Below are 144,179 nucleotides of genomic sequence, written 5' to 3' on the forward strand. Positions count from 1 at the left end.
TTGTCACGGGCTACCATCCAAAATGCCCTAGCGTGTCTCAATGCTAAAGCGTGCCAGGAGCCATGCTTGCTTACGGGACCTGAAGGGGATCCCTGACCCCACAAGGTGCCGAGTGCAAAAGCCAAGACAGTGGTGGGACTCCGTGTGCAAAAGGCCGAGCTACGGAAGAGTGGCCACCCGGCCTGCGAGCACGCAACGCCTCCGCCACGGCCGGGAAATAGAGGCGCCTCCTGGGAGAGGGAGCCTCGAGCAGGACCGCACCCTCTCCATTCCTGCATCGGAGGATAGTCAGCTCCGCTCACCCGCTCAGCTCCGTGCTACAGGCGTGCCGGGCACTGGGCAGAAGGACCGCCCTGGCTCTGACCTGGAAGGGTCGGTAACAGCATCAGGAACCCAAGTCCCCATTTGCATTAGGTTCATTCTTGATATATTCTATGGGTTTGACAGACGTGTAGTAACGTGTGCCATCATTATAGTATCATATAGAGTCGTTCCACTGCCCTAGGATTTCTCCGTGTGCTATCTATTCACCCCTCCCTCCCCCCATCTCTGGCAACCTCTAATCTTTTTACTGTCTCCATGGTTCAGCCTCTTTTTTTGTTTTGTTTTGTTTAATCTTCATCCAAGGATATTTTTTTCCATTAATTTTTAGAGAAAATGGAAAGGAAGTAGGAAGGGGAGAAGAGAGAGAGACCATGGATGTGAGAGAGACATCGATTGGTTGCCTCCTGCACAAGCCCTGAACAGCTGGGGTTTGAACCTGCAGCCCAGGTACATGCCCTTGATCGGGAATCGAACCTGTGACCCTTTGGTGTGCTGGCCGATGCTCCAACCACTGAGCACTCCGGCCAAGGCCATCGTTCAGCCTTTTCAAGAATGTCATGTAGTTGGACTCGCCCAGCATGGCCTTTCAGATGGACGCCTATCACTGAGTAAATACGCATGAAGGTCCCTCCAGCACCGGACCCTGTCCCACAGCTGGCGGTACCGTACTCCTCCAGCTGCTGGGTTGTTTCACAGGCGCGCAGCTCCCAGAAAGCGCAGCCCTGGAGGGACGAGGCCAGTTGGTTCTGGGAGCCACACACGGGAGCTGAGACGGAACTGTCCGTCTGGCGTGAGGAGCCGCGCACGGAGCTGGAGAGCGGCGCTCGCTGGGCAGTGACGGGACGGCAAGGGGGGGAGCAGTGATCTGTCTGGGGTCCCTGGGAACACTCCTCCCAAGGGAGACTGGGCTTGGGGTGATCAGAGGATAGAAAGTGTCCAGGCCAGAGACAGGTGTGAACCCGCGGCAGGTGGCCACAGAGAAACTGAGAAACGCACGGGCGCAGGGCGTGCACCAGAGCAGCTCCGAGACAGGGAGACGCAGGCGGGGCGGAGGGGAGAAGGCGCAGTGGCAGCGGCGGGGCGTGGGGGAGACACAGTGTGGCTCCCACGGGGCCTCCGGGCCAGGTGGGGCTGGGGAGGGAGGCGCTGGGCCTGAGGAGGAGGCCGCAGCGTCTGTTCCAGAATAGAAGGTGGGGTGGGACGGGAGCGGGTGGGCGTTTAGATACATGTGGTACAGACTCTGAGGCGGATTTGGTGGCGACCACCAGTCTGCAGTGTTTACAGATGTAGGGATCGGTGCTCCAGGAGGAGGGGGGAGCCCCACCCCGGAGAGACACACACGTAGGGGTAGACAGAGGGTAGTTTGCTGATTGCCAGGTAGACACACACGTGCACATACACGCCACACGCGCACACACATGCCACATGCACACATGCGCGCACGTGGGTGTTCCCATCAGGGGGACCGGCGGTGGTGCGTGCGCAGGCAGAGGGGCCACTGCGGCGCTCCTTTTAGGGGGTGCCCTGGGAGCCTGGCGAGCCGAGGCCCTGGCTCGGCTCCCTTCTGAGCTGCTCCCCAAGCTCAGAGTCTGAGGGCACGCGGACCCAGTGCGGCGGAAGGTGTTCGGTTCCTGGCTGAGCTGAGCGGCAGGTGAGAGTCTCAGCCGGCATCGAGCGCTGACGTGTGCTGGGCTCCGGGGTCTGCTCCCCATCATTCCTTTAACTCCACAGCCCCTGGGAGGCAGTGGGTTTTTATCCCGTGTCACAGAGGCAGACAACGGAGCGGAGAAGGCGGTGCCCAGATCACACCACCGGAGAGCAGAGAGCTGGACTGCTACCAAGGAACCCCCAACCCACGCCACCCCCCACCAGACGTGGGTACCTGCAGTGGGGTGCCCGGACCAGCCGGCAGGGACACCGTCTGGGAAGGTGCTAGACATGCAGGCTCTCAACTCCGCCTGCACCTGCGGCCTCCGAGATCTAACCCGGAGGGCCTGGCGCACCGTTTTCAGGAGCCCCGTGATCTCCTGGATTCAGGCTTCAGCCCGAGATCTCCCGATTCAGGCTTTAGCCTTCAGTCTCCCGGATTCATGTCTCAGTCCCCGATCTCCCAGATTCATGCTTCAGCCCGCGATCTCCCGGATTCATGCTGAAGCCTGGGAACCACTGCTCTGGGCTGAGCAGCCGCGGCTGGGATGCTGGGCACCCGGGCCCATTGCACCAGCAGTTCACCACCTGTGCTGAGTGCAGAGCACCTTGCCTTCCTGAGTTCCGGCTCTGAATCTGGACTCAGAGATCCCCCCACGTGCAGACAGAGGGGAGAGGCCCAGGTGGGGCAGGCCTGGAGGCCCTCACTTCAGGTAATTGTTCCAGCCATTAGGCATGCGTTTGTGCGTCTCTGCCTGGCCTGGGCCCGGCCTGGAGCTAGGTAGCTAAGGACCTAAAATAAAGGAACGCCACTCTCTCCAGATCAATCAGCAGTGCTGTCTGCTCTAACGCAGATCTTCTGAGCAGACGGGCAGTCACTGCCAGCTCCCAGTTCAGCCAAGGCCGTCCTGCCCGTCCTACACACCCGTTACCCACCGTCTGGGCAGGAGAGATCAGCGAGCTGGGCGTGGAGAGAGGTCGCAGTTCACTGCGGCCTAAAATAGGCGCTGGAAGATACACAACTTACTGCGGCGTTCGTCACGCCGTTGATCTGTCTACATACCTGTTGCTGAAGTAACAGTGGACACCTCTCCGTAAGGAGCGCATCCGAACACCCTCACAGCGGGAGGGAAGGGGCAGGCGCCGTCCCTGCCGCAGCACAGACCAGGCGTGCAGGCGCTCGAGGAGAGCAGCCTTGCTCCGTGCGAGGAGTCTGACAACGAACCCCACAGCAGACGAGGGCTTTCCAGTGTTTACCTCCTCACGGCCTCACCCCGGCCAGTCACACACGTCGTGGAACCCCTTCTCGGGCCACAGAGACACTGGTGTGAGGGGAGTGCTTCAGGGAGCGATGTTGGAGAAAGGTACGTCTGACTTATGTGAAGGCCCTTTTTGGGGGAGGCGGGGCAATGTGTTCTGCACGTAGTAGGTGCACAGTTAAAGAGGCGTGCTGACTGCTGCAGTGCATCCTGCCTCTTTTGATTGGCAGGGACATCAGCTTGCTACTGTTTGGATCCTTTCTATTTTATGATGACAGCCGGCCCTCCTGTATCCCTGTGCACCACGCATGTGCTAGAAAACGGACACCAAAGAGGACTGAGTCCTCCCCGCTCGCCTTCCAGGAACTGATAGCCCAGAGAGCTGGACCGTGACCCTGGCTCCACGCGCAAGGAGGGGGACCGGCGCCTGCAGACGCCTGCAGTGTCCAGGGCTCACGCAGGCCCTCTTTTGACGCTGATGATTTCTTAGGAGGGAGGCAGTCAAGACCGCGATGCTGGTTTAAAGACAAGGAAAACCGAGGCTCTCTGATTAAAGGACCATTTCTCCAGGTAAGATCTCTCCACAGCTGCACTGCTGTGACCGCGGCCTTGCTTTCGGAGCCAGTTCTCTCCCGTTCTCCGCTGCCCAACAGTCACGTCCCCGGGCCCGCGGCTGTGAGAGTGGAGGCCTGGAGGCCCTCACTTCAGGTAATTGTTCCGTCCCGGCACACTTCCTCGGACAGCGGCCTGTGGCCCAGGCCTCGCCCGCCGGCCGGGCTGGGCGGTTTGAGTGATGCCGCGCTGCAAACAGGTGACCTGGGTCCGGGCTCAGGAGGCTGGGGAGACTGCGTCCTTGGCTGCCGCCTCTTGGGAGGCCCATCAGGAGCACAATGTGGGCTTCCCTTCTGCTGAGGGGACGAGGGGACGGTGAGCCAGCAGCCTGGGGCCCGGCTGCCCCTCCTCTGGCCCCTCCCTCCCCACTTCCCGGCGAGTCCCTCAGGTGTGCGCAGCGCCAGGGCCTGGAGCAAGCGCTGCTTCACACGCTGTCCCTGTGGCGCCAGGCTGTCCCATCTGGCAGGTGGTTTGGTCCCCATTCCAGCCAGGAGGGAGCTGAGGCCCCACGTCAGAGTCAGTGGCGGGAGCGGGAGCGGGTCAGCTTTAGACGAGGGTTCATTCCCAGTGACTCCAACCTGGGAGCAGGGGGCGAGCAGGAGGCTGGGCCCAGCCCCAGAGGGTGTGTCCGAAACGGGGGAAGTGGGGGGGGGGAGGGGGGGGGAGGACACTGAGCAGAAGGAGTCTGATCACCCGGTTTGGTACTGTTTGTTTTTCTCAAAAAATGTGACTGTGCGCCTTCTCTGTTGACACTATTTTGTGTGGATTGGACATTGCCGGCGCCAGGCACTGTTCTGCACTCGGTCCTCCCGCCAGGTCTAGTGGATTTCCCCGGGCACAGCGGTCCCCCCTGCCCGCTCCCCGTCCTCCAGGCCAGGACACGGAGCTGGCAGGCCCCGGGGCAGCGGGTCTGCCTCTGGGCACGAGGGGCGCCGTGTGACAGCCAGCCCCGGGGCAGGCGCGCCTCTCCTTTGCCCGTGTTACCCCCTCCAACCCCCCCTCAGGCTCAGAACAGCTTCATTGGCGACAGAGGAACCTCACAGCAGAGCCTCCTGATCAGCAAAACTGGAAATGGCCGTGTTGTCAGGGCTGCGGCGTGTCAGCCTCCAGAGTCATTACTCTCCTGTCAGCCCAGCGAGGCGGTGCACGACGACAATGGCGCTCTCTCTCCTCCCCGCTGGAGGGGTCACGGGTGAGCCAGCGCTGTCAATGGGGAGACAGACAAACAAGGGCCTGAGACGGACAAGCCCCGCGGGAAGAAGGCGGGCATGGCAGTGGGGCCCCCGCGGCCCCCCTTCAGGGCCCTGCGAGCCCGAGTGGAGGGGGAACCAAAGGTGTTCTCAGAACTAAAAGCGCCAGCTTTCAGGAGAAGCGCGCCCTCGCCTGCACGCCTGGAGCTGCTTGTTGTTCGTTTGCCTTCTAGAGTCTCCTGCTGGCTCCCAGCTCCCTTCCAGAGGCCCGGCCCCGCCGCCCTGGTGAGTCCGGGGTCTCCATGGACCAGCCCCTGGGAAGGGGCTGATGGGAAATGCGTGGTGGGTCCGCCCACACAGCTGCCTCACTGCGAATTAACTGCTGCTCATGAGCTCGCCTCACTGCCCACCTCGGCTGTTCAGAGCGAAGAAGGTACCTGCAGAGTGGCTGGTGCGCTGCCCCCCTCCAACCTCCCCTGGACCCCCCTCCCCCACTGACTCTCCGCATCACACTCCACCTTCAAGTCCTGACTTTCCGCTCCTGCCAGCCTCTTTCCCAGAGTTCCCAGAGGCTTGGCATCCAAACCAGCTAGTTGACTCTTATAAACTGCCTTGCAGTGGGCTTATCTCCACCTGTGTGCAGTTTCTCTCCTTTCAGCCACGTATAACCACGACGCGAGGGACTGGCCTCATTTCCCGCTCACTCGCATTTATGTCTGAGCCCTCGTGCTCTGCAGAAAGCAGGGCCTTGGACGGGATTCACTGCTCTTCCCAGTCAGCCCCTCCCACACCAGCATTCCAGAGTGTCCAGTCCAGTCAGGCTGTGTGGCCAGTGTCCACGCTCCTGGACTCGCCCGTGAGTGATCGGTTATGCCTGCCCCGCCTCCCTGCTCCTATCTGTGAAGAGGAGAGTGATTCAGACGGCCTGTGAGGTCTCTGCCAACACTAAGATTCTGCCAATAAACACTTGGATTTCCTTTCTCATAAAAAAAAAAAAAAGATGCTCTTATGGAATGTAAGCACCTCAAAACTGCAGTACTGAAGGCCCACCATCCCATAGAGGGCTCGGCCCTACTCTTCACTGGAAGGCCAGAAGGCCTGGTCACTGGAACTGAAATCTTCCTCCTTTAAAATGCCATCCTTGGGCCCTAACTGGTTTGGCTCAGAGGACAGAGCGTTGGCCTGCGGACTGAAAGGTCCCAGGTTCAATTCCAGTCAAGGGCATGTACCTTGGCTGCAGGCACATCCCCAGTAGGAGGTGTGCAGGAGGCAGCTGATCAATGTTTCTCTCTCATCGATGTTTCTAACTCTCTCTCCCTCTCTCTTTCTCTCTGTAAAAAATCAATAAAATATATTTAAAAATAAAAAAAAATAAAAAATGCCATCCTTGGTTTTTAAATTCTGCCTTTTGGAGCCTCACACTCATTGGAATCTGCCTCTCACACGCCTCAGATACTTAATACAAATGCCACATGCCACCACTCCCTGCTAGCCTTCCCGGTGCTCGCATGGGCTCAGGGCTCACCACTCCCCAGGCCTCCCTGTGCCCAGTCCCACCCCTGCCTGGTCCCCACCCCTACAGGTCCCTCCCCCTGCCAGGTCCCTCCCCCTGCCAGGTCCCTCCCCCTGCCAGGTCCCTCCCCCTGCCAGGTCCCTCCCCCTGCCAGGTCCCTCCCCCTGCCAGGTCCCTCTCAGAGCCGCTCCAGGAGCCCAGATGGGCTGTGCTCCAGCAAGTGCACAGAACAAGGGGATCATTGTCACGCTTGCAAAGGACACTGTCCTCTCATTAATACGGCTTAAAATTGCAGCAGCTTTATTTGGCAGCCATGACCCATTTTTCCCAACAAGTAAACATACAGTTATCTAAAACCCTGAGCTCTCTTCAGAGAAAAAGGCCAGTTGTGTCCAACCAGTTTTCTGAACAGGCATTATTTTTTTCTCATTTAATTAAATTGACTAGCTTCTAGTGATTATTTGATTTTAAAGTGTGGTCCTTTTGTAATAGAAATTTTTGTTAAGAATCTGTTTATACCTTTGAATATTATGTTGCTTGAATAATATTTAACCTTAAAAAGAACAACTTTTTGGTTCTTCTGTTTCTGAAAACAATGTATTTTCTATGTAGAAGTGGGAGTTATGATCTTTGGAACTCTGAATTAAAGATGGGTCTAAATTCTATTTACCCATTTCTCATTCTCTACTGTGTAGATGATCCCAAATATATCTGAGTTTGGTGTTGGACAATTTGGACAAAGGGACTATGAGTAATTAAGTGAGGCTGATTGGACCGAGTGCTCAGCTGCTCTCTGAGTTGCTTAATTGGAAACAAAATTAAGTATGAGACTTACAGTTGAAGTTTTGCAGTTATTGGATTTGCAGACATTTTTAAATCCATCTGTACTCTCTGGTAAATCTCCTGTTGGGGGTTTGTTGCAATTTAAGTAGAAATAAATCACCCTAGTACAGTGAAACCTCAGTTCTGGAGCTTAATTAGTTCTGGAAGGCTGTTCTAGAAGTGATTTGTCCAAAAACCAAATCAGTTTTTCCCATTAGAAATAATGTAAATTAAATTAATCCATTTCAGGCCCCCAAAAGATCCCCTGTTTTAACCTTTCTTATATGCATACTAGAGGCCCAGTGCACAGATTCGTGCACCGGTGTGGTCCCTTGGCCTGGCCTGTGGACATTCCCTGAGGGGTCCCAGATTGTGAGAGGGCACAGGCCAGGCCAAGGGACCTCACCACTGCACAATTGGGGCTGGGGAGGGACCACAGGAGGGCTCCAGGGCGTGTCTGGCCTGTCTCACCCAGTCCCAGTCGAAGCATCTGCCCCCTGGTGGTCAGTGCATGTCATAGCAACTGGTTGAACGGTTGAACAACTGGTTGGACACTTAGCATATTAGGCTTTTATTATATAGGATATGTTTAATGTACTGTTTAATCTATAAATAAACAATTCTTTTATTACATCTATAAAATCACCCCCTACTGGCCTTAAAGGAACCACTTTTCTCACTGGTTTCCAGGGGCCTTTCAGGTCAGCATGCAGCACCTTTGCTGTCCATATCACTGCCTCAGAAACGCTGTCACTGCTCACTGCTTTTCCTTCATCCAAATCAACAACACTTTTCTGCCTCTTCAATGGCCTGTGATCATTATTTCTTTCACATCCTTAGCAACATTAGCACTCTTGATGGCCTCTTTATGTTTTAAAATTGTGGTAATCTCAGCAACAAACACATTCTTTCTTTTATGTGTTGCCTGAGAGGCCTTTTGTCATGCTAAGGTATCAGCCTGAAAGGGTTGTCAGGTTGAAAACCGAAGTTTGGTTCAATAACCGACACATTTTTCTGTGAACATCTTGGCTGATAATCCAATTGTCTAAGATGGGAGACATTTGAGAAAAGAGGTTTGTACTTTGTTATTAATCCTGGGCTGGACTGAATTTTTTTCTAATCTCACTCAAGGATATGTTTGATTTTAGAGAAAGGGGAAAGGAGAGAGAGAAAGAGAAACATCAATGTGAGAGAGAAACATGGATCGTCCATACTCACCCCAACCGGGACTCAAACCTGCAACCTTTTGGTGCATGGGACTACGTTCCAAACAACTGAGCCACTGGCAGGGCTGGGCTGAATTTTAAAAAGTTGCCCAGGCCTTCTTAACTCCAGTTTGCTAATTGACGTCATTAGGACACAGATGTGGTGGTGTCATTATCAAGGAAAAAGCCTGAGGTATGAGGAGTCTGACCAGGAGAATCTGGTGGAATTTAAGACTACGATGCCAATGAAATAGGAGGCATACATTTAAGTGTATGTATTTTTCTTTTTTTTAAAATATATTTTATTGATTTTTTACAGAGAGGAAGGGAGAGGGATAGAAAGCTAGAAACATCGATGAGAGAGAAACATCAACCAGCTGCCTCCTGCACACCCCCTACTGGGGATGTGCCCGCAACCAAGGTACATGCCCTTGACCGGAATCGAACCTGGGACTTTTCAGTCCGCAGGCCGACACTCTATCCACTGAGCCAAACTGGTTTTGGCTGTATTTTTCTTTATAGAAAGTGAAATTGATCTAGAAAAAGGCCTTTGAAAATATTTGTGAAATCATATGGTCACCCAGATTGAAGTGAACGGTGTTCTTATCAGCTCAAAAATGAGCTTTTATCTGACACCCGCCACTTGGAATGACAGGGCTGTAGTTTGGAATAGGAAACATCACTCAGCAGTTCCTAAAATGCCTGTGTGTGTGTGTGTGTGTGTGTGTGTGTGTGTGTGTGTGTGTGAAATTTGCTTAAAGAATAAAATATATTATTCTTGTAGTAGAATATGTATGTAGTCACTGCAGAAAGTTAGAAAAATAAAGAAAAATAATCTCAACATCCTAGTCAACATTCTGGTGTATTTCTTTGTGACTTAAAAAAATTCATAAGTAGGAATAGGTAGGATAATTTTTAAACAAAAACTTACATATTTTTGTATAAATAATTTTGTAAACTACTTTTTTCTCTTAAAATTATAAAGTGAGAAACTCCACATATCATTTACTGTTGTTCAAGTACCCAATCTTTAATGGCTATGTAATTTTTATAGATATATTTCTCCTAATTTGGTATATTTATGTGGCTTCAAACCTTTTGCAGTAATAATGCTGTGAGAAATGTCTTTGTGCATACATCTTTGACCATATAACTGATTATTTATTTAAAATAAATTACTAGATGTAGGATCGTTGGAAGAGATTGAACCAATTGCTTTTAAGGAAACTTTCCAACGCAGACTCTTTTCAAGAGTGAATGAGGACATACAAAAGGCCAATAGACATAAGAAAAGATGTTCAACATCACTGATCATCAGACAAATGCAAATCAAAGCCACAACAAGATATTAACTCACATGTGTCAGAATGGCTATTATCAACAAATCAACAAATAATAAGTGTTGGCAAGGATATGGAGAAAAGGGAACCCTCATGCACTGTTGGTGGGAGTGTGGATTAGTGCAGCCACTGTGGAAAACAGTATGGAGGCCCCCCCAAAATTAAAAATGGAACCGCCTTATGACCCAGAAATTCCCCTTCTGAATATATCTGAAGAAACCCACAACACTATTTAGAAAGAATATATGCACCCCTATGTTCATTGCAGCATTATTTACAATAGCTAAGATATGGAAGAACTGAAGTGTCCATCAATAGATGAGTGGATAGAAAGTGGTGGCACATATATATACAAGGGAATACTACTCAACCATTAAATATGAAATTTTACCATTTGTGACAGCATGGATGGACCTAGAGGGTACTATGCTAAGTGAAATAAGTTAGACAGAGAAAGACAAATACCATATGATTTCTTGTGGAATCTAAAGAACAAAATAAAGAAACAAAGTAGAAAGAGACTTATAGATACAGAGAACAGACTGATGGGGGACTGGGTGAAAAAGATGAAGGGATTGAGAAGTACAGCTTGGTAGTTGCAAAGCAGTCACAGGAATGTAAAGAACAGCAAAGGAAACATAGTTAATAACCCTATATAATAAGAGAGGAATATGCTAATTATCCGTTACACCATGAGGTGTAACGACCAGATCACGGATCTGCAGGAGGGTGGGGCAGGCAGCAAACTACAAGCGGGCCAGTGGAGAGCTATGGGAGGGCAGCAGCGACCTACTGGCACATGGATTTGTGCACAGGGCTACTAGTATAGCAATAACTACGTATGATACCAAGTGGATACTTGAATATTGGGGGATCACTTTGTAAAGTATATGAGTCTTGCCCGACTGGTATGGTTAGGTGGTTGAGCATCAACCTATGAACCAAGAGGGCACATGCCTGGGTTGCAGGCTCGATCCCCAGTAGGGGGTGTGCAAGAGGCAGCCAATTCATGTTTCTTTCTCATCATTGATATTTCTATATATCTTTCTCCCTCTCCCTTCCTCTCAGAAATCAATAAAAATATATATTAAAGTATATTGTTGTCTAACCACTATGCTGTACACCTGAAACTAATACAAAATAATATTAAATGCAAACCATAATTGAAAATTTAAATATAAAGTAAAACAAAAGGAAATTTACATTTGAAGAGAAAAAAAAGTGAATGAAAGTGGCCCTCGCACACCATCCTTTGTAGCACTTTGTAGTCTTATTTTATTTTCCATCTGCCAATTTTATATGGAACATATAAATTCTAGCTTTAATTTTCATATCTTTAATAACTAGTTATCATGTGTTATGTACATAGGCTTCTTTTATAAAATGACTCTTCTTGTCATTTGCATATATTATGAATTTTTTAACCTTAACAACATTTTTAAAAATCTCTTTACAGTTGACCTTTTAAAAAATGACTTGGGACTATGTCTGTTTGTAATGTACTGTAGTTGTAAATGTAAGTTAATTTTGGGTGAAGATGGGTTCAAACTAGAGACTCTTTCCAAAATATTCAACTTGCTTTTCATTCAAGCAATTATTCTCTTTCCTCTTACACTCCTATTTCATTTATTTAGATGATGTTCAAAAAATTATACAATGCTCAGAAAAAGTTTGGGAACAAACACAACTTGCTTATGGGGCACATCTGATCCATGTGACACGGCCAGACATACTTGGGTCTACTTGAAGGCCTTCCAGCCGTAGACACCACGAGCCATCAGGGTGGTGCACAGGGAATGAATGGGGCGTGGTGCGGATCCAGCCAGTCGTCTGTGAGGTGCAGATGGGCTGAGAGGGCCTCCTGTGTCTCACATGTGAGGGGGGTCTCCTGTGTTTCATGTGTGAAGAGCTATTTGACCCAGGTTTCTCTTTGTTTCTTTTTACCCTTAACCCTCTGATAGGCAGATGCTTCATTCACATTCCATTTTATTTTCCTATCAACCTTTGATGCTGTCCTCCAGCAAGCCTTCTTGCCATTTTTGACAGCCATTATTAGTAAGTTCTAATAATCACATGCAGCCAATTCATGAAGCTCTGTTGCATGAATAAGTAAGCAAATGAATAAATGGATGAGCTGCCAAAGATGATAATCATCAAGCTCACACCAATCACTACCCCAAAGACTGACGTTCAGGCTTTAACTAGGGAAAAAAAAATGGTCCTCATGGAAGATGAAGGTATATCTCAGAGGCCCCTGGGCAAGGTATGGGATGATGATGGAAGAATTTTCCCCAGGAAGGGCCCTGGACCAATAGCCCTGCCACTGTAGCAGCTGCTGGTGGAAAGGGGCACATGGTTGGTTGTCCATCTTTTGGGTTTATGGGTCCATGTACTTTTGAAATGAAGAGGACTTTGTAGGCCAGGGGTAAATTTTAAAAACAAAAGGCAAAGCAAATACTTCCCAAGCCCAACGTGTCTCCAGTTATTTCTCACACACTCCCAGCCCACTGGCAGCAGGGGGCAGGCACCTCCCAGCGTAAGTGTGGGTGCTGGGGACTCTACAGGCCCTTGGAGACATGGCACTCTACCTTCTAAAATGTTTACTCTGTGAAAAGTCAACTCTGAGCAGATATCAGGGAATGTGTCATGTAATCTGTGGCAAGTGGTTACGTCACTAAGCCCAAGTATAGAAACTCAACAGACAGTTTCCAACATGAAGTCATGGCAACAGGGGTTACTTGTCTAGCGAAGCACCTGCTGTTGGCCTCGGAAATCTTGCTTCCCCTGCACTTACCACTTCTCTCCAGGTTCCCACCAATGCCCAAAGGCCAAGCTATCTCAGTTATAAATGGAGGGAGGCATAAGACATCAGCTTCGAAAGCTCCCAGAGCTAGCCAGGCTCGTTGGCTCCCTTTAGGGTAGGAAAAGTCTGAATAATGAGGAGATGCCTCCGCTGGCAGGGAGCTGAGCCTGGTGCTCAGGCCGGCACCTTCCGGAATCGCCCAGGGCGGTGAGAGGGCCGGTGCTGACTCAGCAGTTCTGCAGTGCAGCGCTGCTCAGCTTCTGCAAGCTGCCGGGCGGCCATGCTGCCTGCCGGTTGGTGGATGGCTCTTTGAGCAGCAAGGTGGGGCTGGATCTTTACTGACCTTCATGGAGCAGTAGCGCAGGCCCTGTGGTCAGTGAATTCATGCAGGAGCCTGTCCCCTGCTGAGATGGCTAAAATATGTGTGGAGGCTAAAGTCTTCTGAGAAGGGGAATGCTCGGGGGTTAGAGTAAAACCAGCTGCTCTAACAGGCCAACCCTGAATCTCGGTAGCTTAACACAACGAAGTTTTGTTTCCTTATCGCATACAGTGCAGTCAGCAGCGTGGGAGCTCGGGGCCATGCACTCATCCAGGGATCCAGGCTGACGGAAATCCTGCCGTCTTCCGCACAGAGCTTCCAAGCAGCTCTGGGTTTCCATAGTGACAGATGAGGAGAAAGAGCCAGCAGAGACGCAGCAGGTGGCCCAGACTGACACACCTCACTTCAGCTTGTCCCATTGGCAAGAGCGAGCCCACAGCCTTCCCTAGACGTAAGCATCCTGGGCAGTGTGTCCCTGGCGGACAGTGACTTCCCAGGGCTCCTCCAGAACGGGAGGGAGGCCGGCCGTGCAGCACGCATGAGAACGCCCTTCATTTGCTGCGTCTCCCATTGCCCTGCAGGTAGTTGCTGCTTCCACCGTCTGAATAGTTCCACCTCCACCACCACTGGATCCGGGAGAAGCCGGCCATGCCAAGTAGAACCCAGTAGTCCTAACATGCCAGCAGTGAGGTGGTGGGTATTGGGTTCAGCGGATTCTAACCTAGCACGGCGGAGTGAGGTGGGAACTCACGCATGCCCTGGGACGAGTGGCTACCGTAGGCGTGCTCAGGGCACTGCTCCCTGCTCTAACCTTAGGAAGGGGGAGGAAAGGGCCAAGGGGGAGGCGCACTGTTCCCCAGGGGTCCCCAGGTCCATGGTACAGGGGGATAGTATTCTACCACCTTTTTCTCTTATTTGTTCTTTTACATTAAAAAATTCAACTTTGAGAATTTCCTGTTTACTTGAAAATTTTATGGCTGGCTGAAGTCGCTCTTCCCCGCGGGCGTGGCTTTGCCTAGGGTTAGCAGTGGGAATCCTCTGGTTTGTACCTCCCCTGAGGGGACTCACCATCCCTAGATTATCCCCACAAAGCGTAAGACCCAGAGAATTAGGTCAATTCATCTTACACACTTAGCCCTGATTTTTTAAAATCATGAATTTTATAGATTGGATGGACTATCTTGCCAAAGTGACATCAGGACACGAGCAGGAGTTGCTTTTGGGTTCCCTTTGGGGGTCCCAGGTGGCCCAGGGGATGACAGCGGGGCGCACAGAGGTGGGAGGGAAGTTGGAGCCATGCTGCTGCGCGCTCCTTTCTCTGTCTGAGAGAGGGGGGGGCTCCTTTCTCTGTCTGAGAGAGAGAGGGGGCTCCTTTCTCTGTCTGAGAGAGGGGGCTCCTTTCTCTGTCTGAGAGAGAGGGGGGCTCCTTTCTCTGTCTGAGAGAGAGGGGGCTCCTTCCTCTGTCTGAGAGAGAGGGGGGGCTCCTTTCTCTGTCTGAGAGAGAGGGGGGCTCCTTTCTCTGTCTGAGAGAGAGAGGGCTCCTTTCTCTGTCTGAGAGAGAGGGGGCTCCTTCCTCTGTCTGAGAGAGGGGGCTCCTTTCTCTGTCTGAGAGAGAGGGGGCTCCTTCCTCTGTCTGAGAGAGAGGGGGCTCCTTTCTCTGTCTGAGAGAGAGGGGGCTCCTTTCTCTGTCTGAGAGAGAGGGGGCTCCTTTCTCTGTCTGAGAGAGGGGGGGTCCTTCCTCTGTCTGAGAGAGAGGGGGCTCCTTTCTCTGTCTGAGAGAGAGGGGGCTCCTTTCTCTGTCTGAGAGAGAGGGGGCTCCTTTCTCTGTCTGAGAGAGAGGGGGCTCCTTTCTCTGTCTGAGAGAGGGGGCTCCTTTCTCTGTCTGAGAGGGGGGGCTCCTTTCTCTGTCTGAGAGAGGGGGCTCCTTTCTCTGTCTGAGAGAGGGGGCTCCTTTCTCTGTCTGAGAGAGAGGGGGGGCTCCTTTCTCTGTCTGAGAGAGGGGGGGGCTCCTTTCTCTGTCTGAGAGAGAGGGGGGGCTCCTTTCTCTGTCTGAGAGAGAGGGGGCTCCTTTCTCTGTCTGAGAGAGAGGGGGCTCCTTTCTCTGTCTGAGAGAGGGGGCTCCTTTCTCTGTCTGAGAGAGGGGGCTCCTTTCTCTGTCTGAGAGAGGGGGGTCCTTTCTCTGTCTGAGAGAGAGGGGGGGCTCCTTTCTCTGTCTGAGAGAGGGGGGGCTCCTTTCTCTGTCTGAGAGAGGGGGGGCTCCTTTCTCTGTCTGAGAGAGGGGGCTCCTTTCTCTGTCTGAGAGAGGGGGGGCTCCTTTCTCTGTCTGAGAGAGGGGGCTCCTTTCTCTGTCTGAGAGAGAGGGGGGGTTCCTTTCTCTGTCTGAGAGGGGGGGCTCCTTTCTCTGTCTGAGAGAGGGGGGGCTCCTTTCTCTGTCTGAGAGAGAGGGGGCTCCTTTCTCTGTCTGAGAGAGGGGGCTCCTTTCTCTGTCTGAGAGAGAGGGGGCTCCTTTCTCTGTCTGAGAGAGAGGGGGGGCTCCTTTCTCTGTCTGAGAGAGAGGGGGGGCTCCTTTCTCTGTCTGAGAGAGAGGGGGCTCCTTTCTCTGTCTGAGAGAGAGGGGGGCTCCTTTCTCTGTCTGAGAGAGAGGGGGCTCCTTTCTCTGTCTGAGAGAGAGGGGGCTCCTTTCTCTGTCTGAGAGAGAGGGGGGGCTCCTTTCTCTGTCTGAGAGAGGGGGGGCTCCTTTCTCTGTCTGAGAGAGGGGGGGCTCCTTTCTCTGTCTGAGAGGGGGGGCTCCTTTCTCTGTCTGAGAGAGGGGGGGCTCCTTTCTCTGTCTGAGAGAGGGGGGGCTCCTTTCTCTGTCTGAGAGAGAGGGGGCTCCTTTCTCTGTCTGAGAGAGGGGGGGCTCCTTTCTCTGTCTGAGAGAGGGGGGGCTCCTTTCTCTGTCTGAGAGAGGGGGGGCTCCTTTCTCTGTCTGAGAGAGGGGGGCTCCATTCTCTGTCTGAGAGAGGGGGGGCTCCTTTCTCTGTCTGAGAGAGAGGGGGCTCCTTTCTCTGTCTGAGAGAGGGGGGGCTCCTTTCTCTGTCAGAGAGAGGGGGGGCTCCTTTCTCTGTCAGAGAGAGGGGGGGCTCCTTTCTCTGTCTGAGAGAGAGGGGGCTCCTTTCTCTGTCTGAGAGAGAGGGGGCTCCTTTCTCTGTCTGAGAGAGAGGGGGGGCTCCTTTCTCTGTCTGAGAGAGAGGGGGCTCCTTCCTCTGTCTGAGAGAGGGGGGGCTCCTTTCTCTGTCAGAGAGAGGGGGGCTCCTTCCTCTGTCTAAGAGAGGGGGGCTCCTTTCTCTGTCTGAGAGAGAGGGGGGCTCCTTCCTCTGTCTGAGAGAGGGGGGCTCCTTTCTCTGTCTGAGAGAGAGGGGGGCTCCTTCCTCTGTCTGAGAGAGGGGGGCTCCTTTCTCTGTCTGAGAGAGGGGGGGCTCCTTCCTCTGTCTGAGAGAGGGGGGCTCCTTTCTCTGTCTGAGAGAGAGGGGGCTCCTTTCTCTGTCTGAGAGAGGGGGGGCTCCTTTCTCTGTCTGAGAGAGGGGGCTCCTTTCTCTGTCTGAGAGAGAGGGGGGCTCCTTTCTCTGTCTGAGAGAGAGGGGGGGCTCCTTCCTCTGTCTGAGAGAGGGGGCTCCTTTCTCTGTCTGAGAGAGGGGGGGCTCCTTTCTCTGTCTGAGAGAGGGGGGGCTCCTTCCTCTGTCTGAGAGAGGGGGGCTCCTTTCTCTGTCTGAGAGAGAGGGGGCTCCTTTCTCTGTCTGAGAGACGGGGGGCTCCTTCCTCTGTCTGAGAGAGAGGGGGCTCCTTCCTCTGTCTGAGAGAGGGGGCTCCTTTCTCTGTCTGAGAGACGGGGGGCTCCTTCCTCTGTCTGAGAGAGAGGGGGCTCCTTTCTCTGTCTGAGAGAGGGGGCTCCTTTCTCTGTCTGAGAGAGGGGGCTCCTTTCTCTGTCTGAGAGGGGGGGCTCCTTTCTCTGTCTGAGAGAGAGGGGGCTCCTTTCTCTGTCTGAGAGGGGGGGGGCTCCTTTCTCTGTGTGAGAGAGGGGGGGCTCCTTCCTCTGTCTGAGAGAGAGGGGGCTCCTTTCTCTGTCTGAGAGAGAGGGGGCTCCTTTCTCTGTCTGAGAGAGGGGGGGCTCCTTTCTCTGTCTGAGAGAGAGGGGGCTCCTTTCTCTGTCTGAGAGAGAGGGGGCTCCTTTCTCTGTCTGAGAGAGAGGGGGCTCCTTTCTCTGTCTGAGAGAGAGGGGGCTCCTTTCTCTGTCTGAGAGAGAGGGGGCTCCTTCCTCTGTCTGAGAGAGAGGGGGCTCCTTTCTCTGTCTGAGAGAGAGGGGGCTCCTTTCTCTGTCTGAGAGAGGGGGTTCCTTCCTCTGTCTGAGAGAGAGGGGGCTCCTTTCTCTGTCTGAGAGAGGGGGCTCCTTTCTCTGTCTGAGAGAGGGGGCTCCTTTCTCTGTCTGAGAGAGGGGGGGCTCCTTCCTCTGTCTGAGAGAGAGGGGGCTCCTTTCTCTGTCTGAGAGAGAGGGGGCTCCTTTCTCTGTCTGAGAGAGGGGGCTCCTTTCTCTGTCTGAGAGAGAGGGGGCTCCTTCCTCTGTCTGAGAGAGGGGGCTCCTTTCTCTGTCTGAGAGAGAGAGGGGGCTCCTTCCTCTGTCTGAGAGAGGGGGGGCTCCTTTCTCTGTCTGATAGAAAGGGGGGCTCCTTTCTCTGTCTGAGAGAGGGGGCTCCTTTCTCTGTCTGATAGAAAGGGGGGCTCCTTTCTCTGTCTGAGAGAGAGGGGGGGCTCCTTTCTCTGTCTGAGAGAGGGGGCTCCTTTCTCTGTCTGAGAGAGGGGGGGCTCCTTTCTCTGTCTGAGAGAGGGGGGGCTCCTTTCTCTGTCTGAGAAAGAGGGTGTTTCTCGGAGCTGAGGGTAGGAAGCAGCCGTGGCCGGAGAGCGAACTCGCTCGCTCCGCTGTCCTGGGGGCTGAGAGGCAAGTGGCCAATCGGGGGCAGACACAGCCCTGGGCCCAGAGATGAACCTCTCCTGGCAGCACATTTTGAGGGACTCCGAGGCGACAATGGTTAAAATGGCTACATGAACAATAAAGTGTCTCCTTTTCAATATCCCGTCTCATACTTGGCCACAATGCAGTTCCCATTGAAAATCGAAGCAGCATTCTCTCCCAGATTCGTGTGGTCGAGGCAATGTGCCCCCAACAGTGAACAGAAATCTGTTTCCGATGCATTTTGTGAGTTTCCTGAATCGAGGTCAGAGTACTGACAGCATTTATGAGGAGCCAACATGATCCTGAGTTTGGGCTCCTCAGAAGCAGATGCTGAGATGAGAAATCACGGGGATTTCTTAGGGAGCGTTCCCAGAAACCCCGTAGTCCAGGAGGGGGGGTGGGAGGGAGGGCCAGGCCAGGCTGCGCATCCACCAAAGACCCATGGAGAGAGCCAGGAGCCTAACTGGACACGGAGGGTCGCCCTGGTCAGAGGATGCGGGCGCCCGGAGTGTACCCCGCGCCTGCCGCGGGCACTGGGCGGCCCTCGGGGAGCTCTCCTAGCCGGGCCTATGGAGGCTGATGGGCCTGGGAGCGCCCGGGAGCCGGGCTAGGGCGTGAGGCAGGAGCATCACAGCACCTCCTAGGGAGGGACTTTAAGGTAAGGCAAAAGCCATGTCTCAGCGCCATCCTGAGGGCGGGCTTACGCTGGGGCCTCATTCCTTTACTGTCATGCATTCATGATGGCTGCGCCTTCCTCCCGCCTTCCCTAGTCCCACCACTTCTGTTCACCAGAGCCCAAGTTAGGGGATAAAAAGAAGTGAAATACCTGCCACCGTCAGCATCTCCCCTGAAGACTGTCATCTCAGACCCAGAGGCCACAGTCATTAGTTCTCTCACCCAGGCCCTCAGCAAAGGGGGGAAGCACAGGGGCAGCGGGTAGGGACCGGCAGCCAGAGGCCGCGGAGATGGCCAGCAAGCCCCAGGAGGGCAGGCGTCCCTTCCCCCTCCCCCGGGGCAGCTACCACACGCAAATCAGCCCCTCCGCCACATCATTCCCTCCCTCGGTCTCCAGGCCAGGGCTGAAGTGGGGGGTGGCTGCGAGACATGGAGGTGGGCAGTGACTGGCACCAGAACACCCAGGAGAGCTGCGGGGTCTGCTGGGCAGCAATGGCCACGCCAGCTGGCACGGCCCTCGTGCTCAGACGTCCCCAATGACCTTGCAGATGCACTTTCCCGTGAGCTGCGCTGAGCCTCCGGGCTGGAGACGCAGCCTCTGTGTTGCCTTGTTTTCACTCTGGCTTATGCTCTGTGGGTTTGATTTTTTTAAAGATTTTTAAATTGATTTTTAGAAAGAGAAGAAGGAAGAGGGAGAGAAACATCGAAGTGAGAGCAAAACATCAATCAGTTGCCTCTTTACCCACCCCGAACAGAAACTGAACCCAAGACTCGGGCATGTGACTGGGAATTGAACCAGCAACCTTTTGATGCACGGGACGATGCTCAACCAACTGAGCCACGCCATCCAGGCTCCGTGGGCAAGATTTTAAGGAGTTTGTGTTTTTAAGGAGAAAGACGAGCTGTTGGCTCATTTCGTGCCACCTTGTGCAAACTTATCAAGCCATCTCTTTTTTAAAAAAAATACATTTTTATTGATTTCAGAGAGGAAGGGAGAGGGAGAGATAGAAACATCAATGATGAGAGAGAATCATTGATCGGCTGCCTCCTGCACACTCCACTCTGGGATCAAGCCTGCAACCGGGCATGTGCCTTGACCAGGAATCGAACCCTGACCTCCTGGTTCATAGGTTGATGCACAACCACTGAGCCACACCAGCCAGGCAAGATACACCTTTTAAATTTAAAAATTTTCAAAAAATTATTCTGATGATAGAAATAGTATATACATTCAGTTTAGAAAGGCATCAACGTGAGAAGTAAATGAACATCACTCAGTCTCGATACCTGGAGGTGATGACTGAACATTATTTATAACTAGTAGCCCGTTACACGAAATTCGTGCATGGGGGAGGGTGTCCCTCAGCCTGGCCTGCACCCTCTCCAATATGGGACCCCTCGAGGGATGTCCGACTGCCCATTTAGGCCTGATCCTACTGGTAGGCTCGGGCCTAAATGGGCAGTTGGACATCCCTCTCACAATCCAGGACTGTTGGCTCCCAACTGCTCGCCTGCCTGCCTTCCTGATTGCCCCTAACCGCTTTTGCCTGATCACCCCCTAACCACTCCCCTGCCAGCCTGATTGATGCCTAACTGCTCCCCTGCCAGCGATTGGCCCTAACAGCCCTCCCCTGCAAGCCTGGTCAGCCCTAACTGCCCTCCCCTGCAGGCCTGGTCCCCCCAACTGCTCTCCCCTGCATGCCTGTTCCCCCCCAACTGCCCTTCCCTGCAGGCCCGGTCGCCCCCAACTTCCCTCCTCTGCCAGCCTGGTCACCCCTAAATGCCCTCCCCTGCAGGCTTGATCACCCCCAACTGCCCTCCCTTGCAGACCTGGTCCCTCCCAACTGCCCCCCCACCCCCGCTGGCCATCTTGTCATGGCCATCTAGTGTCCACATGGAGGCAGCCATCTTTGACCACATGGGGGGCAGCCATCTTGTCACAGCCATCTTGTGTCCACATGGGGGCAGCCATCTTGTGTGTTGGAGTGATGGTCAATTTGCATATTATTCTTTTATTAGATAGGATGTACACACACATGTAAAATTCCATTGAATGTGCCTTTGTATTTTACCTTTTTCCAGATGATATTATATTGTATCTTCTTGTACCACCACATGTTCTTTTTAAAAGTTGTGCATTATTTACACAAAGATAGGAAGAACATCAATGTAGCCACACACACCCGTGTCCCCCCTCCTAGTTCTCATTCATTTTCCCCACTATGATTTTGGTGATTACTATTCCATACATTTTTTTATACCTTTCTCTCAGTATCTAGTATATTTTTAAGTAAGATACTTTAAACTGAAATAAATGGTGTTTTATTTTTGTATTTTTTCTTCATTTTGCTGAATACCCCTTGTCTCGCCATTGTTTTCGGGAAATCACGTTTTGTTTGGGAAATTCATCCTTGTGGACGGCTGTCACTCGGGCCCTCGGCCCACTGCTGTGTGGTGCACCCTGTGGGAAGGTGCTGCGCTGTAATGAAATGCTAATGGGTGTGCTCACTGCTTCCGGTTTCTTCTGCTTTAAGCATCATTGCCATCGACACTCTTGGGCATGTCTTCTTTTCAGGGAATGTGCCTGGCATGGCATCGTTGGGCATGGGCACGGCCCACCGGCCTGAATGTTGCCAAATTGGTCTCCAAAGTGGTTACGGCAGCTTTATTCCCACACTTAGCACATGGAATCCAGGCTGCTTCGTGTCCTTATTATGCACAAGATTGCCAGACTTGCAGATTTTCCCGAGTCTGATGCAAGTAAAATGGAATATCACTGTGGTTTTAATTAACCTTGCCCACTGCTCAAAAACAGTTTTCAGTGGATGCATAGTAATATTCCACCAAAGAAAGAGATAACAACTTGTTCACTTTTTCTTATTCTTGCACCTACAGTATGTTCCCAATTTTTCATTATATAAACAATGCTTCCTTGCATATCTTTGTGCAGAAGTCTTTAGCCAAATGGCTGATGACTGTTCCTTCAGAATAAATTTATGGAGATACACATCGCTCAGAGTGCTTACAGCTGCCAAATATCCCTGCAGGAGGGCGTCCCCAACACTCACCACCTAGTGACTCCTGAGTGTGCCCGCTGCCTGCACTTCCTGTCAACACTGGTTTAATAGCCTATGTAATAGAGAGCCGAGGCAGGCGGGGCTGCGAGGGCTGAGCCCCTTGCACAAATTTCGTGCATCAGGCCTCTGCTATTTCATAAGCAGCTTTATCAGTTTAACAGGTGAACAACTGTAACTTGTTTAAATTTGCATGTTACTTCCTTATTGGTGTTTGATCTTATTTTTATATGTTTATTTCTATTTTCTATTGGAAGTTATAACACATTTTTTTAAATAAATTTTTATTGATTTCAGAGAGGAAGGGAGAGAGAGAGAGAGAAACATCAATGATGAGAGAGAATCATTGATTGGCTGCCTCCTGCACACCCCACACTGGGGATGGAGCCCACAATCAGGGCATGTGCCCTGACCAGGAATTGAACTGTGACCTCCTGGTTCATAGGTTGATGCTCAACCACTGAGCCACATCGACTGCACTATGACACATTCTTATTACGTATTTTTATATTGAGTGTCTATAGAATAAGATAACTTGAACTTTGAATATATTATAATTTAAAACAAATTTATAACAATGTAATTGCAGGAAAATTTTCCCTAAGCAAATGATCTACTTTGTATAAAGGTGTATGTTCAGACTGTAGTAGTAATAACGAAGTCATCTGATACATTAGAAGATATTTACATGGACTCAGAACTTTTGGACTTTGGGATTTTGATTTTAGTTTGAACCAAGTCATTTGATCATGTTCCTTAATAATTATAAATCTGGATTAATCTATTTAATATTGAGGGTAAATGAAATATGTAAAAAAATATTTTCTGTGAAGCCAGAGTACATATTTAGTTGAGAGAAATCTCCCTGGCAAACTTCATAATTATATGTGGTGATAGATAAGGACATAATTTAGGGCTTAGACAATTTTCAACCGGGACACAGAGCATTGAAGGACGCTCACTCAGCTAGGAGGGAAGTCATCAAACAAGCTGGCAATGAGGCCCATCCTCAAGGGACTCAGCTGTGTGAGCAGAGCTGACTGCTTCCCTCACAGGGAAAAAGGCTGTTGCCTTCAAACCTGCTAGAAGGCTCCCGGTCGCTCTCTCAGGAAGACAATGCCTGCCTCTCCAATCTTCTCTTCCCCTCTCCATTCCGGGGTGAGAAGGCTCAAGATGTTGGCATGGCACATAATTAAATGGCAATAAATCTATAAAAGTGCAAGGACTTTGAGAAAATAGTTTGAAGTGAAATGCAATAACCATAACCTGAGAGAAATGTACTGTAGAATTAAAAGTCTGAAGACCAGTCATCCAGGAATATATACAGTCTAATCTCGTTATTCCCACTAGTTATGTTCTATAAAGTCGCTGAAAACACAGATTTAGTGAATACTGAACCATTGACCCGAGGAAAAATACAGGATTAGGTTCCTGTGAGCCTCTGGCAAACCGACCAATAAAGAACCCGATTTTATGCGTGTTTCTGTTTAATACATCATTGGTTCATTGACCTTGAACTCATGGCCAATATCACTATACTTCATGCCTGAGCATAAGGCACATCACAACTTTCTTGTACTTAGAACCACTAACACTTAGTGGGGGCTATTTTTTTAAATAAATCTTTATTGTTCAGGTTATTACAATTGTTCCTCTTTTTCCCCCCATAGCTCCCCTCCACCCGGTTCCCACCCCACCCTCTGCCCTTACCCCACCCCACTGTCCTCATCCATAGGTGTACGATTTTTGTCCAGTCTCTTCCCGCACCCCCCACACCCCTTACCCCCCGAGAATTGTCAGTCCACTCCCTTTCTATGCCCCTGATTCTATTATATTCACCAGTTTATTCTGTTCATCAGATTTTTTATTCACTTGATTTTTAGATTCACTTGTTGATAGATATGTATTTATTGTTCATACTTTTTATCTTTACCTTTTTCTTCTTCTTCCTCTTCTTAAAGAATACCTTTCAGCATTTTATATAATACTGGTTTGGTGGTGATGAACTCCTTTAGCTTTTTCTTATCTGTAAAGCTCTTTATCTGGCCTTCAATTCTGAATGATAGCTTTGCTGGGTAGAGTAATCTTGGTTGTAGGTTCTTGCTATTCATCACTTTGAACATTTCTTGCCACTCCCATCTGGCCTGCATAGTTTCTGTTGAGAAATCAGCTGACAGTCGTATGGGTGCTCCCTTGTAGGTAACTAACTGTTTTTCTCTTGCTGCTTTTAATATTCTCTCTTTGTCTTTTGCTCTTGGCATTTTAATTATGATGTGTCTTGGTGTGGTCCTCTTTGGATTCCTTTTGTTTGGGATTCTCTGCACTTCCTGGACTCGTAAGTCTATTTCTTTCACCAGGTGGGGGAAGTTTTCTGTCATTATTTCTTCATATAGGTTTTCAGTATCTTGCTCTCTCTCTTCTTCTGGCACCCCCATAATTCGGATGTTGGTATGCCTGAAGTTGTCCCAGAGGCTCCTTACCCTAGCTTCATATTTTTGGATTCTTTTTTCTTTTTTCTTTTCTGGTTGGGTGTTTTTTGCTTCTTTGTATTTCAAATCTTTGACTTGATTCTTGTGATCCTCTAGTCTGCTGTTGGATCTCTGTATATTATTTTTTATTTCAGTCAGTGTATGCTTAATTTCTAGTTGGTCCTTTTTTATATCCTTGAGGGTCTCGCTAAATTTATCGGCCTTTTCTAGAAAATTCTTGAAAAACCTTATAACTGTGGTTTTGAACTCTATATCCAGTCATTTGCTTTCCTCCATTTCTTTCATCTGTGACCTGTTTCTTTGTCTCCGCATTTTGGCTGCTTCCCTGAGTTGATAGAGTGGCTTTGTGTGCTAGGTGCCCTATATGGCCCTATATGGCCCTATATGGCCCAGTGGCTCAGCCTACCCAGTTACCTGACGTGGACACTCTTGGTACACCCCTTTGAGGGCTGAGTGCACAGTCTTGTTGTAGTTAAGCTTTTATTGTTGTTGGTATCACTGGGAGGAATTTACCTCTAGGCTGTGAAAATCAGCTGTGTCTATACTGGGAGAACTTCTGTGCTGGAGACACCCTTATGAGACAAGACTTGCAAAAGCCTCTGTGCTCAGCTTGGATGGGGCGGGGTCTCAGGGCCGAACAGACAGCAATGTCTTCCTGTCAGCTCTGCCCTAAGAGGTCCCTGGGTCTCAGCGTCCCACAGTAATCGCTGCAAGCACCTCTGAGAGAAAGCCACCCTCGAGTTTTACCCGCTGCCAGACAGTCTAGTTTCTCCCCAAATGAGTCTGGGTCCCCAGAGTCTTGCCCAGAACTGGAGTTCAGAGCTGTCAGGAGCTTTTATCTCCTCCCAATTGAGAAATCCCGATTGAGAAAGCCAGCCGTGCACTCAGTTGTCAGCCCTCTTTGCGTGCGCACCTCGATACCTCTGCCTTCTGCAGCTCCTCTGAGACTCAGTGTGCTTTTCTCTTTCCTTCTAGTTGTAGAATTTCCACTCAGCCAGCCTTCCTGTTGTTCTGGATGATGTCCGTTTTGTCTTTTAGTTGTAGTTTTCAAATTGTTGTGTGAGGCAGCAGTTTAGGTGTTTACGTATGCCACCATCTTGGTTTCCCGTGGGGAGGGGACTATTTTTAAAAATATATATTTTATTGATTTTTCACAGAGAGGAAGGGAGAGGGATAGAGAGTTAGAAACATCGATGAGAGAGAAACATTGATCAGCTGCCTCCTGCACACCCCCCACTTGGGATGTGCCGGCAACCAAGGTACATGCCCTTGACTGGAATTGAACTTGGGACCCTTCAGTCCACAGGCTGATGCTCTATCCACTGAGCCAAACCAGTCAGGGATAGTGGGGGCTATTTTGAATGTGAAATCATCAACAAAAGCACACAAATTCCCACAACATAGTGGTCCTGAATAGACTGGGAAGAGGACACGTTTTGATAGCATGAGGGTGCAATAGAAGGCAGAACATCGCTTGCTCCACCTTAGCTGGGAATGCACACCTTGGGCAACTCCAAATCTTCCCTCCACACATGTCTATGAATGACCACAAAAGCCCTGAGGGTTTGGATTTGAGGACTGCAAATAAGTGAATTCACAAATACGGATTCGTGAATAATGAGCATCAACTCTAGTTCAGATGCACTGCTCTGCATTGCCTTTCTCTACACACTGGGGTGAAGCTGTGCCCCTGGGGCGGACACCTGCTGTTTCAGCCTCCATCCCTTTTTTATGTGACACTGCACACTTTTCCTTGAGAAACGTCTCCTCTCCCACACTAGCATTCTTCATGGTGTTTCTGTTCTCTTAGACCAAGGGACGGACATGCCACCCAAGCCGGACACACAGGAACCTCCTCTCTGGGGATGAGCCTTGAGCTGAGTGACAGAACAGGAACTGTTTGAGGCTGATTCATGCAGACACTGACATCTACAAGAGACGGTCCTTTGGTTCCTCCATCTGCACCCACATCTGCTCGGGGTCACGTCCTTCTGGCTTCTCTCCACATTATCAGCCACTTCCCATCCTTCCATTAGATTCCTTTCTGCTTGAGTTAGCCAGAGTGAGTTCCTATTGATTTTGACCAAAGGACCTTTATTAATACACATACTAAAAATGGGGGGGAGTGCTTATTCCTTTTTGGCTTCTTCTTCCCAACTATAGCATTTTCTATTCATGGATTGGGGTAGAAATCATTGAAAGAAGCAGGGTTCAATTATCCACACATTTTAGGGCCAGAGAATGCAGCTTCAAATGAAATTGTGGATAGTTTCCATACATTTTTCGTGCCTGTGCTCAGCATTTGAAACAATTATAATATACTCACTGATGGAAAAGGACATGTGAACATGCAAATCAGCCTGGCCATCTACAGCCTCGTTTGTTGACAGTTAAAACTCAGCAGCCTCAGAGTGCCGACCTCAGGTTTCCATCAACAGGACTGAGAGCCCTAGGCAGCAGCTGGCGAGGCGAGCAAGCTCAGGAAGGCAGGAGCCACTGTCCTCTTCTCTCCTGATGCCCCAATCCCAGAGAATAAAGCAAGACCTCTATTGCTACTTCTCACTCACCTGCGTGCGAAACTCAGCATGTCCAACGTTTCCTTAGTTAAGTAACTGGCCTTATTCTGACTGCTGTTAAAATGGAAAGTTGGGTTTATATTATAACATACAAGGGTAGTCCCAGATATTTTTATTTGAAAAGTGCTGACAAAAGTAACCCAACTACTTTAGAGGCAGCTGTCCCTAACGTCCTGAGTCCATCTGGCCTGCCGTGCCGGGACCGTCTGACAGGCACCTGCTGCACTCCAGGCAGAGCCCACCAGCAGGGCCGGCTCCGCTGGCGCTCACAGATGTGGCTGAGTGCCTCAGGAAACCCCAGCTCCTGCTCCACCCCCACCCCCCCCCCCCCCGGGCCCCCGGGGCGGGGCGGGGGGGGGGGCTCTCCTTCTGGCGGAAGAGGTTTAGATACAAACAAATGACACTAGGGTACACTCTGCTCCTGTTTATTTTGTAGATATTCAGAGCCTGGCTGGAGGAGCAGCATTGCATCACCTGAGAGCCTCCAGAAACTCAGGAAAAGGTGGAGGAGGGGGTGGTTGAAAGGTGAGGCTTGAGGGAGGAGCGTCGTGCTTGGTAAGCCAGGCCAGCACTTAGGCCTTAAGGACTGAGAGCTTTGGTTTTCAGAAAAACCTGCAGCCACACCACCATGGGCTACAGTAGGGAAGTCTAGGCTGACAGGAAGGCCACAAACTAGACAAAAGACACAAGACCAACTCCATCCATCCTCGGCTCCGGGTGCCCTCGGCACTGTAGGGATTCCTTGCTGTCAGCAGCTGTTTCTGGAACCGACTCTGCTAGCGGTGGCACCAGGCCCCCAGGGGCTTGGAGGACCGGCTCGGGGACGCCCCCTTCCCCCACCCGCAGTCAGGTGGGAAGGTCAGGACGCTGCGTGTGCTCACCACGGGGTTACAGCACAGGAGCAGGAACACTGCTGTCGGATAGAAGGCGGAGCCAGGGCGCCTTGGGGTGGGGGGGGCGGGGGCAGGGGATCCCTCTGGCTAGTGCTGTTGGGAAGAAACTTAGAGAAGGGAGGGTTGGAGGTGGGTCTCAAATGGCCGCTCCACCCCTGGCAACAAGAGGCAATTCTCAGGCTGGTTGTTAACTAGCCATTCAGGGCCAACTCAGTGCTGCGGAGCCCTCACTGGGGCACAATTATAGACGGAGGAATTCCGCACTCGGGTGAAGAAATGCCCCCGTACCCTGCGCAGGTCTCGTTTGCCTGAATGCACAGAAACATCCATTTTCATCAGCAGCAGGTCCCTCCGCAGCATTAGGACCCCTGCCCCCTGCCCAGGAACTTTGGGGAAGGTGCCCAGTTCGCCCCACATTCGCCCCGTCAGTATCTTCACTGTCTAAGCTCTGGGCTCCCTGAAGGGCGTCTGCGTTGCTTCCCTGTCAAATCTGGGATTCGGACTCTGGGATTACGTTGAGGCCCCTGGAGTTTCCTCGCACCTTGGGGCGGGGGTGGGGGTGGGGTCGGGGGGGGGGGGTGGTGGGGGGGTGGAGGGGCACCAGCATCAGCGTCCAGGCCAACAATCGCCCCGGGGAGTCCACAGGATATTCCTTCAACTTGCCTTTCAAACCAGGGTTGAGCTTTTGTGGTAAGCAGAAGGCCCCAAAGATGTCTGTGTGCTAAGCCCTGAATATATTGCTTCATGGAAAATGTGATTGAAGGTGTGAGGTAAGGGGATTATCTTGGATTGTCTGGGTGGGCCAATGTAATCTCAGAAGTACTTATACGTGAAGGCGAGGGGTAGGAGAGCCAGAGAGAATGGAAGGTGTTACACGGCTTGAGGGATGAGGGTCATGCTTGGTAAGCCAGGGGGCGGGGGATTGGGGAGGGGAGGCTGTGAGCCAAGGACAGCAGGCGGCCTCTGAAAGCTGCAAAAGCAAGTGCTTCCAGAGGAGCGTGGCTCGCTGACCCTTAGCCCATGAGACCCATTTCAGACCCCTGACCTCCAGAACTGGAGGACGATACACCTGCACTGTTTTAAGTCACTGAATTTATGTTAGTTTGTTACAGCAATGATAGCAGACTAATACGACCTCCTTGAGGAAGGGCAGAGTGCAGAAATAGGGGTCACACATACCGCTGTGCTCCTTACTGCCTTGCTAACGTTGTCATCTTGGACTTATTTTTCCACCCAACTAAACGGGCTGGCTGCCCCGGAGGGGGCCTGCTCCGGCACTGAAGGAGTTCGGAGCCAGCTGTCAGGTGGTTTGGGAGGAAGTCATGCTTTTGTATGTACAGGAGGTAGTACAAGAGGAAGAGATTAGTCTAGAATGTTCTGTTCAGTGCTTTCCATATCCCAGTTTCCATTATTTTGAATTAGAAAAGAAAGACACCTTTCTTCTTTATTGTCAAAAAAACAAATCCCCTGTCCCACACGCTGGATCTTTTTTTGGTTTTTGCATTTGGAGATGGTAATGTAAGCTACCAAGGTAGTTTATAATCCTTTATTTGAGTAACATGCAAATAGCAAAAAGGGCTTCCTTTCATCTGACACCGTGTGTTATGTGACTGGGGCTTGTTTTGCGTTTTCTGAAAAAGGGATTTTTCAGCATTCCACAGCAAGCTGACCTGCCCGCGACCTACTGAACCCTGTGAGCCCACGGGCCTCTGCTCAGCACATCCGGGCCCAGCCCGGGAGGGAGACCAGGGCAGTGTTTGGGCTCATGACTTACAGAACTCTGAGAAGAGCCGACCTCAGGTTCACTCCCGTGCCGACTGAGAAACACGCCCAGTGTGTGCTGGGCCCGGTGAGCCTCAGCTCTCACCTGCAGGCGGGAATGACCAGGCCTGGGCACAGGGCTGTGAAAAGGACTAACTGAGTGTGCAAAGCACAGTACCTGGCAGGTGCCAGGCCTCCCGCAGCGAGCTCCCCGGACCCTCTGTGGCGATATCTCAGCACCTCCGCCCTGTTCCCAGTGTGCCCACCTCTCTCCAGGCGGACCATGCTCCGCATTACGATGGTAATTCGCTCTAGCTTTCCCTCTGCTGGGAGCCTGAGCATTAGGTGGGCTGCCCAAGGAGGCGGTGCCTCACCCCAGGAGAGCAGGGGGAGGTCTGGGCGCAGAGGGTGGCGGAGAGGCCCCTGGGCTGGCCCAGGACGAGGACACACTGGGCAGCGTCTTGCTCACTCCCTTGGTGGCTCACTCACGGGCGCACAGACGGCGTGCACACCCTCAGCCTCCCATCCCTCAGGGCGTGTCCTTCAGGCACAAAGGGGCTGCACAGGGACAGGCCTGGCCCAGGCCAACACCCGCTGGGGCAGAGCGAGGACAGGCCTCCTGGGGCAGCTGAGCTAGGGAACGCGCTGCCTCCAGGGCCTCAGAAGGGACTGCCAATGCCTTGCTCTGAGCAGGGTGAGACCCACGCCAGACTTCCCACCTGCAGAACTGTTAGCAATGCATTTGCACTGCTTTAAACCACTGAGTGTGTGGCATTTGTTACAGCAGCAACAGGAAACCAATACACTCCTCCACAGTGAAGTTTATACAATCCACTCGATAAGATTTTTTTCAAATAGCTGTGGCCTCAGACAACCTCAGTTCTGAGTGGCCCAGTCTCCCCAGAGCATCGCATCTCTATTCCTCTTCACCAGCGTCCCTCTCCCCTGTCCGCAACGGGGCCCAGCCTCGGTGTGACCCTCACTGCGCATTCTCCCTCAGTGGTCACCTGACCACCGCTCTGCCGAGTCCGGGCCTCACAGCTCTGGGCCAAGACGACTCCTCTCTGTCCTGATGCCCCATCCGACAGGTCTAAGCCCAGCCTGTCCTCTCCTTGTGCCAACAGCTCCGGCTGCCTGCAGCCCGCCTCTGTCGGTAGCGCTATCCTTTTCTGAAACGGAAAGTCTAAACTGCATTTGACTCATTGCTTCTCACTTCAAGTTCTACGTCCGTTGCTTTATTGCTAATGTTTATTATTGCTCTCACGTATTAAGTGCTTGCCAGTTGAGCCAGACACTTTGTCCGTCACCTCATGCTTTCCACACGCTCTGTGAGGCAGGTGTTGTTACCTCATCGGAGAGAGGGAGAACGTGGCACTGAAAGGCGTGTTTGCATGGCTGGTAAGTAGCAGGCCTGCGTCAGCCTGCGTCTGTCTGACTTGACTTCTATGTGAAGTACGTTTTTAATTTGTTACGTTTTATGATGCTTTGGCATCTCGGGGCCTTGTGAACCTGGGAAGGGACTGCCTGCTATAGTTAGCTGTTTCCTAGAGATAGCAAACAACTGTGAACATGCCTTTGATATGCAAGCTAACAGTCCAGAGCCCGTACTCCCAATCACTTCCTTCATCTAATTCTCACACCCCACGCCAACATCCCCCTGCTTTAAAGTGCCCCAGGACCAGGCCCCAGCGAACTAGGCACCCCCTCGCCCCCCCTGCAGCCTGAACTCACTGAGATTATTCAAGCCGTTCACCCCTAAATGTGCTCAGCGTACCTCCGGTCTCAACCATTTCTTACCAGGAAAGCCACAGGGAAGGGCTTGGCCCCGTGTCCCCCAGCGTCCTCTGTCTCCAGGACCCCCACCGGCCCTGCGAGGGGGCATGCCCCGCCCTCGTGGAACTGTGAGTGACAGCTCTGCTTTCAAGGTGGCTGTGTCCGAGAGTGTCATCTTGTCATTCCCGATTAGAACAAAATCCTGGGCACGTTTTCAAAGAGCCTTCCTTGTCTCTGAACCTTGATGATCCCCCTTAATCTTCTACAAACTAGCTTCATCTCAAGGCAAGGTCAAGACCTCAATGGCGCGTTAGAATCAAGGTGAACCTTTAACAAAGCCAGGCCTTCTCGCCCCACCCACCCCAGAGATGCTGAATGAGCTGTTTTCAGGCTGAGCATCAGAATCACTAAAGGAGCTGATAAAACATAGGTTGCCTGGACCCGCCATCAGAATTCCCGATCCAGTCAGTAGTCCTGAGGTAGGCGGAGAGTTTGCATCCCAACACTCCCCGGGGAGGCTAACCTGACTCGGACATTGTAGTTCTGAAAGACCACCGGGTGATGCTGCGGGACAGTCCAGGCTGAAGCTACCGACCTGGACCAAAGTCAAACGAAGACTGTGAACTTGAATCATGAGTGAATTACTTTTGTGAAAAGGATCTATAAGTATTGATCTAACAAAGAACCATGGTCTTCCAGAAGCCAGTGGAATCCTCTGATAGATGATAAATGGTATCTTCTTGGCTTCTGCATTTTGGTTGCATGACCTTGGGCACAAATACAAGGCCTTCCCAGTACCAGGGGACTGGATGGCTCTTATGTCTGCGATGAAGGTGAGCCTCGCTGAGGCCTGTGATGATGGAGAAAGAACCATGATCGCTTAACTGAGCAGGTGCCAGGACCTCCGTGGGTGTGTCTGCAGCAACCACCTGGCACTGAGTTTGCAGGGTGAGGCCCTGGCATAGTCATGAGGAAAACATTGCCCTCTCTCAGCATCCTGCTTCATACATGCAGCCTGGGGTGTGAGCTATTCAAAGAGGAATGGCTTTCAACACATTCCTGATTCAGCCTCTGAGGAACGTGGCTCAGGCTGTCATTGGCTATTTAATCAAACTGGAGCATCTAGCAAGACAATGTGAAAATTATAGGGGTGCAATAGCTGGATGAGGAAGAGAGGAGCACAGAGCTTGGAGCTCCCTCCCTGTATCCTGACCTCCTAAAACCCTGACAATAATTCAGTAAGAGCTGCTATCCCCACCCCTAAATGTCAGTAGACATTGGCAAACACTAGCAGAGCCAACTGCTCCAGATGCATACATAAAAAATGTCCGCTGTAGAGCTAAGGCTGTGGTTTTCAGGAAAAGCCACATCTCAGTTGCCTCCAAACTATGAACAAGTAAGAGGAACAGCTTTGGCACTTCCTGAAGAAACAGAGGAAACACGGGATGTGTCCTTGCACAAACATGTCTTCTCTAGACTGAGATTTTCCTAGGCGGAGGCATGGGTCCAGGTAAGATGCTGGCCAGAACAAAGACATCTTTCCTGGAGGGGTTCCCACATCTTCAGTTCATCAGACTGTAACTGCACAAACAATGGGTCCAGGCTGCCTGTCACTACTTGAGCCAATTAAGCAGGGACAGGGTTGAATCATATGAGCGTTTATTCCAATACTGCCGGCAGCGTGGGAGAGCAGCAGGTCAGCCACAAACATCTGCTCTGCCCCCACCATAAGCCAGCTGCTTATGTTGGTAGAAGGACAAAGATTACATGGGGAAGCAGCCAAAGGGTATGCCAAATGGGCAGTGAACAGGTTAGCAGGGGGCAGAGGTCTTCAAAGGGCTTAGTGATCGGCAAAAAGGGCTGGGGATCTTCAAAGGGCTGGCGATTCTGGTTTCTGCAACAAAGGTGTTTATCTATCTTTCCATGATAACAGGCAGCTTCCTGATGAGGAGGGTGGCCCACATGTCCAGGTGAGCTCCCGGGTTCCTGGTGCAACTCCCAGCCAGGTTAGAATGTGCCTTCTTTAATCAGAACAAAACAGTCACAGTTAACAGCATGATTAATGTGTCTTACAATTCCAGCTGGTTCCCCAGCATTCTATTTCTGCCCCTGTCAAGATCACCTGATTGGAACCTGCAGAGGCATCTCGGAAACAGAAGGGCAGGGAAGAGAAAACTGTTAATAAGGTCAGGGGTGGGGCCAGGTGGAGACAGACAGTCAAAAAGTCAGAGGGGATTGGAGCACAGGACCAAGCTTGTGGCCCACGGGGAAGCGGTCACACCGGTGGAGAGGCAGTCTGGGGAGAGGCCACTGCAGTGCTGGGTGGAAGGTGGGGAAGTGGAGGTGGTTGCAGAGCGCTCTCTCCCGGCCCCAGAGCTGCAGCACGGCCCCACGGGGGGGGGGAGGGGGGGGGGGGGGGGGGTTATCACTGGGGCTTCACAGCTGGGGGACCTCTGCTGCAGTGTCCGCTGCTGCCATTCTCTCGCAGAGACCCCAGCCCTGGGAGTCTCTTCTCCCCTCTGGCCTCTAAAGTCAGTAGACTGTCTGCTGGGAGATCCTGAACACCCAGTGAAATCACAGGGTAAGTGCCCAGGGCCGGGACGAGGGGTCAGGAGCAGAGGCTCGCCGTCAGCTGAGTCTGAGTGTCTCCATCGTCAGGCGGTGCCCTGAGCCCTCCTGTCCGTAGAAGGCAATGATGCTGGGCTCACTTACCAAGCCTTGTCCCCCTTTAGAATGAGGCGATGGAGAAGCAGCACAGCATTGACCCGAGGGCTGGAACCTACACCAGGGAATGGCCCTCCCGCTCGCTGGCCTCCCTGCCTGGGAGGCAGGTGATGGCTCACGGCAGGGATCCCCCGTTTTCCCACACTCTCTGTAGGATGAAGTGCAGACCCAGGTCCCCTGATTATGTTTCATATCACCCAGGTCACCCGTTCGTAAACTGGTGCACACGGAGCCACGCATCTCCCTGTCACCACTGAAGCATCCTCTGCGAAATGTCCCTCCCTGCCCCTTCTCGCAGCGCCCCAGGCCCGGCGGCGCCCCTGAGGCCTCGCCAGGGCTCCTGCCTGACCTAGGAGTTGCTTTTCGCCTGTTTTGAGGGTGCTCACCAGTGCGAGCCCACCCAACCGGGGGCTCAAGGCTCTCCACGCCTGCCTGCGCGTGGTTTTAGGATGCGCCTCTGTTTCGTTTTAGTCCCTCCTGCCTCTGGTTTCCCAGAGGAAGCGATGAGGTGCTGCTGCAATGACAGTCCCACTGACGCCAAGCTCCGTGCCAGCGAGGGCTGACCTGACCGCTTCCGGAGCCAACACAACTACCTGAGAGCAGCTGAAACCTCCGGTCCCTTAGTCTTTGCCATGGTTGTCAAACTCGTGTCCCTGGAACCCTGGGGTCCACAGAGCTGTCTGAGGGCCTCCCCAGGAGGTAGAGAGGAGTCCAGCCATTGAGAGATCTCTGCTTTTATGTGGCCCTTTTGAGATGGTACCTGATGAAAGGGGAGTAGGGAGAAGTAAAAATGATTCTTTTGAAAGTTACCTTTCTCTACTTAAAATGCTGTTCCATTGCTATTAAACTGGAATACCTGCAGATGGTTTTTAAAAAGTGAAAGAGCAGGGGGACTTGTAATGAGAAGGAGCAAGTAGAAGTCACGATTGACAATGACTCTTTCTTTTCTTAATGTCATCCAGGGCACCCTGGAGGTGCCTCTGTGCTCAGCACTGTGTCCCTGGGCCGGGACACCCCCCGGGAGGGCGGGGCCCCGGGAGGGCAGGCCTGCAGGCTTCTCTACCAGCAGCGGCCAGCCGCAGGGTGCAAGGTCTGCATCCGGAGAGGAGGGCTCAACACCCCCTCCCACCCACCCCCGGGCACACCCCTGGAATGCTAAGAAGGCAAAATTATATCTTTCTAAAACCGCATTTACTGTGGATATTTAAGACACAAACATGGTGTAAGGAATAACAATGCCTGTCCGTGTGCTCCCGGTCAGTTTTAACAGTAAGTCTCTTCCTTCGTCTCCCTCCGGAAAACCTCCCCGACTCTCGTGTTGGCTGTGGGGCGCATCTCTGTACTTCCCTACTGCGTGTGCGCATGGAAATTATACCTTTACCCTGAGAATGGCTGGGAACGGCCAGGCTGAGGCAGGAACCTGGGTCGTTCGTGGGTGAAAGGAGGAGCAGGGAGGTGGAGTGCCGCCCAGGCCCGCCTCCCATCACCTCGCCACAACCTTCCGCTCTGTGCTGCCATCATCTGCTGCACGCTCCTTGCAGGCAAGCGCTGCCTTATTCCTTGCAGGTGCCACTCAGGCGTGTAGCAGGCACCCAAGCATGCCTGTCGGGTTAATGAATGAATGTATCAGAGAGAGCGGTGGGCTCTGCGGCCTGAAAGAGGCCTGCGTTTTGCTCACGTGCTCTGTGTCAGGGTGGTTCACAACGGCAGTGACGTGCAGCACGAACAGCAAGCACGTTAGGCCCGCCGGGAAGCTCCCCGGTTCAGGTAAAGGAGCGACATGGATCGCTAGCTTTGGGCCAGGCCCTGAGCTGGGCTCCAGAACAAGGAACAAGAGGTGGGCCCTAGTCACTAAAAGCATAGCCCAGGTGTCCTGTCCAAGTCCAAGGGCAAGGCTGTCATGGCCTGATGGGTTGACTTAGAATCTTGTGTGCTTGTTCTAAGAGGCCTTGCTCGTCAATGGGACAGCAGAGCTACTTCGGTTTATATATTTGCAAATGCCATAGAAACAGATAAGCCATGATCTGTGACATCTCAGGTCAGATCATATGATGTGAGCCTGTGGTTTCCAAGGAAGAAGCCTCCTTGCCACACTTGGACGGCCTCATCCCTGATGACAGGGGTTAGCACCTGGACGTGCTTCCAACGAGGCCGACCTCACGCCTCCGCATCTGTAAACATGCTTATCGGCTGAAGGGCCAGGGTTCCCAGTGAGCCCATCTTTTTGAAGTTGGAAGCTCAGCAATTTGGGGGAGAAGATGAGGCCAGCGGAGGAGGGTGGTAGACCCGTGTGCCTGGTGCCCACCGTGCGGGAGGTCTGAGTTCTATAAGCTCCTTCCCTGTTCTCCACAGATGCTCTACCCGGGGCCCTGGAATTAGGAGAATTTGACCAGCTTAAGAACAACTGTTTGTGCAAAGGACATTCTACATGACAAATTGTGTGGCTCCTCATTGCTTTTGAAGGTCCCCTGGATGACATTAAGAAAAGAAAGAATCATTGTCGATTGTGACTTCTACCCGCACTTCTTCAACACACAGTTGCTTACCAAACCAACCCACAGAGACGAGGCAGCGACGCATCACATTCCACACCAGGTTTAAAAGCCGCCTGTGCAGCGGGGACCCAGCTCTTGGGTTTAAAACCTGAAATCCTTGCACAGGCAACATACACTGTATTTAAATAGGCAGTTGGGCTGTTTGGGTTTCTTCTTCTCCAGGGTTTGTGGGTCACGAGGCCAAGGCAGGACCCGTGCTGTGGGGGCTCGTGGAGGCAGCAAGCCCATCCTCGCGCTGACAGGTAAGCTTAGAGCTTGGCAATTAACCATCAAAATATTGTTTTTGAACAAGTTATATGTTTATTTAAAACTCTAAATGGTGTATTCACTTTGCCCTTGATTCTCTGCACATTCTAAGAGAGTTGGTGTTACTTTATTTCTAAAACATATGCAAATTTTATGTTAAACCTGCAAGGTCCTTTATAAAAGACTGCTTTTACACTCTGTTTCAAAAATGTCACCTGGGTTAGAAATTTGGGTATGCTCTTCATTGGTGGCATTTGGAAATATTGTTAAAGCTCTAAATATTTTCAAACAACTAAGAAATATTTTAAAAACATATTAATTTGTTTTAAATCTTTGAAAACACATGGAGTTCCAAGCTCTGCCATTGTTTTCATTGTGTCACTCCCTTGCATAGGATTCCTCTGTCATTTTTTGACACATTATGTTCTCCCTTTTTCTGTGTAGCTGCCTTTGGCTCCATGACCAGATTGTCCTCCATTGTCCTGCATCCCTTCGTTGTCATCTCCACCATCACCCTTTACCTCAATTCCCATATCCCCTGTGTCTGGCCTCTTCCTGGGAGACCAGTGATGTGATAGGCGCACAGTCTGACAGTTGGTTACTGCCTGGCTGTTCTGGAGCCTGAGGGCTGCTCTCAGAGGCCCGGCTCCTGCAGGTGCACCGGGTGCTGAGTCCAAGCCGGCGTCAGGATGCCCTGCATGGTCACACCGCCCTCCTCGTTCATCTGCTCTTTCCTCCTGGTGAACAAAACCTAAACGGGGTGGAAATGGTCATTCCATAGGTTTAGCTACAGTCCTTTGTTCTAATTAACCATGAGGAAAAGGGTGTGGTCCGGAAGTTTCCAGAATCGCATCACGGAAGTTTCTTGCATCAGACATCTCAGCATACCTGAAATGCAACAGCCCGAACAGAGAGACCTTGGAGCCGCCGGCCTGTGGGCAGCTGACGGGCCTGGCCCAGTGGCAGCTGGTCACACGGAGGGAACAGAATCCTGCCGTTTCCGGATCTGGCCGAATCCAAGCCTCTCTGTCAGAAACTTGACATTGATAGGAAGCTCGAACGAAGCCATAAACAAATGAGAGAGAGGAGGATAAGCTTTCCCAGGGGCTAAGGGGTCAAGTGGTCAAACAGCATCCACTCGCATAGAGATATGGCTGCTTCCCAGGCCTCTGCTCTCCCAGACTTCCCCGTGCATGTTTCCAACATCCTCTTCCCACAGCTCTGGGGTTTCCAGTCACAGCACTTGGAGGAGCGGCGGCGTGGTGAGAGCCAGCTGAGAGGCCGCGGGGAGGGGATGGGCAGGCTGGAGGCCTGGGCGGCGGCTGACGCAGGAGCATCAGCCCTCGCTCCTGTGGCAGCCCTGGGCTGGGACATTGTGCACCAGAACAGACAGGCCGGGCGGCAGCCCCATCTCAGAGAGCTCAGGGGTGTCCTGAGGAGAGCACGGTGCTGGGTCTTATTCGTGAGAGCCAAGCGCACTGTCCCCCACAAGCCAGTCCTTCCAGGCTGCTGTCCCAGGCAGCGCTTCCTCACGCTCCACGGGCAGCTGGGCCTGCGTTTAACCCTTTGCACTCGCTTGCTTTTTTCTCGATTCCTGCTACCGATGCTAACCATGTCGAGTCACACTCGACATCCGAGTGCAAAAGGTTAAGGAAAGGCTCAGTTACCGGTTGACAGGAGGTGGAACCACTGCTGTGGGTGAGGGAGTTGTTGGGGCAGGAACCTGCTAGAAACCTTTGCAAGAATGCTACGTTCCTACGCTGGGAATATACACACGTGTTCCCAGCCTGCTGCCTAGAGAAGCCTCAGGAGGCAGGGGCTCTGGGCTGACCGTGGCAGGAAGTGCACAGCGGGGGGCGGGGGGGCAGCACCCGTGAGCTCCCAGCCTCTCTCCTCCTCCCCCACCCCCGCACGGAGTCCGTTCAGAAGGCCCAGTTGCACAGACTGGTTGATTTGATAGAAAGGAGAAAAGGAAATTCAGATCTGGAGTAATGTAGGAAGGAGGGGCCTAAAGAAGCAAAAGAAACCTTGGTTGGGGAGGAGGTGACGTCAAAGAGGCCTGCACACTCCCAAACCGCCCTCCCGCCCCCTGTGGCCTCTGCAAGCTTCAAACTGCAAAAGATCTCACCTGACACTGTCCTCAGTAAGGCAGCATGAAGTGAAGGACTCAAGGGGTTAGATAAATCTATATTATTTGTTTGTTAATTTTTAAAATATTTTTGTTGAAAGCTCAGAAATTCACAATGTATTTTCTTAAATGGAATTTATTGGGGAGACATTTATAATAATAAAAGTGTAATATGCTAATTAGAACAGATGTCCTTCCGGACAAAGCCGGGGCTGCGAGGGAAGTGTGGGTCCCGGGCGCCAGAGGGAAGCCGGTGCTGGCAGCCAGGGGAAGGAAGGCCTACTCTTGCAGGAATTTTGTGCATCGGGCCTCTAGTGGGTTAATAAAACTATATAGGTGTCAAGTGCACATTTCTGTGGTACATCATCTGTATATTGCATTGCATGCCCACCACCCAAGGTAAAGTCTTCTTCGGTCACCATATATTAATTCATGGTGTTTTCGTGTTCCCATCTCGACACTTATTCAAGAAGGATCATGTACCTGTCTCTTACCTGCCTCCAGGAGAAAGCACAGCCCCTGGAAATGGATCTGGGAGAGAGTGGATCACCTGGCCCAACCACGGTGAAGAAGCTACGTTCACAAGTAAAGGGATCTGCATGAGTCACACCACTCGGAGGGGTAATAGGCAAACTAACGGCAGTGCCGGAAACAGCAGCTAACAGTTCCAGCTGGCCATCCCAAAGAGTGTCTGTCACAAGGGCTCCTAATCGTGAAAGGCCAGAAGTGCTATAATAACAGTGACACTGAAAATCCATCCAAAACAAACAAATAAATAATGAACCAGTGTGAGGACGAAGAGCATTTTAACCTTGCTGAACCTCGAAACCACCTTCTGAGCGAAGAGGAGAAAAGTAACTGTCCTTTCAAGGCAGAAGAGCGTTTTGTTTGTTTGTCTTTGTTAGTCCTCACCCAAGGACATTTTTCCACTGATTTTTAGAATGGGAGAGGGAAAGACAGAGACAAACACTGATGTGAGAGAAACACATCTATTGGTTGCCTCCTGCACGAGCCCGGCCAGTGCCTGGGCCAGTGCCTGCAACCACGGTTCGTGCCCTTGACTGGAATTGAACCCGGGACCCTTCAGTCTGCTGGCCGACACTCTATCAACTGAGCCAAACCGGCTAGGGCATCAATGCAGGAGAGCTTTGAGTGACGTCATGGATATATGTGAAAACTATTCATCATCTAGAAAGTGTGGTGCAAGTACAGGTATTTAAAACACAGGATCGTGCTTAAACCTGAGAACCTGAAAGTTGACACTAGGAATACATGATTTGACAGTCAATTTGCAAATATTGTCAGAGAACTACATAAAATTTACAGACACAAGGATGCAGGTCCACTTCTAATATTTGCTGATCCAGGAAGGAACAAATGAAGGCTTGCCTAGCACGTGTCTAAATATTGATGTTCTAAATTGAAATCAAACGGTTAAATAGGTTCTGTCCTTCTATCCTTCTATCAACCTGGGAGACCAGTTTTGGAGGTCAGACGCTTTGATTCCTCGGTATTCACGCCAGAATGTGGTGGTGTGGGGACATCCTCCCAACCTGTCCCCTCTCTCCCTCTCCCAGCCCTGTCTCAGCAAGACCAAGCCTTGAGCTCATACGCCTGGATGCCCCCGCCTGTCTGTCCCAGCCTCGTCCCCACCGTCTGAAAGCTGTTGCTGCTCTGAACCAGGCAGAAATATCGGAACAGGGGTGCTCACGAGGCCTGGAGGCAACCAGGGATGCCAGGTGCCATCTTGGGAACATTCTACCTGTTCCAGCCTGCAAGTGCCATGGACTATGGCAGCTCAAGGTCAGCAACGCGAAAAAGGTGTCTGGAATAAATTGTTAAGGCCATTTTCAAGTACCATGAAAATACAATACAATGTTTGTTAAGAAAAAATATAGTAAAAAAATCTTGGAATATATACAAACAAAATCTCTGATCTTTATTATCCTTTTAATAAAGCTATTTCTGCTACCTATATCTCCTCAAAAATAATTAGATTTTGACTGCTACTGTAGTGTGACACTAAAATGGAGAGGGAGAAAAGAGAGAGAGAGAGAGACAGAGAGAGAGAGAGAGAGAGAGAGAGGGAGAGATGGTAGAAATTTGAATATAGCAATATACAGAGTGTCTCAAAAAATTGGCAGCTCAGTTTTGAAACTGAAATGGATTTTAATAAACACTGCCTTTATAATTATTCAAAGTGTGTGTATACATTTTTTGGAGACACCCTATATTATATTTCTCAATGATGAGAGGCACACAAATGATAGACATATCTGAGGAATGCTCTCAATAGGTGATTATTGACCTGTGGTAGGAGAAGCTGGGGATGGAGGGGCAGGTCCATAGATACCCATTCTCCATCCTGATAAGAAGAGTCTGATCAGTAATGTGAATAATGAGGCAGAGGGTGTGCCTAAGGCTGGCGGTGGGAGAACAAGATGCCAGGAAGACAGGATCCGGGTGCAGGCAGGTCGCCTGCAGACCGACAGAGGAAGAGGCTGTGTAAACAGGTTGTACAACATGAGCTGGCAGCCGTGCAGCTGCAAGTGTGTCCAGAAGACAGATAAGGGATGAGCAAACGCAGACAGTGAGGTAGCGCCAGGCTGCAGCTGCCCCAGCCCTACACGCATCTGTTGAATACCAGGGGGAGCGAAGAGGACGGAGGCCAGTAATTATGTGATGGCCTCTGCCCTCATGCCAGGGTGGTCAGGGATCTCCAGTGGCTGTGGTCTGGGACCTCATTCCTAGAGCAAGAAATAATATGGGCAGAGACCTCCAGGCGATAACCAGAATATTTACATGTTTAGGTGTGAGACTTTTCAAACCGGTATCTTAGTTGAAAGGAAAGAAAGCCAAGTCATTAATAAAAATATTTAAAATATGACAACCTAGTACAGAATATAATGTAACATCGCCATATCAGATGGGAACAGAAATGACAGATAAAATTTAGTTGCTTTGTCTTCCAAATCACTGATTTGATTTCTGCTTCATCCAACCTACTGTTGATTTCTTCTAGTGTATCCTTCATTTCAGATATTGTATTCTTCATTTCTGACTGGCTCTTTCTTATGGTTTCTATGTCTTTTCTTCATGCTATTTAAGTTCTTACTAAGTTCCTTGAGCAACCTTATAATCATTTTTTTTTTTTTTGGTGTTTTGTTTAATATCTGATAGGTTGCTTGCCTCCATTTCATTCAGCTCTTATGTAGGATATTTTTCCTGTTCTTTCATTTGGGGCATGTTTCTTTGTCTCCCATTTTGGGTGCCTCTCTGTGTATTGGGAAGATCTGCGGTGCCTCCCAGTCTTGGTGGTGTGGCCTTACGAAGTAGGTGTCCTGTGAAACGTAGTGGCGCAGTCTCCCTTATCCCCTGAGCTGGGCACTCCAGGAACGTCCCTGTGTGTGTGATGTGAGCCCTGCTGTTGTAGTTGAGTCTTGATTGCTGTTGGTCTGTGTGTGGGGGGTGGACCTCAGGCTGGCTGACTGGGAATTAACCCTGACCACAGTGCCTGAGCTGCTGTCTGGGTGCTGACCACATGAAGTGAAATTCGCATCGGCATGGTCTGCTGCCTGCCAAGACATCCTTTGGGATATGCCACTTGTGGAGCTCATTGGGTCTTGTTCTGATGTCTGAAACTTGCCACTGGGTAAGTTGGTTCTGGGCCTCTTGGTGCAGTAAATGTCAGATGCTGCCTGTGAGTGGCTCTGGGCAATCTATTTTGAGCTACAAAGCGATCCATAGTTTGTGGCTGCCTCTGGTGGGCCTGGGTACGCATGGGAAGAGCCAAGCACTAAGGTTGGCTTCCACCAGCACTGAGCCCAGGGGCAGGTCAGCAAAAGGCTCAAGACAGCCTGAGAGCTGGCTCTGCCTGCTGGCGCCTGCCGGCTTTCTGTACGGCTTAGTCACCGACAAGCTTCTGGCTGTCCTCGAGGTGCCCGAGGCAGGCTCTCAGTGAGTCACCAGGCAGGGGTGCATGCATCCACCAGATTGATACAGATTCAGACTCAGTGACAGTGCTGGGTCTGAGGCCACTCAGCAGAAGTCCCAAAGTACACCAAGCCTAGCTGCCACCACTGGGTACCCGCAGACCTTTGTGGGGGGCAGGGATCTCAGAGAGTCATCACAGAGAGGCCAGAAGAGTTCATTAAGCCCAAATAGATCAAGATTTGACCAACTTGTGAAGGGAGCGCTCTGAACATGATGAGCATGTGAGGGGGAATGGCCCTTGCCCTGTGAGCCACACAATTCAGTCTGTCCCAGATTCCGCCTTGGCAGGTGGGGATGCTTAGGGTCAGGAGGGTGGGGCTAGTGGGTCTCCCAATTGGGGAAGTGCCAGTTGGGTTCTTGGGAAGGTGGAGAGAATGGCCCGTCTCAGAGTGACACAGCTCAGTCACTGACACCCCTGAGCTGCCCGGACCTCTACAACATGGGCCCAGGCAGCTGATTTCCCACAGGTGTGAGCTCTGCAGGGCAGGGCGACAGGGACTCGGGAAGATGGGGTTATTGCATCCCCCAGGCTGATGCCATGTGGACGGGGGTGCTGAACTCAGGAAAGGTGACTCTGTGGGCAGTGTGGTCTTAGACCCTGGCAGCTGTCCCTTCAGCTCTCTCCGTGGAACCACAAAAACCAGTCTCTCCTTAAAGGACTCTAGTCTGCTCTGAGGCACCCTCCCTCTGCCAGAGCTCAGGGTGAGTGGCGGAGAATGAGATTGTGTGTGCAGACCCTTTAAGAGGGTGCTTGGACCTGTAGCATACACCATCTCTCCCTGGTAGACAGAATCGCCACTGATGATCACAGCCAAATGTTATATGGGCTCCTCTTCCCAGCGCTGATGCTCTGGTATGGGGTTCAGACCCCACTCTCCTCAGGGGGAACCTTTGCAAGTGAGATTTCGCTCCGATTCTCAATCACCACACTTGGGGTGGGGGTCAGCCCTTTTCACATCTTTGTCCTTCCTACCTGTCTCGATGTGGCTTCTTCTCTAAATCCGTGGCTACAAGACTTCTGTTCAGCTGGCCTCCAGTTGGTTATTCAGGTTGATTGTTCTATAATTTAGTTGTAATTTCAGTTTGGTCCTGGGAGGAGGTGAGTGTAACTTCCACCTACTCCACAGCCATCTTGAAATCCCCTTCATCGAATACATAATAGACTATTTATTAGAGCACTTTTAGGTTCACAACACAATTGAGTGAAAGGTACAGAGATGACCCATCCCATCTCCCCACCCCCCCCACTCGAAAAGCACTCCCATTATTAACACCCACCAGATGGGGCGTCTGTAACAACTGCTGAGTCTGCACTGACAGGTCGTCACCCAAGTTCGGTTACAGCTGGGTTGCTCTTGCTGGGGTACATTCTGTAGGGTTTGGTAAATGTGCAGTTTCATGTCCCATCATCGTAGGACATATAGAACAGCTTCACTGCCCTGGAAATCCTCTGTGCTCTGCCCGCTCTTCTCTGCCCTCCCACCCACCCAAGTCCATGGCAGCCACTGACCTATTCCCTGTCTCCCTAACTTAGCTTCCCATAATGTCACGCAGTTGGAGTCCGATGGTGCAGCCTTTCCAGGCTGGCTTCGTTACTCAGGGATGTGCATTTAAGCGTTCTCCGTGTCTCTTTGTGGCTTGATAGCTCATTTTTTTTTACTGCTACCTATTATTCCATTATCTGGATGTATCGGTTTATTTATCTATTCACATACTAAAGGACATCTAGTTGCTTCCACATTTTGACAATTATGAATAAAGCTGCTGTAGACATATGTGTGCTGAGTGCTTTTTTGGTGGACATAAGTTTACAACTCATTTGGATAAATAAGGAGTGTGATTGCTGGATATATAGTTTAATTTTTAATAACGACAGTGTTTAACTATTGTCTTGAGAAGTTCCTGGAAATTTAAGAGCTTTGGTGAGCCGGTGTGAGCCAGCTTGGAACAGCTCTGCATTATAACTGTGTCCCTCCCTTCCTCCAAGTTGTGCTTACTTAAAAAAGACAAACTTGCGCATTTGGGTGGCTCCATCTAAAGTGTGTTTGTGATACAGGGTCTTATGGTTGCTTTTGTGTGTGTGTGTATGTTCTAGTGGGTTTATTAAACAAGAAAATAGATTGGTTCCTTCTCAGCTTTCCAATAAAAGCAAATCAAGGCTAGTTCCATTCCTTTTTTCTCCCACAAAAGGCCTATGGGCAGAGTGTGGCAAACCCCTCTGACCGAGGCTTCCAAGCTGTTCACAGAAGCGCAGGCCTGTAGAAGTGCCTCAGGGACCAACTGAATTTACTCGGAGCTTCTCGAGGCCCCACGTTGGCCATTCTCCCCGCAGGTCCTACAGCCAGCGCCTCTCCACTTTCCATCGGATGTGGGAAGTGTCTGCACTAGATTTTGTTTGAAGGATTTTGTTGACTTAAAACATTTTCAAATCACTGCCTTGGTGATGCCATTGTAATAACCTGGTTATTAATTAGCAGGAAAGGAACAGGGGGAAGGCCGAATATTACGCCCTTACCTGTCAGTCACACCTGAGAACAGGCATTGGCCTGAGTAGGCGTGTGGGTGTGGCCACTGCAAACGCAGGAAGATTTAATATTTAAACTCCTACACAAAGGAGTTTGCGCTCTTGGCCTCTTGTTCTCTTGGGGCTCTTGCTGCAGGGGGTGTGCTCTCACGTGGCCCGTGAAGACTGTACGAAGTGTATGCCCTGAACGGAGAGACAGCAGATGTCATCGCACAGATGTTGATGCTCTGAATTGGAGGAACAGCTCCGTTTCAGAAGCTCTTCCAGTCCACTTGGGGACAGAGCTTACGGTTACTTGGAAACCATCAGTGATCTGAAACTCTGTTTCATTCCCAAGATGTTAATATCAAAAATTCCAGAGCTTGAAACAACTTTCCAGTGCGTCTGAGTAAGCCCTTTCATTTGTAAGTGAGAAACCTGAAACCAGAGGCCGCCAGCCTGCGGCCCCAGCTCAGAGGCAGGCAGCCAGAGGCAGCCATCTCCTGTTTCCTGGGTGTTCTTTTGAGTTTGTTTGGTTTTATCTTCCTAAAACTGTCCTGCAGGCCAAGACTTTAAATAAAAACTGGCCCCTTCAACTGGCTCAGTGGTTGAGCATCGACCTATGAACCAGGAGGTCACGACTGGATTCCCTGTCAGGGCACATGCCTACGTTGTGGGCTCGATCCCCAGTAGGGGGCATGCAGGAGGCAGCAGATCCATGATTCTCATCATTGATGTTTCTATCTCTCTCTCCCTCTTCCTTCCTCTCTGAGATCAATAAAAATATATTTAAAATATTAACATAAAAACATTCAAACCTATAAAGAATTTTTGTGAGTTTATTTGAGCCAAACTGTTGACATATGCCGGGAAGCAGAACCTCAACAAATTGAGATAATGCTTCAGAGAATGGTGGGTTACATCTGTATTTATACATTGCCATCAAAGGAAGGGACATAGGTAGGTTACATGAAATCCATTGGTGATAAACTAGAGAGGCGGGAGATAACAAAGCGGGAACCCCTGGGATTGGATAAAAAGTAAAATGATAGACACATACTTCGGTGGGTGCAGGAACAATTAACATGATAATGAAGGAATTTGTGGTATCTGTCCTGGCGCCCAGCACATTAAGTTGTGCCCCAAGGGATCCAGAAAAAGGAAAGTTACAAGTTACCCATATATTTCAAGGGTATGTTATCATAGACGCAAAAAGACAGATGGGCTCAGTTGAGGTAAAGGTTGACCTTGTCAGGGAAGATACCGGCCTAGGATGTAACTACCCACCATCACTGCTTTTAGTTAAAGTTTAATTTCAGACCATCCTTTGTGGTTACTTTAGGTCTCTGAGTTTGCAAGACCGCCATGCAGGCCTCCCCTGAGCTTGTCAGGTTAGCACATGGCCTCTTTTGTCCACAAAAACAAACAAAACAAAACAAAAAAACACACTGGATGAGTCCTGGCTGGGTGGCTCTGCTGGTTGGAGCATCGTCCTGAACACCAAAAAGTTTCAGTTTTGATTCCAGGTTAGGGCACATACCTAGATTGCAGGTTTGATCCCCGGTCAGGCACACATGGGAAGCAATCGATCAGTGTTTCTCTAGCCCAGTGATGGGCAACCTTTTGAGCTTGGTGTGTCAAACTTTGCCAAAAAACTGAGCATAACTCGGGTAGTGTGTCACTTTGAGGAAAAAACTTTATTTCGCGATATTTATAGTTTAAATAACATAAATGTATAATTGTTATATATAATTGTATTTAATAAACCAAAAACTAAATATTTAACTTACCTGCTTAGTGACTTCTTTGTTCATCCATCAGTCGGTTTCTTTTGTTGGTCTTGATATTATTTAGCTTATTTGGGGTGCCGTGAACTAAGATAAGTGAGGGGGAGGGGGAATTCTTTAACTAACCTGCCTATTAGTGACTTTTTTGTTGCTGAATTTCATTGGCTAAATCTTCAATTGAAGGTTGGTATTTTGTACACTTCAGGCCCAAGCAAGCACTACTAACTTCATCTGTCAATCTGTTTCTTTTGTTGGTTTTGATATTATTTAACACTGAGAATAAGGCCTCACAAAAGTATGTAGAGGGAAAAATTGTGAGTAAAGCCATTGCTATATTTTTCAGGGTGCTAAAAGTGTCTGGTAGTCGGTTCCAGGCACTCCAAATTTCCTGTTCGTAGTGGCACTCCTCTTGATTCTCCTAGCGGCACCTTTCCAGATTCTCAAGCTTTGACCTCAAGTCGACAAACACCTGAGCCCAGATACTGTCTTGAAATTCTGCAAGTTGCATCTCCAAATCATCAATTTGCATCCATTAGAAACCAATTAATTCCAAACTACTGTAGACTACTACATCAGGATACTTAATTATTTTCATGGTCTGTTCTAGACTTCTAAATTGACTAAATCTATCACTAAACTGGTCAAGTAATGAGTCTAAAACATGCTGGTACTTCATATGCAAGAGTTCCATTTCATTTTGTACAGCTGCACTGGCCTTCTCTAAATACTTTGTTACTCGAGGTAAATACTTATAAGTTTTAGTTTCTACATCTCGCTTGAAAATTTTAACTTTACTTTCAAAAGCTTTTATGTATCCAAACATAATGTCAATGCTTTTGCCAAAACCTTGTAACTTTAAGTTCAGTTCATTAATATGAACAGAGAGATCTATAAAAAACATCAGGGTGTTGACCCACTTATCATCATGAAGCTGAGGAAAGTTTCCCAGATCCTTATTGTCAAGAAACACCTTAATTTCTTCAAAGCACTCCACAAAGCACTCAAGAACTTTGCCTCGGCTCAGCCATCTTACATTATTGTACATCAGCAGTCCACTGTAGGTGGAATCAACCTCCAGTAAAAGTGCCGAAAATTCTCGCTTGTGAAGGGGGCGAGCAGCTATTAAATTAACTATTTTTGTAACAACTGACATTAAGTCGTTTAATTCGGTGAATCCTGCCTTGGCACATAAAGCCTCCTGATGGGTAATACAATGAAAAGGCGCACTCAGATGTCCAATAGCTTCTGTAAACAATTTGACAAATCCGACCTTTTCCCCCACCATATTTGGTGCCCCATCTGTCGTCACAGACACAACTTTAGAGATATCAATGCTTAGGTCACGAAATGTTTGTATAACAACCTTACATATTTTGCTTCCTGATTTACTTGTTGACACTGATACTAACTTTATCAACTCTTCTCTCATTGTGAGACCATCAGAATATCGACCAATAATGGCCAACTGAGCATGTGATGTGACATCAGTAGTTTCTTCAAGAGAGATCGAAAAATATTTACACTTCCTATGTCTCTCTTTAATTGATGTTGTACGTTTGTGTTCAGTCTCATTATTCGGTCTTTTATGATATTTCTACTGAGTGGGTAACTCAGATATTCTCATAATAATCGCATCTTTATTCTGCATATCGTGAAATAGAACTGGTGCACATCTTAGGAGAGTTTCTTTAATAAATTCTCCCTCACTGAGCGCTTTTCCATGCTGAGCTATAGAGTGAGCAATGCTCAAACTTGCAGATGTTAAATTTGTAGAGCCTTTCATAAATTTAAGGATGGAATTAGATTGGCTCTTATAAAGGTGTAGCTGCCTGGAAATGTATTCCTTCCTTTCATCCTCACTTTTTTCCAAGAGCTGGGAATGATTAGTTTCAAAATGTGTATTTATATTCCACGTTCTGCTTACTACCGTTTCAGTACATAGAACGCAAAATGATCTGCCATTTTTTTCTATAAAGCTATACATCTCGGTCCATGTCTCTTGAAAGGGTCGGCCACTGCTACTACCACTTCCTTTACTTAACCTTAGTTTTTTTTATTTTTTGGGTTCTCCATCAGGGGGGCAGTGACAGAAGATAGAATTATAGATAGCTTGTTAGGCCTGCAGGCAATTAGGGGTTAACTAGCCTAACTAACCACAAAATGGTGCATATAACTGTCTTTTAGGAAAGGGCAGGGTTAGTAAGCAGAAATAGGGGTTAATAAGGATGCACAACAGTAATAGTGGTGAAATGGAGTCTGCACTATGGAGCAAGATGGTGTTCCTTATGTGAATTAAAATGGCTGCCGCTATTTCTAATGGCGGGAAACGGCACCCATAGCACGCCACAAACCCTCGCCTCTCCCAGCCTCCCCCTCACTTATCTCAGTAATGATGGATTAGAAATCCATGACACCCCAGAACAGTAGATAGTGGTTGCTGTGGTTAACTGTTATTTGGTTATTGGTAATGGCAGGGCCCCCAGAGATGCGTCCCCCACTGCATTCCGCTGCTCCCTGCTCTGCCGGCGGAAGTGAGGGCAACGATCCCGGCTTAACCGGAAGTCCCAGAACTAGACGCTCTGTGCCGGACTTCTGTTGTTTTGGCCTACAGACCTCTGGCACAGAGTGTCTAATAGGGGAGGATGAAACATTTGCGACTAGATTCTAGTTGCAAATGTTTCATCCTCAGGAGCAGCAAACGTTTCATCCTCGGCATGTGGCCGCCTCAGCGGCCGCGTGTCATCAGAAATGGCTACGCGTGTCATAGGTTTGCCATCACTGCTCTAGCCCTTCTTGTCTCTCTAAAATCAATGAAAGCACATCCTCGGGTGAGGATAAAAAAAAATTGAATGAAGTTGGGGCTCTGGCTGGGAGCTGTGACTGTGAGGAGAGAGGAAGGGGCCTCTCTTGATACAGCATGACGTGTGGACAGAACAGGTGTTTTTTTCTATTTGTCTCTAAGAAAAAATTAAATCATAATGTGAAGAAATAAGTTAGGATTCTAAACTGCAAAAGGCTTACAGAGCTCTAAGCGAGCGCTGAAAGGGAGGGGCAGGGCCTTCGTGACCTCGGAATGTGCCGAGTCGCTCCGCTGGGGGAGATGGTGGAATTCTACAGGAAATGGGCCTCCGTTACCCTGAGTCAGCGAAGGGCTCCCGGCTACCCTGCCTGCTCCCCCCACGCCTGAGCTTGCACCTGAGAGGGGAGGTGATGTGCAGGGCAAAAGGTCCAGCCACAGCCACAGGGGCTTTGCAAACCCCAGCAAATAGCAAACAGCCCTTGTCTGGTTTGCTGACAGGGCCATTTCTGGGAGAGTTAAACGCAGGGCTGGCTCCAGGCAAAACTGTAAAAGTAAGGAAGTCTGCTTCGGGCACATTCTCCTCCCTCCCATCAGCAGCACGCTGCCCAGCTGTCACCGAGTCCGCACGGCCAGCTCCCGCTGCTGCCAGTCTCTCCCCGCCTCCCTCACCAGCACTTCCCCACCCCCACGCCCTCGCCAGGGCATCCTGGCCGCCCCCTTGTGCCAACGCATTGGTGACTGCTCACGATTTATTCCAGTCACCTTTTCTCAGGTAACACGCTTTCACATACTGTGTCCAGGCTGGCTGGACACCACATCGTTGGGTTAGTCAGGTGTAGAAGTTTCCACACGGGCGTGGCTGAGAGAGCAGCTGAGGAGCCTCAGGAGGGAGGGGTGGCCTGGGACCGAGTCCTGCCGTTTTATAACCAGGGTGGCACGCACTGGGAGCCGCGGGCGCCCGGGTCAGGAAGTAGACCTGCTCTAATGACAGGGTCACGCTGTTCTGAATCAGCCGCACGGTGCCACGTGAGAGGGGAGTCTGAGATGCTCGCCGCCTTTTTGAGGCTGGGAGGGTGCGGCGGGAGAGGAGGCAGCTCTTGTTTACGGTCATGTTACATTTTCAGTTTAAACCATTTTCATTATGGTTCTACTCTGTGGTTAGAGATGAGGATGACATCATGGCAACTAACTCCCTGGGCAGGGGGCGGGGTGCTGGTGTCCGTGCCGGCCGTGTCCCTGCGGTGACAGGGAGCGTCGCTGCGCAGCCCTTTGCCTCCTGCACGGCCACGGCCTGGAAGCTTCCCTCCTAGTCTTTCTCCTGTGCGCTTGCTGACTCCACGCACACGCGCCTGCCCACCCGCTCCATTGCGTTAGAGGCCGTTACCCCGAGACCCGTGTTGCCTTTGCCCACGGGCGAACTGTAGGCTGGTGCCAGGGAGACGCTGCCTAACAGGATGGGCCCATGGACTGCGGCCTCTCTGCTCCCCAGAAGGCTGGGCCTGCGGGCGTGTTGTCCCAGGACAAGGCCAGCAGCACGGGAACAGCTCTAGAGCAGGGGTTGGTGATGGAGGGGCTGAGAAGTCTCGGGGAGAGTGACCGTGAGGCGGAGAGGCGACGCCCGCACTCCAGGCTGGAATGCCACTTGCTCTCCCGAGAGGACACCCTGAAGCCTGTGCGCCAGCAGGGGTGCAAGGTGGGTGACAGTGGCTCGGAGCGCGCCGCCCGCCCGCCCCTGTCCCGCTCCCAGCAGGCAGGCACGCAGCCGCGGCAGGAGCGTTCCTGTCTGTTGGGCTCGGTAATTTTCTTTGGATGAACCGGCCTCACAAAAGCAAGATAGGCACTCTTGCGAGTCACCCACAAAACAATCACAAGGCTTTATTTTAGAAGCAGCCACAGATAGCGGGGGCTCCAGGAAGTTTCAGGAGTGTCTGTGAACGATAATTACAAGTGGGCAGCTCCCACGCCAAAGGCAGCTTCCGCTCAGTGACAACTTCAAGGGCAATGTCAGCCATGCAGTTTGACTTCTTCAACGCCGGTGAGGCCGGAGAAGTCTCAGTGCCGGCCAAGCACTTAAACACGCACTTGCATAAAAAATGCACTTGCGTAAAAGCAGTCATGTATGCCCAGCTCTCGCCATCACGGTAGCGGTTTCCAGAACCCCGGAGCAGGGAGCCTCTGGAAACGCAGACGAGGCCTCCAGGGGAGGTGATAGCTTTCGAGTACAGTCAACCCCAAATCTCTTTTCAGACTTTGTTTTGGGAGAGGGCTTGGTGTTGGGCCTCAGGCGGCCCAGTTCCCTTCCCAGCGAGAACAGGCTGTGATGCTCTCGGCACGTGGCTGCCTGGAAATGTGGCCTTGGGCCTTGGCAGGACCCGAGGCCTTTCCAGAAGGGGACCCTCTTGCCTGATCCCCTGTCTCAGGAAGTTGCCATTGACGGGGCCAAGCTTCATCTTGGCCACATGCATGCATTAGCTCGGCCCCTAAACTGAGCCTTTGCTTGGTCTCCCCCACATTCTCCCTGTTTCCCCAGTAGACCTGTCATGCCCTTCACATACTCTGCACCAATGTAAAGCCTACTCTTCAGCCAGAGCCAAGTTCAAATTCCACTTCCTTTATGAAATCTGTGCTAGCAGAGATAATCTATACATATAAAAGCCTAAGCGACTGGCCAACTGGCTGATGGCCGGTAGCTATAATGCGCACTGACCATCAGGGGGCAGATGCTCAACGCAGGAGCTGCCGAGCGACAGCAACTTTGCAGAGTGCCCTCTCGCACTCTGGGATGCCTCGGGGGATTTCAGACTACTGGTTTCGGCCTGATCCCTGCAGGCCAGGCAGAGGGACCCCACCTGCCGGAAGGACCCCGCTCACTCCACAGACACCTTTCGAGCCCCAGCACCATCCCAGGTGCTGCCAGCTGGGGAGGAACAGTGGGAGGTTGGCTCCAGGGTGTGACCAGCCCATCTCACAGAGTCCCGCCCCACCAGCCACCTTCTAATTAATTTCCTTTCAATGTGCACAAATCCATGCACCGGGCCTCTAGTAATCCTATATAATAAAAGAGTAATATGCAATTTGACCATCACTCCAACACACAAGATGGCTGCCCCCATGTGGTCAAAGAAGGCTGCCCCCATGTGGACACAAGATGGCTGCCACATGATGGTCGGCAGGGGAGAGCAGTTGTTGGCCATCAGGCCAGTAAGAGAGGGCAGTTAGGGGTGACCAGGCATGCAGGGGAGGGAAGTTAGGGGCAAACAGGCTGGCAGGTGAATGGTTAGGGGGTGATCAGTCTGGCAGGCAGAAGCAGTTAGGGGCAATCAGGAAGGCAGGCAGGTGAGCAGTTGGGAGCCAGCAGTCCTGGATTGTGAGAGGGATGTCTGACTGCCCATTTAGGCCCGATCCCATAGGGCAGTCGGACATCCTTTGAGGGGTCCCAGATTGGAGAGAGTGCAGGCTGGGCTGAGGGACACACACCCCCCCGTGCAAGAATTTCATGCACTGGGCCTCTAGTACCATAATAATGCCTTACAACCAGCCATGTTTTATGGACTCTGTACACATTGTCTCATCGAAGATCTGAGAGCTGTGGAGCTGGGGAGCCTCAGAGACCATCGCACTGCATTTTATGGATGAGGAGCGTACTGTTGTCATCAGAGCAAGAAAGAGATCTGAGGTCTCTTGACCACCGCGGCCAGCTTTCCATCCATCTCTCTATGGACGTCACATACCTGTGTGTTACACGTGAAATATCAGCTCTGTGACTCAGCCAAGATCAGTCCAACCAGGAGGGTCGTCCAGTGCTTTCAAGGAGACTGAGCTACCATCACGCACACCGGTGAGCTCTCCCTGCAGAATGGCTCTAGCAGCGGGAGGGCAGGTCTATTCCACCACTCCCATGACTCAGCCTCGCCAGCGTGTTGTTCTCATTAAAATCTTTCGGCCCCAGTAAGCCCCTAGAGAACAGGCCAGCATCGTGTGCCTCCTGGGCCCTTGCTGCCCCCCTCCCCGCCCCGGCAGGCAGGATGGGCTCTGCATGGAGGGGAGCTCGCTGTGCAATGCAGAGTGATGGTTGTTTGACTTTTGTCCTCCCGGGTTCATCACAAGGTGAGGGAGGAGAGGAAAAGGCGGGGACCAGAAAGGAGCAGAGCCAGCTCTGCCTGGGAGAGGCCGGGGCTCCGGCGCACAGGGAGGCCTGGGCGTGCTCTGAAGGTGGAGGGCAGGGCTGGCGCAGCGAGCAAAGCAGTGGAAGAGGCTGCTGTGGCCTCCTTCCAGACCAGTCCTTCACAACCGCCCCCTCAGGGAGGCGTCTGTCCTGCAATGCCAAGGCACACCAGCCGTCACTCGTCGTATCGCTCTGCCCTCTCCACACTAAGGCGGAAGCCACCACCCTGGGGGCCACCTGCTCCTGGCCTGATGCCGTCCACTCCAGGGTGAGCCAGCCTGGGCCGCTCAGACAGGAGGAGGCGACACAGCACACTCCCCAGGTCTTCCCGCCCTTCTTCTCGCAAAGGCTCCGGACAGAGCCCCTGCCAGTGACGCTGGCTTTTCTGCCTCACAACACGCGTGTCTACTGCGAAGGCCCAGCCGGAATGCCACGTGGCCCTGGTGACATCTGCAGACACCTTTGGCCTTGGCTCTCACCATTTGGTAGAATCTTATGCTGGGTCCTCACCACCGTCGTTTCCTCTTTTCTTACTGTGTTTTTCAACACCCGTGGCCTTTGCTCACGCCCTTGCTGGGCTGTGTCACCAGGAGGCGGACAGGTGACTGCCCTGCTGGGGAACTGGGCAGGTTCCCAAGTTCCGAGTGGCAGCTGGTGGCTGCCCCACAAAACCAAAACTGGGTGCCCTGGTGGCCTGCGGCGGGCCTGGCGCCTCAAGCACCTGTGGGACTCGGACATGTGTCCAGCAGCTTCTATTAAATGCACAGCACATGGGACACTTAAAGCTCATTGTGCAGTCCTGCTCCTGCTGCGTCTGAGCAGAGCCCGCTCCACAATCTTCCCCAAGAGGAACAAACAGACTTGGTGGACTTTACTGTCAGGTATTCTCACCTAAAGCACAATGAGTTGGATAATCCCTCAGATGACTTTCAATAACAAATGTGCGCTTTGGGATTTAGAGAGGCAGGTGGTGGGAGGCTCTGCCTGTTGGTGGCACCAGACAGACTTAGGACACTGTGTGCGGCCTCCAGCACCTCTGCGGAGGGGGGCCGAGGTGCCGTCAGTGAGGCCAAGGGTTTCGGGCCAGAGCTGAGCCTGAGAGCTCCTTCCGCACTCCTGGCTGGGGGAGCGGGGGGTGGGGGGGGGTGACAGACTGGACCTAGGACGACGGGCCAGTGCTGTGGGGGGCAGCCAGGCAGATGCCCAGCTCGGGGAGAAGCAGGGGGCCGGTCAGTAAGAGGTCGCCGGGCCGGTGCGTTCGCTTTGCACTGAGCACTGGCAGGCAGTGGCCTCGTCTCAGGCCGGTCAGGGAGCACAGGGTCCAGGAGTCAGGGAGCTGCGGGCCGTGCTGCTTCGCGGGGAGGGACGCGGCCCAGCCACCAGGGCCCGCTAGCTGCCGCCCCTCCTGTCTGTCGTCTCCCTTTGGGAGCACAGAGTCCGCTGCTGGGTAGACCTCCTCGCACCCCAGCACTCCCGTTGTCTGCCCTCGGACTGCCTCCGTCCATCCCTGGCCCACAGCAAGGATGAGGCCACCGGCCGTGTGGGGACACAGCCCGAGCCGTACAAATGCACCTACAGGCCTCTTCCCTTTTGTCGGAAATGTCCCCAAGGCGCCGGGTCAGCCCCTCACCGGTGGAGCAGGGCCCGCAGCAGCGCCCCGGCCGCAGGAGGGTCGGCTGGAGGCGTGTGCTGCTGCGTCTGAGCAGAGCCCGCTCCGCAGCGTGCCGGCTGATGCCGGCTGTGAGACCAGCCCCCCTCAGCTACCCACCAGGAAGGTTTCAGTCCACGTGCTGGTCCCTCGCAGGAGGTGCAGGAGGGGTCCGAGCCGCTCAGCCTGCGGCAGAAAGCGATGCCTCCAGTTCACCCGTGAAAATACCGTCTTACTTTCTGGATATTCCGGGGCTTTCAAAGGTGCGTAATTCGTTATGACTGTTTTGCTGTAAGTACACACTCAGTCTCACGTGGGGTTTTGCATTAGTAGCTTTGTATTCATTTTCTTAAAGAAGCCCTCCCCTGCCCAGTTAAGTTCCCAGCCCCATGAAAGCTAGCTCTGCCCCTGCTGTGGGACGCCAGGTGCAGGAGGTGGAGGCAGGAGTGAGGGAGGAGGGCTGGCTGGGGGGCGGGGGGGAGGGGAGAGCAGCAGGCACCAGCCTCGGAGGCCGAGCACCACACTACACAGGCTGAGGCCTCCCTGGGAAGCCAAAGGGGGTTTTAATCAGGGAAACGGCAGCCTGAGGTTTGTGTCCTGAGAGACCCTGGAGGAGGGAGGAGAATGGGCCACGGAGGGGAAGTCCGTGGTGGGAGCGAGGTCACTTAGGAGGCCCAGGCGACAGCAGAGTCCAGACAAGCAGACCCTGCCCTGGGGTGGGAGGGGTGACAAGGAGGGAGCTCCAGAGGCACTTAGAAAGTAAACCGTGCAGGGAGGCGTGTGTGGGGGGGATGCTGGGGTGGGCCTCAGTGTGTGTGGGGTGCTGGGGTGGGCCTCAGTGTGTGTGGGGTGCTGGGGTGGGCCTCAGTGTGTGGGGGGTGCTGGGGTGGGCCTCAGTGTGTGTGGGATGCTGGGGTGGGCCTCAGTGTGTGTGGGGTGCTAGGGTGGGCCTCAGTGTGTGTGGGGGGGATGCTGGGGTGGGCCTCAGTGTGTGTGGGGTGCTGGGGTGGGCCTCAGTGTGTGTGGGGTGCTGGGGTGGGCCTCAGTGTGTGTGGGGTGCTAGGGTGGGCCTCAGTGTGTGTGGGGGGGATGCTGGGGTGGGCCTCAGTGTGTGTGGGGTGGGCCTCAGTGTGGGGGGGGTGCTGGGGTGGGCCTCAGTGTGGGGGGGGGTGCTGGGGTGGGCCTCAGTGTGTGTGGGGTGCTAGGGTGGGCCTCAGTGTGTGTGGGGGGGATGCTGGGGTGGGCCTCAGTGTGTGTGGGGTGGGCCTCAGTGTGGGGGGGGGTGCTGGGGTGGGCCTCAGTGTGTGTGGGGTGCTGGGGTGGGCCTCAGTGTGTGTGGGGTGCTGGGGTGGGCCTCAGTGTGTGTGGGGTGCTGGGGTGGGCCTCAGTGTGTGTGGGGTGCTGGGGTGGGCCTCAGTGTGTGTGGGGTGCTGGGGCCAGGGGCAAAGAGTGGGAGTACAGTGAGGGGGAGACAGGCGAGAGGAAACTGGAGTGTGGCCTTAGGTGGCTGGAGCGGGGGGGGGGGAGGGGGGGGGCGGTGCCTTTCAGAGAGCGCCCAGGAGCAGCTCAAAGGTAATAAGGTAAAGACCCGGGTGGGGCGGACCCCGCCCAGTGCTGACCTGCACGCTAAAAGGTGGGGTAATCCGGGTTAATGAGGGCAATTGCTTGCGGGCAGGCAGGGGTGCAGGGAGGATTGAAGGGTGCAGACCAGCCCCTGTCTGCATTTTACTCGACTACACAATCTCTTAGTTGATGTTAAAATAGGAAATGCCTTCACATGGTTCAAAAATCAAAACTTACAAAAGGATATTTGCGAACAGAATCCTCCCGGAGGCAACCAAGAACCCGCTTCTTGCGGGTTCCGAGAGAGGGTCCGTGGAGAGGTGACGCAACATGCCCAGTCCTGCCGGCTGCCCTGCTCCGCACCTCGGAGGGAGCCACGTGCGCATCAGCAGTGAGCCCCGCAGTGGCTGCCGCCCAGCCTCCGTTCCGCAGCCCAGCCTCTCCTCGGCGAGCTCCGAGGGCCGCCCCCCCTCCCAACCCGGCTGCTTCACAGGCGCCGAGTGCCCGAGGGCAGGACCCCGAGGTGCCAGCTGAGTCAGAGGACACGAGGCCTGAGATCTCGCCGAACGTCCACAGAGCCGCTCTGAGGTGAATCGGGGTCTGTCTTTAATACGTGGGGTCTCCGGGTCCTCACGGTCCACACCGGGCCCCGTTGCCTGATGGCCGTTCCGTGCCTTGGCAGCGCCTGTGTGCCTACCGAGGCATCAGGAAAAACAAAGGGTTAAGAATGAGCGGAGGGCCTGGTTCCAGTCCCAGCCTCATTGCTTACCTGTCTTCCTCTTCAGTGAGGCGAGCGTAATTATAACCATGCCCACGTGTTTCCGAGAGAATTGAACGGTGTGTGCGTGAGCGTGCTGAGCGAAAGGCGAGGCGTGTGCGACTCTCGTGGTGGAGCACGGGTCTCTGTCCGGCCGGCGCAGGGGAGAGGACCCCCCCCCCCCAAGCACCCGCTCTGCCTCGCTCCTGCCCCATTAGCTCTCGGTGGCGAGGGAAGGAAGCACAGAATAGACCGAAAGCCTGGAGGCCAGGCCCTTCCTGTGTGCTCACGCTTGTACCCCAGCTCTTAGAACACCTAGTGTATGCTCAGTCCGTGTTTGTGGAAAGACGTGGAAGAATGGAGCTCACCCTGTCCCGTCTAAACGTTTCTAACTGCCCCCAGGGCAGGTGGGCAGCTGCAGGAGGGAGTCACCTTCTTTCCATTTCTCAGTTACTGAAGGCTCATCATACTGGGTGGAACCGTGTCTCCTCCAGCCTCCCCCCGCCCCCCCCTCCCGCCACCCCCCCAAAAAAAATCATTCATGTCTCCCAGGACCTTAGAATGTGGTCTTAGATGGAAATAGGTCTTTGTTGATGTAATTAGTTTAGTTAAGATGGCCATACTAGATTAGGGTGGCCCTAAATTCAATGACTGGTGTGCTATGAGAAGAAGGGACACTCAGAGAGAAGGCCATGGATGGAGACAGAGATTGGAGGGATGTGTCTCTACGCCAGGGATTGCTGGAAGCCACCACAAGCTTAGAAGAGACTGGAACAGATCCTACACCCAGGGCCTCCGGGCAGAGCTTGCTCCTCCCTTACAAAGGGGACAGCAATACACCCACCACACATACACACACACACACACACACACACACACACACACACACCACACACACCACACACACAACACACACAACACACACACACCACACAACACACAAACACAAACACACACACACACACCCACACACACACACCACACACAACACACAACACACACACACACACACACACACACACAACACCACACACCACACACAAACACACACAAACACACACACAACACACCCACACACACACACACACACAACACACACACAACACCACACACACACACACACACACACCACACACACACCACACACAAAACACCACACACACACACCACACACACACACACACACAGGGTTGACTGAGGGTCCATGAAGTTACATACAAAAGGTACCTGATAAAAGTTTGTTCTCAATACAAAAGCTAACATTTTTTCTTTAATTGAAAGTGAATAATAGCACCTCATCTTTTATAATATTTTACCATAAACTTTAACCTGAAGATGACCTTAATTGCTTAAACAATTCTTTGGCAAAAGAAGACCTACAGCAAAATTGCTGACAAACATGAATATTGTTGGTGTGTCAGATACCGTTATTATAAAAAGCAGGTAAATTTAATAAGGGAATAAAGTGAGAAGAGTGAAGGTACAAAGGCGTGAGTGCTTGTAGTGCTTGTGACAGCTTTCGTCCTTGCATCTTGTCGCGTCCTTATCGACATGGACGCGTCCCCGTCCTCTGTAAAGCAGCTGTCAGTATCAGCGTCATCTCACAGAGGGACAGACTGAAGCCATCATGGTTTCTGCCTTTGGAGTTTCTCTAGTTAAACAAACCAACCTACCTGAAGAGCAAACGTGAGTGTATCTATCAAAGAGCTTTCTCAGCGAAGCACCTGTGAAACCCTCAGCAATTTTGGCATCTTCTGTCTTTTTTATTTTTATTTTATTTTTAATTTCAGCGAGGAAGGGAGAGGGAGAGATAGAAACATCAATGATGAGAGAGAATCATTGATCAGCTGCCTCCTGCACGCCCCCTACTGGGGATCGAGCCCGCAACCCAGGCATATGCCCTTGGCTGGACTTCACTCCACAGGCTGACACTCTGTCCACTGAACCAAACCGGCTAGGGCTGTTCTGTGTCTTTTTGTTTGTTAATCCTCGCCTGAGGATATTTTCCCATTGGTTTCTGGGAGAGTGGAAGAGAGAGGGAAAGATAGAGAGAAACATCAGTGTGAGAGAAACACATGGATTGGCTGCCTCCTGCACTAGCCCCAACCAAGGCCCGTGCTGGGGAGGAGCCTGCAACCAAGGTACGTGCCCTTGACCGGAATCAAACCCAGAACCATTCCGTCCGCAGGCCGACGCTCTATCCACTGAGCCAGACTGGCTAGGGCTGTGCTGTGCCTTTGACTGTGCTGTATGTTACCGACACCATTGGTTGTTTCTGAGCATCTTTTCCTCGGCCCCTTCTTTCTTGCTAGTAGAGATTGCCTCTCAGGATAGAGGCTGAAAGCACAAGATCGTCACTTCCCCTGCCTCTCTTGCAGCTAGGTCATGGGCCCGAGAGCCAACCACAGCCCGTGGCCAGGAGGGTGCATCTGCTGAAGGCCTCCCTAAGCAAGCAAGGGAGCGTTCCTTCCTCTTTCTGTGGATTATGTGAAGACGGTGTCTGGCCAGTGGCTGCCACCTTGTGGCCTCAGAGCGGGAGAGCAGCAAGGACAAAACCCAATTTTATGAGGTGGCAGTGAAGGAGTCTTCAGAATTTGTATGTGAGATAATAATGAACTCTTAATTTTAATCCCCCAGAAACGGAACATCCTGTTAATGGATAAAAGCATCGAAAAGAGTAGACTTGGTATCCAAACCCATGCCATGCCTTGCACATGTGAGTTTCTATTTTACATGTTTACCCAGTATCTTCAGATGAAGCCGTCTGTGAGAGTTCATGTTATCAGCCTATAATGTTGACGTGTGTGTGGGGTGAGGGAGGAGGCTTGACCGAAACAATTAGTGACTGGAAACCACAGACGGTGGTAATATTTCCTTCCCAAACGTACCATCTCCACACTTACCTCCTGACCTGGATGTGTTAAATAACCTCAACTTTTTCTCTGAAATGAAGCACCGCACGTAGGAGTGCGTGCACCGTTCCGTTCATGAGCATATACCGAATGCCTGCAATCACTCGGCCATGTGCCAGGCCCGAGGGAAACAAAGAGGAACGAGTCAGAACCACTGTCCTCAGCGACTCATGCTGCTGGGGGAGACCAAGAGGAAACTAGATCGCGTGGCTACAGACGGGCTCACACCAGTCAGGGTCTCGGAGAAAATGGGGGCACAACCAGAAAGCCCAACTGACCAGAGTTTAATTAAACGGCGATTAGAGAGCGCGGGGTTCACGGGCCAACACGAGGCGGTGACAGTCCCTCGGCCGAGGAACGGTGGGATGGAGCCAGGTCGTGGGGCCCCGAGAAAGCCTGGGCCGGAGCAAGCACAGCTGCACCTGGGTCTGCAGCCACCACCCCACCCTTCCCCGGAACCCACGCGCCTCTCCAGAAGCCAAGGGCCAAGAAGCCGAGTGGAGCAGCCCGGACAGTCACACCCTGGGCACAAAGGGCAGGGAAGAGTGGGTCCTGGGAACAAGCAGCCATGCTAACTCGGCTGTGTCTCAGAGCTGGTGTTGCTGTCGGCATTGACTATGACAATGATCAACTTTGATGTTTCCAAAGTGCAGTTCCACCCTGCACTTCCACCCAGCACTTCCACCCTCCACTTCCACCCAGCACTTCCATCCTGCACGTCCACCCTCCACTTCCACCCTGCACTTCCACCCTGCAATTCCACCCTGCACTTCCACCCTCCACTTCCACCCTGCACTTCCACCCCGCACTTCCACCCTCCACTTCCACCCTCCACTTCCACCCTCCACTTCCACCCCACACGTCCACCCTCCACTTCCACCCCGCACGTCCATCCTCCACTTCCACCCTCCACTTCCACCCTCCACTTCCACCCCGCACGTCCATCCTCCACTTCCACCCTCCACTTCCACCCTCCACTTCCACCCTGCACTTCCACCCTGCACTTCCACCCCGCACTTCCACCCTCCACGTCCATCCTCCACTTCCACCCTCCACTTCCACCCTGCACTTCCACCCTCCACTTCCACCCTGCACTTCCACCCTCCACTTCCACCCTGCAATTCCATCCTCCACTTCCACCCTGCACTTCCACCCTCCACTTCCACCCCGCACGTCCACCCTGCACTTCCACCCTCCACTTCCACCCTGCACTTCCACCCCGCACTTCCACCCTGCACTTCCACCCTCCACTTCCACCCTGCACTTCCACCCAGCACTTCCACCCTGCACTTCCACCCTCCACTTCCACCCTGCACTTCCACCCTCCACTTCCACCCTGCACTTCCACCCCGCACTTCCAGCCTGCACTTCCACCCTGCACTTCCACCCCGCACTTCCACCCTCCACTTCCACCCTGCACTTCCACCCTGCACTTCCACCCCGCACTTCCACCCTCCACTTCCACCCCGCACTTCCACCCTCCACTTCCACCCCGCACTTCCACCCCGCACTTCCACCCTCCACTTCCACCCTGCACTTCCACCCTCCACTTCCACCCTGCACTTCCACCCTGCACTTCCACCCTCCACTTCCACCCTCCACTTCCACCCCACACTTCCACCCTCCACTTCCACCCTGCACTTCCACCCCGCACTTCCACCCGCCACTTCCACCCTGCACTTCCACCCCCCACTTCCACCCTGCACTTCCACCCCGCACGTCCACCCCGCACTTCCACCCTCCACTTCCACCCTGCACTTCCACCCCGCACTTCCACCCTGCACTTCCACCCTCCACTTCCACCCCGCACTTCCACCCCGCACTTCCATCCTGCACTTCCACCCTCCACTTCCACCCTGCACTTCCACCCTCCACTTCCACCCGGCACTTCCACCCTCCACTTCCACCCCGCACTTCCACCCTGCACTTCCACCCCGCACTTCCACCCTCCACTTCCACCCTGCACTTCCACCCTCCACTTCCACCCCGCACTTCCACCCTCCACTTCCACCCTGCACTTCCACCCTCCACTTCCACCCTGCACTTCCACCCCGCACTTCCACCCTCCACTTCCACCCCACACTTCCACCCTCCACTTCCACCCTGCACTTCCACCCCGCACTTCCACCCCACACTTCCACCCTCCACTTCCACCCCGCACTTCCACCCTCCACTTCCACCCTCCACTTCCACCCCGCACTTCCACCCTCCACTTCCACCCTGCACTTCCACCCTCCACTTCCACCCTGCACTTCCACCCCGCACTTCCACCCCGCACTTCCACCCTCCACTTCCACCCTGCACTTCCACCCTCCACTTCCACCCTGCACTTCCACCCCGCACTTCCACCCTCCACTTCCACCCTGCACTTCCACCCTCCACTTCCACCCTGCACTTCCACCATGCACTTCCACCCTCCACTTCCACCCTGCACTTCCACCCCGCACTTCCACCCTGCACTTCCACCCTCCACTTCCACCCTGCACTTCCACCCCGCACTTCCACCCTGCACTTCCACCCTCCACTTCCACCCTGCACTTCCACCCCGCACTTCCACCCTCCACTTCCACCCCGCACTTCCACCCCGCACTTCCACCCTCCACTTCCACCCCGCACTTCCACCCTGCACTTCCACCCCGCACTTCCACCCTCCACTTCCACCCTGCACTTCCACCCTCCACTTCCACCCTGCACTTCCACCCTCCACTTCCACCCTGCACTTCCACCCCGCACTTCCACCCCGCACTTCCACCCTCCACTTCCACCCCGCACTTCCACCCTCCACTTCCACCCTCCACTTCCACCCCGCACTTCCACCCTCCACTTCCACCCTGCACTTCCACCCTCCACTTCCACCCTGCACTTCCACCCCGCACTTCCACCCCGCACTTCCACCCTCCACTTCCACCCTGCACTTCCACCCTCCACTTCCACCCTGCACTTCCACCCCGCACTTCCACCCTCCACTTCCACCCTGCACTTCCACCCTCCACTTCCACCCTGCACTTCCACCATGCACTTCCACCCTCCACTTCCACCCTGCACTTCCACCCCGCACTTCCACCCCGCACTTCCACCCTGCACTTCCACCCTCCACTTCCACCCTGCACTTCCACCCCGCACTTCCACCCTGCACTTCCACCCTCCACTTCCACCCTGCACTTCCACCCCGCACTTCCACCCTCCACTTCCACCCCGCACTTCCACCCCGCACTTCCACCCTCCACTTCCACCCCGCACTTCCACCCTGCACTTCCACCCCGCACTTCCACCCTCCACTTCCACCCTGCACTTCCACCCTCCACTTCCACCCTCCACTTCCACCCTCCACTTCCACCCTCCACTTCCACCCCGCACTTCCACCCCACACTTCCACCCTCCACTTCCACCCTGCACTTCCACCCTCCACTTCCACCCTCCACTTCCACCCCACACTTCCACCCTCCACTTCCACCCCGCACTTCCACCCTCCACTTCCACCCTGCACTTCCACCCCACACTTCCACCCTGCACTTCCACCCTCCATTTCCACCCTGCACTTCCACCCCGCACTTCCACCCTGCACTTCCACCCTCCACTTCCACCCTGCACTTCCACCCCGCACTTCCACCCTGCACTTCCACCCTGCACTTCCACCCTGCACTTCCACCCTCCACTTCCACCCCGCACTTCCACCCTCCACTTCCACCCTGCACTTCCACCCCGCACTTCCACCCTCCACTTCCACCCCGCACTTCCACCCTGCACTTCCACCCCATACGTCATCTGCTTCTTTCTTGCACAGTATTTTGTTTTCCCTGGAGCTTATTGCTGTAGTGTGTGTGTGTGTGCGTGTGTGTGTGTGTGTGTATGTGTGTGTGTATGTGTGCATATGTGTGTGTATGTGTGTATATGTGTGTATGTGTGTGTGTATGTGTGTGCATGTGTGTGTGTGTGTGTGTTTATTGGTACTATACATCCTGTTTGTGTAAATCTCCTCTATTCAAACATGCGAGGACTTCTAGCAGGTCATTCCTCCTGGAGAGACGGCCCTGTCACTGCCTTTCCTTCCGTATCCCATTTCTTCCTCTTCTGTGGCCCCTCCCTCCCCCCACCCCCCGTCTTACAGACCACGTCCTGGCAGCTTCCTGAGTAATTTCTTGCTAAGGTAAATCTCTAGAAAGCTTGTGTGTCCTCACAGGTCTTTATTCTCTTCTCACATTTATCGATTTTCTGTCTGGGAACAAAACTCTAAGACAGAAATAATTTCTTCTTAGAACCTCGAACGTCTTGTTTCATTGCCTCCTCGCTCCCGGGATTGACACAGACAGCTCGGATGTCTTTCCGATTCTTTCTCTGTGACGGCCCCCTGCCTGGTGAGGTGCTGTGAGCCTCCTCTTCGTCCCCGGCATGTGGTGCGGGCCGTTCCCACGCTCTGGGCAGTGCATGGCTGCCCTTCTAATGCGGAAAGCAGCGTCCTCAGCGCCGGGACACGCTCCTGCTGTGTCTCTCAGGTGACGCCCGCCCCTGCCTCCCGGATTGGCTCCCAGGATTTGCTTGTCAGATTCCTCTGTGGGTTGGCTCTCTAATTTCCCCTCTATCCTCCTCCGCTCTCTAATTCCTTGGTCTTTTTACTCTGTTTTATGGAGATTTCTGCAGGCTTGTCTCCCAGCTTCCTGCTGGGTGTTGGATGTCCGTGGTGACATTTCTGTCTTCTCGGATTTCTTGGTGCCCTGCAGGTTCTTTCACGCCAGCCCCTCTCCTCGCTCCGGGGCAGCGCCCTGCGCTCTGTTCTGCTGAGGGGTCTCCCGCCACAAGGCGCTCTCTGCGCTCTGTCTCCGGGATGCTGGCTGGACTCCCCCGGGCGCCCGGCTGAGGCCACCAGGGGCTTCCTGTGGGGGTCAGGGTGGGCCATTGCCTCAGGAGACCCCAGGGTCAGTATCTTTGGGGCTTTCTCGTCTGGTGGTGAGGTTCCCCCAGAAAAGACACCTCCGGTCTTCTGCCTGGAGGGCAGGTGGCTGCTTGCCAGGTCCTCACCCCAAATGGGAAGGAGGTTGGAGTTTCGAACATTTACGTGTAAACTGCCTCTTGCTCTCCCTCCCCGCCCCCCATCCTTCCTTCAGCCGCACCTGGTGCTCCACATCGACAGCCTCGCGGTACGCTCCCCGCAGACACCCTGCGGCCTGCTGCCGCCCACCGCCTCCCAAGCGCACCCTCCGGCCCTCGCACCCCCTCCCGCCCCCCCCCCGCCCCCCCCCCGGCAGCAGCACGAGCTCCCACCCATTTAGGGGAGAGGGGAGTCTGTCTGGGAAAAGCACAGGGACCGCCTGTGCAGAAGGCTGTTTCTCAGCATTTGCACCGCAGCCGGGGGGGCGGGGGGGTGCTTTCTCCCGTGAGCTGGGTCAGGTGCCACTTCTCCATCTGCCTCCACCTGCCCGTCTTCCCGGTTCTCTTTGTCTTTTCTTTGTGGGTTTATGACTCTAAAGACGGTGACAGTCACTTCCGTGGGACTGCACGAGGGGTCGCTGGTGCTTGCCTGGTCCAGTGCTGAGGCTGAGGGGCATCGGAAGCTCAGCCATCAAGACAAATAATACTTAAAGCAACCTCTCCACACATGAGCATTAGCCCCCAAATCACAGTGAACGAAATGCCACAATTTCAAATAAAGACGGGGTCGGCGTGACCTTTCCCGGCATCGTGTTCGGCGCGGCCTTGCCATCCACTGCCGTTGCCCAGTCCTGGTGAGCTTTCTTCACGACACATCCGGCTGTGAAGGTCACAAGAGGCTGACAATTATATCGGCACCTGTCCCTCGTGCCAGTTCCTGGCACACCCAGAGGATAAGGGCCACCTCGTCGGCCGGAGCGCTCGTGGGCTGAATGGGCCCCACCAGCACGTGGCGGCCCTTCCCGGCGTGACGGACACCCACGTGTCCCGCGCGTGGGGTCTCTCCCACCACAGGAGCATCTCTGTGAGAGGCTCGGGGGAGTCCCAAGCCTGTGTTTGCTCATTGAGTCAAAGAAGGGAGCCCTGAAGTGGGTGTTGTTAGGGCTTCGGGGCGTCTGGAGTGTATTCGGGGGATTAGTCAAAACAGCAAGGCCGCCCACACCCGGAGGAAAGACCGCGGAAGTTCAGGGTCTCTGCCAGAATTCGTCAGGAACCTTCTACAACCTCCCCCGAGCAGTTAGTGTGGGCACGCACCCCCGGCCTCAGCATCCCCTCCCCCACCACCACCCCCCCCCATCCCCCCGCGCCGCCTGCAGGGCCCCGGGCTGAGGTGGGCGGGCGCTGTGCTCCCCGGGCAGGGCCCCGGGCTGAGGTGGGTGGGTGCTGTGCTCCCCGGGCTGAGGTGGGTGGGCGCTGTGCTCCCCGGGCAGGGCCCCGGGCTGAGGTGGGTGGGCGCTGTGCTCCCCGGGCAGGGCCCCGGGCTGAGGTGGGCGGGCGCTGTGCTCCCCGGGCAGGGCCCCGGGCTGAGGTGGGTGGGCGCTGTGCTCCCCGGGCAGGGCCCCGGGCTGAGGTGGGCGGGCGCTGTGCTGCCCCAAACCTCCGGCTCAGGGAGCTCTCGCCAGCTGACGTTTGCCCGTCACCACGTGCGTCTCTTAGGAGAATGCTCTCCTGGCAGATTGTGGTTCCCCTTCCCCGCGGCCGCGTCCCCGAGGACTCTCTGATGTCACTCCGGTTCTTTCCAAAGGCCCGGCCTCTGGCTACACGTCCCCCGAATCTCCCTGCGTCGCCTTTAAACCAGACGGGCCACGTTCCAGCGCAGGTGCCGCTCCCACGGGGCTGGGCCGGGAGCCAGGCGAGCTTCGTTCTCACCTGAAGTCCGAGAGCCGAGGGGTCAGCGTTTGTCGGAAGCACACTGTGCTCAGTGGGTGTCGTGCAAACGCAGGGGCGCGCCTGCAGGCCGCTCTGAGTTCTGCCGGAGGGGTCCCCGCTTTTGCTCGGCTTAGGAAGTGAGCGCGTGTCTGAGTGTGGGGGGATGGGTGCGTGGGCACTGCTCGCCACCAGCAGCGGGTTCTACCAGCAGTGAGGTGCCAGGTGGGAGCGAGGTGTCACCAGGAAGAGACGCGCCGCCTCCCAACCCCGAGGGGACCACTCCTGGGCGCTCGGCTCCGTCTCGGGGAGCCTCTAGGAAGGGAGGTGCCGGCTGCCGGGAGGACAGAGGACCACAGACGCAGGAATGGAAGCGGCCAGAGGCGACAGGACTCTCAGGAAGGCAACTGCCCGCACCTGTGATAGCTTCCCATTATTGACCAAGCGTCTAAGTGTGAGTCTCTGCCCTCAGAGAATCAAAGGTGAGAGAGAGGCAGCCCGGCCCTCGAGCGCATGCTCCAGCGACAGAGTGGCCAGGGCGGCGTGACGCCAACACCCGCTCCCGGCCGCTCGCCCCGCGGGGCAGGCTGCTGTTCCGCCCGGAACGGGGAAGTTCCCTGAGCTCCTGTTATGCAAGCATGGCAGCGTCACGCTGGACAGACCGACTTAAGCAAGACACCTCTGTCTTCTGCCGGCAAAGGTTTTCATTGAAAAGCCAAGCCAAGCCTGCCTACAGTGGCACGTGGTTCCAGGCACCGGACATGCTCCTGTAACGGAAACGCGAAGCAAGGCCCAGCGAGGGCGGCAAAGAGAACAGGCCCCGAGCCGGCGCCTCCCCGCGGACACCCAGGAGCCACGCGCACTCAGCCACGGAGAGATGCCCGCAATCGCAGCCAAGCGCGCCACGGGCTGCACACGCCCTCGGGAGCAGCGGCCAGGATAGCCGTGTCAGCACAACGCACTGAGCGCCGTGGCTCCAGTGTGGCCTGTGGCCGCTGGAACAAATCGCCACAGAGTTAGTGGCTTGAGACAACACAGTGCGTTCTCTTGCAGCTCGGTGGGTGAGAAGCCCAGCAGAGTCTCCTGGGCTAAGATCACGCTGTCTACAGGGCCGAGTCCGTTCGGGGGGCTCCAGGGAGAGCCAGCCCGTTGCTTGTGCAGCTTCGGGGGCCCTGGGCCCTGGGCCCTTCCTCCAGCTTCAAAGCCAGCGATGGCGGCGGGGTCCTCGCACGGCGCCGCGCGCCTGCTGCTTTGCTGCCTTTTCTACTGCTAAGGAGCCCTGTGAATTCACTGGGCCCACCCTGATACCCCAATACTCTGTTCACTGAAGGCCAGTTGATCACCAGCTTCAGTCCCCTGGTCATGTGTTATGAGTTACCTTATGTCACCCCCAAATGATGTGCTGAAGTTCGCACCCCAGCACCCCAGGACACGGCCTTGTTTGGGACAGGGTCTTTGCGGGTGTAAGTAGTTGAGAGGAGGGCGGCTCCTGGTCCAATGTGATGGGGGGGCTTTGAGGAGAGAGACAGAGGCGGGGAGGAGGCCACGTGCAGAGGCAGCAGAGATCGGATGAGGTATCTGCGAGCCAAAGAATGCCTGGGCGGACCAGGAGTTCGAGAAGGCCAGGAAGTGTCCTCCCCTGGCTTCCGAGGGAGACGGCCCTGCCCACACCTTGACTTCTGGCCTCCAGCACTCTGACACGGCATCCACCGCTGAACGATGGGGGTGTGCTCTGCGAAATGACTTGGTCGGCAATGCCATCGCTGTGCCAACATCCTAGGGTGCACCTACACAGGCCGAGGTGGTATAGCCCACTGCACACCGGGGCTGGATGGGACAGCCTATTGCTCCCAGGCCGTGAGCCTTTACAGCGTGGCGCTGTGCAAAACACCGAATGAGATGGAGCACAAGAGAGAATACGCAGCTAAGAGACACGGTCAACGCAAGCTGAATGAGGCTGCTGCTCGCAGCAAGCACTGTTTACAAGTAGGATGAGAGCACTCTAAGACGATGATTAAAAAGTGTAGTATGGTAAACACGTAAAGCAATCACCGCTCTTCGTCATCATCATCCAGGATTATGCACTGTGCACAGATGTGTGCGCTGCCGTTTCCATGACTGGCGGCACAGTGGGTCTCTTCACAGCAGTCACCACAGCATGCAAGTGACGCGCTGTGCGATGGGGTCACCATGGCCACGATGGGGTCACCGGGCGACAGGACTCTCTCGGCTCCATTGTACTCTCATCCGTGCGTGTGGCCCTCCGCTGACGGAGCATCGCTGTGTGTCGTTAGAGCGGCCCCCGCAGACGAGCACACCGTGTAAGTTAGCGTACTCACAGTCCAGGGACCAGGCCGGGAACATCTGGGGGGCACTATTCTGCCGACCACAGTGGCCGTCAAGGAATGTGGGATTTGGGGGTTCCAAGGAGAGGGATTGGTAGGAAAAGCGGAGGGTGTTTGGAGCCTGTCGCCCACGGGTCTCGAGCAGAGGTGCGCAGGGACTTGGACCAGGCTGTGTTCCTAAGAATGCGTGCATAGCAAACACTCTTGGCATATGGGGCTGGTATCACCCCTGGAACAAAGGGGGTTTTTCTCTTTTCAGTGTCAGTGTCAGAAGGCAATGTCTCCTCCAGGGCAACAGGCAAGCTTACTGCCGATTACAAAAGACTCAGGTTCCCAAAGCATGGAGCGCCGCTGCAGGTCCCCAGCCCGCCACAGGTCCGGGTCCCGCCCTTAGCATCGCCTGCGGGCTGGGCTCGCGGGGAGCTGGCATAAGTGCTGAAGCTCTGGCTGCTGCCACGGCGGAGCTGGAACCGGCCCTTTGTCTGACCCAGGATCTCCTCCTTCTGCCAGCCTCTGAGAATCGGTGGCAGGCTAACAGCTGGGTGGCTTGTCTGCAGGATGATCTCAGGCCCCCGAGTACTTGACAGAGGGGCATTCAGGTGGAAATGGGATGTGGGAGAAGGGAATTGCTGTCACGAACAAGTCGGCAGACCGATCAAACGCCCACGCCCTTTAGCTCACCTGCGGTGGTCGCCACTTGCTTGCCCCAGCGGTTCTCCCAGCCAGGTGCCTGGGCTGCAGCATCAGCACCACGGAAACCTATGGGCAATGGAGCTTCAGGGGCCACATCCCAGACTCAGTTTCTCGGGAACTCTGGGCGGGGCCTGCCACCTGCGCTTTACCGCCTTCCGGGTGGCGTGATGCTCGCAGTTTGGGGACCACGGGCCTGACCTGCGGTGAGCGCTCCAGCTGCAGGCCCCGTGTGTGCTCATGCCGTTTTCATAGGAGACACTGAAGCCCAGGATGAGAGTGAGGCCAAAGGACACGCATCACCTTTCCACTCTTTGTGGCTTCCCTGGATCATGGTGGTCGTTTCTGCGTTTTCCATAACGTTAGCTCCCTCCACCCTCACCCCAGAAGAGACCAGGCCTTTTACTAGAGGAACACCTGAAATCAGACTATGAAACTTCGTCCACACCAGCAACCATTCTCACTGAGGCAAACTGGACCCCCTTGGCCATCCCCAAGGGACGGGAGGCTCAGAAAAAGGAGGGAGGATGGCTGAAGAAGAAGGATTTGGGGCAGGCTTTGCCCCAAACCAAAAAGCAATCTGAAGGGGGAGCACCGCAGACGGCCGGGCGCGGTCCTCGCTCCAAGAGCGGCCTGTGTGGGCTGCCAGGGAGACGTTGTTCTTCCCGGCGGAGCCAGCAAGCCTGCGTGAGGAGAGGAGGCAGTGCGCACACCCTTACGAGGAGAGGGAGCCATTCTCTGTGCCTGTGACTGACCACTTACAGGGCCGAGCAGGAACAGAGGCTGCAAGAATCACTGCAAGGCTCTGCGAGGACCAGGAGGAACAAAACGGAATCAGCAGTGCACGGGGATGAGCCCTGAGTCTCCAAGTGACCGGCACCATATTTCCCTTTTCTCAGGTAAAAATGGCCTCAGAAAGCCTCCTTATCTGCAGCTCAAGAACAGAGTGCAGCCCCTGGTGCCTGGTGCCTGGTGCCTGGTGCAGCCATCTGCCCGGTGCAGCCCCTGCCTGGTGCCTGGTGCCTGGTGCAGCCATCTGCCCGGTGCAGCCCCTGCCTGGTGCCTGGTGCCTGGTGCCTGGTGCCTGGTGCAGCCTCTGCCCGGTGCAGCCGTCTGGCTGGTACAGCCCCTGGGTCACTGGAGAGCCGGCTCGCCTCAGCAGAGAACCAGTCCGATAACCAGCACGCACCCCGGCGTTTCTGGAGGCCCCTTCTCTCCCGTGCACGCCTCTGTCTGCTCACCCTGCAGAAGTCTTCTCCCTTAGGAAGGTGCGTTCTCCACGGGCTTTGCAGGAGGAAAGGCCTGCTCAGTGCGTGCCTCGAGGTCCCCAGGCATGGAAGCTGCTGTGTTTGAAAGGCTGGACCCAGGGTGCTTGAGGCGAGAGAGCAGTGACCTCCAAAGGGGGTGCCCGGCGAGTGGTCCCCCCACACACCACCTGCTTCATGAGGAAATGTACTGCTTAGGAGAGACCCCTCTGCCAAGAAGGCCCTCCTCTGAGGACGAAGGGCGCTGCTTTGGGGTTGGGGTTGGGGAGCAGGAGAATTTAACCTCATTCAAAATCACCACTGTGCTCATCCAATCCCAAACATCCAGATGAGTTACAGACTCCAACTCTAATCATCCTTCGCTATATTCTACAGTGTTTTAACCCCTTTTCAAAAGTTCAACTCGTCACATAAAAACCATTTTGTAAAGTAAATAAACAGACAAATAATTATTTCACCTTTCCACCATGGAATTGCAGTAAGTTAAAACAAATATGCCAAGACACAAAGAAGCTGAGGTTCTATTTGAGTTGCTACTCTGCCTATTTCTCTAAAAAGTACGGGATAATAATACCTACATTTGCTCCTGGTGGTGAGAGAGCCCTGCGACGGGGCGTCTTCCCGCGCTCACCAGGAGAGGGCGCGCGCGCTCCGCTCGGGACTCGGTCCCCGGAGAAGGCTGCCAGCAGAGAGAAAAGTAACCACGTATTTCACGGGATGGGAGGGTTTTAGGACAGCAGCCTCATGATCCCCTCCACTTTTAATTACCTATTATTATTATTATTATTATTATTATTATTATTATCATTATTATTATTTTGGGAGACTGCAAGAATAACAAGAGATGTCAACTAGGAAGCGGCAGGAAGGTAATGCAAGGAAATGTCATTATGTTGCGTGCAGGCTCCACACAGATTGTCCGCAGCCACGACCAGCCGGCGGGGAGGGGGCAGCGAGGTCCTGCGACCCGCGGGCGGTGGCCGAGCGGCCGGTGGCTAAGGAGCCATCAGGAGCCGCCCGGAGACAAGCGCACTCCTTCGGGACAGGACCCAGGCTGTGCCGGTGCTCGGGCCGCAGTGATGGGAACTGAAAAGGGGCGACGGGGGTGGCAGCAGTCTGGTTCCTAGTGGCCTTTCACATCAGACCTATTAGAACGAAACACCCGGCACCGCAGGGGACTGCGCTCTGGGCAGTGAAGACGGGCGGGGCGGGTGGGGGGGAGTGCTGTGGCCCGAAGAAACACGGTCGGGAAGCCGACACCTCCACGCCCCACACGCACTCGCGGCGTTTTGCTGATGAAGCAGAAGCGGCGACGACCCACCAGCTCTTCCATGCGAGGAGCCTGTGGCCCGGCCTCCGCTGCCCCGAGGGGCCTCCGCCCAGTTCGCTGTGTGTCTTGCGTCACCAGGGCTTTTGAATCCGAGGGGAGGTATATTTTGCTACTGGTCAGTTGTACCCTGATCTACCGCTATTGTTAGAAGTTGCAACCAACAGCAAGGGAAAAAGCAGTTCCCGAGGCTCCACGGCGCCGCCCGTGCTGGGCACTCTGGTGGCCTCCCCAGGACCCCTCCACGCTGGGGGGAGAGGGAGCAGAGGCCTGGCCCCGGGTCGGGTCCGCTGCAGGCTTCCCAGCCCTGGACAGCTGCTCCAGCGCAGGAGCCTCCTCTCGCTGTCCCCTGGCTGTCACCTGTCTGTGGGTGTGATGACCAAAGGAGCCGAGAATCCACGGGCAGATCTGTAGCCTGTGCCGGTTGGTTGTGTGGTAACCCGGAAGCCAGCCCTTCCATTACAAACACAGTTCTCCTTCCGGTGCATTTACGGCAGGTGGTAACACTGTCCTTGTTCCCCACGTGCTTTCAGAGCTCCTGGCCGGGCCTCACCGACACCCCTGCAGCAGGAATGGCATCCCCCGGTTCAAAGTCATGGGAACTGTCGCAGGGCCAGTGCTCGCCCCGGACCCAGGCCCCGTCTCCGTCCGGTGCCCTGGCTCTCTCCTCTAGCTGTCACCGGATGGAGGCCCCTTTGGGGAAATGTGTGTAAAATAAGGCCCTGGGTGAGAGGTGAGAGGCGGCGCACGGAGGAAGGAGAGACGGAACCGTTGTGTGTGTTGTGCTCAGCGAGCATCTGTGGTGGAAACACACCGGCCTGGAGGGTTGGCTGATGCTTCCAAGTGGCAGTGAGGTCACAATCACCATGGATTAGGCGGAAGTTGGGGAGGGGAGCAGAGTGAGGACAAGGTATTGTTTCCTCGGTTTCCCCACTAAGTCATCGCAGGCTCCTCGAGACAAGGTCACTGCTCCCCTCAAACCAACGCTCCTCTCCTCTCTCTTCCAGATTCAGGCAGCCACTCCCTCCCTCACCCCCAGGCCTGGGGCTGTGCTACAGACGGAATGTTTGTGTCCCCCAAATCCATATGTTGAAACCTCATATCAATGTGATGTGCTTAGAGGTGGGGCATTTGGGAGGTGACGAGGCCCTGAAGGTGAAGCCCTCAAGACTGGGATTGTTAGTGCTCTTATAAAAAGACCCGAGACGGGCGAGGCCACGCACCCCTGGGTCTGGGTGTAGCTGGATCCCAGGTCCGGGTGAGGCCGTGCGCCCCTGGATCCGGGTGAGGCTGGGTCCCGGGTCCGGGTGAGGCCGCACGCCCCTGGGTCTGGGTGAAGCTGGATCCCGGGTCCTGGTGAGGCCATGCGCCCCTGAGTCCGGGTGAAGCCGTGCCCCTGGGTCCAGCTGAGACCAAACCAGAGGGAGTCGGACCTGCGTTACCACCATTTGTCCACCATCCAGAGCTGAAAAGTCAGTGCCGACATGTGCACATAAGGAACTGGTGGACATTGAAATTGGGTCTCAAAGGAACTGTTGGTCCAGAAAGAAACTCACTACAGACTGATTCATTTGCCTGTCAGCATAACTATTATTGCTCGTCGCACATTCGGTTCTTATAAGTATATTTCTAGTAACACAGGATCTCACTCATTTAGGGGAAATGATGAACAACATAGACTGATGAACAAGAACAGACCCAGAAACAAGGAGGCATCGATCGGACTGTTGGGACTCAGAGGGAGGGTAGGGGAGGGTGGGGGTAGGGGGGAGAGATCAACCAAAGGACTGTGTGCATGCATATGAGCCTAACCAATGGTTAAGGACAACAGGGGGGTGGGGGCATCCGTGGGGAGGGGTGTGGGATGGGAATGGGGGGATGAGGACAAATATGTGACACCTTAATCAATAAAGAAATTTAAAAAATAAAAATAAAAAAAGACCCGAGAGCTTGCTCCCCCTTCTGCCGTGTGAGGGTCCAGCAAAAAGACAGCTGTCTGTGGACCAGAGAGGGCTTTCCCCAGGCGCCAATTCTGCCCGCACCTTGAACTTGAATTTCCCAGCCTCCGGAGAGAGCTGGGAGAAGTCAGAGTATGCTGTTTATAAGCCACCCAGGCGATATTCCTTTATAGCCGCCCAGAGAGGCCGGGACGGGCGGTAACTGGCGGCCGCCATGCCCGGGGCACTACAGTGTCCTGTGCGCTTCCCCTGCACGCAGGTCGCTGTAAGTAATGCTGCCTCCCTTGCGACACCGGGGTCCTGTTTGGAACCCTGCCCATTCACTTGGATATTCAGCTACGCCATTCCCAACAAGGAGAGCTGAGTCAGTCAGATTCCAAATTGGGCTCTGCCCTTACTCAACTGTGTTTGGCCAAGTCCTCTAGGTTCCACTGGCCTCAGCTTTCTCATTAAATGAGGGGATGGTTCTTATTCTTTTAAAAAAACTTTTTAAATTTTATTGTCTTTATTGTTGAGAGTATTACAGATGCCCCCCATTGACCCCTCCACCCAGCTCCCACCCCTCCCCGGGCCTTCACCACATTATAGTCTGTGCCCATGGGCTATGCATATTTGCATACAAGGTCTTTGGTTAATCTCTCCTTGCCCCCCTTCCCTCTGAGATTCGTCAGTCTGTTCCATGCTTCCATGACTCTGGGTCTATTTTGTTCATTAGATTGCACGTATGAGTGAGATCATGTGATCATTGCCAGAATGGGACTTGGGCATTTGTGAAAACTCCCCAGTTTTCTAGTAATGTTCAACCAAGGTGAGAAAATCTGGTGGCTACCATTTTTGCCAACATCTTTCGGTCCTTATATCCACTCAGTGTTCATAATTGAGCACAATGTGTCAGGCACTGCGCTAGGCATTGCCTCTGCTCAGGATGGGGTGGGAGAGGGGAGAGGTGAAGGGGCTCAGCACAGGCCCCCCGCGATGGGCCGCTTCAGCATGTGAATCACTTTGAGCTGAAGGCAATGGCGACCCTGTGGGTTCATGAGAAACTGTTTTTTCTCTTAGAGAATTTAAATCGGACCTTGCCCATAATAAGCGTTATCACTAGAAATACTGTGGAACTTTGGTTCTCGAACTTAATTCATTATGGAAGGCTGTTCGTGAAGTGGTTTGTCCAAATCCAAATCATTTCTCCCATTAGAAATATTGTAAATTGAATTAATCCATTCCAGACCCTCAAATGATTCCTTGTTTTAACCTTTCTTATATGTAGTATATGTCTAACGTACTGTTTAATCTATAAACAGACACTTCTTTTCTTAAACTTATTAAACCACCCCTACCAGCCTTAAGCCAGTCTCTGTCAGCACTGTTCCAGGGTGTAGCATCTTCGCCTTTTCACACAGCACCGCCTCCGAAATGCTGCCACCAGCTAACTGCTTTTCCTATAGCCAAAGTAACAATCGTTCTCCCACCTCTTCAACTGCCTGTGATCATTGCTTTGTGAGCACTTCCACAGCCTTAGCAACATCAGCACACCTGATGGCCTCTTTATGTTTTAAAATTGAGCTAATCGTCCATTTCACCAGCAACAAAAGCAAAAAAAACACACCAAAAACATGAAAATATTTACAGCACAATATCCTGAGATGTTAAAAACACAAAGTTTAGCAGTAAACTGACTCAAATTATCTTCTTTATGTGACCTGAGAAAGAGTTGTCAGGTGGAGACCTGAAGTTTTGTTTGAAAACTGAGACATTTTTTATAGGAACAACTTGATCGAGAACAGAATTGGTTGAGATGGGAGCCATTCGAGGACCGAGGTTTGACTGTAACGTTTTCTGACCGTCTGCAGGGCCGGGCAAACGTCCGGTTACTGAACATCTGCTCTCACCTCCTGTGAATGACCTTCCGCCCTCTGAGCCCCAGGTGCCTCGCGCATCCCTAGCTCAGAATGGCATGCCTGCCTCATCTTCCCTTCCCGTCTCTGAACCTCTCCTGCATGTGGCTCTCTGACTCTGCCAGGAATGTGGGGTTCCATACATACATATGTAATTAAATTTGGTCATTTCTCTTGTTATTCCGACTCATGTCTATTTGATCATTAGACCAGCTGAGAGAATCTAGAAGAGGAACGTTTCTCTCTTCCCCTGGAAGGCATATAAATAAGTTGTCATATGGCACTGGCACTGGGACAGAGGCTGGTAGGAAGGACTTAACACGGGCACACCACAGAGGGATGCTTCAGAAGGGAGGTCATACACGAGCTAAGCGTCAGGGAAATCGCGGAAGGATGGGGAAGGAGGCGTGGACAGAACAGACTAGCCGGGACGTTAGTAGAAGAGAGGATTGCTACTGGGCGGGCAGCCGGGGCTGCTGGAGGGCGGGCTGCGTTGGCGAGGCTGGCGGGGCCTCAGGCACCGCGGACTTGGAGCAGGGCGGTGAAATGATCGGGGTGGAGCGTTCACGAATAGCTTGGGGTGCGGGGTGCAGTGTGCAGGGGCCAGAGGGAGGAGCAGCGTTACTCAGGGCCACTGCCAACGTCCACGAGGGAGACCGAGCTGGAGGAGGGGAACAACGAGAGCACGGACCAGCGACACTTTGGTGCTAGGACAGGAGTGGTGTTGGTGGCATTGCTGGTGAAGGAGAGAAAGGCTGTTTCCAGCCCACACAGTGTGGATGCTGCGGTGGTAGGTCAGCAGACACAGCCTGAGGGAACCCCCACGTTCACGAACACTGGGTCATGTGTAGCTCTTCCTCCTAAATAGTTCACAGACAGCCCAAACTCGTACAAACATCTGGTTCTTGTCAGATTCCCTATCGATGACTTTTATTTCCAAAAGGATCCTTTTTACCTGTTTTCTCCAACATGGCGTGCAGGCTCCTGTCTGGACCCCGGCCCAGGCTGGCCTCCAAGTGCGATGAGGAGGAGTTTGCCAGTGGCCCGCACTCCCTGACAGATGTCTTCCCGGACCCCGAAGGCAGAGGCGCAGCTGCCAGGGACGGCACTACCACAGCCCTGGTGCTACGACGCTCCCGGCAAAGGCGCCGGCCACCTGCTCTGCGGGCTCTTCCTACTCCCAACCTGGGCTTCCCGGGTGTGAACTAAGAAATGACCGCCCCACGGCAGTTCTCCCCACACGATGAGACGCGTCCTTGGAGGCGGAGCCAGGACAATCGCCGGGACCCCTCCCTGCTGGCCAGCTGAGGCGCAGCCAACTTCAAAGATGGCTCCTCTGCTCTTTTCCAGGTGATGTCAGGGCCCTGACATCTGGGGTGGTTTAATGAGCCACTTATTCATTCATTCACTGTCAAACATTACTGAGCCACCCGGGCAAAGGCAAGGCGATGTTATAAAAACTAGACTTAATCATCGCATGAAAGTGAGCTTCAATTGCAAACACCTAACGTGGAAACGAGAAGTCTAAGATCTGTGTTGCTCTGTCAGTCTACATAATTGAGCATTATTATGCTGGAAGGCACAGCATTCAAAGACTACTGATCCTGGGGGAGAGGGTAATCTGATGAGGGCCCTGACCTGGTCCTTGCATCTCTAAGCCACGCCCTGCTCTGGCTCGTTCCCTATGAAGCTCATTTCCTATGAGGACACTGTTGTTACTGTCATTGTTTAATCAGAATATATATGGCCAGGAGTATAAAATACCCAAAGAGATAAATCAAATGACCTAGGGCAGTGATGGCGAACCTATGACACGCGTGTCAGCACTGACACGCGTAGCCATTTCTGATGACACGCAGCCGCATGCCGAGGATGAAACATTTCCTGCTCCTGAGGATGAAACATTTGCGAAATAATGTTTTTTCCTCAAAGTGACACACTACCCAAGTTATGCTCAGTTTTTTGGCGAAGTTTGACACACCAAGCTCAAAAGGTTGCCCATCACTGATCTAGGGTAATATTTCCCTTAATCATCTGGACATTTTATGAAATAGAGGCCTTGTTTGAGCGGAAACATCATTAGAAAATTAACTGAGTTCTTCCCTTCAGGTGTGCACGGTGCTTAGACTCTGCACAGACTCCTCCCTGACAGGAGATAGCGGTGCGGGGGTCCCAGAGATGACGACGCGGAGAGACACTGAGAAAGCAGGAGCGAGTGTGCGGGCTCGGCCCGGTCAGGACCTGCACTGTGGTCTCTTCTCTCCCGCTGGATGGCCACCACTCCCCCACCGTCACCCACAGCCCCGCAGCTGGAGCTGCCGCTGAGCGGCGTGTGTGACACTGCCAAGAGCTCACCCTGAGAGGCTCTCCGTGGTGAGGGGGCTCTAGCCTGCCCCTCATCCCTCCTACAGCCTCCCTGGGAGCACCGGACGGCGGCAGGGCAGGGGCGCTGGCACCCCGGCTCCTGCCCGGCAGGTGGGTGTGCGCCTGGACGTGGCCTTGGTTCTGCTGCCTGTCGAGCAGTCCTCCCGCAGCAGCAGTTGCCTGAGCTGCTGAGCTCAAAGCGCCCGGCGACGTGGCGTGTCCGTCTCAAGGTCGGGACGTCCACGCTCCCTTCCGTTCAGAGGTTTTCTAAGGGACGTTAAGTGGGGAGGGAGTGGGAGGAGTGTATCTTATTTTTTTACTTTTTTACATAATTTTTAATTAAAATATTTTTTATTGTTTTACATTTTTTCTTGGAATTTTTATGTGTTGAGATGAAACCTAAGACTTTCCATACATGAATACATGTGTGTATGTATTTGCTTATTTATTATTTTCAGTTCAGTTCATCATATTATGGATCTCCACACAGCATGGCCACGGATTACAATCCTGCCAGGAAGACGGGTGGTCACGGTGCCGGCAGCGGGCGCCAGCGCTGTGTGTGCTGCGGTTTCGGTGGGAACCACCCACCTTTTCCGTGTGGCCCGGGAGCCGCCAGGCGATCTGCGAAGGGAGGACGTGGCCGTGGTCCAATAAAGCTTTAGTCACCAACTCCAGTTGAACTTCAGAGAATGTCCAGGTCCCACAGAGTGTCCGTACTTTGATTTTCCCCAACTCTTTAAACATGTAAAAATCATTCTTGCAATTTTGGTTAAATTTGGCTTTTCTAGTTTCCAAGAACTAGAGGGTTCTCGTAGGTGAGTTATCTGTGAAAACTGCCGGAAGTGGAAATTTTCCAAAATTTGCATTTTAGATGACTATTTCCAAAGTTATATCGAAAGAAGCATCTAGTCCTTCTTTTAAAACATACTTAAGATGTTTTATTTAAAATAAGTAGCATTTTTTTTTTTTACAAGAAAAGTGAAGGCTTCGTTGAATCTGAAGAATACTGTTTACTTGTGAGTTGGTTCTATTACTTACTGCTACGGTAAATGGTGTTATTTATCATGCACCCGAGGTCCTCTGTGAGGGTGAAGGTCATTAGGTCAACAAGACGCCAGAACAGCAGGCGCGGCCAGGCTTCCCCTGGGAAACAAGGAGGCCGCCCTCCCTCAGCCACCAGTTCCAGGAGTTTCAGCCAAACTTCACTCAAAGAAACGAAAACTCTGAATGCAGTCGCTTTAAGATCTCTCCTAGCCGTGGGTCAATTGTTGTGACAATTACTAAGGAGAAAAGAACTACTGCTTTCTCTTCTTTGTATGGAATATGTGCTTGTTTAGAAAAATCATTCTGCATTGTCATTTGAACGTTTTGTACATTGATAAAATAGACAAACTTAAAGAAACTTTAAAAGATTTTGAATGAGATTCAGTTGTTGGCTAGATGAATGACGAGCCAACAAATGTTTGTCTCATAGAATTAGGTAAATGTACACGTAAGCACTGCAAAGACCCCTGAGCTGAATATTTACCGGAAAGTGAACTCTCAGTGCTCGATTATTTCCTTGATTCCAACCCTCGCAATTTGCAAATGTGTCCCTGACGGACAGTGGGCTGCAGACGAGAGCAGAGCGGCCACGAGGGGGCTTCGGGGAGGGGGGCGCGCTCAGGGCAGGGCCGAGTCTCCCCAGGGCCAGCTCCTCTCTGGTTGGAGGCAGCGAGCTAAGTCAGGCTCATGCGGACGTGCTGAGTCTCCAAAGAGCCACGCCCCGGGTTTCCTGCTGGAGGAATTCTTTTAGTAACTTTCTCATCGACAGCTTTTAAAACCTGTGACAAGCCTACGTTACCTGGAAACCCCACGCAGCTGGAGTGTGGCCATGTCACACACCCCTCGTCAGTGAGGAGTAGCAGGATTGGGTGTTATTTTTCATGGGAAGAATAAAAGAGTTGCAATGACTTGTTTTATTACAGCAGAGGGCACACGTGATTTTCCTCTGGCTTTTTAAAAACAGACTTTCCAAAACAACAGCCTGCCCGCTTTAGGCACAGACCGTTCGGAGCTGGCCACGTGAGGGAGATATAACTTGGGTGACACCTTTCATGTAGGACGGAACACGCTGAAATTACTCTACCCCAAACCTTTTCCTCAAGAAGTGCAGATGCAGGCTCCACAGGCTGTGACTGGGCTAGTTCATACCTACTTTGTCAAAGGAATAAGTGTGTTTAAATGACACGTGTAGTTACTTTCAAATTGGCATGCTTTCACATGTGGTTTAAAATGTTTTATATACAATTATACAATACTAGGAGCCCAGCGCACGATTCAATATCGCATGGTACTGTCCAGCCCTGCCTCCCTCTCCGGCCCTTGAAACAGCCCCAGCCGCTGCTGATCAGGCCCTCCCCCAGCGCAGGCACGCGGAGGCCCCTGCCACCCGCCCCCGATGCTGCGTTCGCAACCTCCTTCTGTCTGGCCAACCCATTAGTGTCCCGGTTAATTAGCATATTTCTTTATTATATATATATATATATATATATATATATATATATATATATACACACACACACACACACACACACACACACACACACACACACACACACTAGAGGCCCAGTGCACGAAATTCATGCACTGGGGGGGGGGGTGCCCCTCAGCCCAATCTGCACCCTCTTCAATCTGGGACCCCTCAGGGGATGTCCAACTTCCAGCAGTCGGACATCCCTCTCACAATCCGGAACCACTGGCTTCTAACCACTCACCTGCCTGCCTGCCTGATTGTCCCTAACCCCACTGCCTGCCTGCCTGCTCGCCCCTACCTTGATCTCCTGCCAGCCTGATTGCCCCTACCTTGCCCTCCCCTATCAGCCTGATCACCCCAAACTGCCTGTGCCTTGGCCCCCAGTCTGGCCTCCCTCTGGAGGCACCACCCCCATAACCCCAATGCTGCTGCCACTGCAGCTGGTTATGGCTGCCTGAGCCTTGGCCTTTGTAGCCACTGCGGCTTTGTCTGGAAAGATGTCTGGAAGACAACCACTCTAATTAGCATATTACCCTTTTATTAGTATAGATTTGGGGACCATTACAACCACGCAGAACTTGAAGAAAACACATGGCCCTGGTCAGTTTGGCTTAATGGAGAGAGCATCGGCCTGTGGACTGAAGAGTCCAGGTTTGATTCTGATCAGGGGCACACATGCCTGGGTTTCGGGCTCAATCCCCAGTAGGGGGCCTGTGGGCGGCAGCTGATCAGTGATTCTTTTATTTTTTTAATATATTTTATTGATTTTTCACAGAGAGGAAGGGAGAGGGATAGAGAGCTAGAAACATCGATGAGAGAGAAACATCGACCAGCTGCTTCCTGCACACCCCCCACCAGGGTATGTGCCTGCAACCAATGTACATGCCCTTAACCGGAATCGAACCTGGGACCTTCCAGTCCGCAGACCGACGCTCTATCCACTGAGCCAAACCGGTTTCGGCTGATCAGTGATTCTTATCATTGATGTTTCTATCTCTCTCTCCCTCTCCCTTTCTGAAATTTTAAAAATATATATATTTTAAAGAAAACACATGATCTTCACTTTGGGCTTTGTCATCTTACAATATCCTTTGTGCAGTGTTTTAACTTCCCTCAACTTTCCTTTACCCACCTTTAAAGTGCAATCTATTTTGGGAAAGATGATCAGGAAAGTGATTCCAGTGGGTAGAAGTTTTTTTTGGAGGGGATGGGTCATGAAGATATTTAAAAATTGAGCATGGTGATGGTTGTACCACTCTGAATTTACTTTAAAAAACCAGTTCATTGTACACTTTAGGTGACATGTACAGTATATGGGTTATATCTCAACAAAGCTGTTCTTTTATTTCTTTTTAAATAAAGACCAGTCTTATAATCAATTGCAGATGTTTTCAGAGGCCCCTCAAGATTTGCTCACCATGTCCCAAATCAAGGCTGTGATTCCCAGTTGCCTCCAGTCCTGGTGGATCTGGATGGTGTGGTTTGCAAAGGAGAAGGTGGCAAGAGGCTTATGGAATTTCGGCAACCCCATTCCCCCGGGCTCCTCATAGGGCACCAGGGCCATTCCCACTGTGCCAGCTCTGCTCCCTTTAACCTGCTGGGCAAAAGAATCCTGCATGCTCTGGCCAGAAAGTGCATTCTTTCTTAGGTGGCCCGAATGCTTTTTTTAAGGTCGTTTTATGGATTCCAAAGAATAAACAGAGATGTGGAAAGCTTTTGTCAAAATCCTTTTACATGGTTCTTCCAGTCTCGTGGGAAATGAGATGTGGCTCTGAATTCATCCCAAAGTGTGTCTTTGGGCAAACGCACCCAGAACGGCACAACTCCTGCAGAATGCCCCACACACTTTGCTGTCAGGACTCAGGGGGGCTTGAGGGTGAGCGAGGCGGCGGTGCCAGCACAGGACCTGGGAGAAGGTAGCGCTTTCTACACTGCCCAGGCCACGTGGACTACAGCAGTACCCGCCCAGGTGGGCAGGGTGTTTCTGCTGTTTTGTTTTGGTCTGGCCTCCACCCCGTCAGCCACGGACCTGTGCCTGCACTGAGACTGAATGGTTTGATGGCCCTACTTTTTGGTGGACAGTGGATGCACTCCCAGAGACTGACAGTTAGACTCTGGCGGCTTCTGAGTCCCTTGCGGGGAGAGCCCGGCCCTTGGTCAAGAACAGACTCAGGCATCCTCAGCCAGGAGGCCTCCTTGGGCTAGGGGCCACCACAGTTTGAAGGCTGGCCATGACCTCAATCCTGGCAGGGGTCTCCTCTGGGGTGCTGGCAGGCCTGGGCTAGGGCTGCGGGCGGTTTGGAGGCCGGTCACGCCCCCGATCCTGGTGGGGATCTCCTCTGGGGCGCTGGCAGGCCTGGGTTAGGGTCACTGGCGGTTTGGAGGCCGGTCATGCCCCCGATCCTGGTGGGGGTCTCCTCTGGGGTGCTGGCAGGCCTGGGCTAATGGCCGCCCTGGTTTAGAGACTGGTCAAGCCCCCGATCCTGGCAGGGGTCTCCTCTGGGGCGCTGGCAGGCCTGGGCTCTGGCGCCGCAAAGGGAGAGGTTCCTGAACCTGCTTCCCACACACCTAGGCTAGGATACATCTTGTAGGAGGCGGCTTCAATGCCGGGGGTCGGTGACCAGGTCCTCCGGAGCCTCGCTTTCTGGGCTGCAGTCCCACGTCTCCCAGTGCCCCAGGCTTGGATGTGCCCACGCAGTTGCCCCCACCACCAGCCACCTCAGCGCAGGCCACAGCAGCTGAAGCTAGCCTCTTGGAAGCCAGGCCACCACACCCACCACCTCTAGTAGCTCTCTGCTGCTCGCTCTCTGTGCCCTGTCCACTGGGGTGGGGGAGTGCTCCCAGCCCAGAGGCCCTCCCTCCCTCCGCAGCCTGGCTTGGGAAGCTGGCCTCGTGCTGGGGCTACGATGCCAGCGTCCCCACTCGGCCACTATGGGTGCGACACGGGCCCCACGGAGGCCAACCTGGAGAACTCGGACCCGAGCTCTGCATCCGGCTGCTGCAGATGCCCTTGGTGGTCAACTACCACCCGCTCCTTCCGCTGGCCCCATTGATCCCTCTCAGCACCAGCCATTTAGGCCAGGGTGGCGATCGCCCGGGGACCCCCACCAAGGGAGCAGCTGGCTGGGCCCGGCCACGCCCCTCCAGGGTGGCGATTGGCCCCGGGGACCCCCGGGGAGCGCCCGGCTCGGCCTTGCCACGCCCCCCTGGGTGGCGATCGGCCCCGGGGACCCCCGGAACTAAGAGGATTCTGCGCCGCCATCTTGCTCTTCTCAACGGCCGGATAGGCCACCTGGAGTCCCGCCCCCAGCCTCTCGCAGGCCCAATCATGGGCATAGCGGAGGTGTGGTCAATTTGCATGTTTCTCTATTATAAGGTAGGATATATATACACACACATACATACTGGCCTATCATTCCTCTTTTATAGAACCTCAGCTAGACAGGTCCCCAAATGCATACGCGTCTTACCAATTACAAGGAACTGATTTATACTCTTATGCCTTCTTTTGTGTGTTATTTATTTTATGTTCATTTTATTTTTTCCTATTAAACTTGAGAGCAAAGACTAAAATACTAAGAGAGAAATTCCTTTTTAACTACTAGTATAATAAACCTCCCATACTCCTGCTATAATAAAATAGACCTTCTCTCTAGTTCTAGCAATAATAACTATGCAGCAGACACATGCAGATGTCCATGCAGGTTATAGTACTACCATACGTTTTTCAAAATTTAGCCCTAAATTCCAAAAGTGTAATTATAACCAAGCGTTGGGACGGTGAGATTTCTTCGTTCACATGCTATGTTGTCATCTTTCCTGCTGTGGACTCGTCTCAGCGCAACTCTCATGTGTGAACTCTTTGGAGCTTAGACATCGACTCCACCGTCTGATGTCCCTCGTGCTGGGCTGTGCCCCGGCGGAGTACCCAGCAGCACTGGCCGTGAATGAACGCGTGGGGGAGAGAGAAGAGGGGCTGCAGTTTGGTGCAGCGTAGATTCCCGAGACCCTGCACTTCATCCCACGTATCACAGTTTCGTTCTTATTGATGTCACGGCCCAGGTGAGACTGTGGACGCCCTGAGCCCTGCCGGGCACAGGACCAGAACTCACCAAGTGCGAATGGCCTCGTCCCCTCTGCGGTCTGTGACAGAGCCCTTGAGAACACTGGAGGGGAGAGGACACGAAACAGTCGTCTCCAAGTCACTGAAAACAGTTGAAAATCTGGTTTCACCAAATTGCAATTAATTTGGTTAAACAAGCCCTTGCTAATGTTTCCCAAGCAAGCTCTTTACTGTCAACGAAGAAATGGGTTTTTATTTCAAGACAAATTAAAGTTTAGCGATGCCATATGGTTTGAATTCCAATAAGTAATGTTGTGTGACTTAGCATTCTAATATTTTTCTGTGATTTTTTAAACTACTTCATTCTTTGCGTTTGATTAATTTTGAACAGCCACTTGGGGCAAAACAATTTTTTATAGACATGGAAGAAAGACAATCAAAAGTCCATAATGCAAAAGGCTACACCGGGCTCCTTTTCATTCTGTTTTCACATACTAATGTAACATCCACTGAGAGGGCAGTATGAATAGCAGCCAGACTTCATCAGCTCTCACTGTGGGCCCAGCGTGACTCTCAGCACTCTGCCTGGATTAACTCATTTAATTTTTAAAAGCCTCTGAGCGAAATGCTGCTCTGAGCCCCGCTGCGCAGAGCAGGGCCCGGGGACGTGGGTGCAGGGGACCCTGTCCAGCTGCTCGGCGCGCACACGCCGCCTGGTCCTTATAAACCACGGCGCTACAGCCCCGCCCCCAGCAGGGAGGGAACACTGCTCTGTGTGGGGCGTGGGGCGCAGCGCCCCAGAGGGATTCACTTCCGGGGCGTCGCGGGAGGAGGCGGGCTGGGGAGGCACAGCAGCAAAGGAGCTGCCTGCCCATGGCCAGCGGGCGGCACCTGCAGGGAGGAGAGGGCTGCGGGCTGCGCTCAGGCCCGGGGTTCCTCCTGCAGAGCGAGGGAGCAGAGTTTGGTGCCTCGCGGGGATATTAATTATCTTACGCTGGTTGTTTTTAAGAAATGAAAGACGAAGAAAAAACGTTGACTCTCCCCCTAACTGCCTAAAAGCATGCACGGCCCCGCGGGAGATGTCACACAGGTCACGTGTTTAATGGGACCCACCCGGGCAGCCAGCGAGGCCCGTTTGCTCAGAGTCGCCCGTGTGTGCCCTGGCTACGGACGCCCAGCGGCCGTGTGCTGACCACACGCGTGCTTCCATCTCCATGGGACGTGCCTTCGCCCCTCGAAGCCCACACGCAGCCGCGCTTCTCCTCAGCTCAGAAGCCTGTGGCCCCAGGCCCCTCTGTCCCAGGGCCCATGTTCTTACGGAACTCCCATATGTCCACGTGTCATACAATCTCTTCATCTCCCCGGTCATCTGCCTCATGTGGTTTGATTATTAAGGCCAGCCAGAGGAATTTTAAAAGGCAGGAAGGGAAGTTATTTCCCTGCCCTCGAAGAGCAAATGGTTTGTTCCCAGCAGGGAAGTGACTGGGGAGCGGGCCACGCTCACGGTGCGAGAGGCCTGTGGGGCCTCCCAGAGGCGAAGAGGGCGCTGTGCGTGTCATCTGCCCCTTGGCGGCGGCCTCTCTGAGCTTGACTCCCTCAGGTGTGACCTGGGGTGCCCTGACCGACTCCTCAGGTTGAGAACCGCTAGCAGCGTCACCTAAGACCATCGGAAAACACAGATATTTACATTACGATTCATTAACAGTAGCAAAATTACAGTTATGAAGTAGCAACGAAAATAATTTTATGGTTGGGGGTCACCACAACATGAGGAACTGTATTAAAGGGTCGTAGCATTAGAAAGGTTGAGAACCACTGGTAGAGAGAGGGCTTTCCTGAAGATGCAGCCAGGTGGGGCCCTATCCCGGCCTCCCGCCGGCCCCTCAGCACCTGTGACAATTACTGTCACCGTCACCCAGGAGGACTCCAGCCGGGGGCCGCCCCCACACCAGCTCCCACGGTCCCGCAGAGGGCCAGGGCTGCGCGGCTCATTCCAGCGTCACCCCGGCCCTCTACACACGCATGTGGTGCTTCCCAACAGCCCCTGACAAAGAGGTTCCACATCCCTTCCCCTGCCTGCGTGGGGCCGGCGCTGCCACCCGTGCGGGGCACGCTGAGGTGGCGGCCAGCAGCAAGTCCCTGGGACAGTCCCGGCTCGAGTGGCATTCCACGGAGGGTGCGGGCGTGGAGAGGCCGCATGCCAGAAGCCCCGCTGCCGCCGCCCGCTGCGGCCCAGGCCCGCGGCCCGCTCAGTCCTCGGCCAGCCACGTCTGCGAGCGCCGCCCGTCGGTGGTGGAGACCAGGGAGCCGGCCTGCGCCACCAAAGGAGCCCCGGCTGCTCGGAGAGGAACCAGGTCTCAGGCCCTGAAACAAGAGTTCGCTCTTGAAACTGCCCGGCCACGTTCCTGTCTAGAAAGCAGAATAGCAACGCCAGGGGCTGCTCGGCCGGATGCTGGAAGGCAGGCGTGCGGGGGCTTTGCAGGAAGGCTGGGTGCGCTGCCCGGCTCGTCCCACCTGAACGTGCCCCCCATTCCCGCCCCCCAGGGCCTGTGTGCTTCTAGTTCCTCTGACACATCAGTCCAGGCCGTGGTGTCGAGGCACGAATGTCGCTTACTAAATCCCTCTGCCACCATCCAGGCTGTCCTTTCTCTCACCAAGTGTGAGAGGTGGTCGCCCTGAGTGCCTTAAGCTGAGAAGGGTCAGCGGGGTCGGGGGGACCCTGATGTGGGAACTAGTGGGCTGGCACGGTCCTCCCAGGAGCAGCACACTGCCGGCCCAGCGTGCTGACCCGCAGCCCGGTGCTGGGCAGAGGGCCGCTGGCCTCCCGCCTCCAGAGCTGCTCTCTGCCCCTCCCAGCCTGGCCCGCTTCCATTTCTCCCAGACTGGCTGCTGGCTACACGCCGACCCTCCCACCCAGGAGATCTGGTTCCCATTCTCTTTCCAGCCCCGTCTGCTCCTGCCAGAGAGCGCGCACCGGGGACACGAGCAGGAGCCTCTTCAGGCGGGAAAACGATTTCTAAATGTGTATGTTTGTGTGTGCGCACAGCCACGTGCACGTGTGGGCGAGGGCGAGGGCGAGGGCGCGCTTATTTAATATGCAAAAAGACTCGTCACAAATGACCCCAAACTCGGTGGCCGCCACAGCAAGCATTCATTCCTCACCTCCGGCCCAAGGGCCAGCTGGGGCTCTGCCGGACTGAGCTGCGCCTGGCTCCAGCTGTGGGCTACATTCAGTGTGCTCCCCACATCTCTGGATTTGGGGACCAGCAGTTACTCGGGAAGAGATGACATGATGGGTGGGAACGCACAAGAGGGTGGGCAGAAACCCACAGCGCCTCTTCAGACCTCGGCCCAGCACCAGCACGTCCTTCTGTCCCCGTTCCCTTGGCCAGAGCAAGCCATATGTCCCCCATCCGTAGGCAGGGACCTGCTTCACCCCGGGACCGTGCGAGGGAGGCGAGGAAAGGACTGTGATGGATCTGCAACGGCCATGAGCAACGCATGTTGCAGCAGGGGTTCGAGGAGCGTGGCCGGTGCTCAGAGGTGGGTCTGGGGCAGGGCCCGGGAGGAGACGGCAGGGGCAGGGTTGGAGGGAGAGGCTGGCGCAGTCAGCAGGGAGCGTGGCGCCCCAGTTAAGGAGAAGGCCTGAATCCGGCCGGCCGTGCAGCACCTTCAGGGCTATGGGCTCGCCTAGCTGTCGCTCCCTCCTCCCAGCGGCTGCTCCTGCCCCAGAGCACGGAGCACGGAGCACGGAGCACGCAGGAGCATGTGGGGCTGGATGGAAACTGCCAGCTGCTGCCAGGGACAGACCCAGGCGGATTGCCAGTGTCGCCCGTGTGTCAACACGTACACTTAACTCGGAGTGCCCAGGCTTGCCAAGTGCAAGTGAGTCCTCTGGAAGCATTTGACGACTAAAGGGCAAGAGCCTTGGCACACAAGACTCAGGGTATAAAAATAAATGGCTAATTAGGAAGGAACTGAGGGGAAAACCTGAAATACTGAGGTTCAAACACAGTGCCACTAATCCCTGGTTTATTGCTAAACTCAGGGCTCCGCTCCCATTTCTGTAAATGCTGCCGTTCATGCCCACTCTGCACAGCGTGGGAGACTGGAGTGAAGTGATGCATGCAAACCTGTACATCGTCACACAAGCGGTGTCCCCAAGGCGCTGGAGCACAGGCAGGGCTCGTGCCCCCTGGATGTGCGGGTGGGCTGGCTGGCAGGGGTGGTGGGCCGACGGGAGCATGCCCTCCTGGATGCCCCTCCTGGATGCCTGGGGAGATCGGAGCGGCAGGCAGTGCCAGTCCTCTGAGCACACAGAGCAGATGGCACTCAGAGGCACTGTAGACGGACCTGGCGCCACAAATGGTGTGGCGTTGAACCGCACGGGCGATGCAGCCTCCACTCCGGCTGGCCCCTCACAGCAGAAGGCCCTGCCACTGCCCCCAGGCCTCCTGGAATTGGGGGTCGGTGGGGGGGGGGGCGAGTCTCAGTGCTCCTCTCCACGCCCTGGAGAAACAGAGCGGGGAAGACCCCCCAGGGCCGGGCAGCGAATCCAGAAAAGGGACGTGAGGGGCAGAAGGAGTGACAGGAATGGCCTCATACCTTAGAAATGTGAAAAGCTGGGGGCGGTGCTGCTTCCCACTAAAAACAATCGCTGGAAATAGGACTCCTGCCTGGAGGCGGCTGGTCTGCTTCGGGAGCAAGCACCTGGCGGCAGCTGGGAGAGGAGCTGCCCGGCACCTAACAGCGAGGGGCAGGCCACGCTTCCTTCTGAGGGCAGACACAGGCCAGGGCCGGCTCTACAGGAGACCAGGGGCCGGCTCTACAGGAGACCAGCAAGCCAGCTGGCTTTGCGGCCAGGCTTTGTGCCTGTTCCTGAGCTCTGCCCGACCCACGGGCGGCAGGAGCTCAGGGCTGCCTCGCAGAGCCTGCCTTTGGGAGAATAAGCCATCATCTCGAGGAAGCCAGCCTCGAAGTTCAAAGGTGCTCTTGGCCAGTTAACTATAAAATACGTGTTGCTGGGGTTACTGAACAAAAGTGAGAGCAGGGATTCCCAGCGTTTGTATTTTGATGGCTTAATGGGACTCATTAAGGGAGCAAATACACCTTAAAAAAACAATGACCAAATTTACCTTACATCATCAGCAAAGTGGGAAGTATGCAAAGCACTAAAGGACTTTATATTTAGGCCAGTCTGGTTTGTGCAAAATCACCATGGTAGATGGACTTGCTTTTTGTAAGGCCCAAAGGAATCTATCTTTATCTTTAATTGATTTCCATAAAGACTACTTGGCATAAAAGTTAACTTACATGTTCACGTTTGAATGAGACGTGTGAAAAGCAATGAAATGGGAAAAGTGGCAAAGGTTTGCATTTAGTTTCTGCACAGTCTCCACAGATTCACATCTCCTTGTGTTTAGATCAAATTCTGCAAGTCACCCTCGTAGGGGGCAAACAGCAAGACAGCGATTCAGCTGCTGGGAGGGTGACTGCGTCCGACCCGCCCCGCGGGGCAGCCTGCTTTCTGGGGATTGTTCACTTTCTGGTCATCATCCTTTCAGTGGTTCTTCATGGTCTTTGCTGTCCTTTGTTTTCACATTTATCTCTGCGGAGGTCTCTCTACTCTGTTCCAGTAGATGGCGCTGAACCGCAAGCTTTTTACCCCTGTGGCGGCCGCAGAGCTCTGGGATGTACTTTCTTTGAAAGCCCACCGCCAGGCCCAGCCCGGGGAGCCGCTCACTCAGCGACTCAGACCCTATTGGTAGCGTGCCCACAGTTCAGACACTGCACCTCCTCACTGCTTGCAGGCATGACCACGCAGCTCACACAGGCAGTGTCCTCTCTTGCTGCTGGCAGCTCACTGCTCGCCACTCGCAGATTGCCCTGCTGGGCTGCACCCCGCAGCTCTGTGTTCCTCCCGACCCAAGTACAAGTAAGTGGCTGCTCCTGCTGCTGGCTTTCCGGCTGGGCTGAGTTCCCAGCTCCTGCAGACACACTGTGCTGTGGGGATGCTGTGTCTGAGCCTGGCCATGTCTGCACCTCCCTCCCTTCTCCTCTCCTCACTCATTCCAGGAAGGCCACCTTAGTGTGCGGATCTCTCAGGTGTGCATCTGGGTTGAGCTGGGACTTCTTGTTGAAGCATAGGTGGTTAACTTGTTTAAACGTCAGAGGGAAAGGAAAAGACGCGCTCTTAAGTCGCCATCCCTCGGACGTCACCTCAATAATTCTCTTACTAAAATGTAAGAGCTGAGCGAAAAAATGGCGACGGAATAGAGTCGGGTTTGGAGTCTGGTCCTGGGGCGGAGAGTAGGAGAAGCAGAGGCTCGCAGAGGGAGTGTATGTGGGCAAGCCAAGGGACAGCTAAACTCCAGGAGAAGGCGGGGGAGTGCTGGGCAGTGTTCCACTGACCGGGCAGCACCCACAGGGGCTGGGTCCCCTCCTGGAGCTGCGGGCTCACCGGGCGCCTCGCCATCTTGCAAGGAAAGGAAGATTTTATTGGAAACCTGACTTTCCGCGACAACTGCAAACACTGAACAGCTGCGAGCACCAGACCACCGGTCCCCTATTGGCGCAAACATTCGGATTCAAAGGAACTCTTCACTGCACCACGGAAAGGTCAGATTTCGCCTGAAATAAGGTGTGGTTTCTAATCCCCGAGGTGGGTGAGGGAAGCGCTGGGTGAGGGAAGCGCGGCAGCCGCAGGACCAGCAGGAACCGGGAGGTCTGTGCCTAGAAAAATCGGAGGCAGTTGGAACTGCCATGATCCGTGAATGTGGAGGGGGGTCCTCTGAGCTGCTAACAGAAGTGACCTCTTGAAAGCAACTCATTTTTATCTGACGAGGAGGGTCAGACTAAGAATTTTCAAAGGAGTGCAGGATCCTCAGTCTGGCGCACAGACCCACTGTCTGCACACTTGGGCTCTTTCCGACTCTGATTGCTAAGCCCAATACATAGGAAAACCCAGGTGGAAAGGCCCTGAAAGACTGCAGGGGGAAGTTGTTTTTTTGGAACCTGGGGAGCAGAGCTGGGTGTGACCATCGGAGAGGCAGCTCTGAGGCTCACACCTCCACAAACTGGTAGTGAGTGCCATAGAGGGGAAAAAAAAAAAGAGCTAGAGAGGCCCGGAAGTCAATTCAGAAACAGTGCCACCCAGGGGCTGAAACGCTAATTGTCTCTGGTGTAATCAAAAATAAATACGAGAAATTAAGACACGGCCAGCTTAAAAAGAAGGACTGGCTTACAACACTGAGGAGCCGTGGAATGAAGCTGAACTGAAATACCACCCAGACTGGGAAACAGGCATACCAAACAGAATAATAGAGGAAGTGAATGACAGCCACTACTGCACATTTTAGTCTTCCTATTTTTTAAATTTTAAATTCTTTTTTCAATTTTTTAAATTTTTTATTCTCATTTTTTTATTTTCATTTTTTGCATCTTTCACTTAAGAAACTAAATTTTTTTCTTTTTCCTCATTCGATTTTCACCTTTTTAATTATTACATTTTTATTTTCAATCAGCATTATTATTACTATTATTTTACTTTTTTTTTAAATGTCATTTGATTTTCTCTTTCTTTTATTTTTGGATTAGTGTCCTACATTCGATTTGCATCCCTTACAATCGTTTTACCCTATCTCAAAGCTAACATTATGCCATCACTCTCCTCCTAACCTTTCCCCTTTTGGTCTCCTGTTTATCTTAACCCTTTCTGGCTTTAGATTTTCCCTACTTTTTCAGTTTACTCTCTGCTAAAAGTTCACCCTACTTATATATCTAATTCCCAACCCCCTGCTCCAAATCCATACAAATCTCTCTCTATGCTACCTTAAAAAATTATTTTTCTCTCTGGCCTTTTGTTGTTGTTTGCTTGAATGTTGATTAGATTGAATTTTTATGCTTTTTTATGAGATTGTTTTGATTATTCTTTTTGTTTGTTTGGTTGGTTCTTTTGTTTGCTTTGTTTTTGTTTGTTTTTGTTTTCCCTTGCCTCACTTGATATTAGCTGGTGTTGCAGTTTGTATTAATCTCCAGGCTCGTGTTGCTGGAATTTGCTGGGAATAGTGGTTGTTCTAGTGGAGTTTACTCTCCATATATATAGTTTGTTCCCCTTTTCTCTCTTAGTATCGTTCTTGTCTCTCTTACTTTTTTTTTCTTTTCTTTTTCTTTTCTTTCTTTCTGCTCTTTTCCCAAGTTCAGATTCACACTCTTTTTTTTGTTGTTGTTCTTTCTTTTTACTCTCCCTCTTCCACTCCTATTCCCTAATTTGTCTTTCTCTGGTGGTTACCTTTATTTGGAGGTTATTAATATCGTGAATACAATTCTGTTCAGTGCCTTGTCTGTTGTGCCTGGTTGTGTTGTATTTTGTACCTTTAAATCAACGCCAGAGAGAGAGATCTATATAACCAGACATCCGGAGAAGAGAGACCATGGGGAGACAAAGAAATAGCCCCCACAGGAAAGAAAAGCAGGCATCACCAGAAAAGGAAGTAAACGATTTAGAGGCAAACAACCTATCAGAGAAAGAATTCAGAGAAATGGTCATAAGGTGGCTGAAAAGGATGGAAGACAAATTCGACAATATGAGTAAGAACCAAGAAGAAATGAAGAAGAACCAAGAAGAAATGAAAAATGACATCGCTGCTGTAAAGAACTCAATAGAAAGCATCAAGAGTAGACTAGAAGAAGCAGAGGACCGCATAAGTGAGCTAGAAGACAAGATGGAAAAAAAATACCCAATTACAACAGCTTCTAGAAACAAAAATTAGAAAGATTGAGGAGAGCCAAAGGGAACTTTGGGACAACACAAAACAAAACAACATCAGGATAATAGGGGTACCAGAAGGAAAGGAAACTGAGCCAGGAATAGAAAACCTGTTAGAAGAAATAATAACAGAAAACTTCCCTGATATAGGGAAGAAAAAACCCACACAAATCCAAGAAGCTCACAGAGTTCCAAGCAAAATGAACCCCAAAAGACCGACGCCAAGGCACATTATAGTTAAGTTGGCAAACACCAATGACAAAGTAAGAATCTTAAAAGCGGCCAGAGAGAGACAGACAGTTACATACAAAGGAACCCCCATCAGACTAGCAACTGATTTCTCAACAGAAACTCATCAGGCCAGAAGGGAATGGAATGAAATATACAAAGTCATGCAAAGGAAGGGTCTAAATCCAAGAATACTGTACCCAGCAAGGCTATCAATCAAAATTGAAGGTGAAATCAGGAGCTTCACAGACAAAAAAGGACTAAGGGAGTTTATCACCACCAAACCAGCAATGAAAGAAATGCTAAAGGGTCTGCTGTAAAAAAAAAGAAAGAAAGAAAGAAAGAAATAGGAAGCAAAGAAGGAACACAGGGGTATAGAATAAAAATGGCGTCAAATAAGTACCTATCAATAATAACTTTAAATGTAAATGGATTGAATGCCCCAATCAAAAGACACAGGTTAACAGATTGGATAAGAAAACAAAACCCATATATTTGCTGTCTACAGGAAACCCACCTCAAAAAAAAGGACGCATACAGACTGAGAGTAAAGGGCTGGAAAAAGGTTTTCCAGGAGAATGGAAATGAAAAAAAAAAAGCTGGGGTAGCAATACTTATATCTGACAAATTAGATCTCAAAGTGAAGGACATAACAAGAGATAATGAAGGCCACTTCATAATACTAAAGGGAGAAATCCAACAAGAAGAAATAACTCTGGTAAACATATATGCACCCAATACAGGAGCACCAAGATACATTAAAAAACTCCTGGAAGATATCAAAGGAGAGATTGACAGCAATACAATCATAGTAGGAGACTTCAATACCCCACTATCACCATTGGACAAATCCTCTAAACAAAAAATCAGCAAAGAAACATCAATCCTAAATGACTCACTAGAACATATGGAATTAATCGACATCTTCAGAACATTTCACCCCAAAGCCACAGAATATACATTCTTCTCAAGTGCACATGGGTCATTTTCAAAGATAGACCATATCTTAGGACATAGGCAAAGTCTCTCCAAATTCAAGAAGATAGAAATCATATCAAGTATCTTCTCAGATCACAGTGGCATAAAACTGGAAATCAACTACAATAAAAACAACCCAAAGAAATCAAACACTTGGAGACTAAACAGCATGCTATTAAACCATGACTGGGTTACCAAAGACATCAAGGAAGAAATAAAAAACATCATGGCAACAAATGACAATGAAAACACAACAATCCAAAATCTATGGGACACAGCGAAAGCAGTCCTGAGAGGGAAGTTCATAGCTCTACAAGCCTACTGCAGAAAACAAGAAACAATGGTAATAAGTTACCTAACCCAACAACTCAAAGAGTTAGAGAGAGAGCAACAAGATAAGCCCAGTGTAAGCAGAAGGAAAGAAATAATAAAGATCAGAGCGGAGATAAACGACATAGAGACCAAAGAAACAATACAAAAGATCAACAAAACCAAGAGCTGGTTCTTTGAAAGGATAAACAAGATTGATGAACCTCTAGCCAGGCTCACCAAGAAGCAAAGAGAGAGGACCCAAATAAACAAAATCAGAAATGAAAGAGGTGAAATAACATCAGACCCCGACAAAATACAAAGGATTGTTACAAAATACTATGAACAACTCTATTCCAACAAACTGGACAACCTGGAGGAAATCGACATATTCCTAGAAAAATACAACCTTCCAAAACTCAATCAGGAAGAATCTAAACAGCTCAACATGCCAGTAACTATGGAAGAAATTGAAGCAGTCATCAAAAAGCTTCCGGCAAACAAAAGCCCGGGGCTATAGACGGCTTCACAGGAGAGTTTTACCAAACTTTCAAGGAAGAACTAAAACCTATCCTCCTCAGACTATTCCAAAAAATTCAAGAGGAAGGAACACTTCCAGGCTCCTTCTATGAAGCCAGCATCACCCTAATACCAAAACCAGATAAAGACAACACAATGAAAGAGAATTACAGGCCAATATCCCTCATGAACATAGATGCCAAAATCCTCAACAAAATTCTAGCAAATCGGCTCCAGCAGTACATCAGAAAGATCATACACCATGACCAAGTAGGATTTATCCCAGGAATGCAAGGATGGTACAATATCCGCAAATCAATAAAGGTGATACATCACATAAACAAATTGAGAGATAAAAACCACATAGTCATATCAATAGATGCAGAAAAAGCATTTGACAAAATCCAACACCCTTTCTTGATAAAAACTCTCAACAAAGTGGGAATAGAAGCATCATACCTCAACATAATAAAAGCTATATATGATAAACCCACAGCAAACATCATACTCAATGGGCAAAAACTAAAACCATTTTCCCTAAGAACAGGAACAAGACAGGGATGCCCACTCTCACCACTCCTGTTTGACATAGTACTGGAAGTATTAGCTATCGCAATTAGGCAAGAAGAAGAAATAAGAGGCATCCAAATTGGAAAAGAAGTGAAGCTGTCCTTATTTGCAGAGGACATGATATTGTACATAAAAAACCCAAAAGATTCCATCAAAAAACTAATAGACTTAATAAATGAATTCGGCAATGTAGCGGGATACAAAATTAACGCCAAGAAATCTATGGCTTTTCTATACACCAATAATGAACTTACAGAAAGAGAGACTAAAAAAGCAATCCCATTTACCATCGCACCAAAAAAATTAAGATACCTAGGAATAAACTTAACTAAGGAGGTAAAAGACCTATACGCAGAAAACTACAGGACACTGAAAAAAGAGATAGAGGAAGACGTAAACAGATGGAAGAACATACCATGTTCATGGATTGGTAGAATCAACATCATTAAAATGTCCATACTACCCAAAGCAATCTACAGATTCAATGCACTCCCCATCAAAATACCAACAGCATATTTCACAGACCTAGAAAGAACTCTTCAAAAATTCATCTGGAATAAAAAAAGACCCCGAATAGCCACAGCAATCCTGAGAAAGAAGAATAAAGTAGGTGGGATCTCAATACCAGATTTCAAGCTGTATTACAAAGCCACTGTTCTCAAAACAGCCTGGTACTGGCACAAGAACAGACATATTGATCAATGGAACAGAATAGAGAACCCAGATATCGACCCAAACCACTATGCTCAATTAATATTTGACAAAGGAGGCATGAACATACAATGGAGTCAAGACAGTCTCTTCAATAAATGGTGTTGGGAAAATTGGACAGATACATGCAAAAAAATGAAGCTAGATCACCAACTTACACCATTCACAAAAATAAACTCAAAATGGATACAGGACTTAAACATAAGATGGGAAACCATAAAAATACTAGAGGAATCCACAGGCAACAAAATCTCAGACATATGCCAAAAGAACTTCTTCACTGACACTGCCCCTAAGGGCAATGGAAGCTAAAGAGAAAATTAACAAATGGGACTACATCAAAATAAAAAGCTTTTTTACAGCAAAAGAAACAATCAACAAAACAACAAGAAAGCCCACTGCATGGGAGAACATATTTGCAAATGCTATCACTGATAAAGGTTTAATCTCCAACATCTACAGGCAGCTTATGCAACTTAATAAAAGGAAGATAAATGATCCAATAAAAAAATGGGCAACAGACCTAAACAGAATATTTTCAAAAGAAGACAGAAGGAAGGCCAAGAGACACATGAAAACATGTTCAAAGTCACTTATTATCCGAGAGATAATAATGTACATCAAAATAATTTATTAAAAGTAATTCCTACCTGGCCAGAAAAATCTCCACCATGAGGATGGTGTGGGTGCTTTATATGAATCATATCATTTAATCATTAAAAAATTAGGGGTGAAATCTCACTATTCCCCTTTACCCGTTAATAAAACTGAGGCTCAGAAAGATTAGGTAATTTGTCCAAATACTCACAGTTGGTGTGAAATGAAGCAGAAATCAGAACTCAGGCCTATTTGCTGAAAAGCCCATGATTTTATGTACTAGCTTCTACTATATCAGCTGTGGTAAAATGTGAAGATTGGTATAATCCCTGGTCTCGAATAAAAAGAGATCAGAGCCATAGGGAAAAGATCACTCTTTGATTTTATATTAATGAACATAAAACGATGCCTGAGAGGTCTGGTGTCCTACCTCAGGCTGCTGATGCTCACGGGGACATGGCCAGTTTCCCTCCAGATCACAGACAAAGCTTGTAACTGCCTGACCATGAGCTTGTTGTTCTGTTGCTGAGGTCAATAGGTACCAAGAGGTTCAAGCTGTGGCCTTGCCATGTCAGAGATTCCAAACAGAACCAAATCAGAAAGAAGCTTATTAACAGGACAATGTTAACACATGTAGCACCAGCAAAGAATATCAGGTAATAAGTTGGTGCATTGTGGGATGCTGACTATATGCAAAATAAAGGGTTTCAAAGGAGAAGGCAGGAACTTCTAAGATCTTCACAATATGCTAATTCTTTCTTTCATTTCTTTTTAATTTTTAATTACAGTTGACATTCAATATTATGGTATATTAGTTCAGGTGTACTAATGGTTAGTCACAGGGATATAAAGTACAGCACAGGGAATATAGTCAATAATATTGTAATGACTCTGTTGATGTCAGGTGGGTACTAGACTTATCAGGGGACTACTTTATGAATTATATAAATGCCTAACCACAATATGCTAATTCTTTATGTTTCATTGGCTTTCCAAGTAGATGGGTAAGTTCCTGAAGGTTCAGGCACTTATTCTTCAGTGCACCCTGGCACTCAATGGAACACATTGGCAGTTATCATATACTTTTCAATTAATTTATTCAGGTATGAAGATGGAAGTGTTCTGATGCCCATCTAATCCTCGGGACTTCCTTTGCTCTGGAATAGCAATTCTCAAAGTAGGGTTCTCATGCTCCTGAGCATCCCCAAGACCCGTTCAAGGGATCTCCAAAATCAAAGCTATTTTTATAATAATACTAAAATGTTATTGCCAAAGCAAGAGGGGCTAAAATGGCTGGTACCTCAGCACAGATCAAGGGGAGAGTATGCAACTACTCTGCAGGTCATTCTTCATTTCTATTCACACATTCTCTTTGTACTCACAGGAAAAACAGTTTCACTTACAAATGTCCTCCTTCAATCAGTAAAAATTATTAATTTTATAAAATATGAACCCTTCAATATAAACATACCTTATTTTAATGCACTTTGCTTTATTGTGCTTCACAGATGTGTTTTTTACAAATTGAAGCAAGTCCCTTCACCAGCAAAAGGATTATGACTCACTTTATTGCGATGTTTGCTTTATCGTGGTAGTCTGGAACCAAACACATAACGTCTCCAAGGTATGGCTGACAATTCTTTTTAGTACGTGGACTGGTGGAATGGGAAGTGTGTAAAAAAATTACCCCTACTGCCCACCAAAGATGGTTGTTTCAAGGAAAAAAACTTGAGATTACATGAGTTACAAGCAAAACTAGCCACTTTTTTCAGAAACATCATCTTTAGTTGAAAGAACTGATAAATGATGGTTATTCACACTAGGTGTTTGGTAGGCATTTTCTTGAAAATGGACAGACTGAACCTATCAATTCTAGGAAAACTATTAATAGCATTTGTCAATGATAAAATTTTAAATTTCAAGAAAAAATTAGAATTTTATAAAACTTGTGTCCATAACCATAAGCTTGATAGCTTCCAGATAAGGACTTCTCTGATGAGATCAGTGGTGCTATTAGCAAATGTGATTTTTATATGGTGTGATTATCATTTTAAATATTATATGTATCTTCATAAGTCAGTGAACCAATCATTTTCTAAATGACCATACATGAAGTTAGCAATCATGCATGGCTAAAAGGTCTATTCAAAGTGTAAGATAGACCAATGGAATCTAAGGTAGTAGAGTATAAAACATTCACTAATATGGTATCCACTTACACGTCATTATTAATCATTAAAAGCTGACACTTGTCAAGTGTCAAAAAGCATTCAATCATCAACACATTGCCTCGCTCCTGATCTTAGGGGCACATCAGTCCTTCTGCATTAAAAACAATGTTAGCTCTACACCTTTTTAAAAAATTGATTTGAGAGAGAGAGAGAGAGAGAATGTGTTGTTCTACTTATTTATGCATTCCCTGGTTGATTCTTGTATGTACCCTGACCAGGGACACTAACCAACAGAGCTATCTGGCCAAGGTCAGCTGTATACTTTTTATAGATATTCTTTATCAAGTTAAGGAAATTTCCCTCTATTCTTGCTTTTCGAAGAATGTTCATCCTGAATAAGTGTTGGATTTTGTCAAATTCTTTTTTATATTGACTAATATGACCAGATGACTTTTCTCTTTAGACTGTTACTATATGATGGCTTATATTGGTTGATTTTCCAATGTTGAATCTGTCTTCCATCTTTGGAATAAATTCCACTTAATATATATTTCCTCTTATATATTATGAATTCTTTATATTAATATGTTGTTAAAGTTTTTATGTCTATGTTTATGAGACATATTCATCTATAATTTTCTCTCTTTTTGGTAATCTCTTTGTCAGGTTAGGTATCAGAATAATACTGGCTTTATAAAATAAATTGGGAAGTGTTCCCACCTCTTGTATTTCCTGAAATAGATTGTTCATAAATTGTATTAATTATTTTTTTTAACATTTGGTAGAATTCTCCAGTGAAATCATCTGGGCCTATAGATTTTAGAGGAGTTTAAATTAAAAATTCAATTTCCCTAACAGTTATAAGGCTATTAAAATTATCTACACTAATAAAAGAGAAAAATGCTAATTGACCGTACCTTCACTACGCCAACAGCCAACCAGGAGTGATATGCAAATTAACCCAGCAAAGATGGCGGGTAAATTTGCATATGCAGGTGGTGGAGGCAGAGGCCCTATGCGGCCGATGGAGTTGGGGACATGGGCAGGCAGCGGGGGGCAGTGTCTGAAGCCACCAGTGGATCCAAGCTGAGATGGGGACCCGGGCAGGCAGCATCAGGCAGCTTGGACCTGGGCAGGCAGCATTGCCGCCTGCCCAGGTCCAAGCCGACCTGCAATTGTGGGGCAAAGAGCCCGGGTCCAAGCCGCTGGGTGATAATGGGGTGAAGAGCCTGGGTCCAAGCCACCCCTCGATCACGGGGCGAAGAGCCCGGGTCCAAGCCGCCCTGCGATCACGGGGCAAAGAGCCCAGGTCCAAGCCACCCTGCAATCACGGGGCGAACAGACCAAGCCGAGCTGCCCCACGATCACGGGGCAAAGAGCCCGGGTCCAAGCCACCCTGTGATCATGGGGCGAAGAGCCTGGGTCCAAGCCGCCCTGTGATCATGGGGCGAAGAGCCTGGGTCCAAGCCGCCCCGTGATCACGGGACGAACAGGCCAAGCCAAGCTGACCCATGATCATGGGGAGAACAGAACAGGCCAGGCCGAGCTGACCTGTGATCATGGGGTGAACAGGCCAGGCAGAGCCTGTCCAAGCTTCCCTGCAATCCCAGGCAAAGAAGCCGCTCTGCTGACCAACCTGTGCTATGGACCTGTTCCCCTCTAGCCTGCAGCCTTGGGAAGTCTCCCTCTGCCCAGAGTTAGGAGCACCAGCCCAGGTCTACCCAGCGGCCTGGTCCTGACTGCGGGGGTGAGTTCCTGCAGGCTGGGGTTTGATCCTTATGCATTAGCAGTAGGAGACCAGTGCCTTTGTTATTGCTGTGTGTCCAGGTTTTAATTGGACAAATGCCCGGCGGTCCCGGTGGCCAGCTTAGCAAAATCTTTTAGGAGGAGAATTCTGTCTGGGTTTCCTCAAATTCCCTCAGCCCCTACTCACCCCTCTGTAAAGGTGCAGAACAAGTGAGGCCCTTAAATAAAAATCAGCTGCTTCATGAGTATGGCATCCCTTCCTATTTTAAAGGAAGCTGAGTTCCATGTGTACTATGCTATGATATCTGAGGCACAGGACAAGGGAGGCCCTAAGTGTACTATGCTTTGACATTTGAGTCATTCTTCATTGTTCAATGTAATTTATTTCTGTACGCCTCAGTTTTGTAATAGTTAAATTACTAGAATAATACATCTTACTATAAAATATTACTAGAAGATCAAATGATCAGGTGAGATTTAATGTTATTTTCTATAAATGAACACAACCTCTGGTATGCTAAAGTGATAGGTATTACAGAAATATTCAGATAGAGAGACCTACAGGCTTGATTACAAGTGAGGCTTACTATCACAACCCAAAGTTATTGCTTGAAAAAAAGCAGGGAGCCAACTAGAAACTGAACCAAATATAAGCCCTTGAAGGGAAAATGTAAATTGGATAAGCTTTGCTATTACAAAAGCAAGAAGAAAAAATTCAGATGCAAGAATGAAAACCACATTGTATCCACTCTAAGTAGCTGTTAAAGAAAAAGAAGGGTATACTATGAAAATACTTAATACAGATTGTAAAGACATTTGTTCAAAGAGGATTTCCTAGAGTAGGTGATATTTCAGTTAATTTTTTTAAATGTGAAGAGGTTAGCTAGATAAGAAAAAGGTGTAGGGGTCCCGAATTGCAGAGGGTGCAGGCAGAGCTGGGGAATTTCCCTTCCGTGCACGAATTTCGTGCACCAGGCCTCTAGTCCTTCCTATCTAATAAAAGAGTAATATGCAAATAGACCATACCTCCACTATACCTACAAGCCATGCCCACAAGCCATGCCCACAAGCCATGCCCACAAGCCAATCAGGAGTGAATATGCAAATAAACCCAACCAAGATGGCTGCGGCCACAGAGAGCAGGAGGGAGGCTTGGGTTTCCCCAGCAATGGAGGAAGCCAAGCTTTCTGCCTGCCCTTGCCAGCCTAGGCTCCACTCAAGGCTACAAAGTTTCAATGATAGAAAATAAATAAATCCAAACAGAAATGGCAGCAGCCACAGAGCTGGAAACAGCAGGAGGCTAGGGTTGCCCTGGCGATGGAGGAAGCCAAGCTTCTGAAGCCCTGGCCTGCCTTGGCCTCCGCTCCAGGCTACAAAGTTTCAATTATAGAAGATACATAAATCCCAACAGAAATGGCTGCCGCCACAGAGCAAGCAGGAGGCTTGGCTCCACTCCAGGCTACAAAGTTTCAATTGTAGAAGATAAATAAATCCCAGATATCAGGGCCTCTACTTGGGTCGCCGGGGGGCGTGGCCAGCCTGCAAACCAACACAGGCCCCTTGCCCAGGCTGCCACACACCCCAAGGGAACCCCCATCCTGATCTGGGACACCCTTCAGGGCAAACCAACTAGCCCCCACCCATGCACCAGGCCTCTATCCTATCTAATAAATGAGTAATATGCAGATTGACCATCACTCCAACACACAAAATGGCTGCCCCCATGTGGTCAAAGATCCTGCCCCCATGTGGACACAAGATGGCCAACACAAGATGGCCAGCAGGGGAGGGCAGTTGGGAGGGATCAAGCCTGCAGGGGAGGGCAGTTAGGGGTGACCAGGCTGGCAGGGAAGGGCAGTTGGGAGGGACCCAGGCCTGCAGTGGAGAGCAGTTGGGGGAACCAGGCCTGCAGGGGAGGGCAGTTAGAGGTGACCAGGCCTGCAGGGGAGGGCAGTTAGGGGCAAACAGGCTGGCAGGGGAGCAGTTAGGCATCAATCAGGCTGGCAGGGGAGTGGTTAGGGGGTGATCAGGCTGGCAGGCAGAAGCAGTTAGGGGCAATCAGGAAGGCAGGCAAGTGAGCAGTTGGGAGCCAGCAGTCCTGGATTGTGAGAGGGATGTCCGACTGCCCATTTAGGACTGATCCCAGTGGATCGGGCCTAAACGGGCAGTTGGACATCCCTCGAGGGGTCCCAGTTTGGAGAGGGTGCAAGCTGGGCTGAGGGACATCCCCCCTCTGTGCACGAATTTCATGCACCAGGCCTCTAGTCTATTTTATATTAGATGAGCTGGGGTAGTTGTTGTGTATTGAGGAACTTGTCTATTTCTTCTAAGTTGTTAAATTCATGTGTGTAGAGTTGTTTGTAGTATGCCTTATTATCCTTTACATACATACAGGGTCTATAGTCATACCCTCTATTTCCTTCCTGAGGTGATAATTTGTGTCTTTTCTCTTTGTCAGTCTTGCTAGAAGTTTGTTCATTTTATTGATCTTTCCAAAGAACTGGCTATTTATTTTATTGATTTCCTCTGTTGTTTCTTTTTTCAATGTAATTGATTTCTGCCCCTACCTTTATTATTTCCTTCTTCCTCCTTGCTTTGGGTTTATTTTGCTTTTCTAGTTTGTTGAAGTAAGAACTTAGATTACTGATTTGAGACTTTCCTCTCTTCAAATATATGCATTTACTGCTATAAATTTCCCCTCTCACCACTGCTTTAGCTCTGCTCCACAAAGTTTAATATGTTGTATTTTCATTTTGATTCAGTTTGTTTTTTATTTTTCCTCAAGGCTTACTCTTTCACCCATGGGTTATTAAGAAATGTTATGATGTTTAGTTTCCAAGTTTTTGGAGATTTTCCCATTATATTTCTATAATTGGTTTCTAGTTTGATTCCATTATGATAAGAGAACATACTCTATAGGGTTTCAATTGCTTTAAATGTGTTAAGGATCGTTTTATGGCCCAGGATATGATGTGTTGGCATTATTTCCATGGAGGTTTTAAAAATGCATTCTAGTGATGTCAGAATGATAGTGGGGAAGGGCATACAATGAGAATAGAGCTGCAGTTGTCTAACAATTATTCACCTTACTTACTATAGATAAAAAGTGTTTTTACAGCCCCTGGGAAACTGGAGGATGAAACAAGACTGTAAAAAGACAAGATGCCTCGATGGGTCCATTACTCAGAAGGAAATACATTTGAGAACAGACCAAGGACAGGACATGCTTTGATTTGGTTGCTGTGCTGGACGCTGAGCCCCTCCAGGAATTTTTCTCAGGAAGGCTGACCATTCTCCGGTCCCAGGCATGGGCTGAGCTGTTTGTGACATCATAGAAGGTTAGCCACCTTGTTACTGAACTTTGAGTTCCTGAAGGCTGGACAGCAGATCCTCCCCTCCCCTTTCCATGTTACACTTGCAGCTCACAGGTACACATAGCTATCTTTTCCCTCGTGTGTATATAGTCAGCCAACTGGTGAGGGGGGCAAAGCACAAGTTCCAGGGTGACCAACTGCTCTTCCCCATACTGCCGGCGTTATTGGAATAAATGCACGTATATGATTAAACCCTGTCTCTGCAGATTTGGCCTCAGACCCATTGTGTCTGCTTTCAAGAGGAACAGAGGCGTAAGGGCACATCTTTCCCTCTCCCGCTGACATTTAAAAAAGTTAATCCTCTATAATTCAACAAAGAAGTCCCTGCTCAACACAGATGCATGGCTGAGAGATCTGCACACTGAAGCACCAAAGGTGGGCATCTGGGGTTGAACTGGGATACGAGAAGGGAGGAAAGTGAAGACAGGGCCTTAGGGGCATCCCTGCAGTGCAGCTGGGAACTCGCAGCTCCGCCAGAATAGAGGAGAAAGCTGGTGGCAATAGCAGGCACTTCCATCAGCCAGGAAGCACAAAGAGCTGCGGGGGGCAGCCCAGCAGGGCAATCTGCAAGTGGGAAGCTGCTAGTTGCCAGCTGCAAGAGAGGATATTGTCTGAGCTATGTGGTCATGCACACCAGTGGCGAGAGAGTGAAATGTTTGAGTGGAGAGTATCCTGCGAATAGCGTCTGAGTGATGCGAGTGAGCAGCAGGAAGGGCAGTTGGGGGGGACCCAGGAGTGAACACTGAATCAGCAGACTCCCACTCTACAGATCACTGGGTGCTGCATGTGGCTCCCCGCTGCTGGGCCTGGCGGGGGTGTTTCAGACAAAAAAAAAAAAATGAAATCACAGAGCCCTGCCACTATTTAGACTCCCAAAACTTGCTTCCTGCTGCCCTTGGAGTTGGCTCCAGGAGTATATTATCTGTAAACCATGAGCTATTGCAGTAGAATTGCTGTTCCCCTCTGTGACTGACCCCAAGGAGGAGTGCTTAATCCAGATACATGATGGTTAGGGGGTTGCAATTGTGGTGAGGGCAAAAGAAACCCCACCCCAAGGCAGCAAAGGCAATACTGTCCTATGGAAGACACAGAGGCTCAAAATTGTGAGGTCACAGAGGTAAAAATTTTGTGATTCAGTGCCATCTACTGGAACAGAGTAGAAACACTTCCTCAGAGATAAATGCAAAAACAAAGGAGGACAGCAAATACCATGAAGAACCACTGCAACAATGATGACCAGAAAAAAAAATGAAAAATCCCCAGAAAGTAGGATGGAACACATGGAATTATGTGATATAAATGACAGAGATTTCAAGACTGCAGTTATGAAAATACTCAAAGAGATGTGAGAAAATACTGACAGGCAATTCAGTACACTCAGAAAACAAATCAATTAACAAAATGAGTATTTCCCCAAGGAAATTGAAACTTTAAAAATTAATCAATCATAAATACTGGAAATGAAGCATGTAATTAAGGAGAGTAAGAGTGAGCTGATGAGCACAGAAAACAGAACCAACCAGTTAGAGGAAAGAACAAGTGTTATCAAAGATAGGAATCAAGAAATGACACAGAGGGGAGAAAAGAGAGACCTGAGAATAAAGAAAAATGAAAGAGCTCTAGGAGACCTCTCTGACTCCACCAGGAAAAGTAATTTCAGAATCATAGGCATTACAGAGGAGGAAGAGAGGGAGCATGGAATGGAGAGTCTATTAAAACAAATAATGGATAAGAGCTTCCCAAATCTATGGAAAGAACTAGATTCTCAAATCCAAGAAGCAAACAGAACACCTAGTTATATCAATCCAAAAAGGCCATTTCCAAGGCACTTGGTAATGAAGTTGTCAAAAAGTAATGACAAAGAAAAAAATTCTCAAAGCAGCCAGGGAAAAGAAGGAAGTGACCTGCAAAGGAAAACCCATCAGAATTTCATCCGACTTCTTAGCAGAAACTCTACAAGCCAGAAAAGAGTGGAACAAAATATTCAAGTGTCTGAAAGAGAGAAATTACCAGCCATGAATAATATATCTAGCAAAAATATTCTTTAAATATGAAGGAGAAATAAGGACATTCCAAGACATACAGAAGCTGGGGGATTTTATCACCAGAAAACCTCCATTGCAAGAAATACTCAGAGGAATTATTCTACCTGAAACAAAGAGCATAAGATCACAACACTATGAGTAGGATTGCAAAAAAAAAAAAACTTGCTGCATAAACAGGGATAATTTGTGACAATAAAAACATACAAGGAGAAGGGGAAAGATCTCTACTGGCAAAGGAAGATGAAGATCAGATGCACTCAAAAGGAAAAAACTACAGTATATATGCAACTTCATTCTTCATAAACCTAATGGCACCACACACAAAAATCCCCAAAACAGGACATATAGCTTAAAAAAAGAGGAAACAGAGGAAAGATGTATGGAGTACCACCAAACAAAAACAATGGACAGAAGAGAAAAGGAAAAGAAACAATGGAGGCACAGAGCTACCAGAAAACAAAAGATAAAATGGCTATAGGAAATCTTCATACATCAATAATTACCCTAGCCCTTACTGGTTTGGCTCAGTGGATAGAGCATCGGCCTGCGGACTGAAGGATCCCAGGTTCGATTCCAGTCAAGGGCATGTACCTTGGTTGTGGGCACATCCCCAGTAGGGGGTGTGCAGGAGGCAGCTGATTGATGTTCCTCTCTCATCGATGTTTCTAGCTCTCTATCCCTCTCCCTTCCTCTCTGTAAAAAATCAATAAAATATATTTTAAAAAATTAAGAGAAATGTTATCCACCTTTCCCAAAAAAGAATTTCATTAAAAAAATAATAATAATTACCCTAAATGTAAATGGTCTGAATTCACTAGTAAAGAGACACAGAGTAGCAGAGTGGATCAAAAAACAAAACTCAAAAACATGCTGCCTACAAGATTCACATCTAAGCAGCAAAGACAATGGTAGATTCAAAGTAAAAGGGTGGAAAATGATTCTCCAAGCAAATACTAGTAACATTCACAAAAAAAGCAGGTGTAGCCATACTTATATCTGACAAAAAAGATTTCAAGATACAAAGGTAACCAGAGACAAAGTTGGACACTTTATAATTATAAAAGAAACACTACATCAAGAAAACATAACACTTCTCAACCAGGGAGCACTGAAATATATAAAACAACTACTCATTGAACTAAAGAGAAAAACTGAACAAAACACAATCATAATTGGAGACCATAATACTCCATTGACAGCTCTAGAAAGACCAACCAATCAGAAAATCAATAAAGAAATATCAGCCTTAAATGAAACACTAGACCAAGTGGATATAATTGACACTTGCATCCCAGGACATTAGGTTATACATTCATTTCTCAGCACACATGGAACATTCTCAAGGATAGACCATAGGTTGATCACAGAACTAGCATCAACCAATGCAAAAAGACTGAAATGATACCAAGCATATTCTCTGACCATGATGCCTTGAAATTAGAAGTCAACTGCAAAAAGGAGTAAAAACCCCACAAATGTGTGGAGATTAAACAACACACTACTAAAAAATGACTGGGTCAAAGAAGAAATAAAAGGTGAGATCAAAAGGTATTTTGAGACAAAGGAGAATGACAATATAACATGTCACAACCTCTGGGATGCAGCGAAAGTCGTAATAAGAGGGAAGTTTATATCATTACAGGCCTATGTCAAGAAACAAGAGAAATCCCAAGTAAACAACCTAACATCACATCTTAAAGTACTAGAAAAAGAGGAACAAAAGCAACCCAAAGTCAGCAGAATAAAGGAAATAATAAAAATTAGAGCAGAATTAAATGAAATAGAGAACAAAAAGACTGTAGAAAAATTAATAAAACAAAAAGCTGGTTGTTTGAAAGATTAATAAAATTGACAAACCCTTGGCTAGGCTCACTAAGAAACAAGGGGAAAGACCCATATAAACAAATCAGAAATGAGAGAGAAGTCACCACAGACATCACATATTTACAAAGGATCACACTAGAATGTTATGAAATACATTAAGCCACCAAATTCCGTAACCTAGAAGAAAAGGATAACCTTCCTAGAAATACATAGCCTTCCTAGACTAAATCATGAAGAATTGGAAAATCTAAATAGACCAATCAGCAGTGAGGAAATTGGAACAACCATCAAAAACCTCCCCAAAAACAAAAGTCTAGGATCAGATGGCTTCACCAGTGAATTCTACCAAATATAGGAATAGAAAGAAAGTACCTCAACATAATAAAGGCCATATGTGATAAATTCTTAGCTAATATCTTACTCAATGGAAAAAAACTGAAAGCTTTTCCTCTAAGATCAGGAATAAGACAAGGATGTCCACTCTCACCACTCTTATTCCACATAATACATATTTGCCAATGCTATCTCCAAAATTCACAGGGAATTCATACAACTTAACAAAAGGAAGATAAACAATTCAATCAAAAAAAATGTGCAAAGGACCTAAATAGACATTTTTCAAAAGAGGACATACAGAAGGCCGAGAGACATATGAAAACAGGCTCAAAGTCACTAATCATCCGAGAGATGCAAATCAAAACGACAATGAGGTACCATCTCACACCTGTCAGAATGGCTACCATCAACAAATCAACAAACAACAAGTGCTGGTGAGGATGTGGAGAAAAAGGAACCCTCGTGCACTGCTGGTGGGAATGCAGACTGGTGCAGCCACTAAGAAAACAGTATGGAGATTCCTCAAAAAATTAAAAATGGAACTCCCATTCGACCCAGTAATCCCACTTCTGGGAATATATCCCAAGAAAACAGAAACACCAATCAGAAAGGCTATATGCACCCCTATGTTCATAGCAGCACAATTCACCATAGCTAAGATTTGGAAACAGCCTAAGTGCTCATCAGCAGATGAGTGGATTATAAAACTGTGGTACATCTATACAATGGAATACTATGCTGCTATAAAAAAGAAGGAAATTTTACTATTTGCAACAGTATGGATGGACCTGGAGAGCATTATGCTAAGCAAAATAAGCCAGTCAGAGAAAGATAAATATCACATGATCTCACTCATATGTGGGATATAATGAACAACACATACTGATGAACAAAGATAGATTCAGAGACAAAGAAACACTGAACAAACTGTCCAACCTCAGAGAGAAGGCAGGGGAGAGGGGTGGAGTAAGAGATCAACCAAAGGACTTGTATGCATGCATATTAGCATAATCAATGGACACAGACACTGTAATGGCGGGGGCTTGTCCCAGGGAGTGGGAGTGGCCGGGGGAGGAGGATGGTCAATCGGGGGGAAAGGAGACATATGTAAGACTTTAAACAATAAAAAATAAAATATAAATAAATAAACAGATAAATAAAATGGTGCTGGTTAAACTGGAAAGCCACATGCAAATGAATGAAACTGGATTACAGTTTGTCCCCATGTACAAGAATTAATTCAAAATGGATCAAAGACCTAAACATAAGACCCAAACAATAAGTTGCATAGAAGAAAACATAGGTACCAAACTTATGGACCTGGTTGTAGAGAATATTATGTGGACTTGACCCCAAAGGCCAGGGAGGTAAAGGCAAAAACAAATGAATGGGACTACATCAAACTGAAGAGCTTCTGCACAACAAAGTAAACGAATATCAAAACAGACAGCCAAGCAGATGGGAGATGATGTTTGCAAACAGTAGCTCCAACAAAGGTTTAATTTCCAAAACATATAAAGAACTCGTAAAACTCAACACCAAACAAACACACAGTCCAATCAAAAGGTGGCAGAGGACCTGAAAATACGCCTCCCCCAAGAAGACATACAAACAGCCAATAGATATATGAAAAGATGTTCAACCTCAGTGGCAGTTAGAGAACTACAAATTAAAACTACAATGAGATACCACCTCACACCTGTTAGAGTGGCCATTATCAACAAGACAAGCAATAACAAGTGTTGGAGGGGTTGTGGGGAAAAGGGAACCCTTATTCACTGCTGGTGGGAATGTAGATGTACAACCACTATGGAAAGCAGTCTGGCGATTCCTCAAAAAATTAAGAATAGAGCTACCATATGACCCAGCAATCCCACTCCTGGGTATATACCCGAAAAACTCGAAAGCACGTATTTGCAAAGATAGATGCACCCTATGTTCACTGCAGCATTATTTACGGTGGCCAAGACTTGGAAACAGCCAAAGTGCCCTGCGATAGAGGACTGGGTAAAGAAGACGTGGTCCATGTAGACAATGGAATACTACTCAGCCATAAGAAAGGATGAAATAGCACTATTTGCAACAACATGGATGGACCTTGAGAACATTATGCTGAGTGAAGTAAGTCAGTCAGGAAAAGCTAAGAACCATATGATTTCGCTCATATGTGGGATATAAAACTGAACCTTATTAACACAAACAGCAGAGTGGTGGTTTCCAGAGGGAAGGGGGTGAGGGGGCGAAGGGGTTCCTAATATGAGGTGACAGGAGAAGACTTGACTCTGGGTGGTGGGCACACAGTGCAGTATGCAGATCTTGTCACATAGAAACCCACACCTGAAACCCGTATGTTCATGTTGACCAGTGTCACCCCAATCAATGTGATAAATAACATTTTAAAATTAAAATTGTATTCTGCTGTTGTTGGATGGAATGTTTTATAAAAGTCAAATATGACCTATTGGTTGATGGTGTTATTCATTTCTTCTGTTTCCTGATTCATTTTCTGCCCAGTTGTTCTTTCAGTTGCTGAGAGAGGGATGTTGAGTCTCTAACTATAATTATGGATTTGTCTATTTCTCCTTCCGGATGTATCTATCTCTGCTTTATGTATTTTGCAGCCCTGTTGCCTGGTGCATGTACTCTTAAGATTATAGTGCATCACTGGGGAATGGACCCTTTTACCATGATTTTTTAAAAATCTCCCTGTCTTTGTCATTTTCCTTTCTTTGAAATCTACATTATCTAGTGCTAATATAGCTAATCTTGCTTTTTGAAAATTAATGTTTGCATTGCACATGTTCCTCCATGTTTTAATTTGCGAGGCGGCTCCTGTCTCGGTCCTTTGGCGGAAGGGAGCAGCTTTGCTTGGGCTTTTGTCCTCACTCAGTGTTTCCAAATTGCCAGCTGCTGCAGCACCGACTCTGGAGCCCACGAGGCCAAGGGGAAACCTAGCAACTCAGGGCCGTGTTGCCCCAGGTCCCAAGGTCTCCAGCAGGAGCCAAGGTTAGATGCACAGTCCAGAGCCTACCCGAGAACGGGTCACAGGTCACAGGGCTGCAGACAAACCAACTATGAGTGACCGCAGGGCATGCAGCAGTCAGGGGGACCCTGTAGGCCCCAGCAGCCAGAGGGCAGAACAAGGGCACAGGGTGCCCCAGCCTCGCTTTCCTGAGGCCCTGCGGTTGCTGCAGAAGCCACCTCTCCTCCCCCTGAGAGAGAAGCTACTGTGGCTGAGTTTTGATTCAACAAGAACCAAAGTGGCAGGCCAACTGTCCCCATATAATTCCATCTCAATCTCACTAGCCCTGTGGCAGCTGCGCGATGAACCCAACGCCAGAGGAAGAAACACCAGAGGAGAGGCGAGGGGACAGCTCCTGGTCACCCCGCTAGGGCACAGCTGGACCCCTCGCAAGTCCAGGCCTCTCCCTACTGCCCAGTCTTCTTTGGACAATTCAGAAAAGACTTTCATTGTGTTCCCTGATACCCTGTCCTCCCCTTCTGTTTCCCTTTCAGAACCCTCCAGAGCACAGACTTGACCAGAAAAGCACCTCCCAGGAGGGAGCCAGCAGCCATTCCTGTGCTGCTCCGTCGGCCACACCCACGTTCCGAGCGCTCGGGTGCTCCTGTCTGCCCCTGCCAGCAATAAGGAGCATGCTGCCTTTGAGATGCTCTCCTTTGGGTCCTCGAGAACCCCCTTCAGTCAGTGATCTCCTGTGTGTTCCTCACGTGATACTTTAAAAAATCTTCTCTGCAAACTATTGTATATTGAAAATATACACAATACATAAAGGCACGTCTTTTTGTGCCTTTCTTAAGTGTCTAAACTTCTAGAAGAAACCGAATCATTTGCTCTATGATCTCTGAGATCACAATGGGACATTAAACTACCTTATTCGGATTTGAGGGTGTTTATCACTTGGCTTGTGGAAAGGGTGGACAGAAGTAAAACATAATTAAGTTATGGTTTTAAAAAGTTTCTATTGCTTATTTGAGATAAATTCTCAAAAATATTATTTCTTAGGAGGAGAGCATGTGGTGCATGTGTACATGAGTGTGAGTGTGTGTGTGTGTGAGAGAGAGAGAGACAGAGAGACAGAGAGAGATAGAGACAGAGAGATCTAAAATGGAAGTTGGGAGAGAATTCCAGAGCTAGTGCAACTTGTTGACAGAAATGTTAGGTTGAACCACATGAAATTCCCAATTTTTATATGATTCAACGTCACTGCATTAAAAGCAAAGTAGATGGGAAGGGTGTAGAGGGAAAAGAGGGCAAAGGAGTAGGAAGACGGGCGCCACACAGCTGTACGTGGTGACGTGGCTCCCTTCAGGTCGGGCTTGGGCTGAGTGGACTCATAATAATGGCAAAGTTAGTTCAGGAATTTCCTTGGGACTTAGTCAGGAAATACCAGGAGGATGAAGACATAAAAGAGTTCTAGGGGATTCACTTACCCTGCACTGAAGGATGATCGAAGGTCCAGTGAAAAAGATCCCCAGGTATCAAGGGATCTGGGGGCTGAGAGAAGTATCTAAACTTCAAGGGCAGGAATATGATGCAGGAAGAACACCATGCCCAAGACGGACAAATAGACAACAGTGCCTTTGACACACACTCACACACACACACACACACACACACACACACACACACACACCAAGTGTTCCAGCTAACGTGTAACCAGGACATGTAGTTCACACATTGTGTAAACCACGTCTCAAGATTCTCTCACTCCCGGGAAAGGCCTGGTCCTGTGTGCTGAGTGTCAGGGGACAGGATAGTTCAGACAAAAGAGCAAGTGAAAGGTGACAGGGTAGAACCCCGAGCTGGGGGCTGTGAAAGAGGTCACAGCCGGGGTGAGGTAGCAGGGAATGTCATGCCTGAGAAAAAGGCCACGAGCGTATCACCTCCTGGACTCCCGCTCCCCACCTGGTTAAAAATTAGATGCTTCTACAGATATTGATCCAAACTGCCGGGAGGACCTAACGCGTCACTGACAGCTAATAGAGTACTTCAAACCGGCACAGCGAGTACAGACGGCCTGTACCCTGCTGCCTCGGACCTGCTCAAAATATCTCCCCCAGGCCCCTCGGAGGTAGCTGCTGCCCTTTCCAAGAATGCGTTTATCAAAAGGCCACTGGAAACTGTGCTTTCTCCAGAACTCTGTTCGCGTGCAACTTGAGATAGCACGCTCGCCTCTGTTTGGAGAGGCAGGCTGACTACAAGGATCCCAGCCAAGGCCTCACCTCCCTCTGCGCCCGCCTGCCAGCGCGGTCAGGCCGCATCCATTTGCCCCTCCAGACAGGGTGCGCGTTTTCTTTGCTGTTGCAGGAGCTGCGGATAAGGGGGCCCCAGGTTATAACTGCAAACCCTTCCCGAGAAGCGTGGGCCTTCAGATTCTCTTGAGTAAAAGCTGAACATCAAGGAGGAAACAGTCTGATCCTTCCCTGAGAGGCAGCAGTTCCGCCCTCCAGGGGAGCCCGCATGCAGATCCCCCAGGCTTTCCAGAATCTCTGCCCAGAGGCAGCAGGAGGGAGCAGGCAGGCGGGCGGCCCTGAAGGAGCTGGCAGACCAGAGGACAATGAAGGTCTCTCTGTGTTGGGATTTAAAAACTTCAAAATAAGGCCTCAGTGGGCTAATTTTTTCAGTGCAAGGAAGGGAGTCATCCCATCACTGAACCAGGAGGACGGCCACTGCTCTCCTTGCCAGCGGATCACCTGCCGTCGGTGATTGAGGACCTCTGGTCTCAGCTGGTGTGCAAGTGTCAAACCCGAGTCTGTGGAAGTGCGAGAGAAACCGCTACCACCTGGTCATTCAAAGGCACAGAGCAACGTAAAACCGTGTGGGTTTCTCTCCTCCTCCTGGGACTGCCAACAGGGCCGGCACTGTACCCCAAAGGGGCTTTAATTCCATACTTCACTTCTTCGAGTGCAGAGGGAAATCCTTGAAGAGTTTCCAGTCTCCACACACATGCCCCATGGTCTGAAGGGGCTTCACACTCAGCTCATGGCCTCGGAAGGCCCCTCAGCAAGGCAGCGAGCGAGGCCCCGGCCAGCGGCTCGGGAGGAGCCCACGGAGTGGGGGCGGGGAGAGCCACGCCCTGGATAACAGGCGGTGGAAAGCTGCCGCCTGTCTTAGGAGAGAATTCAAGCGTAATCACAATTAAAGCTGCATCTGAAATAGAAAGTCTGTTATAGGAACAGACTGTGAAACGCTGGTGTGGAAACGCTGCTGAGTCAGGAATCAGTTAGCGCCATGCTGTAGCTCTATGTCCAGCTTTTCTCTGCGGCCTCCGGCTGGAAGTCCGTTCAGGAACCCCTGGGCAAAACCAGGCTTGAGGGCCAGTTCTGTCACTGTCTGCTTCTTCTGGAACATTAAGCATTTTACTGCACCTCCCTGAGCCTGTTTCCTCATCTGAAAAAATAATCATAAAATTGTAAAGATTAGACAAGATAATCTTTGTAAAGAGCTTACCCCACACAGAGCTGGACACATCGTAAATGTCCCATGATGCCAGCTGCCCGCCCCCGGTCCTACATGCGACATGGGATAAGCCTTCCAGTCCAGGCAGACCTCTCCCTCCCCTCATTTCTGCAGCTCATTCCTCAGCCGCTTCCCTCCTCTCCCAGTTCCCACTCTATACTTCTTTTCCACATGACAAACATCATGCTTTCTTCCAAGATGATCTCTGGCGATAGAAACTGAAATGTTATACAAAGTTCAACCAGGAACATTTATTTTTAAGAACATTTTAAAAGTCTAGTATCAGACTTTTTAAAATGGAAGTTATGATTCATACTATGCTTTTTAAAAATCTTTATTGTTGAAAGTATTACATATGTCCCCCTTTTTCCCCCCATTGACCTCTTCTAACCCCCCTCCACCCTCCACCCCAGGCCCCCACCACCCTATGGTCTGTGTCCATGGGTTTTGCATATATGCATACAAGTTCTTCGGTTGATCTCTTCCCACCCACACCCCTCCCACCCCCTTCTCGCTGAGATTCGACAGTCTGTTCCCTGCTTCCATGTCCCTGGATCTATTTTGTTTGTGAGTTTATTTTGTTCATTAGCTTCCACATATGAGTGAGATCATGTGGTACTTGTCTTTCTCTGACTGGCTTATTTTACTTAGCACAATACTCTCCAGGACCCTTCATGCTGTCTCAAAGGGTAAGAGATCCTTCTTTTTTACTGCTGCCTAGTGTTGGACAGATACATGCAAAATTAATAATTGCCGACCAACTTACACCATACACAAGAATAAACTCAACATAGATAAAAGACTTAAATGTAAGTTGTGAAACCATAAAAATCCTAGAAGAAACTATAGGCAGCAAAATCTTGGACATCTCTCATACCAATATGTTCATGGATACATCTCCTAGGGCAAAGGAAACTAAGGAGAAAATAAACAAATGGGACTACATCAAAATAAAAAGTGTCTGCACAGCAAAAGAAACCATCAACAAAATGAAAAGTGAGCCCACTGTATGGGAGAACAGATTTGGCAATGATACATTTGATAAAGGGTTAATATCCAAAATATATAAGGAACTCATACAACTTAACAAGAGGAAGACAAGCAGTCCAATTTAAAAAATGAGCAAAGGACCTAAATAGACACTTCTCCAAAGGGAACATACAGATGGCCAAGGGATATATGAAAAAATGCTCAAAATCACTGATCATCAGAGAGATGCAAATTAAAGTGACAATGAGGTACCATCTCACACCTGTCAGAATGGCTACCATCAACAAATCAACAAATGACAAGTGCTGGCGAGGATGTGGAGAAAAGGGAACCCTAGTGCACTGCTGGTGGGAATGCAGACTGGTGCAGCCATTATGGAAAACAGTGTGGAGTTTCCTCAAAAATCTAAAAATGGAACTGCCATTTGACCCAGTGATCCCACTTCTAGGAATATATCCTAAGAAACCCGAAGCACCAATCAGAAAGACTGTATGCACCCTTATGTTCATAACAGCACAATTTACAACAGCTAAGATCTAGAAATAGGCCAAGTGCCCATCAGTAGATGAGTGCATAATATACTTTTTTAAATTTAGTACCAGACATTTAAAACTCCATTAAGATTGAATTAAAATGGATCCAAAATGGATTTAGTTTTCTTTTTCAAAGGTGATTTTGGTTCATATAAAATAAGTAATAGCTGCCGAAACTGGTTTGGCTCTGTGGATAGAGCGTCGGCCTGCGGACTCAAGGGTCACAGGTTTGATTCTGGTCAAGGGCATGTACCTTGGTTGCTGGGCACATCCCCAGTAGGGCGTGTGCAAGAGGCAGCTGATCGATGTTTCTCTCTCATCGATGTTTCTAACTCTCTATCCCTCTCTCTTCCTCTCTGTAAAAAAATCAATAAAATATATTTTTAAAAATAAATAAATAAATAAATAAATAAAATAAGTAATAGCTGATTGTGCTGAGGAATATAGGGGATTTAACTAAGCCTTCTGGACTCTTAAAATTTTTGCATGTATAGCCAAAGATCAAAGACTTAAGAAAAATTTCTCACATAAAAGGCAGAAACTAAACCAAACAAGAAAACAAGCTCATAAGAAATAGAGAAATAGAGAACTAGGAGGACAGTTTTTAAAATGACTAAAATTAAAGTTTGAGAGATAAAGGAAGATATTGTATTTGTGTAAAAAGAACAGAATTGAGTAAAAAGGAGCACTCAAAGACCAAACAGAGCTCTAAAAGTTAACTTGTGGTAACAAGAATGAACAATTAGTTAGAATGTTTGAAAGTTAAAATTTTAATAAAGCTCATAAAAAATAATAAAACAAACGGAGGAACAATCCAATCTAATAAAGAGGGAATACGCTAATTGACCCTTGTGCTGTCGCAAAGATGGTGGCACCCACAGCCAATAAGGAGGAAATATGCTAATTGACTGCCCCGCCCTCAAAGATGGCAGCACCCACAGTCACAAGATGGCGGCAGGTGTGCAGCAAGGCTGGGCCCACCAAGCCCAGCTGCTCCGTGTGCCTGCCTCTGGAGTCCCCCAGTCCCCTCAGCCCCCCAGCAGCCCAGGGCCGGCCCACGGTGCAGGCAAGCCTCAGATGGCGGCTGCCCAGCTGCCCAGGGCTGCTTGAGGCACAGGCAAGCTTCTGATGGTAGCAGCCTAGCCGCCAAGGGCCGGCCCGAGGCTCAGATAACCAGGGCCGGCTGAGGCTTAAGCTGCTGGCAGTGGCAGCAGCAGAGGTGTGATGGGGGTGTCGCCTTCCCCTGATTGCCAGGTTGCCTCCTGCTCTTGAGGGCTCCCAAATTGTGAGAGGGGGCAGGCCAGGCTGAGGACCCCCACTCCAGTGCATGAATTTTCATGCACCAGGCCTCTAGTAAGAAATAAAAAAGTAAAAATATAGTGAATCCATTCAAGATAATAAGAGAGAACAGAGTAAATAGAGTAAACAGAAAAAAAAAACAATCAAAGAGCTACACAAGAAAATTTACCAGAATTGAAGGAGACACATTTTAAGACTGAAAGAACCCTAAGTAGTTTAAATCAAGACTCTTCCTAGTAAACTTTCAGAACCCTGAGGACAAAGAGAAATCCTAAACACCTCCAAAAGGAAAAAAAGAAAAATCAGCCAGGCAGCATTCAGCAGACACAAGTGAGGATGGCATTGCATTTCTCAACAGAAAACTGGAACTTTGAAGACAATGGAGAAATATCTTCAAGATCCTGAGGGAAATCATTTCCATCTTAGAATTCCATACCCAGCCAAAATGTAGGCATTCAAGGTCTCAAGGATTGTACTGCCTATGGGCTCTTTCTCAAGAAGCTATGTGAGAAATGCGTTGCACCAAAATGAGGAAATGTTCCAAGAAAGAGGAAGGCGTGGGCTCTATGGATAAAGTGAGAGAGGGAAAGGAATCCTCAAGGTGAAAGTGAAGGGAAAGCCTTCTGCAACCAGAATGTAATCAATGCAGATTGGAGCAGGAAGGTGAGTAATCCCTGGAGTGATCAAGAGGAGCTGGATTCCTTCACTGGGTGAAAGCTTGAGGCAGATGACCCCTAAGATCCCTTCCAATTTCAGGAGTCTTCAAATAACATTGGTTTCAGCTCCACCAAAGTCAGAATCTCAGGAGACTTTCTGCACAGCCAATGGCCTCTACATCCTTATCTCTCTCAGGTAGATGAATAGAAGGGGATCAGGTGAGGAAAGAAAGTTTGGCTACAAGGGAGTACTCACTTTTGCCAATAGCTCTGAGTGAGTTCTCAAATGTTCTAGAATAAGACCAATTACTTTTTAGATCAATTAAAGCAAAAGCAGGCATGGGTAACAAATGCAACATGAACTAGGTCAGAAGGAAGAAGCAAGAAAGCTTCTTCCAGGTCAAACTTTCCTTATCTTGAAGTGCTCGCCGTTTCCACCTAACCATTATCACCCCATCGGGATCTATAGAACAGAAAGAATTGGGGGGAAGAGATCAAGGAAATTATGGGTGAGAGGGTTGCCGCATTGCATGACTCCAGGGGACACCATTTACCTCATAGTCAGGGAGTGAGGCCCTCTGGTCTTGAGCAGTGCACAGTCTGCCCAGCAGGTTGTAATGATCTTGGTGAGACCAGAATGCTGGCCAGATGAGGGCTTCTTTAATATCTGCTCAGAAATGAGGAGGGAGAGAGCAATATCAGAGTCCCAGAAAAACAACAGCAATGGTAACAAGCAGCTACCTTAAAACATTCAAATTTAAGAGCTCTTCCTTGCTAGAGGGTTCTGTTATATTGTACCTATCCGATTCTCAGGTTGGTTGTACATGTAGACCCAGCATACATACACACCTATGGCATTTTTCTAATGAGGAAATATCTGATGTGCCTTAGTCTTCCAAACGCTAGAGAATGAGAAGCCTCATGGCCGTGTTTTATTGTCCCTTTTCCAGTGGTTCCGCTATAAGGAGGAAAGCAAGTGGAGTTAAGAGGGAGGTGGATAATAGGGAGGAGGTGGGACATCAAAGGACAGAGGAGCTGACAGCTGAGAGGAGGTGGTGAGCATGTGTCATGGCAAGTGCAGACCGACTGCTCACACCTGTCTATTTTTATGCGCACTTAGCTGTTGTGTCACTGAGCTTGGAGAGCATCGGTGCCCAGAGTCCCAAAAGCCTATTTCAAGAGACTTCACTTCAATGACTGACATCAGTAACATGCAAATTTTGCCAACTGGCTGACCAGAAAGAGGTCTGCAGCAGCTTTCCTCTTCGGAAAAGCAGAAATATAGCCTCACTGTAAGGGCAGACTTGGTGGGGAACTAGTGAGATCATCAGAGAGAAAGGCCCCAGGGAGCAGGCTCGCTGTGTCCTGGATATATTTTCACCTCTCTACTCCTTCCCCAGCGCGGGCCAAGCACCTCTTGTTTTTATTTTCCTGTTGCTTTTTAAGCTTTTCTTCATAGGAGGTCTCTACTTTTGGGGCAAAGGATTTATATTCATAAGAAGAAGTGAAGGTGGAAGAATGAGCCTTGCTCTCCCTCTAACCCTCTCCATGAAGGTGACAGCAGGGGTAATTGATGAGCTCTGGAGCCTCGGGCTGCGTGGTGGTGATTTGATCAGCGTAGTTTAGAGGACATGGCATTCTCTTCCTGGAATAGGCCACTCACCACAATGTTCCTCTGTTCATTAATAGTTTCTCATGTTCCATGAACTTCTAATCACAAAACTGAGTTTGCCAGGTTCACTTTAGACTTGGATACGGGGCATACTTCTTATCAAAGCACAAATGAAGCACAAGGGTGCCAGTTCACTAACTTTATGGCAGACGCTGACTGCCCAGTCAAGGTCTCTCGGCTAATGATGACTTCTGCTGCACAGGCAACATTGAGGCCTTGAGGAGTGAGTCGTGTCCAACATTGGAGAAGAACCATTGGGTCAATTTCATGCACCAGAGACTGGACAGTCCGGTTTCTCTCTCTCATCCACATGCCACGTCAAGCAGGTCCTCGGGCTGGAAGGAGGGAGAACGTGGTCCTGGCAGGTGGTGTCATAGGGGCTGAATACCCAAGGTCACGCATGGACCTCAGGCCCTGCCAGATGACCTCAGACCACAGCCTAGGAAAACACGCTTGACCAGAAAAGGCTTTGCTGCTCCACATAAAACTTAAGTGACTCAAATTGAATACTTGGAAAGTAAAGGAAAAACAAAACAGGGTTTGAATGATTGTGGTTAGGAAAATGACTTCAGGATGATTTGGCCTGTGTGTTTAGAAGACTCCGAGGGCCTGAAGAATGCAGTCGATTCCAGGAAGACGGATAGAAACACACATTCCTTTAGAACACCCAACTGCAAGTTTCATTTGTTTTCTTGGAACCAATAATATGTAAAGAGAGCTCATCCCTTCAGAGAAGTGCTCCAAGGTCACAGTCAGAAAAGACACATGAGAGAATAGAATAACATCTAATGCTCATTAGCCTGTCATTTCTAACACACTTTAATTTTAAGCCAGCAAGAAGCAGGCTTATGAATGAATACACTACTGAAGAAGTAGGTACCGCACCCCTGGTACCTCTCCCAGAGGCCTCACAAGGTACCAGCCCCGCAATGGAACATAGGCACCCTCACCAGGGGTCTAGATGGTCGTGTAAATCAATCAAGCCAATCAGGGTACAACAGGGAGTGGTGGGGACCAGGGGAAGTTGGCAAGTGCGTGCCCCCCTTGGCGTCGATGTCTTCGGGAATGCTCAAAGAAGGACCACTGTGGCCAGATCTGCTTCAAGAGGGACTAAATATACAATTTTATGTAAAGTCTCATAGGGTTGGCAAGGCATTTTTTAACAATAATATTATTCAGACTAAAAAAAATGTGTACTGTCTGGATCCTGTCCATGGACCTCTGCTTTACAATGCCTGATCTATAAAAATAACCTACAGCCTCCCTGACCAGATGGCTCAGTTGGTTGGAGCATCATCCCATACACCAAAGGTTGTGGGTTTCATTTCCAGTCAGGGCACATACCTAAGATGCAAGTTCTATCCCCTGTCAGGTCGTGGACGGGAGGCAACCAATTGATGTTCATCTCTCACATCGAAGTTTCTCTCACTCTCTAAAATCAATCAGAACATATCCTCAGGTGAGCATTTAAAATAATAAAATGAATTAAATAATCTGCAACCTATAACTTTGTAAGACAAGATATATCTCTGAGATATGACATAAAAATGCAATTATAGCGTTTTGGCAATGGATTACTTAGACTTCAAATCAACCCAATTTTTGGATGAGAAACTGAGTCGCAGAGAATGAGCAAGAGCCTTGGGAAGTAGCCGGGCACAGGATGAGAGTTAGAAGCTCTGTCTTCTGGCATCCAGCCTGGCATTCCTCCCTCGATACTTGCCCAGATATCCACACCTCAACTTAGACACTGCACCCTCCTCTTCTCAAAACCAGCTGGGGGCTGTGCCCATCCCTTTATCCTTCATCCACTTTATATCTTCATTACAAGAAGGACTTGATGGACTTTCACTGGCTGATGAGAGCATAAGCACGTTAGCTGGGGAAGGAGGAGGCTGTGGGCAGCACTTCCCACAGGGGGAGTGGTCCTAGGCAGCGTGCCCGTTCCTGTAGCACTCTACATGTGATTGCCACCCACAAACTCAAGTCAGGGTTTCACCTCTCCACAGAGCCCTCTGACCACCTAGTTGAACGTGATCTCTTCCTCCTCTAGCCCTCCAGATGTTTTGCAAACCACGCATGCGGCACTACCTCTCAATGAGATGCTTTGGCTGAGCATTAGAATCACCTGGGAGCTTGGGCTCCACCCCCATCCAGTAACTCAGAATCTCCAGGATCCAGGTTGTTCCAAAGTGAACTAATCCCTAAGCCATTTCAAGGTGACAAGGCCTAGGAGTAGGACCATCTACACAATCTGCAGGGCCCAGTGTGAAATGGAACTGGAGGCTCCTGTTCAGAAAATTCAGAATTGCAGAAAGGTGACAGCAGAGTGCTAAATCCTTCTACATCCAGAGCCGTCTTCAGCTGGGAAGGCTGCACACCTGGGCCAGCAGTGGCCTTGGACGTAGACGGATTTCAACAAACAAGGTGTGGATTGGTGAGGGGTAGAGGGACAGAGGCCGCTAGCATTTGGCAGACTTAAACTGAGCAAAAAAGCATAGGCAAGCGCTTCAAAGGCTGGATTCAAAAGAAAGTTTGGGGAAAGTGTGGAGGTGGGCATTTCAAAAATGAAGACTTCTTTTTAAACAGTTTTTAAATAATTGAGCTATAAAGTGCATGCAGTAAAGGGTGTAAGTCGTAAGTCTTTGATGAATTTTACATGTGTAACCACTCATGTGTAACTATAGTAACCACTACCCAAACCAAAACAGAACATCTTTGGCCCTAAGCAAATCAAATCCCCCTCACTAAAGCCATAGTGCTGACTTCCCTCACCATGTAGTCATGCTGCCTGTTCTCAAACTCCATATGAAGGGTATTATGCACTCTTATCAGTGTGTTAAGATTCATATATGTCGCTGCATGTAGCTGGGGTTTGCTCTTTGTACTGCTGTGCATACTTTATTCCACACTTGATCCTTTCTACTACTGCTGGGCCTTTGGGGTGTTGACACTGTGGGGCTACCGCGTATAAAGCTGCTGTGAGCATTTGTACTTGCCTTTTAGTGAAAATCAAGCACATGTTGAGCATTTACCTCTGATTGGGATTTCTGGGCCATAGGATAGTCATATGTTTCGTATACATAGTTTTAAACTGTACATAGCTGTTTACACACCCACTGGCCTGCAGGAGAGTTCTGGCTGTGCCACATTCTCTCCAATGCTTGGTATTGTCAGTCTGTCTGACTTCAGCTCTTCCTCTAAGTGCGTGCAGGTATCTCCCAATGGTTTCTGCTTTCCCCATGACTGCGGATGTTGAGCTTTCTCTTTTTTTCAGGGAAAGTATTGGCCTTTTGGATATCCTTTTTTTTTTTTATAAACTCTTTCCCATTCTTAAAAAGGACTTGTCTGTCTTTTCCTTATTAACTTGTAGAAGTTAAACTATATTTTAATACTTATCTTTATCAAATACAGTTATATGGCTGCAAATATCTGCTCCTAGTCTGCGGCTTGATCTTTTCAATCTCTACACAGTGTCCTTTATTGGCGTGCATTCCAGTTTAAGGAAGCTTGGCCTAACCCAAGAGTCATAAAGACATTCTACTTTTGTTAAAGAAGCTTTCCTGTTTCGCCTTTTTCATTCAGGCTTACAATCCACCCAGAACCGATTGTTTTGCCTGTGGTGTTGGAGGCCCAAGCTCAAGATTTTTCCTTAGCGTAGCCAATTGACCCAGTACCGTGTTTGAAATGGCTATTTGTTTACCACTACATTAAAATTGCAACTTTATTGTAAACCAGTGGTCTTTTTGTGCGATATGTTTGGTTTATCCCATTGGTTTCTTTGTCTATTCTTGTATAAATACCGCATTTAAAAACTACTATAGCTTTATAAGAAATATTGATACCAAGGAGAGTAATATCTCTGATTTGTTATTTTGTTTTTGGGAGTTTTTCCCCAAAAAATTGTCTTGACTCCTCTTGGCCCTTTGCTGTTTTGTGTAAAATTTTAAAATCTATCTTGGCAGTTTCTACAGAGAATCTGTTGGAATTTTACACAGCATTGAATTTAATTTGTAGAGACTTGTCTATTTATAGGGAGTTGAATTTAGAGCATTGTCATCTTAATAATATTCATCTTCCAATCTATGAACACTTGTTTAAGTCTTAATTTTTCTTAGCAATGTTTTATAAAATTCTGTGTATAAGAATTGCACATTTTAAATTACAGTTATTAATGGTTTTTTAAAAAATGTTTTGATGTTTCTAAATGTTATTGTTCCCTTTAATTTCATTTCTAATTGTTTATTGTTAGTAGAGAAATACAATACATTTGTATGTTGATTTTATATTCAGCAACCTTGGTAAACACATATAAATTCTAATATTTTATCTATAGAGTTTTGGATATTTACATACATACTCCTATCATGTGAGAGGAATTCACAGTTCTGTTTATTCTTCCCAATATTTATAACTACGGTTCCTCTGTCTTGCTTGTCACTCTGACTAGGCCTTGTAGTGCAATGTCAAATGAAGTAGTGTTGGTGAGCATCCTTATTTTACCAAATTCTGGAAGGAAACATTCAATATATCACCATCTATAATAATAAAAGTGTAATATGCTAATTAGAACGGACAGCCAAGGTGGTTAGGAGCAATCAGGCAGGCAGGGTGGTTAGGGGTGATCAGGCAGGCAGGTGAGCAGTTCAGGCAGGCAGGCAGAGTGGTGATCAGGCAGGCAGGCAGGCAGGCAGAGTGGTTAGGTGAGATCAGGCAGGCAGGCAAAGTGGTTAGGGGCATTCAGTCAGGCAGGCAGAGGTGTTAGGGGCAATCAGGCAGGCAGGCAGAGTGGTTAGGGGCAATCTAACAGGCAGGCAGAGTGGTTAGGGGTGATCAGGAAGGCAGGTAGGCAAGCAGTTAGGAGCCAGTGGTCCTAGATTGTGGGCCTAAACCGGCAGTTGGACATCCCCCAAGGGGGTCTCGAATTGCGAGAGAGTGCAGGCCGGGCTGAGGGACCCTCTCCCCGCCCCCATGCACAAATATCGTGCACGTGATTTAGATCTAGTGATCCATTAGAGACAAACTTCAAGCGAAGCTCCATTCTGTCATGCTTACTGTAATTCTGTGTCCAGTTACAGACACACAGACTGATTAAACAATTAGTCCATGCGATCTCAATGCTTAAAGATCAAAAGATATGGGAATGATTTACATTATCTCCCAAACACAGCAAGCTTTGACCAGCTTGACCTTTTTGAGTTTGCTTATGTCACTTGACTTAAACAAAACAGCAGATCTGAAAGCAAGTAAGGATGGACAGGAAGAAAGTGTGACTGTGGGGAGAGGGGACTCAAAGGAAATACAGGACTGCAAACGGACCTTTAACCAGTAAATCGCCTGTGCTGAGCACGGTAAGTTCATTATCTCAATACTAACACTAGTTGAAGAAGTTAACATTTAAGTGGCTTCATGCAAACTATTTTAAAACTCAAGCAATGTCAACAAGAAAGGGCCACTGTGGGTCCCCAGAGGACATTCACAGGTCACCGGCTTTCCCCACAGGCACAGGGTACAGACTTGATGTACTAAGAAGTGTCTCTGTAGCCCTGCTGGAAACTAACTGAACAGTGCTGGTTCTTTGTGTGATGCACTGTATGTGATTTCATGTTCTAGATACAGTCACACGAGTTTAGTGGAACAAGTGCCCCGTGCTGTCTTCTGGTTTAGAACTATTACACGCAGGCTCAAGGGCAAAACTGGAGCGCAAGCCTTCCAGATCTAGAGCAGGAAAGAGGTGGCTTGGTTCCGCTGGTGACCTTGTACCCCTCCAACTTCAACTGCCACTCAAAATTAAGCCAGCAAAACAGAACTTGGCCTAATTTTGCCAACTGGGTCACCTCCCAGATTACTTTGCCTCTTCACGTGATAATGCCAAGGATATGACAGAGGCTCACACAGGGATGTGACAGAGGCTCACACAGGGATATGACAGAGGCTCACACAGGGATGTGACAGAGGCTCACACGGGGATGTGACAGAGGCTCACACGGGGATGTGACAGAGGCTCACACAGGGATGTGACAGAGGCTCACTCGGGGATGTGACAGAGGCTCACACAGGGATATGACAGAGGCTCACACAGGGATGTGACAGAGGCTCACACGGGGATGTGACAGAGGCTCACACAGGGATATGACAGAGGCTCACACAGGGATGTGGCAGAGGCTCACACAGGTGGTGCCTGTTCTTTGTGTCTGGGATATTTGGATGAATGAGGGCCCAACAGGAAAGCTGAGGGAGTATGCCCACTTAATCTTGGGAATCCGTAACTGATAAACCAAATTCCATCCAAATGTGTCTGGTGTTCGGGTTACCTGTGACGTTTCTCAGAAGCCAATTCTAATCCAGGTGTATATTCACCCAGCTAAGCCACTGCTGGGTCAATATCTTTATTTATTTTAAATGTTTCTCTTCCTAATTGTTTTATCTCTTTATTCTATTTTCATCCACCATCTAAGTTTTGTTTGCATTTTTGTTGTTTATAAAATACATTCATAAGTTCAGTTACTTGAACTATAAAATCTCTTCAAAATCTTGCCAAACCACCACTTCATTTGAAGCACAACCCAAGGTAAAAGACACAGGTAGGTAGGTACCACTTCACATCCATTAGGACAGTTACTGCCAGAAAGCACAGTGTCGTCGAAGACGTGGAAAATGGGAACCTCTGCACTGCTGGTGTGAGTGGAAAGTGGTGCAGCCCCGGCGGGAAATGGTGTGGAGGTTCCTCAAAACATTAAACATAGGAGGACCACATGACCCAGCAATTCCTGAGAATCCAAAGGAGGCATTCAAACAGACACTCTACAGCCATATTCTTAGCAGCATTATTCACAATGCCCAAAAGGTGAAGCAACCCCAAGTGTCCGTCGGCAGATGAAGTAATTAACAGCGTGTGGTAGACACACACAAAATGGAATATTATTTATCCTTAGAAAGGAAGGAAAATCTGGCACAGCTACAACATGAACAAACCTTGTAGATAGCGCTAAGTGAAATAAGCCCGTCACAAAAGACAAGCACTGTAGCATTCCACTGATTGAGGCTCCTGGGTTAGTCAGGTTCATAGTCAGAAAGGGGAATGGTGGTTGCCAGGCACCCGGCGAGGAGGGATGGGGAGCGGGTGTTGAATGGGACGGAAGTTCTGCTTGGGACAATGCACAGGTCCTGAGATGCATGGTGTTGCCGGTCACACAATATTGTGAATGCCCTCAGTGCCACCGGCCGTGCACTCACGAACTGAGATGGCAGGGGGCTGGGTCTGGAGATTTTACCACAATGAGAAAAGGGTCCCTGGGAAAGACTGGGTTGCTTTTATGATCCTTCTTGGTTCAGCTGGAGCGCAGACGTCTGCGTGGCTCTCTCGGGCCAGCGCAGGTAGCGCAGATGTCCCCGGTGGAAAGTGTAAATGTTTCTCTTCCTAATTGTTTTAAATGTTTCTCTTCCTAATTGTTTTATCTCTTTATTCTATTTTCATCCACCATCTAAGTTATTCTTCTAGCCGTGCTCCTTGCATCAACCTAGTGAAGGAAACAGCAGCATTTTCTTCTTTCGGTTACTTAAAACTAGAGAAGTCAATCAGCCAGTGCTCTTGGTAGCTCTGTTTACTTTCCCTCTCAACAAATTCCTTGCTGTTCTGGGAAAAGGTAACGGACATTTTGCGTGCATTTCCATGTTTTTCAAGCCTAAGGAATGTGATTAATGATGGCTAGAACTTAAACTGCCAACAAGTTCTCAGAAAAGGTATGTTTTTAAACTAAACACCACAATCAGAGTCCTTTCCGCAGACCCTCTGTTACTCACATGTCACTAAACGCACCTGTGTGGTCAGAAATGTCAAGGCCACCAATGCGCAGCTGTGGCCTCCTCCCCTGCCCCCTCCCCCCTCCCCCGGCCAGGGTGTCTGTGCTCACGCGGAGAATGTCCGGGATGGATTGACCTCAGTATGTTCTTCATAAAAATGAAATCTCAGCCCCACTTCAATGAATTTTGAGTCAAACTTTCCACGCCAGGGCTTCGGAAAAAGAATTTGGTGCCCAAATATTTTATGTGGCTTCTGGTCCAAGCCTCAGCCACACACCAGAAGAGCTGTTTTCATCTCCTTTTACTGACCCAAGGGCGAACGCTGGAAGCGGAGCCTAAGCAGACCCCCGAGTATGAGCGGCTTCAGAACCACAGAAACGCCCTCGGGCTGCTCGGCCAAAGTGTACGGTGAACAGAACGTTTTAGTCACCCCTTTTCTGCTCGATTCTAAAACTGGGGGTTCAAGGGAGCGTCCAGTGTGGCTAAAGCCGGGGCCAGGGCGGGAGAGGAAGGGGCCAGGGCAGGAGGAGTTCGGGCAAGGCCCCTGACAAGGTGGCAATGGGCCCCTGGTGTCCGCCCGCTGCCCAGGGGAGCAGGGCAGGCGTGGTGGGAGGAGGCCCAGCAGGACGCAGGAATGTTGGAGGTGAGCCGTCCTCCTCTCGCAGGTATAGTCATTTGTGAACTCGGGTTCTCTTGATTTCGTTACAGTGCGTGTTAGAGCGGCCCACGTGGTGGAGCAGCTCGCTGAAATGGTCCGTGGAGGATGGGGATGGTCACCAGGGAGATGGGTGGAATGGCCGAGAGGTTAAGATGTCCCCTACCCCACCCTGCCTTTGCCCCCTTCCACCCAGCCCCACCCCACCCCAGGCCTTCTCCACTTTATTGCCTGTGTCCATGGGCATGCAAGGTCTTTGGTTAATCTCTTCCAATCCCCCTCCCTCTTCCCTCTGACCTCTGTCAGTCTGTTCCACACATCCATGTCTCTGGACCGATTTTGTTTGTCTGTTTATTTTGTTCATTAGATTCCACATATGAGTAAGATCATGTGATATTTGTCTTTGACTGGCTTATTTCACTTAGCATGATACTCTCCAGATCTCTCCATGCCGTCTCAAAGGGTAAGAGATTCTTCTTTTTTACAGATGCACAGTATTCCATGGTGTAAGTGTACCACAGCTTTTTTATCCACTTGTCTACTGATGGGCATTTTGCTGTTTCCAGATCTTGGCTATTGGAAATAATGCTGCTATGAGCATAGGGTTCTTTCTGATTGGTGTTTTGAAATTCTTAGGATTTAAAGGGATGCCTATGGGGACGGTGCAGCTCTCAGGGCCAGCAACAAGGGAAGGTGTTTACCACCAGGACCTGAAAGATGAGGGAAGAAGTGATCCCCAGAGCCCAGAGAAAGGCTGTCGAGGGCTGGCAGGCACTATGGCTTGTCATATAGAAATACAGAATGAACACCTGCAGGGAGCGATCTGGGAAACAAATAAACACAACTTCACTCTCTCCTATCTCCTGCCAGGGCTCCCCATTGGCCAAACCCACTGCAGCCCAAGTCGTGCCATCCATTGACTCAGCCCATGCAGGCCAGCCTCCCGGACGCAGGGGAGGGGTCTGGAGAGGGAGAAAGAAAATCTTCGCACAGTGAGTTTGTGCGTTTCTTCATTCCATGAATACAACACAGGCTTTCCCTCTTTATGGAAATTAAAGAGTAGCACTTGTTATGTGATCGAATTCCGTATATGAACGGTCCACCTTCCACTTCCAGGAAAGAACTAAGGATGAGCTGTTCTTAACATTCTTTCCTTTTTCCTGTTGATTGACTTCCATGAAAATGCATATAATGAGAATGCATACACATACTTTAAAATAAGCTTTTATTATATACACTAGAGGCCCGGTGCACAAAATTTATGCACGGGGGGGGGCGGGAAGTGTCCCTCAGCCCAGCCTGCACCCTCTCCAATCTGGGATCCCTCTCACAATCCAGGACTGCTGGCTCCCAACTGCTCACCTGCCTGCCTTCCTGATTGCCCCTAACTGCTTCTGCCTGCCAGCATGATCACCCCCTAACAACTCCCCTGCCAGCCTGATTGATGCCTAACTGCTCCCCTGCCAGCCTGGGTCCCCCCCAACTGCCCTTCCCTGCAGGCCCGGTCACCCCCAACTTTCCTCTTCTGCTGGCCTGGTCACCCCTAACTGCCCTCCCCTGCAGGCTTGATCGCCCCCAACTGCCCTCCCTTGCAGGCCTGGTCCCTCCCAACTGCCCTCCCCTGCTGGCCATTTTGTGGTGGTCATCTTGTGTCCACATGGGGGCAGCCATCGTGTGTGTTGGAGTGATGGTCAATCTGCATGTTACTCGTTTATTAGATAGGATAGAGGCCTGGTGCATGAGTGGGGGCCAGCTGGTTTGCCCTGAAGTGTGTCCCGGATCAGGGTGGGGGTTCCCTTGGGGCATGGGGCAGCCTGGGTGAGGGGCCTGTGGTGGTTTACAGGCCGGCCACACCCCCCGGCAACCCAAGCGGAGGCCCTGGTATCTTGGATTTATTTATCTTCTATAATTGAAACTTTGTAGCCTGGAGTGGAGGCCTAGGCCAGCCAGGGCTGCAGAAGCTTGGCTTCCTCCATCACCAGGGGCAACCCTAGCCTCCTGCTCTCTCCAGCTCTGTGGCTGCCACCATATTTGTTGGGATTTATTTATCTTCTATCATTGAAACTTTGTAGCATTGAGTGGAGGCCTAGGCCAGCAAGGGCAGGCAGAAGGCTTGGCTTCCTCCATTGCCGGGGAAACCCAAGCCTCCCTCCTGCTCTCCGTAGCCACAGCCATCTTGGTTGGGTTTATTTGTATATTTGCCCCTGATTGGCTGGTGGCTTGTGGGTGTAGTGGAGGTACGGTCAATTTGCATATTACTCTTTTATTAGATAGGATAACTAGAGGCCCTGTGCTCAAAATTCATGCACGGCGGGGGGTGTCCCTCAGCCTGGCCTGCACCCTCTCTAATCTGGGACCCCTTGGGGGATGTCCGACTTCCCTCTCACAATCCGGGACTGCTGGCTCCTAACTGCTCGCCTGCCTGCCAACCTGATTGCACCCTAACCTCTCCCCTGCCAGCCTGACTGACTCCTAACTGCTCCCTTGCCAGCCTGATTGCTCCCAACTGCCCTCCCTTGCTGGCCTGGTTGCTCCCCACTGCCCCCTGGGGAAGACAATGTGGGCCCAGGACAGAGCAGCAGGCGATGGGCCACTGGCCGGAAGACGGGACCTGGCAAGCTCTCCGTTTCCACTCCCGCTGATGCGAAATCGTCACCATCGCTCTTAGAGTGGGCCTGGTGGCACAGGGCCACCTTCTGCCCATGGGACCACGGGGCGGGGCACCTCTGCAACCATCGGAATCTTCCTCCTCCGCCAGCCTGCAGACTCCCCGCTCCAGCACTGATCACCCGTCGCTCGGCTTCTGTTTCAGGCTGTCCTCTCAGCAAAGATTCAGATGTAATTTATGTTTGCTGGAGGGAGAGAGGAAGAGGACTCAGAACCAAAATAGAACAGTTAGCCCCAAAATTCTTTCCTACTGAATGCTGTCTGGCACGAGATTATCTGGAATCCATCTTCTCCCAAAGGAGTTGTACAAATAATAGGGAGGCGGGAAAGGAAGACTTTGATTGGGGGATTTTGCAAGTTCCGTCTGCGGAAGCAGCGCCTGCCCTCAGCACCTAGAGGGGGTTTGGGAGAAGGCGCTGAGGCATTGGCCCGGCTCCCTGCGGAGCGGGAGCAGCTGGCTCCCCTGCGGCTGGGGTCACGTTAAGTAAGTCCTTTGGGAAACAGACACGCGGATGTGCTGTGTGCCAGGTGCCCTGGGGCCCGGGGATGCCCAGACCAAGTAGGCCCAAAGCAGTGAGGAGTGGTAGAGATGCCTGATAGATCCTCCCTTCCCCCAACTGATGGACAAAGTATGACGTAAACTCCACCTGCAGCACGGACATTCCTGAACACCTAACCAGGCACCTTATATGGACTGTACATATCAGCACCTGCCAAATACCCTAAGCCCCCGATTCCTAAGTCCCTAGGTGCCTAATCATGTGCCTTATATGAAACCACCAATCAGCGTGTGCTAAGGGCCCTAAGCCCCGTCCCTTCCCTTTCCTCCCCTCAAAAGGCGCCTTCACCCCAGCACGTGGGCTCTTTCTCCTTGGAAGGTAGCCCGGCAGGGGTCTTCTCCTCAATAAAGCCTGTGTCCTGGTCTCCGGCCCCTCGGTCTCATTTTCAATGCCCAGTGTGTCCAGTGGCATGGGGCCCCAATGGGGGCGTGAGGGGCCATGTCCTCAGGGAGGGGAGGGGTCAGGTCCTCCCCCGACGGTGACCCTCCCTCCCACTCTGAAAGGGTGTGAGAGCAGAGGTGGCGATGAGGTTCGCAGACTGTTCTGAGCAGCTCAAAGTCTGCTCGCCAGGCCAGGGTGCGGAATGGAGGGGTCTCCCCCGGGGCCTCCACAGGGCTGGGCGAGCACCCGAGAGTGAGCGGCTCCTTTGCTGCCGGCCTCCGAGCGCAGCTATGGAACAGCCACTCGGTTCGCCCCGTCCACACGGGGATGGGGCTCCTGAAGGGCGCGGGGCTGTGGGCCACGTTCACAGGACAGCCCGTCCCGGGCCCTCCGGCCACGTGCGCCAGCAGGGCGCGCTGAGCATGGCCGCGGGCCCCCACCCAGAGGCGGCAGATCCGAGGGCACAGCCCAGCCAGCCTGCAGGTGGGCGTGCTGGCTTCAGCCGGGAAGCAGCCGTGGAAAAGGCCGCTGCTGAAGGGGTCTCCCCTAACCCCGGATCCCGGCTTCTCTGTGCAAAGTGGGGTTTGGGGGGGTAGGGGGGCGTGTCACGGAGGCCCGGTCCAAGTCCAGGGGTTCCGGCCCATCTTTGAAGGAAGGAGCTGAGAGCCCTGTGAGTAGGGGTGACTGACTGGGGGGTCAGCTCCCCGAGTGGACCGTGGCTGGTCCTCCCTGTCCGCACCTGGCGCCCCCTTTTCACTGGTTGCTCCGCGGGCCCCTCGCTGGGCTGGGACAGCACCGAAGCCTCCCTCCTCTCCCATCGCCCCACTCCTGGTCCCCGGCTCATCGCCCTGGTTCTTGTTCCACTGAGACCAGAAAAGCCATCGGGAGGGAAAGCCCTCATCTCCTGGTCAGGGGGAGACCCTGCCTCCCGCCCGCTCGGCCACCCTCCTCCCGCTCGGGGCTTGCACTGCACTTCCTTCCCCTGGTGTCATCTTGTCTGTCCTCTTCTCACCTGCACACTATGATCCCAGCTTCAGCCGAAACAGAAAAGCAAGCCCCTAAAACCAACCGCCCTGGCCGAGTTGGCTCAGTGGAGAGAGCGCTGACGGAAGGGTCCCAGGTTGGATTCCCATCAAGGGCAAGTGCCCGGGTTGTGGGCTCCACCCCCAGTAGGGGGCGTGCAGGAGGCAGCTGATCAATGATTCTCTCTCATCATTGATGTTTCTCTCTCTCTCCCTCTCTGAAATCAAGAAAAACATTAAACAAAACAACCCCCATCACTTCCCTGCTCTGCCCGGGCAGCAGTCCTCAGAGGCTGGCTCCGCCCAGGGTCCCACTCCCTCCCTGGACTTGCATCACTGCCTTCCCAGGGTCCTGTCTCAAGGTCAGGCTGCCCTCTGCTTTCACCTCCACTTTCATATCCCACACTTCCACCTCCCACACTTCCACACCCCACACCTCCTCACCCCACACCTCCTCACCCCACACCTCCTCCTCCCACACCTCCTCCACCCACACCTCCTCCCCCCACACCTCCTCCTCCCACACCTCCTCCTCCCACACCTCCTCACCCCACACCTCCTCCTCTCACACCTCCTCCTCTCACACCTCCTCACCCCACACCTCCTCACCCCACACCTCCTCACCCCACACCTCCTCACCCCACACCTCCTCACCCCACACCTCCTCACCCCACACCTCCTCCTCCCACACCTCCTCACCCCACACCTCCTCACCCCACACCTCCTCCTCCCACACCTCCTCCTCCCACACCTCCTCACCCCACACCTCCTCACCCCACACCTCCTCATCCCACACCTCCTCACCCCACACCTCCTCCTCTCACACCTCCTCCTCCCACACCTCCTCATCCCACACCTCCTCATCCCACACCTCCTCCTCCCACACCTCCTCCTCCCACACCTCCTCCTCCCACACCTCCTCACCCCACACCCCCTCCTCCCACACCTCCTCCTCCCACACCTCCTCACCCCACACCTCCTCCTCCCACACCTCCTCCTCCCACACCTCCTCCTCCCACACCTCCTCACCCCACACCTCCTCCTCCCACACCTCCTCCTCCCACACCTCCTCCTCCCACACCTCCTCACCCCACACCTCCTCACCCCACACCTCCTCCTCCCACACCTCCTCCTCCCACACCTCCTCCTCCCACACCTCCTCCTCCCACACCTCCTCCTCCCACACCTCCTCACCCCACACCTCCTCCTCACACACCTCCTCCTCCCACACCTCCTCCTCCCACACCTCCTCCTCCCACACCTCCTCACCCCACACCTCCTCACCCCACACCTCCTCACCCCACACCTCCTCACCCCACACCTCCTCCTCCCACACCTCCTCACCCCACACCTCCTCACCCCACACCTCCTCCTCCCACACCTCCTCACCCCACACCTCCTCACCCCACACCTCCTCATCCCACACCTCCTCCTCCCACACCTCCTCCTCCCACACCTCCTCCTCCCACACCTCCTCACCCAACACCTCCTCACCCCACACCTCCTCATCCCACACCTCCTCATCCCACACCTCCTCACCCCACACCTCCTCACCCCACACCTCCTCAACCCACACCTCCTCATCCCACACCTCCTCACCCCACACCTCCTCACCCCACACCTCCTCCTCCCACACCTCCTCCTCCCACACCTCCTCACCCAACACCTCCTCACCCCACACCTCCTCATCCCACACTTCCTCATCCCACACCTCCTCACCCCACACCTCCTCACCCCACACCTCCTCCTCCCACACCTCCTCCTCCCACACCTCCTCACCCCACACCTCCTCACCCCACACCTCCTCACCCCACACCTCCTCATCCCACACCTCCTCACCCCACACCTCCTCCTCTCACACCTCCTCACCCCACACCTCCTCATCCCACACCTCCTCACCCCACACCTCCTCACCCCACACCTCCTCATCCCACACCTCCTCACCCCACACCTCCTCACCCCACACCTCCTCACCCCACACCTCTTCCTCCCACACCTCCTCCTCCCACACCTCCTCATCCCACACCTCCTCCTCTCACACCTCCTCACCCAACACCTCCTCACCCCACACCTCCTCCTCCCACACCTCCTCCTCCCACACCTCCTCACCCCACACCTCCTCCTCCCACACCTCCTCCTCCCACACCTCCTCACCCCACACCTCCTCCTCCCACACCTCCTCCTCCCACACCTCCTCCTCCCACACCTCCTCCTCCCACACCTCCACATCCCTGGTTCCCCTCCTCTCTGCCCTGCCATCCATCTCCAGGGCACGCCTTCTCCCTTCGATTCGGTTACAGTCATTCCCTCTTATCTGCAGGGATGTGTGCCAAGACCTCCAGTAGACGCTGGGTCCACAGGCAGTGTTGTCCTACTTGTACTGTGTTTTCTGTGCGCCCTCACCTTGTTTCTTCAACGAAGCACTTCACAGCTTCTCTGTGGCATGTCCAAATGGCCAGCATCACTACTCTTACTCTTTCTGGCCATTTTTTAATAAAATAAGGGTGACTTCAACACAAGCACTGAGGTACCAGGACAGTAGATGTGATGACTGAGCCAGCCGCTCAGGACTGACGGGCAGGGCGCCGTGGACATGCAGAGCAAAGGGGTGATCAGCGCCCGGGGCATCTGGAGCAGGCGGACCGAGTTTCCTCACATCACTCAGAATGGTGTGCAACTTAACACCTTCTGACATTTCCCATTTAATATTTCCAGACCACAGCTGACTTCAGAAAGTGAAGCCACAGGTGAGGGATGACTGCTGTCCTCAGGGTTTTAGTCTCTCTGGTTAAGCTGTGAGTTTATGGGGCGGGGGGTGGAGAGGGGAGAAGGGCTGATCTGGGCTGTTTTTTCTCTATCCTGAGCATCCAGACCAGTGCCTGGCACTCAAGAAAGTTTTGCTGGAAAAGTCTAAGGAAATGGGCTATCGTTTAGGCAATGCCCAACAAAGCACCGAATTGCATGTGAGTGAGAAAACCAATATATTATTTGGTTTTCTAAGGCTGCTGTAACAAATTACCACAAGTTTGCTTAAAGCAACAGAAATTTATTCTCTCACTGTTCTTTTAGAAATCAGAAGTTGAAATCAAGATGCCAGCAGGGCACGAGGCTGTAGGGAGAATCCTTCCTGGCCTCTGCCCCCACCTGATGGCTCCTGGCACTCCTTGGCTCAGTGAAAGCACAGCTCCAATCTTTGTTCCATCGCCTTCTCCTTGTGTCTGTCTGTGTCCAAATCTCTCTTTTCTCTTCACTTGATCTTGGTCAAAGGCGGAGAAGTGATACTCCCCCTTTTTATAAAGACACCAGTCATTGAACTTAGGGCCCACCCACAATCCAGGATCTCAAAATGTTTCAGTAACTACACGTGCCAAGACCCTATTTCCAAACAAGGCTCCATTCTGAGGTTTCTAGGAGACATCGCTTTTTGGGGGGAGCGACACTGTTCAGCCCACTACGGCAAGTTTAGGTCTCCTTTGATATTTAGATTGTCTAAGCACCACCTACCAGAGACTCGCCTATTGGGTTGCAAAGATGATTTTAGTTCTTCAAGTGTTTCTTATAAAGAAAACATTCTTAAATTGATGGGGACAATAGTGATATGCCATTTTAATCTAAAAACTCAAGCATGTTGGATTTTTTTTATTTTCTTATATGTGATTTTTCATTTTTGTCTTGAGCTCCCATTGCACCTCATGGGAAGATCAGGCTAGACGTGTTCAGTCTTTTCCTCAGTCATTTCAGATGAAAATAGATTGAGTTCTGATTCCCACCTGCTACCATCTCTCCCATCTCTGCTTGCATTCAAAGCCTGGGGCGGCGGGGGGGGGGGGGGGGGGGGGGAGAGGGGGGGGGCGGGGAGGGCTCTGTGAGCAGGGCTCTGGGCTCTGTCTGCACCCCTGGGGTATCCCTCAGGACTGAACACACAGACCTCCAGACCTCCTGGCTATCTGTCCCCTGCCACAATACCACAATATTGGCAAGGACCCCACACCATCATCTGATGTCCTCGTGTCTGCTCTGACTATGCTGCCCTCTGCTCCTTCCTTCACTTTAACCAGACCAGCGGGGGTAGGGTGGGGGGTGGGGGAACCAAGCCGGTGGATGGGAGACAGGCCAGTTCTGCCTACGGCTAAAGGCGTGTCTCCTGAAGAGCACCGTTGTCTGAGGTGGTGGTGCTGCAGCTGGTGGTGAGGGGCGGGGTTCAAGTCAAAGCAAGATTCTTTTCGTTAACATTTGTTAGCATTTTGTTTTACTTTGAATTGTTTTCTGTTATTTAACTTTATTGCCTTTATAATTAAAGTTTTGTTCTCTATGAACAAAATGTTCCCCAACAGTACTGCTATGGCAAGACGAGGCCTCGGCTCTCAGCTCCTTAAAGGAAAGCTTTCAGTCAAGAGATAGATGAAGTGCAGCGAAGCACACCCGGCACAGTGAATCAGGGAAGGCCTTAGCATAGAAGTCAGAGAAAGGGGGCTTTGGAGACAGTTCCAGGGGGCGAGCCCGGGACACGCTGCCACCGCCCATTGCTCCCCTGGTTGCAAGTCTCGTGGGGTCCCTTAGAGTTTAGGAGCCGTGTGCCTGTGGGAGAAGGAGGTGGAAGGGAATGGCCTGGGCCATACTCCCCGGAGGGAGGGAGGGCACCCTGGATCCTTTGTGCTGAGGGTGTTTATCTCGCTCCTGCCAGCGGGAATCTTCGGGGAGCTCTCAGGGAGGGTCTCAATAGAATACTCATCAGCTTTCCAGGTGAGCTCTTTCAGGGTCATGGTCTCCACTGATTGGTCGGCACCAGGGCCCGGGGCCATTAGTTAATGCAGCTGGTCCTGAGGCAGCCACAAAACTTGTCTGGTTTTGCTGCTTTTCTGGGCCTGGAGCTGAAACACCACTGAGGCCTGGATGTTATCCTTAGGAGGAAGGTCAGAGGTCCAAACCGAATGACCAGTAATATCCAGGGGAGGAGAGGATAGCCTGGGGGTGAGGTCCTTGTTTTCCCAGTTTTGCCCCTTGCTAGGCCCCCCCGGGGCTTTCCACCCTGGTGACCTTCTGTACTGGCCCCTCGTCCTTGCTCTGCTCTTGTCTGTCTAACTGCCCATTACCGTATGGTTTCTGTATACTTCCTATATCTATAATCAGAAAAAAAGAGCTGGTACCAGAATTTTTCTCAGGGAGAAACTAAATTTCCAGCATACGGTATTTCAGAAGGCACCGTCTCAGCCCATGAGGGATGGGTGAGAGCCTGAGGCATGGGTGTCTGCAGACACAAGCAGCGAAGGGAGAGGGCTCCATGCCCCTTCTCAAGCTGCAAAGCCAACTCACGCGGGAAGCCCGAGCCTGGTCACAGAGGCAGGCCCAAACTCTGATTCCTGCTTTTCCACCAAATCCTGAAACGGCGCCGCCCCCGCTCTGTGAGCGCATGAGGCAGCCCCAGCTGGAAGGTGGGCGTCATGGAAGGTCTCCAAGAGCCGTCGGAGAGAAAGCAGCATGATGTCCAGGTGACATGTGGCTGTGGCAGGTGGGGCAGGAGGCGCTGGTTCTAGCATGAGCTGCAAGGAAAACTCTAGTTGAGGACTGACTGTCCCCTTTTGTCCAAGGAGTTTCCAGAAGACCCGATGAGTTCTCACGCTATGAGCCGGAAGGAGGCTGGAGTCCCGTCAGTGGGCCTGCATGGTTTATCAGTGCACATCAGGGGGTTATGAAACCAAGGCTGTGCACACAAGAGAGCCTGCTGGGCAGGTGCCAAGATGACTAGGGGACATATTGGAGTCATTAACTTCCTGTCCCTGTTTCTGTGTCCCGTTGGCAGCTTCTCAGAATGAATTCACTGCGGAATTCACCTCTGCGATCTGCAGGAGGGTCCAGGGGTTGCAATCATGTGTCTGCAGCAGCCACGCAGGTGCATGAATGTGTGAAGCAGATGTCCTAAGGGGGCGGGGGGAGACCTTAGGTGCACGACTAAAACCACGGAAACCATGCGCAGTGGGCCTCGGCCCTCTAGCTGCAGACAGACGGCCCTGGGGGCGGGCGGGGGGTGGTGGTGGGGAGAGCAATCCAAGGCCAGTCTGATCAAGTCAGATCATAGATAGAGCCACTGGGAAATCATGCCAGGATCAGAGCATTGGCCACAGCCACGGTCAAGGTTTCCAGACAAAACCTTAAGTGGTTCCACAAAATGAGGTTACATTCATCAGCCTCTTTGTTTGCCCTTCCCTGCCCTTTCCCCTCCCTCCTACATTTTTCTTTTCAATTTAAGCAAAACAGACCTTGAGTCTTTTGCTTCTGGAAAGTTACTGAAAACGGCTTACTCAGAAAAGCTTACTTTCCATAAATACACCCATTTATAATGAAAGAATGTGATAAGCGGGAAGCTGCAGACATTTCTAATTTGTTTCTGTTTGTTTGACTTTCTCAGGGACACCATCAGCCAATGCACACATTCTTTTGGGATCTGCACAGCGGTCCCCGCGAGAACCCCTCAGGCCAAGGAGCCTGCAATCAGGGCTCCTGCCAGCCGCTGACAGCAGCGAGAGGAAGTCAGGAAGTCGTTATGCACATGAAGAGCACAGGGCAATGACACTCAGGACTGAAATGCTCCTTCTGGTTGTGCCTGAACATGTCAAAACAAAGACGAAAGCAGGAGAAATTACTTATCTTGATGCCTTCACAAGAGGACACAAATGTTGACTCGTTGCTCAATGCGCTCTTACTCCGGTCCTAAACAGAACAGTAATGCGGTGCCCTTTCCTCCTGATTTGTCATGACAAAGATCACGATGACGGGAACACAGGGCAAACGCTGTGCACTTTCCGCATGTGTGTGTCGCAGCGGATAGCCGTCGCCGTGAAACAGCTGCTCTCTCTGTCGTTCGTTTTCTTGCTGAGACTGTGCAACAGGCAGTGGTGCCTGGGAGAAAGGGAGCCTCCGGAGTTAGCTCCTCACTCGATGCTTCGCTCAAAAGGTTCTTTTATCTACTTTATGGCTTTGGCGCTTTCTTTGAAAATCAGCCCCATCTCCGTGCCAAGTTAATCGCTGGGGAGTTTAGTGGCATTTTCACAAGCCATTTCACGTTCTGGATGCCTTCCTATCAGGAAGACCCAACTATGATCCCACTCACTCCTGGCTGCACATCTCTCATTATCTCCCTCCTTTCTCCTCTCCCCACCCTCTTCTCCCGCACCCCCACTTCCTTCCTTCCCCTCAGCCGTTTCTTTCCATCCCATCCACCTCCCTGCTCTCCTGTAAGCCCTCAGCTTCCTGCCCGAGGGTGGGAGTCCATGAACCATTGCTCATCTCTTCTCAGCACCCTTCACCTCCCGGGTTAAGTGTTAGTGCTGGTGTCTCTGTTAAAATATCTCCACTACAGCACCAGCGAACCGCCGAAGAATCCGCGTGCGCCGAGGCCACTCCCTATGCGTGCTGGTGAGTCTATGGTGCCTAGAGCCTTCAGGTACAGTACTCATACACTACAAGGAAGCGGTGCCATTGAGGAGGCAGAAGGACGCTAGGTAGATGGGGTGGGACCACGTGAAAGGAATCAGAACCCGGAAACCACTTGGGCGGAGGCCTGAACTTTAAAATGTATGGATATTGCTAAGACAGGCATCGCGCAGATAACCAATCACAAGACAGTAAGGCGTATAACCCAATCCCAAGGATAATGCCAAGGCAGAATTCTGTGGGAAGACCAATTAGGAGCTAGCAAGACTACCCACCCCCTAAATTAAAAAGCATGGGTGCCTGTGGCTGAGAGCACATCCCTGCGCCCACGTGGCGTGTGGCCATGTGGGACTCTACACATGGACTATTAGGCTTTAATTCTCATGGATGCTCTCAGTGAACTTCGGTTCCGCTACTTTATTCTTTGTCCGCGGCTTTATGCTTCCACTTCTCGAGACCACAAACTCGGACTCAACGCCTCCCATTTTGGTTTCACCATGACGTGAATTAGAGGACAAGGCGTCTCAAGGAGAGGTTCACAAATATGGTAACATCTTGATTTTGTCAAATGTCACCAACTGTTTTAGTTCAGTAAAACCAAGTCTCTCCGTTGCTGGATTTTTTAACTCATGTGTACTTTAGGTGAAATGTAATCCCTGTGTTTCTACCACATTTGCACTTACCAGTAACACAGCCAACTATTATTTTCTTAAAGTCCAAGAATGCTTTAAGAGTGGTTATAGCCTCTTTTAAAAGGCTTTCTTCCTCCCAGGCTCCCACACAGGAAATCGGTTTTACTAAGGTAAACAGGGTTTCCATTCCCAGTTTCCTGAGGCTTCACAGCAGCAGCCAGCCTGCTCAAAGGAGCTCCTGGATTGGACAAAGTGTATATTCCATTTCCTCTGGTTCAAAAGTGTGCATATGTGAAATTCCCAAACAAGTTTATAATCATCCAGATAGATAGATATGTAAACATATTAAATAATCAGTATAGTATATTACATAAATGCATTACATAGGTCTATCTGCAGCTTAATGTTTTCATTTAAGTTCCTTTTTTGGGGAGGGACAAAGATAATCATTGATTTGTTTTTATTCTTTATTATTTTTACTAGAGGCCCGGTGCATGGCATTCGTGCACTGGGGTTGGGAAGGGATCCCTCAGCCTGGCCTGTACCCTCTTGCAGTCTGGGACCCCTCAGGGGATGTCCATCTGCCGGCTTAGGCCCGCTTCCCTGGACATCCCCCCAGGGGTCCTTAGCGCTGCCTCAGAGGTGGGAGAGGCTCCCGCCACCGCAGCTGCTCTCGCCAGCCGTGAGCCTGGCTTCTGACTGAGCGGCGCTCCTCCTGTGGGAGCACACTGACCACCAGGGGGCAGCTCCTGCATTGAGCATCTGCCCCCTGGTGGTCAGTGTGCATCATAGCGACCAGTCATTCTGCTGTTCAGTCTATTTGCATATAAGGGTTTTATTATATAGGAGGATTACCATCTCTCCACCCCCTTCCCCTTTGGCAGCCATCAGCTTGTTCTCTATATCTATGGGTCTTTTTCTGTATTTGTTTTTCTCTGACTTATTTCACTTAGCATAATACC

The sequence above is a fragment of the Eptesicus fuscus genome, chromosome 16 (assembly GCF_027574615.1).
Source record: "Eptesicus fuscus isolate TK198812 chromosome 16, DD_ASM_mEF_20220401, whole genome shotgun sequence".
NCBI classification, from domain to species: domain Eukaryota; kingdom Metazoa; phylum Chordata; class Mammalia; order Chiroptera; family Vespertilionidae; genus Eptesicus; species Eptesicus fuscus.